General features: G+C 51.9%; 1 protein-coding gene across 1 annotated transcript; it reads right to left on the bottom strand.

Moving 5' to 3' along the window:
* Positions 1-1,228: 1,228 nt before the first annotated feature.
* RASA3 (RAS p21 protein activator 3) lies at positions 1,229-116,224 on the bottom strand. The gene is made up of 24 exons (XM_028087312.2): positions 116,046-116,224; positions 68,073-68,190; positions 57,613-57,716; positions 49,695-49,789; positions 42,587-42,663; positions 30,558-30,638; positions 30,148-30,220; positions 27,515-27,591; positions 25,667-25,771; positions 23,964-24,120; positions 22,843-22,991; positions 21,683-21,797; positions 20,808-20,882; positions 19,862-19,985; positions 18,679-18,785; positions 17,782-17,859; positions 16,108-16,185; positions 14,977-15,050; positions 14,060-14,166; positions 13,472-13,554; positions 8,978-9,186; positions 7,214-7,317; positions 3,150-3,333; positions 1,229-2,681 (listed from the first exon to the last, which is right to left on the bottom strand). Exons 1-24 carry the CDS (start codon positions 116,098-116,100, stop codon positions 2,606-2,608), a joined length of 2,505 nt encoding a protein of 834 aa, XP_027943113.1. The 5' UTR covers positions 116,101-116,224; the 3' UTR covers positions 1,229-2,605.
* Positions 116,225-144,179: the final 27,955 nt, after the last annotated feature.

The following is a 144,179-nucleotide window of genomic DNA, read 5'->3' on the forward strand; positions in this document are numbered from 1 at the left end:
AAGGCCACGGGGGACAGATCATAGTAGGGGTTTTCCCTGAGCAACTGGCAGATCATAACTACTCAGCACGAAGCAGAAGAGACTCCCTAATTCCGCATGCACGTCTGTCTCCCCAAAACACTCCACAGCATCTCCGCGCACCGGGAAGGCTCTGGTCACCCGGCCAAGGGGCTGGTGCAGCGCCTGACGTGCTGCCCAGGTACCCGCGTGCACAGACGCTAGTCTGGGAGAGGCCAAAGGACTAAGGCCGGGATGGCAGGACGCCTAGGCTGTCTGGAGGAAGAGCAGGTGGACACAGATTGAGGCCCCCAAGAGCCACTGTGACCCGTCAGAGGGGTCCTGGGACAGGGGCGTCTGGTTCCACGCTCCTCGAGGTTTTCTCCTTTCTGTCCTCCCATGGGGGCAGAACTTCCCCGGGTCCCACAAGTGTCTGAGTCAGCCAGACTCCTTGGAGCCGCCCGTAGCCCTGCTGTGGACACTCACGTCCTGGCTGACTGATGCTGTGGCCTCTGACCTGGGGCCCTCGTGAGCAGGTACTCCCCCTCTGCACCCCCTCAGCCCCCACCCAGCCCTGGTGCCATCCCGCTGCCAGGAGAGGCCGGATGGAAGCAGCAAGGGCACTTTTCTCCCCGAGTCCATGCCCCCAGGGAGGGGCTGACCGCCCCCCACCCAGAGTCCAACCTGGTGTCCCCAGAGCCCGACCACCTGTTTCTTTCCTAACAGCTGAATCAGGCTGGAATTAAAACAGCAACAGAGTGAAAACCACAGGGAAAAAAGGAATAGGGAACCCGTGTCCTTGCTCTGGAGGCAGGTCTCCTCCAGGCCACCCACCATGCATGCAGCCCCTTCCCTCCGCCCGTCCAGGTGGGACAGGGCCCTCAGCACTTCTGCCTCCCCACAGCCTCTCCTGCTGCTCCCCCTGTGTCTGGTCCTGAAGCTCAAGGCCCACTGTGTCTCGGAGAGAGTAGCACGTGCTGGGGGCTCATCTTCCCCTCCCTGGGCTGATGCCCGTCTCCATCCTCACTGGAGGTTCCCAGCAGAACACACTCGGACGCACTCAGAGTGCCCGACCCCACATCTTTCCATTCCACAGAGCACCGTGGTTTCCAGCTTGCTCCAAAGTCCCACAGCTGAACCTCCCCTGCCACACAAGCATGTTATCCAGCCTCCCACATGCCCCGCTCCGCCACGCACCCATCTCCCACATGCACAATTATCAAACCAGTCCTCAGAAAGAATAAAACATCTGTTTTAATTGGCCAGTAAAATACATTGCAAATCATTAGTATCTTATAAACAGAAACATTAAGTTACAAATCCATGTTAAAAATTGCAGTTGGCGCAGCCTAATAGTTATGTGTCCCAAAGTTTACTTTTTGCAACATTTTCCTCCACCGTCTTTGTCACAAGTGATGCTACTATCTGCCACGGTTCAGAGTTCAGTCTGAAGAACGGTATTTGCAAATAAAAAGCAGGATGGGCACAAAGTCTGAGGCTGACTGCCCCATGTCCGGACCCCCATCCCAACAGCAAAGCACCCACCACTGCCTGGCAGCTTCTAGGGACTTCACAGAGACCCAGCAGAGCCCTGCTCCCGGGGGCTGCAGGGTCTGCACAGCTCAGGGCTTTGCGTCCCTTGGTGAGCTCTGGAGGGCCTTCCACTGGCTTCCAAGAGAAGCAGCTCATTCCCTCCGTTGCTTTGCTGTGCACCCTCCCCTTTGACGAGTACAGGCCTAGATGTTCCGAGGTACTTTATATCAAGGAGCTCATTAGAAACGGTCCTTTAAAAATGTTAAGAAAAACAGCTTGAAAATAATGCACATTTTAAAAACCTTCCTCAAACTTCCAGAAGGGGCAGCTAATGTGTATTCTACTTTTAAGTTCCACTGAAAGCAAAACAGCAACAACTTTTGCTTGAAGGGGGACAGGCTGGACACGCAGCTCGGCCCGTTGCCGGCTCTGGCAGCGTCTGCAGCCCACAGAACTGGGACACCCATGTCTGCGAGAGCAGACTGGAACCTCCTCCCCCCAGGTACTCTCTGCAGAAGGACCCCGTAACTCCAAATCATCAAGAGCATCCTCACATTGGGATCTTCGTGCAGTGATGCACAACGAAGCCACAAAACTGACCTTCAGCCAGGAACAATACCAACGCCAAGGGCTGGACCCAGAAGGCCCGTGGGCACGGCCGCCGGCAGGCAGGCTCACAGGAGACGATGCGCTCAGCGTCCTGTCTTGCTGAAGCAGAGTGTGTGAGAGGAGGGAGCTGCAGGGCCCCACGGCACAGGCACCAGAGCCCAGCAAAGGCGAAAGTGCACAGGACTCAGAAGCCCAAGCTCTGCAGAAAGCACGGCATCCCTGGCCCCTCCTTCCAGAGAGGCCAGCTCAGGTCGCCGGCCACCAGTGTGAAGACAGTGCACCAGCAACCACAGACGCGGCCCGGGGAGAGCCTCAGAAGTCCCGTGAGCCTGGCGCCGGTCACAGTGAGAGCTGCAGAAGTGCGGACCCCCTGCCCGGCTGTCCTTTCTCTCTGTTCCCTCCTTCCCGGAGACCGCGGTTTCCCTGCTGCAGCTCAGGGCACCGTCCTGGGACAGGACATCCTGCTTCAAATGGAATGGGTGGAGGTCTCCGATTGCTGCCTGATGTAGCTCTGGAAGCTCTTGTCTCCAATGGGGTGCTCCCTGCAAAGGGGAAGTGGGGAGGAGAGTGAGGCAGAGCCCTGATCGCTGCTGCCCATCTGCACGTTAATACTTTTTTTCTACCTTTAAACGTGATACATATTCCTCGTAATAAATGTGAAAAATACAGACAAGCAAAGAAAAAAAGACTTAGCCAAAAGTCGCCTATACAAGTGTACCTGTGGCCTAGAGAAAGGCAACTTCTGGCCCATCAAAGCCTAATTTTGGAAGCAATGGGTCTGGAGGTGGGAGGGTCTGGAAGCAGGAGGTTCGGGGTGTGCTGCCCCTGGGCCACTGTCCAGAGGACTGAAGAGTACAGGAGGGCTGCTCTGCGGGAGACGGGGAGGCTGCCCAGTCCTCATGGGTGCGTGCAGGTGGCTTCAGGGTAACGCTCAGCCCCAGGAAGTCCCTTGCAGTCCCTTCCCCACTACCTTTGCCAAGGGCTCCCCTACAGTCCGATGCCATACTCACTGGCTCCCGTACTTGGTCTTCTTGAACTTGTCCCTTTTGTACTGGGCATGCTCCTGTTCGAGGGCCCCAACCCCAGCGACGACCTGCTTCAGTGTCTTGTAGGTCTCCTGGGGGTCGTCGATGATGAACGTCGAGTACTCCTCCTGCTCGGGCCCGTCGTACACGGATCTGCTCCCACAGGCTTCTGCAGCATTGGGAGGGGCCGGAGGTCAGGGCGGGGACTCCATGGGCAGCCTCCTCAGGAAGGGCTGACCGTTCCCACGCAAATGCACCAAGAAGCAGAAGCCGTTCCCAAGAGCCGGGCCAACACTGAGCCCTGGAGAAGCCAGGGTCTGATGCCCCCTCTCTGACCAGCCTGTGTCCTGAGCGACCTGTGTCCACACCCCACTGCTCACCAAACCAGAACCGGCAGATGTCTGTTCCTGGACACCGGGCCAGGGGGACTCAAGGGGCCTGTGGGGTCACCCAGGGTCGGTCTGGGGAGAACACCTCAAGGAAAGCCCCATCTTAGAAAGAGGTGCCAGGGCATCACTCATCCAGCATTAACGTGCACACCCTGTGGCTGGGACGTGTGGGCACAAGGTGCAAAAGAAGCTGTCCTCACGGGTGGCACTTTCTCAGTCTGCCCGCGCAGCTTCCTAGGACTTCTGTCACCCCCACTTGCTGGACACGTGACTTTCTCATTGGACCACATCACTCCTGCTGAAGACCATGCTGTGGCCTCCAGGCATCCACGAGAAGCACCCAAACACCTGAGCTGGGCCTGGGACCCCCGACCGGTTCCCCAAACACCTGAGCTGGGCCTGGGACCCCCGACCTGTTCCCCAAACACCTGAGCTGGGCCTGGGACCCTCGACCTCTTCCCCAAACACCTGAGCTGGGCCTGGGACCCCCGACCTCTTCCCCAAACACCTGAGCTGGGCCTGGGACCCTCGACCTCTTCCCCAAACACCTGAGCTGGGCCTGGGACCCCCGACCTCTTCCCCAAACACCTGAGCTGGGCCTGGGACCCCTGACCTAGGCCCTCCGTTCCAGGGCCACAGAGAGGCGGGAGGGAAGACGCGTCATTTGGACAGCGCCTGGCCGAGGTGAGCCGGCATCTCGGGGGCTCCTCACCCTGTCTGTGTTGCTGTTTCATTATCACAGAGGCTCTCGTGCCCACCTCACCGTCTTTATTTCCACCCCAGGAGAAATAACCTAATTCTTACTGAAAATTCACAAGTCTGTACAAAGGAAAACCGGGAAGATTTAAGTTTAAAGAAAAAAACCTGACAGGAGAAAGATAAGCCACTCTAAACACGAGGACGAATGAGCAGAGGGGGAAACGGAGGGAAGAGCTCGGTGGGCAGCGTGCTGATAGGAGTTCAGCCTTTCTCTTTTTACATAAAACACAGGCTTATGGTCTCCAGAGCTGGACTGCCTGGACTCCAGCCCCAAAGCCCCCACTTGCAGGAACTACTGGGCCTGAAGCAGGTTACTCATGTCCGAGCCTCAGCGAACCCTCTGCGAAGTGGGGGCACCCGTGTCCTTGGGAGGCTCCAGTCCGGGGCCTGGCAGTACCTGCAAGCTGTGCTGCTGTAAAAACAGCTGGCGTCGGCAGGTCAGGAGGGGTCACCCCTGAACAAGCACGTGTTCTTGTGGTTTTGCTAACGGTGACCAGAAACAGACTCTCGCTGCCCGGGTGGTGCTGGTGGGGAAGAGGCACACGCCTTTGTAACGCGAGGATCTGCGGCCTGAGAGGAGGGAGGTGGGCAGTGGAGGTGACCCGGATAAGCATAGGGCAGCTGGGGCCAGGCCCTGCTCAGCTCCAAGCCCATGCTAATTGCCTTATGGGGGCTGTGTGATTGGATCCTGGATTAACCCAGATGCCTAACCCATTTCATGAAAGAGGATAGGGAAGTGGAGGTGCACTCTAAGATCTCCAATCATGTTGACACTACGAACACTTGTCCAGATGATGCCTACACTGGGAGGGAGGCTCATTCATCCATGCATTCTCCATCCGTGTCTCCACCTATCATCCGTCCATCCATCTACTCATCATTCATCCACCCACCCATCCATCATCCATCCATCTACCAATACATCCACCCACCCATCCATCATCCATCCATCTACCAATACATCCACCCACCCACCCATCCATTCATCCATCCATCCACCAATACATCCATCCAACCACCCATCCATCATCCATCCATCTACCAATACATCCATCCAACCAACCATCCATCCATCCATCCATCCACCAATACATCCACCCATCCATCCATCCATCATCCATCTCTCCACCTATCATTCATCCATCCATCCATCAGCCACTCATTATCTATCCATCCATCATCCGTACACCCATCACCATCCATCCTTGATTCACCCATCATCCATCCATCACCCACCCATCCATCATCCATCCACCTATCATCTATCCAACATCACCCAACATCTGTTGATCCATCATCCACCCATCTGTCATTCACTGCCTGTCCATCCATTCATCCAGAAAACAGGTATTCAGTTCCCCCTTCATGTCAGGCACTGGGGTAAATAAGATCTGCTTCCGCTCTCAAAGGGTCAAGTGTACTGAGGGTGAACAGATCAGAGATGATTATCATGGCAATGACAGAGAAATACACAGGGTTAGAAAAAGCTCCCCAGAGGAGGAGACTCACAAGACAGATATTAGCCAGACGAAGGGGGCAGAGGGTCCTGCAATGGTATGACGCTGGGGTGACCCCAGGCTGGAAGCAAGAGGGAGACAGCGTGTGGAGAGAGGTCACTGGAAGGTGGCTGATCATGCAAGGCTTAGTCAGCCTCCTTCATGAACCTGGATCTCACATGGTGGCTCCAACCTCTCTAAGACTCCATTACCCTCCTCCATTCTGGTCACTCTTCTCAGCGCGCTGGGAAGGGGCTGCCACCTTGGGGCCTGATGTAGCCCCAGGGCCACTGCTGCATGGCCTCCTGGAACTCTGGAGCCAAGTGCTGTGTGTGGCACCCTTGCCGGGGGAGGATCCGCTGGGGTGGCTGTGGGTGTATGCATGTGCACAGTTGTGTGTTCAAGTTCAAGTATGTAAACACGGTGGTCTTGCAGGCATGTGCACCCATATGTGAGAGTGCACGTGCCTGGAGCCTGGGTGTGCATGCAGAGGAGTCATTCGAGGCTGCATGAGGCGACTGGAGGACAGGAGTGGCTAAGCTCACAGACGGCAAGCTCACCACCACGGCATGCTCGCCAGAGCAGGACTAAAGTAAGTTCCAGGCTGAGGCCCACCACTCATAGTACTGGCTTTGATCGGGAAAAAGAAATATCTGATGGTGTATTTCCAGGCCCCACTCAGCTTTATTTCACATTCAGAGGGGGGCTTAAGGGCTCTCATCTGCCTCTCAGTGGGCTCTTGTTACGATCGCCTCTTCTGAACTAAGTGTTGAGGATGATCGAGCTATACCTAAATATTGTGTCTGCAGCTTCCGGGCATGTACGCACCTGCACATACTCCCACGTGCACACCCACATGTCCCCCACACACATGCATGTGCCCCTCCGGAGAACACAGTCTGGGGGTATGGGAGGTTATTAAACATCGGATCTTCTCAAGAACTTGGCAGCTCAGAGGTTGCAACTAAATTCCATTTTAAATTATCTGCAGAATCTGTTATTAGATCCTGGGATGCCTGCGTGGCTCAGTCGGTTGAGCGTCTGCCTTCGGCTCAGGTCATGATCCCGGGGTCCTGGGATCGAGCCACGTGTCGGGCTCCCTGCTCCGCGGGGAAACTGCTTCTCCCTCTCCCTCTATTGCTCCCCCTGCTTGTGCTCTCTCATTCTCTCTGTCAAAGAAATAAAATCTTAAAAAAAAATAAAGTAGATTCCCCACATCTGCCTAACCTGCAGAAAGCGCCCTTCATTCCATGAATGAGAACACTGCACGCAGACCACAGGGACTCACTCCGAGGGCCGGTCATCCCTGCAGAAAGCTCCAGGTGTCACTGGGACCCCAGCCAGGTGTCTCCAAAGCCACCTGCCATCTCGTGAGACAACACGCCAGGTTGTGTGCTGAGCTTACCTTGCATTTTCTCCAGTTTGCTCATGTACGAGTTAAAGAGGGAGTAGATGCGCTCCGTCTCTCGGTCCCCATCGATGTCCAGCTGGATGTTTGCTGGGAGGCCGCTGCCGAAACACAGCGAGACCAGAATAGAAAGAACGATGATATCAGAGGTCATGAGATAACGGAATGATCTCAGGAAGTGAACTTAGCCCTGACGGGGCTGTGGCATTCCTGTGTGGTCTGCGGACTAGCTCACGAGCACTGAGAAGTGCCCATCCACAGGCTTGGAGGACGGGAGGCCTAAAGATCTGCTGAGACAGCAAGCAAACAAGCCAGGCTTGTTTTGCCGTGACAAGAAATGATCTGGAATAGAAAGAGCCCCTCCTGACGCACGTGGGCCGTGGGCCCTGTAGGGTCGGTCTGCCGCCCCAGGTGGGGACGGCCAGGTCCCCACTCCTCCCCCAGCCCGGGGTGGCTCCGGCTCCTGCCTGAGGGTGCAGCAGTGTCCCAGCCCCCAGACACAGTGCTCAGCCTCTCCTGGGCAGGACCTGGCAGGGATTTCCCCAAGTCTTGGCTTTTTCAGCTATGAAACCGGATCCTACCTCCATGAGCTTGGGGTATTCCTCACACCCATACCAGACAGCAGTCATCACTGTTCTCACAGGTCACATGGGGCACCCTGAGGGCACCAGGTCACCTTCCGGAAGGGGCAGAGGTGAGCCTCTCATGACCCTCAGGAGGCCCAGCTAACGGTGGGGCAGGAAGGTAAGGGAGGGGGTGTGCAGAGGGTAGCTGCAGAAACCAAAGGGGGTGTGAGCAGGATGGCGGAATGTGTCCGGGCTCTTCTAGAAGAAACACGACAGCACCCTGCCCCTGGGAGTCCTTCCTCAGCATGGAGCACCCTCCTTCACTGCCACCCACCCTGAAGGACCACTGGAACCCGTGGCAGAGGCAGGAGGACCCTTGATGGCTCAGGGCTCCTGACAGTCTCAGAGCGCCTTCATGAGGATGAGCCCAGGGCTCTGCTGTATGGAGGCTCCTCAAGAATCGAGAGAACAGCCTAGAAGACTCAGCTGTGCATGTGCAGCCAAGCCCCAGTGCAGCCCCTTGGCCAAACTTCCCGGCATAGTGCACAAGCCAGACAACTGTGCTTGGCCACATGGGGTGGGTGTGAGACTGGGAAACTGAAGGGACCCCATGGAAAAAAAAAAGCCTGTTGTTTTTTTTCTTTGCTCCTTTTCCAGCTTCTATTCTTGCTATAGGCCTGCACCTCCGCCCCACTCTACACATGTCTTGTAATGCATGTAGCGTATGTCCTCCTCGTAAGGGACAAAAAGGTGACAGCATCTTCGGAGTCTTCCAGCACAGTGGAAAACAGGAGTGACTAGGCGGGGTCGTCCTAAATGTTCTCTAAGACCACTTACTCCAAACGCCTTGAGGCCAAGACCCCTGGCTTGAGGGAACGAGTAACTTATCAAGGACATCTGGACGCTGTCTTTGTGCCGACCAGTTCCTGGATGCCTAAGGGGACACGTGCCCCCAGACCACAGTTGCCATTAAAAACCCCAGGCCCCAAGCAAAGAGGAGACTCCTGCGGTTTTCCTTTCTGAGTCTCCCGGATGCTCTGTCCCGTATCTCTCTCTCTGTATATACATTCAATACTCTCTGCTTTCGCTTCCTGCTAGCTCGGGTTTGTTTCCGTCCTCTGGGCTGGTCCTGTGGGACCCCCTCTCTGCCTGTATCATCTGGGAGGGTCCTGGGGCTGGAGAGGCACAGACCTACCCGGTGCAGGGGGAGCAGCCCGGGGCTGTGTCCGAGGAGGCCCTGCAGCACAGCCAGTGGCCGTTCAGGTAGGCAGATGGGTGGTAGACAGTGAGGCGTTTCTTGTTGCACTGGCTCACTTTGGTGAGGATGTCAATCCAGGCCTTGGCCTCCACACAGTTGTTGGCCTGGATATACAGCGCTCGCTCGGGCTGGATGACCTGGAACATCTGAGGGGGCCGGGAAGAGGATCAGAGAGGCCACACAGCAGGATGTCCTGCCCGGGCCTCGAGGGTGTTCAGTACAGATGTGGGGGGAGGGACAGACGGGCCCAGGGGCTGTGGCACGCACAAAGGGCTTCTGCTGTCCTTGAACGTGACAGAGCCACAAGCCACAGCCTTCCCCCTGGGGGACTCAGGAGACTGAAGTGACTCAGCTGGGTGACCCCTGGTCAGCCTGGCCAAGGCACTCTGTTTTCCTGGGGTCTTGGGGGGGCTCCATTCGAAAAGCAAAGGCACAGCACTGTACATCTCCCTGCTGTGGTTCACTGTGGCCATTACATAAATGGTTTTTTAAGCCGGGGCGGCCTTCTGCACAAGGTGCATCAGAGCTTATCCTGCCCACGTTCCTGTCCTCACCCCCACACCTACCTCAGGACCTTTGTATGTGCTGTGTGTCCATCTGGAAAAATGCACCCACCCCTCCTGACCAGGAGGCTCTTCCTCCTCCTTCTAGGTCGGTGTTACTTCCTCTGAGGCTTCTCAGAGCCTCTGCCGCCTTTCTTGTTATTCAGCCACCATTCCTGAACCAGACACTGCCCTAGGTTCTGGGGACCCAGGGTGGCCCAGAGTTTCTATTGTCATGAACTTCCGGCCAGCAAGAAGGATAAAGATGAACAAAGTGTAAGGGTTGTGTACACCAGAGGAAGGGTCAGGCAAGAACCTTCTAAACAAATGACCAGCTGAGGTCAGAAAGATGACTAAGAGATAATTAAGCTGAGTGGGAAAAGGAGAACAAGATGGAGAGTCCCAGGCAGAAGGGCCAGTAGGCACAGGGGTCCTGGGGAAGCGGGGAGGGGAGGCACGGGGGTCCTAAGGCAGCAGGGATGGGAGAAGCAGGGGTCCTGGGGCAGTGGATAGCAGGTGCAAAGGCCCTGAGCCCAGGGAGGGCCGGGTGCTCCCAGCAGGAGCAGGCCCGGCTGTACACAGAAGATGGGGGTGAGCGGGGAAGTGGGCAGGCCAGGGCCCTGGAAGGCTCTTAGGCTGGGCTTGTAAGAGAGCCCTAGAAAAGGCCAGGAATCAGAACGTCCAAGATGATGGTGGGCTCTTCCGGGGGCGGGGGTGTGCACGGAGAGGGGGAACAGGAGCTGATGGATCCGTGGAGGAGAAGCTGTATGTCCGAGTTCCTGAGTGAACAGCTGGGGCTGAGCCCCCGACCCTGTCCCACCTTGGGCACACATGCACTGTTGCACGGGCCTCAGACTGTGCAAATCTGTGTATGGCTGCGATCCCACTGTGTCCCCCCCAAACTGTGCCAATGAGCAAGAGACAGACACAGGAGACGGGAGACAGGTCAGAGCCCTTGTCAATTCCTGGGAGGCAGAACCTGACTTGGGGACCTTCCTATGAATCCTGAACCCAGCATCTGTAGGAGAGCCCGCGCGGTGACACGGTGTGCAAGGGCCCTCCTCCCGGGCCAGCGCTTACTGTGGATGGCTCCTGGCATCTGAAGAAGGTTCTCAAGCAACGCAGAGCTGCTACAACATCTAATTTCCCTAAAGCCCGTGGTGTTGGGGGGGGCAGGGGCGGCTGGCAACGCTCAGGAAGACACAAACAGTGAGGCGAACGACCAGGGACACGGGGCGGGGGGCTGGGCCTGGGGCTGCCGGAGATGGACCACGCATGCAGGCTGTCAGGACAGCAGGTCGGGTCTGAGCTCCTGCCCCCACACAAGTGGCGTGAGCTCCTGTAAGCTCCCTCCTCTGTGAGTCTGTCTGCTCCTCTGGAGACTGGGCCAGAGCTGTAACTCGCCCTCAGGATGTTTACAGGGAGAAGCCATCCCAGGACACCAGCCCCAGAGCTGGTGCCCAAACAGCTGTCCGTGACCTCAGAGAACAAGGACTCCAGGGCCTGGAAGGTGTCCCTGCTGAGCACACGGAGAGCACCAGCTAAGCCAGTTCTTTCCACGGACAGCCACTTTCCGAATCTTAAAGAGAAAAAACTAAAATCGTCAACACCTTGAGAACATCTCTCTCTCCTTAAGGAGCCCGGCCTTTTTACTCTAAGAGTTCCAAATTACACCGGTGGTTGGACCGCTGCGGGGTCTCCCCTGAGGACCTATAACCGAATGCTGGAAGGGCAATGAATGAACGGTGGCAGAGGCCCGGGCATCGTGCTTCGTGCACTGTTTGCCCGGCAGTGACCCTGGGCTCCAGAGGATGACGGTCATCTGCAGGTGAGGGCATGGAGGGCCCGGGTGGCCCCCGGGTGGCAAGGTCGGGGGTTTACCCTATCCCCCACAGGAGGGGCAATCCCGTCATCAACATCATCGCGGAGAACTGGCCAACGGGCCGTCTTTCTGTCCACACCAGCCCTCGGCCAGAGTGTGGACAGGAGGAAGAGCGGCAGAGAAATGCGCCAAGCCAGGGCTGCTGGCCGAGACGGGGTCTGGAACAAGAGAGGAGAAGCACTCTCTCTCTGGGGAAGCTGACAGGGCAGAGGCCTCACTGCCTGTCAAACCCTCACAGGTCGGAGTTTCTGTAAAGCTGGAAGACCGGGGAATGATTCGTAGCATTTTAAGTTTGAACTACTATTTGCTATTTACTCCTCACCTAGCTCTAAAAAAGACTGCGGATGACTTAGATAAAATACATCTAATGAAACAAAAGTATAAAAAAAATATTTGGAAAATCAGGAACAGAGAAACAGAAATGGAACCAGATGGGGAAAGAGCAAGAGGGCAGAATGCAGACATCAGGCTCCATGCTGAGGGCTGTGGGGGCTATGGGAGGCCATCGGTACCCTCAGGCACCTCGCCACCTGAGCTTGGTAGGGACATCGTCCAAGCAAAGCCACCAGCCAGCGAGGCTGCAGGGAACTTTCCTACATAGACCCCGCCTCCCCCAGAACAAGGCCTCCAGGTGCCCAGTGTGAGCGCACATTCCCCCAGAGCCTGGAGACCACACGGGAGGTGACGAGAGTTGACCCAGTGGCCTTGGTGGCCATGGCGGTGGGCAGGGGCACTTCCTCCCCCACCAAGCTTCAAGGTGTTCGGTGACAAGAAAACCCAGGCATGCTCCCCTGTGCTGCACAGACAGTCCCCAGGGGTCTGTGCTGTTTGTAGAGTGTCAAGTGGTAAGCAGACCTGACATGTGGGCTCTCCTACAGGACATTCCGTGGGAACACACAGGAGGTCTCCCCATTCATAGCCTCACTCCCAAATCCTCACCGGTGGCTCCCTCAGAAACCCTGCCAGTGCTCGGCCGAGTGGGATGCATGCGTGCCCACGGCGTGTGCCGGTGATGGGAATGACGATGCAGCCGGAAAACGCTGCCACGTCCCATGGCCACACTGGGCAGTGAGGGGCGCCAGCCCTGAACAAAACGTGGCCCTAACAGGCAAGTGAAGAACCTCCGTGGCGCGGAGCTCTCCATGGCAAAAGCCAAGAAAAAGTAGTGAAGGGACAAGGGAGGCAGGGAGCCACTGAGGACGGGCAAGAGCCTGAGGAGGAGCCAGAGGTGGACATAGCCCAGCGTGTCTCCCACGGTCACCGTGAACCGTCCTGACAAGACGAGCCTGGGCGGGGGGGGGGACACATGTGCCTCCACGGAATGCCTGGCAAAACGGGTTGCCTGAACCTACCACCCAGATTGAGAGATGCCCACAAAACCTGGCCTGAGTGCTTCGAAAACATCAAGGCTGCAAAACACAGAGAAAGTCCGAGGAATGTTCCAGATCAAGCACACGACAGAGAATGTACCACGTGGTGCTCGGCTGGGGACACACACAGCTAGAAGACCGCTTTCAGCACGGACGGCGATCGGTAATCATGCTGCACCAGCGCTGGGGGTCCTGCCTCGGGCAGCTGTATGGGTTCTATACCAGAATGTCCTTGTTTTCAGGAAACACGCTCAAGTATTTCCGTGGCTCAGAAAAACACGTGCACGTGGAGAGAGACAAAGACAGAATGAAGGAATATGCTCAGCAAATGGGACAAATGCAAACAACCCGCAATTCTGAGTTAAGGGACATGGGGGGTCCTGCTCTATTCTTGCCACTTTCCTATAAGTTCAAAACCAGATCAAAATTAGTTTCAAAGAAACCCCACAGGGTCCCAGAGCCGCCCCCCGTCCCTGCAGCTGCCAGGAATGCACTTTCCGGCAGGTTCTTCGCCTCTGGCCAGCTCACAAGCACCCGGTGATGGGGCTCCGTGGAGGAGGGCAGGGGGGCAGCGGGGCGAGGGTGGGGAGAGCAGAAGGAGAAACCCCTGAAAAGCGAGTGGAGACACAACACTCACGTTCTTCATCTTGAAGGACTCCTCCTCCAGTCTCTCCACGGCCAGAATGTTCTCGATGGGAATGCTGTACAGAGGCTGGTCTCCTGCCGCAGAGAGGGTTCATGAGGGGGCGGGGGAGAGGGTGCCCACCTTGGGGGGATGGGTAAGCCGCACACAGGCCACGGGCAGCGGACACTGTAGAACAGCTGGGCCTCACGCACCAGGACCTCCCAGGGACCCTCACGCCTCCAGCCGCACACCGTCTCGAGGAGCCTGTTTCCACATTTTACTTCCCAGGGGGCCGCGTCACTGAGATCTAAGCCACATCAGATCTGGGCGGACACAGCCAACACAGGACCCCAACTCCCACGCCTGGAGCCCAGAGGCGCGGGCCCAGCTGCTCCCCACCCCCACCCAGGCCACTCTGGTGGGCGGATGTCTCCCACACGGTCCCGTGGTGAGAAACTGCTCACTCCATGGGAGGCTTACTCCATGTGCTTCGTTTCACTCCAGAAAAGCAGGCGGTAACCCCATCAGGGCCGCAAGCAAGGCTCTGGCCCCTCAGAATAAAGTGTGAGAATCAAGTAAAAAGCCAATTTCTCTTGTTACCTTTGCTTTTCTGGTAAGTAAATTCATGGTTGGTCAGGCGGAACCATCTTTTCTTAAAATTCTTCATCCCAAAGCGTTTCCGTCCTTGAGCCCTCTTAATCATGAACCTGTTGTGAACAGGACATGTTTGTGGGTGAATGTTGGGGCTCAGGGCACATCCAGCACCTTCCCCACACCACAGCCCGAAGTCCCATCTGCAAAATCCAAGTAAACTGTTTCTTTCACATCTGTCCTACCCAATATGGCCTGCAGATTTTTAACATCTTATTGTATCTCCAAGTGATAGGGTTAAAAACCAAAAGGCAAAGGTCTCTACCTCTGAAAAGTTTAGCACCTGCTTGTGCCGGTGTTAACTTTAAATCACAAGCTGGCAAGGACATGGGGTTCAACAGACCTCCAACAAAGCAGCCGCCCCCTCCCCATGCTCCCACACTGGGAAAACCAACAAGAGACGCCTGTAAGAAGGTGGGCAGGCCCATGGGGCCATGGCAAGTGTGCTCTGGAAACAAAGAGGGATTGGAGCAGGAGACACCTCAGGAGTGGGGGGCTGATGGAGGGAGGGAGGGTCTTGAACACAGGTGTGAGTGAGCCAACCATGCAGGGGTGGTTCAGCCTTCCCACCCCTCTCTCTGCCTGCCAGGTGTTTGTCCACTCACACAACCCCCAGGGCAGAGGCACAAAGGAAAGCCAACACCACCACGTCTCACACATGCCCTGTGCACAATGTTGCTGGATCGGAGTCATGGACGACGGCCATGATGTCCCAGGCCTGCACAGCCCCTAACGGGTCTGGCTGCCTGTGAGCTGGGAGACCACCAGCCACGTGGGCAGAGACACCCCAGTTCATGGCAGGGATGGCCAGGAGTGCCGCCCCCGCGTCTCCCTCCTGCTGACCCAGCAGAAGACGCAGCCTTTACCCTTCTTTAAGCAGGATGGGCTGCTCTATGCTCTTGGGGTCTCTTCTCCCAGAAGATGAGATCAGATCTAAAAACTAAAGTGGGAAAGACAACAAATGGTTAAAGGGGAAATGGCACGCTTGGATATATTCCTTCTCACACGGAAACAGAACACTGTGTCTCTTTCTGATGCCAGAGGAGAGAGGAATGTGGGGAGCATGGGTTCTTCTGCAAGAGTCAGGGGTCCTGAGTGTATCTCTGCTGCAGCCAGGAAGCTTCCGGCCTCCCACCAGACCCCCAGCTGCTGCTTCACCTGGCTGCCAGGCTTCTGGTGACACCTGGAGGCCCACCTGCACGTCAACAGGTGATGCAAGAATGCATCTCTACTGGAATGTGAGCAGCACGGGCTCTCCTCCCAGGATACCCTCCCCTCCTAAAAACCAGGACCCGTCTGGATTCCCTCCATCAACTGATGCGCACCTCCAGCTCCTCTCCCTTCCTCCCATTCTGGTTTTTATGATTTCTGAGAGGTAAGTATGTGTGACTGCTTCTGAACACAAGAGAAAGAGTAAAGCTTTAGGATCCAGACAAGATCCTCTCCATGTGCCATGTCCCTGACTCCGGGTCTGGGTCCCTTGGCGCCATGACTCAGGCATTTGTGGGGACTCCAGAAGTAGATGGCCAGGAAGGACAAGGCAAGGGACGTGCAGAGGATTTTCAGAACAAACAGGGCAGCACTCTAGAGGGTAGAGCACACCACCAATCAGGGAGAAGAACTCCGTCTGTCCGTTCCAAACAGGAGGGTGTGGAAGGGGTCACGGAGCCCAGGGTGCAGTCCCAGGACCATACTGGACAGAACAGGAGGACGTAGAAAAGGGTCATGGTGCCCCAGGGTGCACAGAGTCCCAGGACCGTGGACGGTGGACAGGAGGGTGTGGAAGGGGTCACAGCCCCCCGGGGTGCACAGAGTCCTGGGACCGTGGAGGGTGGCCAGGGACTGCAAAGGTAACGATGCTCTGAACTCTTCACAGTAGTTAACGGTCACTTCTATTTTCTGTGATTTTTAACTCAATTTTCTACAACAGTGGTTTCTTAAGAACAGCATACGACTTGGGGGCAGGTCCATTCAAGTTAACTGATGTCCATACTCACGTTTTTTACTGCATCAGCATATTTTTGTTCGTTGAAGAATTCATAAAATGCAGCCATGTAGGATTCCTTAAAACTGGCCTAAAATGAAACAGGTCACTTAACAAAGGCCTACAGGTCTCTGGGCTCCTGGTCCCAAACAGAACCATCTAGAGGCGTGCATCATGACCAGCCTCAGTGACGGCCACTAAACAAAGTTAGATGCCGGGTGTACTGCTGCCCCAGGGCTCAGCCCAGGCTCTGGGTTCCAGGTCTGTGCAGTTTTACACGGGCACCCCGATGAGGCCGCTGCTCTGGAGCCTCTTCTGTGACCTGGGGGTGCTGGCGAGGGGTCCCCGATGTGTGAACGTCAGGAACGCACGGCCAGCTTAGCAGCCCTCCCGACGCTGTGCCCGCTGTGAGCACCGTCCTCAGGGTTAGGCCACTTTCCTGTTTCTGGATGTGCCATGAGGTGGGTTCTGTGCAGACCTCACATCCAGCACGGACTCGTTCATCCGAGCCTCCATGGATGGCCAGACGAGCGGCCTGCTTGCTGCTGGCCACCACACACCCTTTACTTCACTCCAATCCACAGACAGCCGAGCGTTTCCCCCACGGGGGCTGCTTGCCGGCAGCGACTGGACCCCACAGAGGACAGAATGGGGAGGGCTGGGCTGGGGCTTCTGCAGGTCCAGGCAGAAGGGGAGGCCTCCACCAGATGGGCCCTGTGCCTGTGCAGCCAGCCATGGCCTTAAGTCCCATGGACGTGCCCAGCTGTCCCCACATCACCACCGCTGCGTGTAGCAGCCCCATGTCTTCAAAACTGCATGTCATCATCCACGTTCTGGGGGCTGTGGGGCCCTCAGGGCCCGGAAGGATGCGGCGTGCGGTAGGCTGCCCCTGGAGGAGCCCCCCATCTGTCCCGCGCAGCCTCAGGCATGGACGTCCATGCATCACCTGCTACAGTTATTGCCCCCCTGCCGTAGGCCGGCCTGACAGAAACCCACTTGTTCGTGACAGAAGTGAAGGGATCTGTGAGGGGAGCATGACCCCTCCCTGTGTTGCTGATGAGCACTCTGGCCGAGGGCCCTGCCCTTGGGCACATGTTGCCCAAACACAAGAGACGCTCTGGTCCAGCCAAGGGACTGCTGGGCCCTGGGAGGGGTGGTCACCCTCTTGCCTATCAAGACCTCGGTGTTCCCCAGCAACAGCTGCTCCAGCAAGGGGGACCTTTCCTTTTGGCAGGGGCCGATGTCATCGCTCACCCTTGTGTCTAGGGAAGACGCAGGATTTGAACTGTATTCCTCCCCCTCCCCTTGCCTGGAACACAGTGGGATGAATCTACCACTGGTCTGGGGGATACTACTTCTTTATTGCTTATTAAGAGACATTAACCTGTACGCTACCGGCTTGTGAAATATTATTGAAAATCATCATCCCCACAGCGAACCTGCGTTAAGTACCTCATTCACGAAGACAAACTCAGGCTCTGGGGATAATTTGCTCCCAAACAAAACAGTCTCAAAAAGCAAAGTTTCACAGTTCAGCAGGCCACAGGAGCTTGCAAGCTGCTGGAACGTTTTCTCTACTCAGATGGTAGGTGGGGATGCCATGTGCGTTTTATCGTTCCTTATCCTTATCACTGTGTTGAACCCACACTCTCTTTTTAAAAAGAGATGATTAAAATAAATGACTTACAGATTTTGACTTGGACAAGCTGCCAAGAGTTTGAATAGTCTTGGAGATAAGTGTCAGCGTCCTAGACGTCTGTGGGTCCTATCAGATAGAAAGGAGAAATGCAAGTTTTGTTTCAGTTTTACAGAAATGTTGCGACTGAACCCAGAATTACACAGCTGACAAAACGGGTGACATCACCTAAAAGGCACCCGACGTGCTGCCTGCAAGTAACAGAACGCAGGCGAACGCAGGACACATCCCTCTGGGCTACTCTGTTGTTTGAGCCTTCCCAGAGCTTGCACAGCAGACGCTCAAGACGCAGGCTCTCAGGCCACCGCAGATTGGACCCCAGTGCCTCCCCAGGGCACCAGGGGGCCTGCAGGGCAGGGAGAGGAGAGTAGCTGCAAATAAGCGCCCAGCCTGACGTGCACAAGGGGCATCTTTAAACGAGCAGCTTCCCTGCCCAGTTCTGGATCCCCCGCGCAGCCCTACTCAGGGTGTCCTGCTTGCCTTTCATGCGCTTTAACCTAAAACCAACGGAGATGCGAATAGGGCCCCTTGAATCCCCTGGCCCTGGGCTTTCTGCCAAGCTCGGTCACTGCAGGGCACGCTCTGCTGGTGTGTCCCTCAGAGCCTGGCCCTGAGGGGCTCGGCAAACGTTTGTTGATTGAATATGTGACTGAATGTACACAAGATCATAAATGCTCCATTCTTCCTAAGGCGGGAGTGAGAAATCCTGGTCACGCATCCACCTGTGTTTAGCAGACACAGCTTGGCAGAGGTGCTGACCCTTCCTGTGGATAAAGGAGTTCATAGCCTGGCCGCCCCTCCCTCCCCCTCCAGCAGGGATGCTGCGCACGCGCCCGCGAGTCGGGGGGGGGGGCGGGTTTACCAGCTCTGGGGGCTGAGCTCACTCACCGTGTGGTGAGGCGTGAGCCGGAAGAGGCTGGGGGACAGGATGGCAGGAGCGAAGAACCTCAGGAAAATGAAGCTGCTCACAGCGGTGTACCTCACGTCCGGGTCGCCTGCGGCCAGAACACAGACAGCCGATTTGACGCCCTTCCGGGGAAAGCCGTGAACCTGGGGCTGGTGCTGGGTGCACCTGCCCCGGGCTGCTCTCCCCTCACCACTACCCACAGCTCAGCCCCTTTTGGCAGCGGGGCCATGACGGACAGGACCTGGCAGGCCAGCCGGGCTGGAAGACGACCCCAGAGAGTGTGTGGGGGCTGGGCGTACCCCGTAGCGGCCCCTCCCAGACACTGGGTGCTCTCTGGCGCTGGAAGGAGCCCATGTGCTCTGAAGGCAGGAGCTCCTGTCCACAGAGCTGGACACAAGGCCCAGTCTCCTCTGCTGGACAAGCTGAGAGGTGCCCACACGGGCAGGTAGGAGGGGGCTCCTGTCAAGGCCCTAGGGACTACTCTGGGGGCTCAAAGGTCCCTGGAGGCAGCAGGACACGTCTGGGCTGGCCCACGGGCTCCTCAGGGCCGTGCACACGGCTTGCCGGACTGCGTGGGGAGGCAGGCGCCGCACTGGCCCCTCGTCAGCCTTCATCCCAGCCTTCAGTTAACCTGGCACTTGCCACCAGGGCAGGACACCTTTGCTCTGCCTGTGGGCAGGTCTGCACAGGCTGAATCCTGGTGCCTCCCTGACCAGTGGGCACAACGGAAGGGGGCGATTCATCCCCAGGACCCCTCCTGTCCCAAGACCACAAAGGCTCAGCCACGCAGACTTGCATGACGTGGGGTGCGGAGTACCGCCTCGACCTTCCAGTCAGAACCGCGAAGAACCGGGAAGGGCGGCTTCTCTTACCGGAGGGGCCCAAATCACAGAAATTAATGCTCCATCCCAAATAAACCACCGTGACCAAACTTGGCCAGCCGGCCTTCCCAGCTGGGGCCTGGGCCTGGATCCACCCGGGGACAGCTGCAGGCAGGACCTGGAGCCCGGCCGGGCAGGAGAGGGATGCCGTGTGGGAACCGCGCCATAGCTGGAATCGTGTCTGCACGGACTCGGCAACGTCCCTTGGCTTTGAGGTGCCTGGCAGTGGGGACAGGGACCACCCCGCAAGGGGCCGTGGACGTTTTCTGCACCAAAGACTCACCCTGGAAGCGTTTAGCAGCCGCCTCTCGAAGAGAGAAGAAAATGTCGCACATGACGGTGGGGCAGCTCACCCCTGATTTGATGATGACGTTGAAGATGCGGTCCACGTACTGCCGCAGGTTCTCCTGCAACGGGGTGCGGGTGGGTCACCCCAACTGCCTGTTTGGATCGCTCTCCCCCCAGGCCGCCCTGCTAGCCCCTGGAGCAGTCCGACCACACCGGGGATGGAGCAGTCGTGGACAGCCGTGGCAGCCGCTGATGCACTCCCCCTCAGCATATACAGAGGGGCCTCTTCGGCAGCGGCAGCGGTCACCGGGGCAAACACCTGGAGCTCTGGGGGCGGGGCCAAGCCCCTGTGTACCCCCCCCTCCACGCTGACCTCGTTAACGGGTGCAGGGATGAAACTCCCTGGAACGTGCCTCCCTGACAGTGAGAACCCCGTCTCTTTTCTTTAAAGGCATGAAAAAGACTTAACCTGAATAAACCCTATGTAAGATTAAAACTCCCTGTCCAATCAGGGAGTCTGGCTATTTTAAAAAACGACCCCACCCTGGGAGGACACGGGTGGATGCGGTCTGGGTGTGGGACCACGTCTGTTGCAGCAGGACAGACCAGGCCGGGAAGAAGCCAGGCCATGAGCCAGCCCGGTGGGGAGGCTCCGATCACCCCAGGAGAAGGGAAGGCACAGGCGCCGAGTGCGCCAGGCCAGGAGCAGTGCGAGTCAGCAGAAAGGGGCCGAGAGCCGAGTGGAGTGGTGGTGCCACTTCCCAGCAACAGAAAGGGCCAGTCTCCTCCCACAGGCTCCGGTGGACACCCTGCAGAGCACGTCCCAGTATGGCCCCCACCCCAAATCCTAGAGAGAAGCAGCGCCCAAGGTGGCCACATGCCCAAATCCTGCAGATGGGCGACTGGCTCCGGAGAAGGCTGAACAAATCAGAATTCCTTACCATGTTGTTCTCCAGGTTCTCCCCATCTTTTAGCTTCACAGGGTCAATCTCACAGGATTTGTGGCTCTGGCATATCTGGAAAGTGCATTTATGACAAGGAGTGAGTGACACAAATTCCAGGATCACAGGCGGGTGGAGGTCAGGGGCTCAGGGGGCATCAGGAGCTGCGGCCACACCCCCCACCCGCGCACCAGGGAGAGGAGGGCCTTCAGCGTGGCCACAGACACAGCCTTGGTCCGTGAGGAATGGGACTTTCTCGAAGACCATTCCCGATCAGCGCACGTGGGATCAGGTTTCATAAAGTTTAAAAACATGGTTACTTCCAAGTGTTGGCAGGTCTCTGCACACGGATCAGAATGCGAATTTAAACTTCCTCACGTTCCTGCATTTTACAAAGCTGTTCTGGGGGAACTGAGATCTGCTCAGGGGTCCCATTAAAGGTCAGGCGAGGAACTAGAAGCCACTGGAGCAGGAAGCGCATGAGCGGAAACAGAAGGGCCATGCACAGCCGAGGCTGCTCTAGAGAGAACGCCAACCACAGATTCAGGGGGACCCGCGGCTGAAGGAAAGGGGGGTTCTCCGAGGAGCCAGTTTTTCTCTGCATGTCCTTCTGTCTTTAGCAGACGAAGAATTTTCTGAAGTAAGCATTTTTTTAATTTGAGAAAATGAGGAAGATTCTGGAACACAGGTGGAAGGGCCCTGTGGTGGGGCTGGGAAGGAGGTGGCATGGAGCCCTGCAGCCAGGTGCTCCCGTGCGTGACACGCCCTGCACAGCGACCTGATGTTCAGTGTTGTGGGGCATCCCTCACACGCCACCCAACGGCACCGGGCCCACAGAGACTCCTCGGGGGCTGCACGGTGGGACTTCCACTCACCTCCTCTATGGTGGGCTTCAGGGTCACGTGCAGGTAGTGCATCCCTGCCAGCTTCATCGTCTCATCAATGCACTTGGACGTCAACGAGTTTCCTCGGAAAATGGTGTTGGGGTCCCTGTAAAACAGTGTGGGAGGCAATTCTGTCTAAGAGAGCAAGGGGTCAGCGGAAGCAGAGCCTGTGCCTGAGTACCTGTCCAGTGGATGCAGAGATACGCTCCCCCTGCTGAGTCTGCTTCCAGATGTTCTGGGAGGAAAATGAGACCAAGCCACATGTTTCACAGCTAGGCATCCTGAGCCCCCCAGCCAGGCGTGAGGGATAGACCTACTGCACACAGCTGTCCGGACAATTCAGCGGAACATCCACACACCCGCTGCCTTGCCCCTTGTGAGGTCCGGTTTTGCACCAAGTTAATGCTTCTAAGGGCTAAACCTGAGGTCGGCATGGGAAGTCCAACAGGGAAGCAAATGTAACAGAATATGCTTTAAGCCTTCTCTCAACTAGGGTGCATTCTGGATCTTTCTAAGCCAAGAGCTCCAGGGACAGACTCCATCCCCACGGAAAACCCATCCCCATGGAGTGGGCGCAGGTCCTGGGGCAGCACTGACCCAGTCCTCTGCTGTGGGCCTAATCCTGAAGCTGCCACCCTCAGGCCACAAGAACTGGGCCCGTCCCCAAGGCAACCCACGCCCCTGTGCACCTCCTTTTTGCACGCACATCTCGGGATTTCCAAGAAAAGGTGCATTTTAAGTGTGTCTCTGGGGCGCCTGGGTGGCTCAGTCGGTTAAGCGTCTGCCTTCGGCTCAGGTCATGGTCCCGGGGTCCTGGGATGGAGCCCCGCATCGGGCTCCCTGCTCAGCGGGAAGCCTGCTTCTCCCTTTCCTCCCCACTTGTGCTCTCTCTCACTATCTCTCTCTCTCTCAAATAAATAAAATCTTAAAAAAAAAAAAAGAAACAGTGTGTCTCTGAAAGAAAAACTGAGCCTGTTTGGGTCCCTCTCGCTGTCCCAGATCTGCACTCGGACCAGCACTGAGGGAGATTTCTGCTACCCTGGGGTCACCCAGACCTGCCCCAGCCCAGCCCCTCACCACTGGGCGGTCACTAACACAGGCTGCAGCCCTTGGGGAGGTGGGGTCGTGGACAGAGGCTGAGGCTCACTCACTGGGTCCTCTGGACCTCGGCGTTGGCAATGGCGCTGATGAAGGGCACCACCCTGCCATAGTGCAGGAAGAACCTCACGAGCGGAATGGCTGCCTCCTGCTTTTCCCTGCAGACCTCGCCCAGGACGTGTGCTGCGGATGCCGACACTGGCTGTGGGAAGGGAGACACCATGGAACCCCAGTGCAAGGCCCCCAGCCCTGGGGGTGGGCTGCAGACCCCCCACTCCCCACCTGACGTGGTCAGTGGGTTGGTGGTGCTGGGTCACCATACAGAAGGCCCAGACCCCCATCCTGTGGTGCCTCTCCCACTAAGATAAGCAAAAAACTGTATTTCCTGAAACCCACATCAAACCCTCCAATTTGCACATGTGCTCTGGGTGCCTTCTTGGGGGGTCCTTCCACCCACCTCCAAACCTAGCACTAGGGCCAGTGACCTCAGGGCCACAGTCAAACAAGTCAGAAACTGTGGGTCTTGCTGGGTTGCCACAGGGCTCTAACTGCTGGTGGGGTGTGGGGAAGGGCTTCCACCCGCCCGGCAAAGGGAGATACAGATATTTCTGGGCACAGAGCAGGCTTGGGGGATGGTAGGCAGGGTAAAGTCACCCACCAGGAACTGGCAGCCCAGATGCAGGGCCAGAGGTGGACAGGCCTGGTGCCTTGTAGGGGGTGGAGGTGGGCAGGTGGGGTGGCTGGGAAGGGGCTGGGGGGTGGAGCCAGATGAGGCGAAGGGGTCCTGGGGGGCCCAAAGGCTGGAGCTGGGGTCAGAAGCTAGTAGGTTTGTGGGTTTGGGGGGGCGGGGAGGTGGTAGAGCCAGACCGAGGCAGGGGGCTGGGAGGGTCAGGGCAGGGCTGGGGGGTGCTGGAGCCAGATCAGGGCTGGGGGGCCAGGGACTGGAGCTAGGAGGTGGGTGGGGGCCGGAGGGGTGGAGCCTGGGGGGGGAGCCAGACCTGGATGGTGAGGGGGCCAGGGGGTGGAGCTGGGGGGGGGGGAGCCAGAGTCCAGAGTTGGGTGGAGAGCCGAGCTGGGGGCAGAGCCGGGCGAGGAGGTCTGGCCCTGGCTCCACCCTTCCGCAGGTGTTTGCAGGTGGCCCAGGGCGTGGCAGGTGCGCTGCGCACACAGGTACCTCCACATCCGCAGACCTCAACAGCAGGTCCCGCAGGGGGCTGTAGTAGTCGGAGGAGAAGACGTGGTCCTCAGTGTATACCACGTTCAGCCGCAGGGACCCCAAGTCCCCTGGCTTCAGGCTCTTGCTGCCATTGTCCCGGGGCTGAAGGAAGTACCTGGGCGCAGCACACACAGAAAGGGCAGGGTGAGTGGCAGCACCATCCACGGGCTGGCTGTTCACCCGTCATGGGCTGTGTCGGGGTCTGAGGCAGGAGGGGCTCCAGGGTAGTTCTGCAGGACACCTCTCTGTCCCGTGCCGGGGGTATTCCCCATCTGACCCCCCCGCAGGGCGTGTGGATGGGGGTGTTTCTCGTGGAAACCCCCCCTCCAGGGTCCGAGTGTGGGGGCATGGTCAGTTATTCCCAACGGCACCTCCACAACACACAGGGTGCAAGCGCCAGAGGCCTTTTCAACAGGAGCCCCCCTGCAGGGTCTGTGCCCTGGGTGCCCCCCACATTGTTTCCTCTGGGAGCTGACTGTGCAGAGCCACAGACACAGAAGTTAAGGAGGGAAAGCAGAAAGGATGGAAGGGGCAAGAGAATGAGAAGGGACATGAGAGAGCAGTCCAGGGAACTCTGCAGCCGAACCACTTATCTGTGAAGATTAATGCTTGACAGTGTCTCGCAATAACAGCAAAGCTGCAATTATTCTGAGAAACGAGTGGCAGAGCTCCCTGCATCAGAAGGACTAGTGATGTATGCTGGTCAGCAGGCAGGCCGCCACAGTACGCGGTCACCTCCTCGGTGTTTTCTCACTGGACACTCGTCTCCTAGCACCCCCCACTTGTGGCCGTGCAGGACCCTGTCTGCACTGAGCTGATGGGCCGCGCGGTCTGAGATGAGATGTGGGCAGCGTGCACCTGGCTGAGGCGCCTGGCCACCTGAGGTCCTGGGCGGTTGTCCACTGAGCTGCCCCATGACCGTCCCATCCTGGTTACAGGGCTGGGGTGCTCCCAGCAGGAGCAGAACCCAGCAGATATGGCACCGTCCTCACAGAATTAAAGACAAACGCCAGTGTCCCCGTGACAGTAAACTGCCATTAGGCACAACACACAAAAACCCACCCACGTAGTGGGTCAGCGGACGCGTAGGCTCTGGTACGTGGCCTATGGCCTGTGACCACGTGTCCCCACCTTGTGTGTCTGTTAAAGGAGATGCTTGTGACCGCGCTTCACAGTGATGACAACTGCTGTGCTATAAAGTGATTAACGAAATGATCGCGAAATAAAACAAAGGCACGTGAGTGAGGCTGGAGGCAGAACTCGAGGAGATTCGCCTGGAACAGCGCCTTTGCTTCGCTCCACAGCAGGTGACACCCGGGATGACGGGCCACGGGGCAGGCCTGGTGAGGCAGGGCTCCCAGGAGTGCCGGCGGCCTGCCCGCCCTGCTCAGGCCCGTTCTCAAAGCCACAAGGCTCTCAGGGTCCTGCCCTTGTCTCTGTCAAGGCCCTCAGCCACCTTCTTGCCATCTCCCCCGCCCACCAAAATGGCATCTGTGCGCCTCCTTGTGCTATTTCCCACCTGCAACCCCATCACCTTGCCACAGCAAACCAGGACCACGTGCAAAACCACAGCGGGTGGCCACCTCATTCAGGCTGCCCAGCGGCAGCCCTGTCCGCCCGCCCACCAAGAGGGCGTGGGGCCACGTGCACAGCCCCCTTACCAGGCTTCGTAGGAGCTGGACTGGCGGAGCACGTTCAGTGGAACCCTCAGCTCTCCCAGAAACTCATCTCCAAATTTCAAGTTGCTGGCATTCCAGAGGTCAACTCTGAAAAACAGCCAATGGTACACAGATCTCCGTAAGGGATGACTTAGGGAGGGCAGGTGGACAGCCATGCTCCTCAGCTTCCCCAGGAGTGTCCGGGGCGGGTTGGGGCCTTCAGTCCCACGGACCAGTGTCCCTGAGGAGCAACACTGACTGAGCACATCTAAAATGTGGGGTCAATACAGGATGTGCCTCTGGCATGAAGATGGGTGTGTCCCTGGGCCTCGGGGGCAGGGAGAGGAGCTGGAGGCCTGGTGTCAGGGCGAGGGGCCTGCATCTTCTCAACAGCACAGGAAGACAGTGCACTTGGGTGGGACTCTCAGTGTTCCCTCCGATTTGGGGCCATGGCGGCTGTGTGTGTGACAGGTGGGAGCATGGACGGAGGAAGGGCGTCCCCGGTGCCAACAAGCAAACAGCCTTGTGCACCCCACAGTGAACACCTTAACCAGAGCTTACTCCATGAGCTGAAAGTCTAAGACCAGTCTCTGCACACATGGCGGTCACAGGGAAAATTCTAGAAGACTGCATGAGCCCTCTGTGGCCCCTGAAGTCCAAGCAGGAGCCACAGGCATCGTGGAAGGGTGTACTAGAGGGACACGTGTGCATCAGGGACCCGGGGAGAACAGTGGCCCCGTGGCACTTCTAGAATAAAGAAAGCGGAAACTTTAATTTGCCAAGCGACACCTTAGCAATGGGACCAAAAGCTGCCAGGCTGTCTTTTCTCCTTTTTAGTAAGAGCAATATTTGTTTGTCTGCTTAAAATGCAATAGCTAGGACTTCACTCTTGAATTTAAAGCCCAGTCTTGGATAAACACTTCTCTTTCTGAACAAGAAAGGCGAGTGGTGTGTCTGAGGGCACCTGATGCACAGCCAAACCTTCAGCGCGGCCTCTGACAGCCACTGGGACTTTCAGACACTCAACTGGGGTCCCCTCGCTGCTGGTTCTTTGAAATGGAAGACTCACACTGGAAACACCTAAGACCTGTGTGTAGAGGTCGGCCCCCCCCAGCGCTGGAAGCCACAAGAGGAACAAAGACAGAGCCCGAGGGTCCCACACTCGGGGGGGGAAGGGCCTCTGTCCATGCCCCCACCCACCCAAGCCCCGTCCCCCCAAGAGAACATCTAGGTATGCCAGTCAAGCCTCATGTGCCTCAGGAAGCCTTGACCCCACAGGAAACCAGACTGCAAACCAGGTCAGATCTACAGGATTCCTCGGGGTCAGCCCCAGCCAGGGTGACAGGAAAGGGTGCCCCCGCTCAGGCTCTCTCCTGGCACCTTGGGGGAGGGGCGGCTGGTGGGCGTGAGGCTCCTGAGAGGCTCCTAGGACTGACGCGGCCGGACGTCCGGTGTGTTCTGCTGCGAGTCGTGTGCACCGAGGGCTTTACCGCGAGGGCCCCCCAGCAGCAGGACCGGGGGCTAGGGGGCCAGGCCAGTGGACAGAGCCTCACACACACTGAGCAGCATAAAGCCACTGACCTCCCCTCTCAGAAGGTACGGCAAAGTGAACCCTAAAACCACATCTGTCCCTTGCATAAGTAAATGTCCTCTCAGCCACTCCCTGAATCGCCGGCAAGTTCACGGCTCTTACTTCAAACTCCCCGTGTCCTAGCATTGAGATTACCAGAAAACTGAAAATCTCCTTCTTTCCATTCCCTTATTTTTAGAAACAAAACAAAAAGACAGAAGAGGTGAGTTCAGACGGCAGCCGCCAAGCAGAAGCCTAGAGACCATGGTTCTTGCTCTCACCGGACTTCAAGTTTGTCCACGTCTTCCTCCTCGAAGTCGAAGTGGGACTTCCGGCTGTAGCTGCAGGGTCTGGTCACCTGGAGGTGCAGACGGGAGGAAGATGTGTGCGCCACACCCCTGCCCGCGGAGCACCCCACGTGCCAGCCACCCCCCAGGCCCAGGGAAAGGCTGCGGACCCCCACCCGGAGCAGAGGTGGGGTCCCAGCCTGCAGGCATGTCTGGAGCCCCTTCTCCAGGGGGTTGGGGGTGCGGGCGAGGCTCTGCCTCATCACCCTCCCAACACCTCCAAGCCCCGGGGCCAGCCCCCTCCCTCCTCAGCCCCAAAGCGCCAGGTGCCTCCCCTCCTGCCCTCCTCCTTGGGCCCCAAATTCACTCCTGCCCAACCCTCCCATCTCAGCACCTCTGCCCTTACGGCATGTCAGCAGCCCGTGCTTCTCACAAGCAGGACTCCCGTCCAGCCATCGCCCAGCTTGGTCCCAGCTTCATCCACTTTCAGCTGAGGCTTCCGAAGGTCCCTGGAGCCCCCACTAGTTCCCCTCACCCAGCACACAGGAGTCTTTCTACAACCTGCACCCCCTGCCCAGTTCACCACCGGGCCTCTTCCTCACTCAGGCCAATGCTGAGAAGCCTGAAGGTTACTCTGCAAGGCCACCTCCTCCAGGAAGCCCCCCCGAGCCTCCACCGCCTGATGCAGCTCAGTGTCTGGCTTATAGCATGGTGGGCACAGGGTCTCTGCATGGTACCTAATGTATCTACTGAGTGAAGGAAGATGGTTTTAGTAGAACTGTAAATAACCGCATTAGGTATTTTAAAAGTTTTTAGGTAAGTCTAGCCATTACCCTGGAAGAAAATGGTTTGGAGACTACTTCCTGTTGAAATCCCTATAGGAGGCTGTCTGCAAGCCCAAAGCCAGCCACTGGGACTCCAGTGCCAGGAGCTCGGGCGCAGGCTGTCAGAACTGTGGGGATTGTTTGCAAGATGAAGCAGAAAGCGGGTACAGAGAACCCAACAAGGAGATTTAGGTGTTAAGCAGGGCTCAGCCCTTTGAGTCTAAGACCATAAACTCCAAACAGAACCATATTCCAAGGTCCTGTGGTCTGAGACTGTGAGAGAGGCAGGTGTCAGGTGGGCCTTAACCAGCAGCACTGAGGGCCTAGGTCTGGACCTTCCCTGGGATCCTGCAGGATGCAGTTCTGAGCTCAGCTGTTTCTGGGGCTTGTGAATTAATCTAGTGAGTTGAGACCCACGTTTTTGCAGAGTGAAATAGAAGCATATGACATAGAAAGTGTGTGTCACCATCCTGGTGGTCCACGAGGCAGTGGAAAGTCCGCACTTTACTGTGTGCTGTATTCAACACAAGCTTGGGAAGTGCTGACCTGCTATTCTAGGCAGCAGAGACAAGGAAGGGTGGTACTGCTTTTAGTGCATAATTCATACTAAAAACGGTTCTTTACTCTCCGTCCCAGACTCCCTCCCTGCCGCTGGAGCCCTGGCATGAAGCCCCCTTGAGATAAGGCTGACCACATCGGCTTCCTGCCTGATCTCGAGTTTCTTAAAATCCATTTTCTGCACCGGGCTATGAAATAAGCATGTCCTTCTGGGACAGAGAATGGTGCTGTGCCCTCAGCACTCTGACTCCTCACCCCTTCTCACAGCTGCCCAAGAAGCCTGACTGCTGACCTCCAGCATTTTAGAAAACTGTGGGCTTCTGGACCCCAGGCAGAAAACGTCTAGGTTCTCTGCATGTGAGCTCCTCAGTTCTAACCCAACTCTCCAACTTCATTTTCCAAAACTCCCCCTTCTCACACCAACCTCACCCTAAATCTAGAGACGCATTTTCCTTCAGCCTCACAATGCACCTTTCCAGACTCTACTCAAGCGCCACCATTCTGGGAAGACTTGTTCTATTTCACCAGGCAGGACTGATGGTTGTTTGCTCTTCCCCAAAGCCGCTGACTCAACAGCCACTTCACCAAGTACATAATCCACTCCTGTGCATGCTTCTCTGCTTGGTAGCAACCTCAGGAAGAGAGGAGTAGAGGCCTTATTCATCCTTAGCCACCCAGGACCTGGTGCCTATGAGACCTTCGAGAAACCTTTGCAGATGGAAAGAACATCGGCCTGAATATATTGCCTTGGGGTCAGCTGAGTCTGCTACTGTTCTGTTCCACAGTCTTCGGCCCACCTGCCTCTCATCTTACTAACTTCAGTGGCTCACAATTCTGAGAGGCAGCCAGGGGGATCTCTGTGCTCAAATGCATTTCCTCTTTTGCTTCAGACCCCTCACCATTTCTGGTGAAATAAGCCTCCCTCCACTGCTCAGGAAAGACTGGGAGAAGCAAGCAAAAAACATAAAGCCAACCAAACAATAAAAAAAACCCAAATCCTGATAATTCGGCAAGTATAACCTGTCAGCATTCAACTCAAAACCAAGGAAGCAACAAATGGCCTTTCTTTCCAGGGGCGAGAGGAAGGTTCCTGGGAGCTCAGCCGATGCTGCAGGGTGGGAGGGAGGCGTCGGGTGCGGCGAGGTCATCCCAGGACTTACAGGAGGAAGCCAGTGCCCGAGGTCCTGCGGAGCCACACTTTCCCCAAAGGTCTCAATGTGACATTCATGCCACTAAAATACCAACCTCAAAATAAAACACTTCATCAAACTGGGGGTTGTTGGTCTTCTTTTTCACTTTTGTCTTCTTTGCTTCTGATCTGAAATCAAGGAGGAAGGGTTAAGATTAAAACCAACACTACTGACACCAAGTCTTTCTGCCTTAAGACTGAGCAAGCAAATGCACAAGTAACTTACGGCCCAATATTTCTGTTTGTCTCCAACCCAGATGGTATGCAAATCAGGAACCTTTACTAAGCCAAAAATACCCAATGCGGAAAACATAGGGGCCTTTTTTACCAAGCAGTTTTAGGGCAGCAGAGGAAACAAGAGTAAGTCGGGACAATACTCCCCACCACACAGCCTATCCTGCATTTTTCTGGAATCCTCAGCATCACTGCAGCTGAGGCTGTGGGCAGGTGCGGGCAGAGTACTTGCCTGTATGGTCCTGCTAGCGTCACAGTTGCATAAGGGTCACACTGTCCATTCACGATGGGGAGGCCTTGGCACTCGAGGATGCTGAGGAGAGAGGCAGGGGTGTCAGGAGCAGGAGGTGAGGGGCCCCACAGGCAGTTTCTCGAGGCTGCTCTGAGGTCTCAGGGGGCAGCCGTCTCAACAGCCACGGCCAAGGGCCATGAGCTCTGGGTGGTGCTGGTCTCATGGCCCAGAAGCAACTGTCTAATGAATGGTGATGGGTGCACTGATTAGCAATCTGAAGACATTCGGGGGCAGGAGAACGCGAGCGTCTTAGCTGCGGAGAACAGGCTCCCGGTGACTCCCATGAGCGATGCCACTGCCTTCCCATCCTAGGAACCAGCCATAGTTCAAGAACCTTCCGCGACCCATGCGTTTACCTCTCCCACAAGCTGACAAAGTAGGTGCTGTGGCCATGTTACAGGTGGGAAGACAGAGACCCCAGCAACTGAGGGGCTTGCGGATCTAGCCCGTGTACGACCTCCATGCCACACAGGCCTCGCGGCAGCAGAACACACCCCACCGCCAGGCTCTCCTCGTTCCCAATCCCTCCCACAGGTCCTGGCACACTGTCCCGGTTCCCGGTTTGCTTTAACTTCTGGAGCACAGCTGGTTACACGAGTTCTGGGACCACCATTTCCCCTAATCCTGCCATCTCTGCCATCCCCGAGTCTGCTTCTACGGACTGTTCCTTCTCCAGGCCGTGGGTCACACCGTCCTGCTCCTGGCAAAGCCAGTTTTGAGCACATGCCGGATGTTATGAATCTCAGGCTGCTGGTGTCCAGATGCCGTTGCCTTCTGAAGAACAGAGCTGATTGGTGGTTAAGGGTCTCTTGGTGCAGACTGATGTGCACAGCAATTCTTGTTTGAAGCTTTGTCAGGGGAGGCGCCAGCCGCCTCTGTCCAGGGACTGTTTGGTTCCCCTACATAGGTGTGGCCCTCTGAGTCTGCACTGAGCTTCCAATGGGAATAAGGATCTCCACTGGGCTGGCGGAGATTCAAATGCTTCCCAGCCCCACACGAGCCCCTTCAACTCTCCCCGAACCCGTGGCGCTATAGCCCTCTGTATTCCCACAGGCTTGTGGAGTGCTGGGAAGTCCCCTCCTCTCCAGAACACATCCGCAGCGGCCTCAGACCCCCAACGGCAATCTCTGTCTCCCCACCCACTTCCAGGCTCCACTTGGGACACCTCCTGCCCCTCGCCACCCACACACCTGCAGGACAAAACCAGGACCACTGCGGCTCTTGTGTCTGCTTCCCTTACTTGGGGTCACAGAGTTAAAATGCCAACTGCCCAACATCCAAGATGTTCCGCTCGTCCAGCATCCAGCTCCTAAGCTGTCTGTGGTGGGAGAGGGGGTCCTTCATGGCAGGACAGTCCTGCTCCCAAAGAGGAGCATCAGTCTGGCTGTATAGATGCATGATCACGTTCCCTCGAATCCCTGAGTGCTCCAGTCTCTCCTTGCCATTGGGAAGTCGGAAAACAACCGGGTTCCTGCCCTCCTTCGTGAGCCAAGCGATCTTTTGCCCCTCTTGGGGAGGAGTTAGCTTCTAACATTTTACCGGAATATTTCTTTCTGCTCGAGGGGTTTGTTTCCTTCCTTTCTCCTTCACGGTGCTTATGGCCCTTCGAGCGGTGGCCACGCTGGTCCCACGGTGTTAGCCTTACCTAGTATTTCCAACCCTTTACTCTTACTCTACTTTATGAAAGAGTTCTGGGTTTCTCTCCGGGATTACTGACTTGGTCTTCGGCTATCTTCCTCCCCTTGTTAACTCATCATTAAAGAAATATTTATTCATCCGTTAAGTCATCATGAAACAAGTTCTTGTTGAGATCTTATCTGTGGCAGGCACACTTCCAGGAACGGGAGCTGCGGGGAAGCTCGGGTGAGCTCAGCTGGTAGAGCAGCGAAGAGCAGGACAGTCAACGCGCAACATGCAATTGCCACGTGCGGCGACGCAAAGAAAGAAAGAAACCAGGAACAACAATACAGAAACACAAGCCGGTGGTCGACCTGTCGGGTGCTTGGAGGCCTCCGGGAGAAAGTGGCTGCAGTCTGAAGGACAAGAGAGTTGGGGGGTGGAGGACCCCAGCAGCTCTGAGACGGCGGGCAAACAGCTTGCTCAGGAGACATGCAGGGAGGCCCTCTCCCTGAGCAAATGACCCCAGCTAAATGCAAACACATCTTTATTACATTCACGTGATCAAGAAGAAGGTTTAGATGGTAAGCGTGCCCACATTTTGAATCCTCAAAGCTAATGGGTTTTCATGACCAGAAACTAGAAAGCCTTGCTAAGCATCAAACTGAAAGCAAGTTTCCCCACATCTATGTCCCGGAGAAGCACCATGAGATGCGGGGCAGCTGCCTAGAGCACATTTGGCAAGCACATGAAATGTCGCCGTTTTTCCTTCACCTAAAGACCGATTTGAGAAACACTCTCTAAAGCAGAGACTGGATACTGATAACACCTACACAAAGACATCTTGGAGAAGAAAAATCAATACCCTCCCATGGAGTACGCCCAACACGCCAACGGGAATAAGGGCATCAGCCTCCTTCACGCGCTCAGCCTGTGGGCTCTGGCTGCAGGTGGGCCACGGCCCAGCACACAGCCTGGCGGGGGCTCTCGTGGGCCGCCCGGGCACGCAGAGCCCAGGTTCTCTGTACTTCACACACAGTGCATCTCTTCAGGCTTACTCTCTTCGAAACAACTTTAAACGATGCTTCGGAATGCTCTAGATAAATAGCAGAAAGGAGTAAAATATTTACTACACTGGCCATTCCTACATCCGGGAAAGGATGCTGTGACACACAGTGACCCAAACAGTCAACTAATCTGGAATCTAAGGCCCCACAGGTACAGTATTTTGTACGTATTACAACATTGATAGGATTTTATATTCAAACTGACCCTTAAAACAAGGTTATGCCTCACAGCTGGAATAACAACCTGCCATTCCGAAATCTTGTTTCATTTTTCTCCCCCGTCAGTGTGGACACAGGCTGCTGCCTCCGCTTCCCGCCCCATGAGAAGGACACTTGCCTGCTGAACCAGCGGGCTGCAGACGTCCTAGCCATGCAGTGACAAAGCACCACCGTGGCCACCAGCCTACCACCTGCTTGGCTCTCCGCTCATGCTCTGGTATGAGAGGCTTCCTGACCCCAGAAGGAGCCACATATCAATAGCCTGTTGTAATTTCCTAATAATAGAAAATAGGATCTTTATTGGATTCAAGATGCTGTTAGAAGCCTGGAAACAGGTTAATTCCTCACTTGGATGCACCTCAAGGTGGAGGTACAGGTGGCCGGTGCCTGCTTCCCTGGCCATCGGTGTGGCAGCCTGGCCCCCAGCAGCAGGGCCCCCGCCCCGGTCAGGGGGGCTGCCCCAGGGGGCAACTGCAGGGCCATCAACAGGCCTCTGGTCTGCTCGTGAGACAGTGAAGGTTGAAAGTGGGAAAGTGCAGGAACCCCTACCTTCGGACAAAGCAGGTGGCCACAGGATACCCAGAGAGAGACTGCCACACACAGGGACAAGAAAGGAGACGAGCAAAGGTCTCTCGCTGCCAGCAGAGCCAAGACCTGCGCACGCGTCATCTTTCACACTCATCTAGCACGGAGGGCCGGGGCGCATCTCCCACCTGCGCTACTATTCTAAAGGAAGCAGATGCAGCATCGGAAGAAATGAGGTCACCTCCGATCCATGACCTGACGTCCACTCAGCCCAGCGCATGCCCTGAGGGTCTCACAGACACCTGCAGATGGCTTCAGGACCTCTACCCTGTGCCGGATGGGCTGGCTCACATCCACTCTGGTCCAGTGAACGAAACGTGGGTGCACTCCCGTGCTAACATGTCTCCCCTACAAGAGCGCAGGCCCCAGGAGGCCTGCACAGTCCTCGGCACTGAGCCAGGGCTCAGGAAATATTTTTGAATGAATGATAAAAAGGTTTATTCATCCTTGTTGGGGGATGGGAAAAAAAGCACGAGATAAGGCTCCTGAGTCAAGTTTGAGATCTGGCTGGAGAGACGAGCCGCTCACACATGAACCTGTCTGAGGTGCGGATGGGTAGATGCCCTGTCCACATACAGACAACAAGAACATCAGGACGGTGGGTCCCCAAACCACCTGGGCCTCACTCAGGTGTCCAGGACAGCAGACGTGGACATACAAGTGAACAGGACGGAAAAGAAGGGTCACAGTCGGGAAAAGCCACCTGCGGAAGGAATGGGGAGGTTTCCGTGAGCACATCCAGCAGGTCCTCTGTCCACCCATCCACACAAAGGCTCAGGGCTGACACAACTGCCCAGGGCAAAAGCCGTCCCCAGCTTTCACTCACCATCCAGGCAGGTAAGGGAGAGGCGATGTCCTGCCTGCCAGGTGGCTGGGAGGGCCCATAGATGATAGTCACTATAGCAGCAGGAGGGAGGGTGCATAAGGGCAGTGAGGGATTTTGCAGGGAATGGACACCCCCAGGAAAGAACTGCAGCCACTCCCGGGGCAACCTGCCGTTTGGGGAAGGTAGACAAGGCCTCACCTCGCTCTTCAGGCGGCGGGGGAGGGTGCACCGGCAGCAGAGAGTCTGGAAGTGTGGGAAGGCGAGGAAAGACAACTCAGCCTGGCAGAACATGCCCACGCGCCCCATGAAAGACTGTCCAGGCCAGGTGAGAGGTGAGGACCGCCCGGGACGGTCTGAGGGTGCAGGTCCTGTAGCCTTTGAGGGGGGAGGGCGGTCGGCTGGGAGGAATCGCCTGCTACGGGGGGCTGAGTGGTGGTCCCTGAAGAGACCTGGTTTGGAAAAAGGTTTTTTGCAGATGGAATCAAGCCAAGGATCTTGAGATGATGAGCTTATTCTGGATTCAGGATGGGCCCTAAACCCAATGACTAGTGTCCTTGCAGGAGGGAGATTTCACAGATGCAGTGGAGAGGGTCATGTGAAGAGGGACCGCCTGCAGCCCCAGAAGCCAGGAGGACGGGACCGTCCCCTGAAGCCTCCCGACGGAGTGGGGCCCAGACGGATTTCAGATCTGGCCTTCAGAACTGGGATAGAATAAAATTCTGTTGTTTTAAGCCACTTGAGACTGTGGTATTTGGCTGGAGCAGCTCTCAGAGACTAACACCCCTGCAACGAGGGAATGACGGAAGGCGGCTGAGAACAGGTGCCGGCATTACGCACACTTTCTGGGGAGGGGACTGGGAGTACGGGGTGGTGCTACGAGGCAGGAGGGGGCGTCAGGTGATTCTCAGGCAAGCGGGGAACTCCACTGGAACGAATCTGCTTTTGCCCAACTGACTTCTCCTCAACGGCCTCAGCCTAGCTCTTAATTCTTCCCAAGCCCGTAGCATACTGTGAGGTTGGCCCAAGCCCATGCTAACCTTTGAGAGGCCAGGGCCTGAGGGGAGGGCCCAAATAACCATGTGTGATTCTGAACAAACACCAGCGTAGATGCTACGGCTCCAACTGGATACAAGGAGATGCTATGCAGAGAAAGTCAGGGTTTGCACATGTCTGGGGGAGATTCTGCTGGCTCTGCACGCCAGGAGTGGTCACTGTCTCCTGTTTTGTCCCGAAAGTCCCAGGTGCACACAACAGACCAGGCTCTAAGAAAGAAAGTGGTAAAACACAAACATGACTGCAACATTAGATGAAAACACGTCGCTATAAATGCCCACGTTAAAAGAGAAAAAAGATCACAAATCAATAACCTGAACTTCTACCTTAAGAAACCAGAAAAAGAAGAGAACAAGCCCACACAGGCAGAAAGAAGGAATCACACAGATGACGAAGTAGAGAACAAACAAGAGAGAAAGTGGGGCCTTTGAAAAGATCTACAAACTTGAAGAGAAGACTCAAATTATTAGAATTAGTAATGAAAGAGGGGACATTTCTAGTTGTTGTTGTTTTTTTTTTAAGATTTTATTTATTTGACAGACAGAGACACAGCGAGAGACAGAGAACACAAGCTTGGAGAGTGAGAGAGGGAGAAGCAGGCTTCCCGCTGAGCGGGGAGCCCGATATGGGGCTCGAACCCAGGACCCTGGGATCATGACCTGAGCCGAAAGCAGACGCTTAACGACTGAGCCACCCAGGCTCAGAGGGGACATTTCTAATGACCTTACAGAAACAGCCATTTTTTAAAAAGATCACAGAAGAGCTGACCACATGGACAGGCTGTTTCAGGGGTTGGAAGGGCTCATATTGCTAATTCCCCAAACTGACCTACAGATTCAATACAGTTGCTATCAAGATGCCAGCTGTTGTTTCTGCAGAAACTAACATGTTGACCCTAAAACTCATATGGAAATGAAACAAGCTCAGGACACAGCCAGAGTCATGAAAGAGGGACCAAGATGGAAGACTCACACTTTCCTGACTTTGAAACTTATTCCAAATCTCAAGGGGCCATGACTGTGTGGTACCAGCACGGGGACAGGCACACAGGTCAATGGAACAGAACAGAGTCCACGAGTAAGTCCACCCATTTATTATAATCCAGTGACAATTCGCTGGGAGAGGATGGACTTTTCCACAAATGGTGCTGAGACAAGTGGATCTTCAAAAGCAAAGGAATCCATGCCGACCCTACCTAACACCACACACAAAAAATTAATTCCAAATGTACTGAGGACCTAAAGGTGAGAAATGTCGGAAGGAAAACGGAGCTGTCAATCTTCAGGATCTCAGACTGGGAAAAGATTCCTTAGAAATACAGGAAACAACAGATGAGGTTGATTAAGATTTAAGACTCTTGTATTACAAAGGACATTATCAAGAAAGTGAGGACAACACAATGACAGAAAATGTTTTCAAGTTACATATTTGACAACAGTCTAGTATCCAGAGTATATGGAAAATTCTTACAACTTAATAATAAAATACTAATAACCCAATTAAAAAATCAGTAAAGGACTTGAACAGACATTTCTTCAGAGAAGATACGGAGCCGGCCAACAAGGACAAGAAAGGGTGATCAACATCATTCAGGGGAATGTGAATCAATGCCACTTCACACCCACTAGGAGGCTGCAGACACAGACAGGGAGGATCACGGGTGAGCAAGGACCCAGAGGAACTGGAGCCTCACACTCTGCTGGCCCTGTGAATGGGGCAGCCACTGTGAGAAACAGCCCGGCATTTTCTCGAAAACTTAAACACAGTTAAGATACAACACGCTGATTCTACGCCTACATTATGCACCCAAGTGAAATGAAAACAAGTCTGTACAAACACTTGTATGAGAATGTTCACAGCTCCAGTATCCACAACAGCCAGAACGTGGAAACCACCCAAACGTCTATCAGTGGATGATGGACAAGAAAGCGTGGGTGGGTACACACAATGGACATTATTCAGTCTTTAACAGGATGGGAGCTCTGGCAGCTGCTACAGCGTGGATGAACCTTGAAGACCTCACGCTTCGTGAGAGAAGCCAGTCACCAAGAACCACACAGTATGTGATTCCATTTAGACAAAATGTCCAGAATAGGCAAATCCACAGAAGTAGACCAGTGGTTTCCAGGGGCTAGGGAGGAGGATGGGGTACGACGGGCGACAAGATTTCATTGTCAGGGTGATGAAGTGTTCTGGAACTGGACAGTGCTTAGTGGCGATGGTTGCACATCCTTATGAATGCAAAGTGTGTACTTTAGAATGTTGAATTTTATGGTATGTAAAGGGGAAGAAAAATGGACAGGCAGGGTGAAGAAAGAAAAGCCAGTGGTCTCTCAGACACTCTGACTCCCTTGACTGGAGGACGTGAGCCCCTGTGGGACTCTGTGGCACCCCCCCCACTCTTTCTTCCTCACTGCATCCCTATGGGGGAGCCTTCTGCCCTGGGATTCTGAACAAAGTGTACTTGTGTGTGTGATAGTGTGTGCCAATGGGTGTGCCAGGGTGCACCAGTGTGTGTACTAGCATTGTGCTAGTGTATGTACTAGTGTGTACTAGCATGTGTACTAGCATTGTGCTAGCATGTATATAGTGTGTGCTAGCATGTGTACTAGCATGCGTACTAGTGTGTACTAGCATTGTCCTAGCATGTGTATAGTGTGTACTAGCATTGTGCTAGCATGTATATAGTGTGTACTAGCATGTGTACTAGTGTGTGCTAGCGTGTATAGTGTGTACTAGCATGTATACTAGCATTGTGCTGGCATGTACATATTGTGTACTAGCATTGTGCTAGCATGTATATAGTGTGTACCCGCATGTGTACTAGCATTGTGCTAGCATGTGTATAGTGTGTACCAGTGTGTACTAGCATGTGTACTAGCACTATGCTAGCATGTGTACTAGCATTGTGCTAACATGTATAGTGTACTAGCATGTGTACTAGTGTGTACTAGCATTGTGCTAGCATATGTACTAGTGTGTACTACCACGTGTACTACTGTGTACTAGCATGTGTACTAGCATGTGTACTAGTGTGTACTAGCATTGTGCTAGCATGTGTACTAGCATTGTGTACAAGCATTGTGCTAGCATGTGTACTAGTGTGTACTAGGCATGTTCATGTGTGCTAGTACGGGTACTAGTATGTGCTGATCTATAATAACAAGTGTACTAGGTGTGCTAGTGTATCAGTGCTATGTACAAGTATATACTAGTATGTATATTAGCATGTAGTCATGCACGCTAGCATGTGTTAACGTGTGCTAGTGCGTATGCTAGCATGTGTGCTAGTGTGTACTAGCGTGCCTGATAACGTACTGTGTGTGCTAGCGTGTGTACTAGGGTGTTTGCTAGTGTACTAGCGTGTGTGCTGGCATGTATACTAAAGTGTACTAGTGTGTGTACTAGGCATGTTCGTGTGTGCTAGTATACAGGTACTAGTATGTGCTGGTCTGTACTAGCAAGTGGACTACGTGTGCTAGTGTATCAGTGTTATATACGAGTATATATTAGTATGTATATTAGGGTGTAGTCACGCGTGTTAGCATGTGCTAATGTGTATGCTAGTGTGTGTACTTGTATGTGTGCTAGTGTATGTACTAGCGTGCATGCCAATGAGTGTACTAGCGTACATGCTAACGTGTGTACTAGTTTGTGTAGCAGTGTGTGCTAGTATGTGTACTAGCATGCATAGTAGTGTGTGCTAGTGTGCTAGCATGTACACTAGTGTGTGCTAGCATGTGTACTAGCATATATGTTAGTGTGTGTACTAGCATGCATGCTAGCATGTGTACTAATGTGTGCACTAGTGTGCTAGTGAGGGTGCTAATGTGTACTAGCCTGTGTGTTAGTGTACTAGTGTGTATTAGCATGCACAGTGTGTGTACTAGTGTGCGTAGTAGTGTGTACTAGCATGTGTATTAGCGTGTGTAGTAGTGTGCTAGTGTGCATGCTACATGTGTATCAGGGTGTGTGCTAGTGTGCATAGTGTGTGCTAGCACGTGTACTAGTGTGCGTACTAGCGTCCATAATAGTGTGTGCTGGTGTGCACGCTGACATGTGTACTAGCGTGCATAGTAGTGTGTACTAATGTGTGTACTAGTGTGCATAAGTGTGAGTGCTTGTGTGTGTTAGCGTGCATACTAGTGTGCGTGCTAGCATGTGTACAGCGTGCATAGTAGTGTGTGTACTAGCGTGTGTAGTAGTGACTACTAGAGTGCATGCTAGTGTGCGTAGTAGTGTACTAGCATGTGTATTAGCGTGTGTAGTAATGTGCTAGTGTGCGTGCTAGCGTGTGTAGTTGAGTGCATGCTAGAGTATATACTAGCGTCTGTAGTAGTGTGTGCTAGTGTGCGTGCTAGCATGTGTAGAGTGCGTGCTAGCATGTGTACTAGTGTGCATAGTAGTGTACTAATGTGCATAAGTGAGTGTGTGCTAGCGTGAGTAGTAGTGTGTGTACTAGTGTGCGTAGTAGTGTGTGCTAGCGTGCATGCTAGTGTGCACAGGAGTGTACTAGTGTGTGTGCTAGCATGTATACTAGCGTTCATAGTAGTGTGTACTAATGTGTGTACTAGTGTGCGTAGTAGTGTGTGTGCTAGTGCGGATGGTGGGCAGGGACGGCGTGGACGGCGTGGACGGTGGGCGGGGACGGCGCGGACGGTGGGCGAGGACAGTGCGGACGGTGGGCGGGGACAGCGCGGACGGTGGGCGGGGACGGGGGTACAGTGCGGGTGGTGGGCGGGGACGGCGCGGACGGTGGGCGGGGACGGCGCGGACGGTGGGCGGGGACGGCGCGGACGGTGGGCGGGGACAGTGCGGACGGCGGGCGGGGACGGGGGTACAGTGCGGGTGGTGGGCGGGGACGGCGCGGACGGTGGGCGGGGACGGCGCGGACGGTGGGCGGGGACAGTGCGGACGGTGGGCGGGGACGGGGGGGGTACAGTGCGGGTGGTGGGCGGGGACGGCGCGGACGGTGGGCGGGGACAGTGCGGACGGCGGGCGGGGACAGCGCGGACGGCGGGCGGGGGCGGGGGCACAGCGGGGTGGGCAGCTGTGATCTAGCTCCTGCTCCGGGCGCCACGTCTGTGGTCCTCCGATCAGGAAAACTACTACTCCTGGACAAGTGGTTCACCTCTGCCCTCCGTCATGCAGATGTGTGGCTGGACAGGGCAGCTCTCAGGACAGGGATCCCGGCACCCCTCTCCTGCGTTCACCTGCCTCAGGTCTCTGCCCAGCCTGGTCCATTCTGTCTCCCCACCGCTAAATCACACTCCTTATTCTATGTAAGACTGCTTTTAAAAAGCCTTAAGTTGTTTTGGAACAAGGGATAAACCTATAAATAAACAAGAAAACAGGGAACTCTCTCCTCATTGCTACAGGGTCTGAGAGCACAGCAACTACTTTAAGAAGAATGGGAGCACTGAAGGAATGAAGGACAAAGATCCCTGCGTCCTACACGGCATCCCACGCTACACCACGTCCTATACATGCTCCTGCATACGTCCTGCACGTTCTACAGTGACAGCCCCGCAGCCTGAACAACCAGAGGCCATCTTCAGCCAACAGATGGTGAATTCAAACAGCGCTGTGGGCAGCAGGGCAGGGCCCTCTGGGGGTGGCAGGCAATGGTGAAAACTCCTTGCGTACACAACCCCCCCCCCCGCCCCCGGGCCCTGTGACAGGACAGAGGGAGCACAGTCCTAAAGCAGAACTTGGAGTCTGAGCCCAAGAAAAGGGCATCACCCAATCTCACTGAAGCCCTTGCTGGCCAGAGACGGTTAAGAGATGAATTCGGTAAAGCGTCTCTCCGAAGATGAAGAAAGCTGGAACGTCTGGTCTCTCTCACGGGTCCCTTAACGCCAGAGGACTGGTTTCTGCACACCTTCACTTCTCAGGAGTCCCTCCCAACTGCCCTTCACTTCACACACGTGGGCCACAGAGGGAAGGACCAGCACGCACCTCTGACAGCTGCCCATATGATCCCAAACAGCTGCCAGTGTTGTTGGTAAAGACACACGTGAGGCCCATGGGGTGGGCAGCAAGAGAAAGGGGTCCCGACAGGGTGTGCATGCCCCGAGGCCTCGCAGGGGTCAGAGGGCAAGGACCCTGCACACGTGTGCAAGCTCGCATCTGAGAGTCCTCAGCCTCCTCCAGACGATCTATGGGATCCGTGACCCTAAATGTCAAAAGCGCACCACAAGGTATGGAGTACATGTTTAGACACGTGCACAGACATTCATGCTCACCAAGCATGACAGGGTAGAAGCAGCTCTGGATTCGGGGTGGGCGGTCTGAGTTCAGGCCCTAGGTCTGCTGACCAGCCTTGCACACACCACCACACAGTGCTGTCATATGTATCGCCTGGGCCCAGAGAGCACCTCTGTCTAAATGTCTTCCTGACCGTGGCTAACTGCAATAGCTACTAGGATGAACGTCTGCTTTAATGAGGATATGAAGAAGAATGTGCCAGAACCTCTAGAACAGTATCATCGTGGGGAATCACCGATTCCAGGAATCCTGATTCATGTGTTTGAAAAGCAACACATCTCACCCCCTGGGCTCAGAGTTACTACTCCGGAGAAGACCAGCCGTCCGTGTCTTACCGCGTGGCCAGCTTGTGGCAGACAACGCCCGTGTCGGTGATAACCTCACTCAGCCTCAGCTCCAGGTGGACTTTGCCCTGAAAGGCACAAGGACAGAGGGTCATGGGGGCTGGCCACATGCAGGGGAGCGCTCCCAGCGTCACCACTCACAGACATGAAGCTGCCTGACCCCACATGGTATTCGCAGCGCTTCCCCCACCCCACTCAGGTCCCAGGGACCAGGGTAGGGCATGGCCCCCCCAGACCCACTCAGGTCACAGGGACCAGGAGGGGGCACGGCCCCCCCCGGACCCACTCACGTCCCAGGGACCAGGAGAGGGCATGGCCCCCCAGACCCACTCAGGTCCCAGGGACCAGGGTAGGGCACGGCCCCCCCAGACCCACTCAGGTCCCAGGGACCAGGAGAGGGCATGGCCCCCCAGACCCACTCAGGTCACAGGGACCAGGAGGGGGCACGGCCCCCCAGACCCACTCAAGTCACAGGGACCAGGAGGGGGCACGGCCCCCCCAGACCCACTCAGGTCCCAGGGACCAGGAGAGGGCACGGGCCCCCCAGACCCACTCAGGTCCCAGGGACCAGGAGAGGGCACGGCCCCCCAGACCCACTCAGGTCCCAGGGACCAGGGTAGGGCACGGCCCCCCCAGACCCACTCAGGTCACAGGGACCAGGAGGGGGCACGGCCCCCCCAGACCCACACAGGTCCCAGGGACCAGGAGAGGGCATGTCCCCCCAAGACCGCTGTTTCAGAAGAAAAAGGTCCAACAGCACAAGTAAAGGTCCTGGAGGAAGCAGCCTCCCCACAGGCTTGCTTGCTGGCTTCAGGCTGTGCCCCTTCATCTGACACTGAGCCCTCCGCAGGTGTGGACAACTCTGCCCCAGGGTCTCAGAGCTTCAAAGAAGAGGAGCCCGCACCCTCAGAAATATCCAACAGCCGCAGGTGTGACACACTGACAATTTATATAACACACTACAACGTGAAAATCAACATTTCTTCAAGTAGGCTCAGCCCAGCACGGAGCCCAGTGTGGGGCTCGAACTCACAACCCCAAGATCAAGACCTGAGCTGAGATCGAGTCAGATGCTCCACCCACTGAGCCACCCAGGAGCCCCCAAATTACAAGTCTGTTAATTAGAAAAGAAGGCTAAACTGGATCATCTCCAAGATCCTTTCCGACTGAAACTTCTAGACTGTGAAGCTTGGGGAGGGCCCTCTGAAGGCTGCCTTGCCCTAGAAGAATCCAGGGCCCCAGATGGACAGACAGATGGGTGGACCGGGGGAGCGTGGGCAGGACTACTCAGCGGCGCCCCCAGTGGCCTCCTGAGTTCGCCCCTCTGAACGCAGCGGCCACTGCTCTGGTCTTCCTGTGGCTTGGGACCCCTGCACAGCGCTCTGCTGGAGGCCAGCCTCCCAGGTCCTCTGGCTCGCCCACGACTCTGACATGGGAGACCTGGCGTACATGGGGGAGATGGGCACCAAGGGCCTGGGGAGCCTATCCCTCTCCGGCTGCAGGCAAGGCCAGTCCCTGCCCTTCCTGGCCCTTCCCTCACCTGCAGGACCAGTGGCCTCAGGGAGGGCACAGCGATATATCCTGGATGGTGGGACCAGACCAGCATCACAGCTGGGCGACCCTGGGCAACACCCAGCGTCCAGAGCACAGACTCAGTATCCACCAAGGGCTCTGAGTGGCTCCTGCCACACGCGGCCGGGGTGCTTATGGAGGGACACGTTTCCCGGGAACAGTGGCTTCCCAAGGGAACCAGCGGGCCTTCCCCCAGAGCCCAGGGAGCTTCTGCCTTGGAAGGTCCCTCATCGGACAGGGGTGCCGACAGCAGGCTCCATGATGCAGCATCACCCTCTGTGCCCGCCCAGCCTGAGAGAAGGGGGCCTCAGCACTAGCCGGCTCTGCAGGTGAGGCAAATACACAGCCACGCTGTCGGCAGCGTCCCCAGTCAGCTGGCCTCCTGCAGCTCCCTCTCACTGAGCCAGGCCAGGCTCCGAGCTTCCCCAAGCATCGCCGGGGGCAGGCACTGCCGTCCTGCTATGGGGAGGCCGACAGACAGCTCGCCCTCCTCACACAAAAGCCAAATGCAGGGCGAAAGCTCAAGATCACAGAACACAGTAAGGGCTTGTCACAGAATGGGCTCCTGTAAGGTTTGTGTTCAGCTGTATTCTCCGGTGCGCTGGGCTCCAACTCTTCCCGGGCTTAATTTTAAGACTGGCCACAGCCGCTTCAGGGACACATCACTGCATTATTTTCGATGCGCTCTGAGAAGTGAGAGAATGTGTCTGGGCTGAGACGGAACCCCAGCGCAGACGACCCCTGGTCCATTTCCTGTTTTTCCCAGAAGAGGACGAACACGTGGGCAGCAGCAGACCCCGTAGCCGCCGCGCTTCCTCTCGGGGGCAAGCACTTCCTAACCAAGGGGGAGATACTGTCAGCCAAGACCTGTGGCCACCGTATTCTGGAGATTTGGGAGGGAACACGAAACAATACAAACACTGCATGACACTGAAAGGACGCCCCGCCCCCAGAAGGTAACCAATAAAGCTGCAGTTCAGAAGTTCCCATCTGTCCCTGTGCAGCAGATGGAGGGTTTGGGCGTGCCCTGAGGGTGACACACCAGTTCCGTCACAAACACTGACACCCGGGGGGGGGCGGGGGGGGGGACGGGGCCACACCCTCCACCGCAGGGCCGGCAGGAAATGCCGGTTTTCCAGCTCGGCCTCTGCACAGCATTTGACACCCGCTGAACTCCACTCTGCCCTCGAAGAATCTGACCCTGGGCTTGTTTTGACCTCAACAGTCCCGGGCCCCACATGCTGAGCTGAGGGCAGCAGGGGAGGGTGGGGCTCCGGGGGCGGCACCCAGAGCCCAGGCTGGGGCCAAGACTCAGCCAAGCGTCCCTGCTTCTGTAAGAAGAAAAAAGTCTTAGGATGGTGCATTAAAAATGCTGATTTGATAGTTTTCCCCATTTTTATTTAAGATGAATGATGAGAAGTCTGAGCAGCGCCCTGACCCCTGGCTCCAGCTGCCACCTGTGAACTCCCCATCCAGCTGCAGAGAAAGAGGTCTCTGCTCGGAGGGCGCACCAGCACGGCCATCCTGGGCCACAAATTGCACAGCGTCTGCTCTCAGAAGAACGGAAATGAAACTGGAAATCAAGAGCAGAAAGAGAGCTTAATAATCCCCAAATATTTGGAGATTAACCAACATACCTCTAAATAACAAATAGGCCCAAAAAAAAGTCTCAAGAGAAACTGAGAGATATTTTTAATTCATTTCTTTTCATAAATGAAAATGAAAATAAAACTTATCACAACATGTGGGATGCAGCGAAAGCAGTGTTTATGGGGAAATCTATAGCAGCGACCACACACATTCGAGAGATCTAACCTCAATAATGTAAGGAATCTAGAAGAAAAAGATCAAATTAAATCCAAAGTGAGCAGAAAAAAAGAAATAACAGAATCAGAACAGAAATCAATAAAATTAATTAAACCTCTAGTCAAGCTAACTAAGAAACTAATAAGGAACGAGAGAGGGGCCGTCACCGGCGATCCCATGAGGCCATCCTGTGGGACTCTGCAAGCAAGGCTCCCCGACACCACCTTCTGTCCAGCCAGCGGAGTGCACAGCCTTTGAGCCATGTCGGCTCACCAACTGTAACAAAAGCACCGTGGGATATTAACCACAGGGGCCAGGTGGGGCAAGGACATGGGAATTCCTTCTATTTTCTGTTCATTTCTCTGCAAATATAAAATTGTTTGAAAAAGGTTTACTAATTTAAAAAGAAAAAAGCACCAGTGGCTCCCAAACATTTTTCTCAGGAAAGTGTCAGATCCTGGCCTGCGGAGAGGGCCCCGGCCACAGTCTTGTGGTCACAGCCCCAGAGCACACCCTCCCTGTCCCGTAGAGCCCTGGTCTGCATGGACCTCGGGGCCAGGGTGGGGGTCAGCGCACAGGGACCCAGGCCACCAAGCACTTGGACCTTGGCGCCAAGAGCAGTAAGACTAATTTGAAAACAGAAGATGAGAGAATAGTCCAGAAACGATGCATGGAGGAGGACAGAGGTCCAGCCGGCCCTTCCCTTCCTGATCCCCTAAATCCACAGAAAGATTCAGAGCTGGGTCCTTGTATGCCGACAACTGCAGACGCAACCTACTGGGAACCCTCCCAGTAGGACTGTCTGACACACAGACGGACGCAATTCCAGAGCTTCCATCCTGCTACTAAAGGTTTGATGTCAGAGCTCACGGACCTTCACAGCAGGTCTACTAAACCAGAAGAGCTCAGCTGGGCATCCTTGGAGGGGCCGGGGAAGGACCCCTGAGCCCGCTCCGGTATGGCGAGGGGACCGTCTCCCTCCCCATTTCGATACCAGGAAGGACCCCTCCCTGCCAACCGCTTCGTTCTCATACTACCCACACAGGGTCAGGGAAGGAACACAGCAACTAATTCTTTTTAAATAAAGTGATTTTCCAGAGACCTTTAAAAATATCAATTCCAGAAGGAAGAAGAAATTTTTTAAATCACCTTTTCCCTCACTGCTGTGACTCGATCTCTCATTGGCCCGTTTTGTGACACTTTCTTTCTGACACATGCCTTTTACTCCAAATTATAGAACAGATGGATTCAAGAAAACATATGCCATCCTCTGCCCTTCTAAAACCGTGAATGTGACATTTTGGAACAAAAAGATGGCTGTAGGGAAAGACTGTAACGCACTTCTAAAGGCAGTTTGAAACTAGGGGAACTCTGCACTTCCTTAGTATGCACTCTGAGAAGGAACACCAGCACAGGGAACTCGGCAGGCGATCCGTACACCGTCCTTCTTCCTGTCTTCATGGGCCTGACAACACCCATTCTCTGCTCATGATTCATGATTCAGATTCCCAGGAAACTGACCCAGCTAGAGGCAGCATCCCATCTCAAAGATGGCAGGAATCAGGCTCAGAAGGGCAAGGACCTCGTCCACAAGCACGCGAAACACATCAGTAGGACATAGCCCAAATATTCTATACAGTGTACGATCAACACACACCCACATTTATGAGTTTTATGGCGAGGGAGTGGTTCTGAATCTTGACTGTGGTGGTCACACAAACCCACACACGTGACAAAATGCACAGGATACACGTGTGCACACGTGTGATACACAGGCACACACGTGTGGTGCACAGGTGCACACGTGTGATACACATAGGTGCACATGTGTGATACACACAGGTGCACACATGTGATACATGCGCATAGGTGCACACGTGTGATATATGCACTGGTGCATGCGTGTGATATACACACAGGTGCATACATGTATACACGCACAGGTGCACACGTGATATATACGCAAAGGTGCACACGTGATATACACGCACAGGTGCATGCATGTGATGCATATGCACTGGTGCACACGTGTGATTCACAGGTGTGAAAACGTTAAACTGGTGAGCTCTGAATGACGTCTGTGGATTGCAGGAATGTCCGTGTGCCGGCCATGACCAGTGGGCAGGATGCTGCCATGAGGAGAACAATGTGAAGGAACACGGCCTTTCCTCACTGTGTTCTGTTGTTAAGTCTAAATAGGAGAGTACACGGTTTGCTCATCATTATTCCCTGTGTACTATTTTTTGTGACTTCCGATGAATCTGAAGCCATTTCAAAATTAAAAGTTACGTTTACAAACAAGGTGAGAAGAAAGACAAGCTACACTCGACAGTGACATCAAACTCTGGTCAGAGGGGACAGTGTGAAGAGCGTGGTAAAGACACACTATGGCGGGCTGCTTGCGGGCGCATTCTCATCACAGCGCCACAGGCTGTCCCCCCACGGAGCAAAAGGGACGGGGAAATCACCAGAACAAACGCAGGAACGCCTCCTGTCACAGTGCACACGGCCCCTGCCGCCCTCCTCCTGCAGACAGGTTTCCGAGCGGCCTGAGCAGGAGCAGCTGGCCGTGCGTTCCTGGTGCCAGCACTCATCATCACTGCACCTCCGGGCAGACACATATCCTGCAGGAGTTGCTGTGTCTGCTAATTTCTGCAGCACACATGGGCCCCTTGGCCAGAATTAAGTGTGAGGCACGTGACAATGTCTCTTTGGCTCAGCTCCTCAACCCTTCCCTCCCACTGCTTCTTTCTCCAAGTCTGTGGATTGATCCCAGAAACCCCACGTGCTCTGCCTTCTCCTCAGAGCTCCGCTGAGCCCGAGGGTCTACAAGGAAGCAGAGAGCAAGCAGCTAGACAGGTGTGTGGGGGTGGGTGCGCCAGGAGGGGTGGGGGAAGGCCTCCCTGGCCACCTGCATCGGGGATTCTGCTGCATCAAGCACTGTCTGGTATTCATAGAGGAGGAAGCAGGCTTGCTGGGTTAGGCATTCTGAGCCTGGCTTGCCAGACTCTATGCTGGGTCACACACCCTGGCCACGCCCTGGCAACTCACGGGACCATGATGAAAATGCTCATGCAACGTCAGGGCACTGTGCTGTGGGTCAGGGTTCCCCATCATGGACTCCAGATGCCAGCGTGGGGTGAGGAGCTCAGCTGGAACCACACAAGCAGGGCTGCCCTCCCAAAGGGTGTTGTTCCAGAAGCTTGGCATGGGCAGTGCCCCCATCACGGGAAAGGGAGGGTGGGAACTGGGGTCCCACAGTCTCCTCTGCCAGGGGGAAGCCCCTTCTGCTGGACGGGGGGGTCAGTCCCAGGTGACACACGGTCCAGGGGAGCCAGGGGAGCCCTGGGGATGCTTCAGACGATGGGAAACTCAGTAACTGGTCACTTCTCTTGACTCCAAACCCTTGTCTGTTATGTGCAGGAGCTGAAAATGCCCGCAGGCCTCTCTGGCAACTGGACCTACAGCGTGAGGCTCCATGCATGGCTCCGGCCCCAAGCTTTACTTCTGTCTGCCCGTATTTTTCTCTTTACTTCAATTATGTGCAATTATTGTCCTTTCAAATTTTATACTTTTAAAGCTGTTTCAATCACACATGACAAACTGTGACAATAAACAAGGCTAACATGCCTATATTCACTATAAGAGGACGTCACTTGCTACCACCAGCCCGTTAAGACCAAAGTCCCCTCCCCTCCCACGTGCCCCACAGAGGCCTCACCTGCACTTCTGAGTCGGCGTCCACGTGCTGCAGCTGGAACCAAGTGTCCCTGTTATGATACTTCGGCAAGTCTTCCTTCTGAATGGCCACCTTCCCTACAACACAGACAGAGGAAAAGTGTCACAAGAGGGAAGAAATCCCCCAAACAACAAGTGGAACTCTCTCCACGATCAGTGCCAATTTTCTCCAACAGTAGACTCCAGAACAGATAATTGGGTCAACAGCTAACACCACGCTGTCTTCCCTCCAGTAAGATCAATACAGGCAATGTTGCATCAGGAAGGCCTCTCGTGAGACCTGGCTGGGGCTGCCACCATTCTGCTTCTCCATACGAGGTTTTAGGAGAAGAAAAGCCTGTCCTTCTGTTGGGTCCTTGGGAAGCTCAGCATAGGACACCCCAAAATAGGCCACTTTGAGCTGGCAACAAATGAGAACTAGCAGGTGCAGAAAGAGGCCCTCCCAGAGCTACCCACACAAACTTGTGAGGAGTGAGGGCTGCCGCGGAGCCTCTCCCGGGAGGTGTTCTGGTAAAGTCAAACAGGGGCCCAAGATGGTCCTGCACCAAAAAACCTGACTCCACTCAGCCCCACGTGCTTGCCTCCCCACAGCCTGCCACCCTGGGAAGCCTAAAGCCTCTCCCCTTGTCCGGTCGCTTTCCCAGGTGTGGACCCCTCCCCTGCACAAGTCCAGCCAGCTCTTCGAGGTCCTCGTCAGGGAGACGTCTCCTGCCTGACATAAGCTGCAGGCGTTAAGGAACTGTTCCTCTCTTCCAATGTTACAGGTCCTGCCGGAGAACGTCGGTGGGTAGAGAAAAAGGTTTCCTCCCTGACGGCTTTCAACCTCGTTCTGAGAACTCGGCCGGCCAACCCTGCCCTGGACTCCAGACCCCGTGAGACCTACCCACAGGGCAGAGATGGGGTTTGGAAGGCAACACACGTACAGAAAAGCCATTCCACGGGCAGAGGGCTGGGGCCTGGGGAGTCGGGACAACTGACTCCCTGCCGTCACTGCCGTTAGCCCCCATCACCCTGCCAGTGGAACCATCACTTCATATTCTCAAAGGGAAGGAACCTCGCACTTCCCAGACACAAAACAGCCTTGGGAAAGACCCTGGGTCACCCCACCAGGGCTCATCGGCAAGGCCAGTACTTATGTAGCCCCTGAAGTGGATACAGCACATCAGCAGCCCCAGCGTCCATGCCACTGCCCACCTGGACCCGTTGCTTCAGCTCTCACCTCCAAGAGCCGTCTGGAGCCAGATCCTGTGTAGCCACAGACTGCAGGACGCGTTAAAGCTATTGCTCGCAGTTGGCAGGGGGGCACAAAGGGAGGGGGTGGAGAGCAAGAGAGGCAGGTGCAGAGACACATGGTGGGCAAAGTCCGCAGACGATACTCCAAAGAAATGCGGAGAGCAGCCCAAATTACAGGCCATGTGGGACTTCCTCCAGCATCACCAAGTTACAGGGCAGGATGGCTCCCTCGGGACCCCTGCTCCTCCCCGCCCCCAACACCTGGCCTCCCCACCACCTCTCACCATCCCCCAGCACACCCCCAGCAGGAGGGAAGACCACCCTTCCTCTCTTGGCAGCTCCTGCAAACTCCATCCCCCTCAGTGGGAGTGTGGTTTCTAAGTCTCCAGGGAATAAAGCCACATGAAAAAAAATTATTTGAATTGAGCAATATATTTCACCTAAAAAAGATAAAGAAATCTTCAGACTGTGATTAGTTCGGCTGGATAAGAGGATTACATTTGAGATCTGAGATGTTAGGTCATTGCAATGTTTTTATGAGCTTTAGCTGAAATAGGGAAGAATTGCATATTTAATGCTTATATGAATCCCACAATTTATACATCATTACTTAGTATACAAATGTGTACTTTTTAAACACATCGTGCTTCTAAACGCTGTTTGGAGAGAATACCTGACCTATGAACTATAATATCTACTTAAATGTGTCCCAATCTATCTGAGAGACATCAAAAGATCACTAGACCACTCTGGGCCTCACTGTCTCATTTGGACAGAGGTGGTGCTGCCTTCACACATTAAAAACCCCAAGCCTTCAAGGTCTGTTCAGAAGACAGCATATGGCAAGGAGCACAACAGAGGGCAGGTGATGTGGGGATTCAGGTACAGGGGACTGGGGTGAAACCTGCAAGAAGGCTGGCTAAGGTGAGACCTAATGAGGGACAGACAGATGCTTCCTGAGACAAGCCTGTGGAAGAGATGCTTGTTCCTATGACTCACTCCATTCAACCTGGTGTCCTAGCTAGGGCCTGGAGGCAAGGAAAAGAAACAGAGCACATACACTGGAAAGGAAGAAATAAAGTCTCATTCACAGAAGCTAAAGGAAAACCTACAAGAAAAGCTAGAACAGGTGTGTTCAGCAGGACCACAGAATATAAAGTCCATACATAAAAATAAGTTGCATTTGTGCATACAAGCAATGAGAATAAGGATTGAAATTAAAAAACAAAACAAAACAAAAAACAGGACCATTCACAAAATGATGCTTTGATGGCTTGTGCCTCTGGTGTGCTACCGAGGAAATCTTCGTTTACTCCATCAAAAACAAAAAATACAGATGGATAAATTTAAATACACACACACACACATACACGCAAGATGCGTATGCTGAAAACATATCACAAACACTGATGAGAGAGATTAAGGAAGACCAAGTATGTGCCCTACTGGAGGGTCTGAAGACTCCATTTTGTTAAGATGTTACTTCTCCCCCAAATTAATCTATACACCTATGCAATCTCAGTGGTTTTGGAAACTGAGAAGCTGATTAAAAAATATAAGTGACAATTCAAAGGGCCTAGAATAGCAAAACAAGTTTGGAAAAGAACAGAGTTGACATGATCACACCGCTGACTTGAGACTGGCTAAGGCCACAGGCACCAAGACCATGGGTATCGGAGCAAGGAAAGGGGTACAGATCAATGGAACAGCCTAGAGAAGCCAGAAATAGGCTCATACACATAAACTTGGGTGATTTTCAAGAAGGCACCAAGGTAATTCAATGGAGAAAGGATAGTTTTTCAATAAATGATGCTGGTACAACTGGACGTTTACAAGGAGAAAAATGAACTTTGTGTGTCAGATGTACAATTTACCTGAAATAGATCTAAACATAAGAGCTAAAACCATAAGCTTTCTAAAAAAAAAAAAAAAAAAAAAAAAAAAAGGAAATCTCCACACCCTAGAGTAGGCAAAGATTTCTTAGTTATGACACCAAAAATACAAACTGTAAAAGAATTCTGACAAACTGGACTTCATCAAAATTAAAGACTTCTGGGCTTTGAGAGACTCTGGTAAGAAAATGAAAAGAAAAAAGACAAAGAAAATATTTGTAAAACAAGTATCTCATGGAGAACTTATATCAAGAATACACAAAAAACTTTTAAAACTCGATAATAAAACAACCCAATTAAAAGGGCAAAAGATTTGAACAATTTACCAAAGAAGAGATACAGACAATAAACACATGAAAACATGCCCAGCCTCATTCTTCATCAGAAAATGCAATAAAAACCACAATGAGATACTACTACACACATATCAGGATGGCATAAATGGGTTAAAAATAAAAACTGACAATTCTGAGCGCTGAGAGTCTGTGTGGCACCTGGGACTCTCACGCGGCTGGGAAAACTCAAGATGGCGCAGTCATACAGGAGAAGGGCTTGGCAGTCTCTAACAGAGGTAAACACACACAATAGGCGAGGGAAAATCTTTTTTCTCCCACTCCTTCTAGGTTCTCTCACGCTCTGCAACAGAAGAAGGGTTAATAAGAGAACAACAAAGGGAAGCTTATTAACATGGCTCAAACACACCCGGGGAGAAACTCAGCAGTGAGCAAGAACTTGCACTTCTGCAGCATCTTAACCTAAAACAACAACAAATTTTCAAAGAGACAGACCGAGGAAAGGCCACTGGACTTCCAGGGCTTTGAGAAGGGGCAAACTGCAGGAAGGGGCCAGTGGCAGACAAAGGTGGGTCATGTAGGAAGGGGCCAGTGGCAGACAAAGGTGGGTCATGTAGACCCCTCCAGTGTCACCTCCAGCCTAAGAGGGCTCTAGAGTTGTCTTGGTGATTAACTTCTGCACAAATTCATGTCCTGCTTTTCGGGCAGGCTGGAGATCTTTTCTTGTGTCTGCTTATTCTCAACTGCCTTCAGCTCAAATTAAACCTTATGCCAAAGTGCATATTTTAGAGTGGCAAATTCTGGCCTCTTTCAATACACCCCAGCAATCTGCCTCTCAGGTCTCTTCTAAGAGAAATGAAAACATGTGTCAATATAAAGACGCAGAAGAATATTCCTGGCAGCTTTATTCACAATCACTAAAAACTGGAAACAGCCCAGACCTCCACCCAGGGATGAATGGGTCAACAGCAGCACCACCCATCTTTGCTGGACTAGGAATGCAGGGAGGGGCAGCATGCTCATGGTGGCTCCCACCACAGGAGGCACAAGGTAAAAGGAACTTTTGGTGCAACAGGAAGAATGCTCCCTTCCGACCAACAGGCTTTGCAGAAGAAGGGCCTCCCCGGCCTGAGGCTGGTATCTGTCATCCTGTTGTCCTGCACCATGCAGAGCTACCCTCTTCAGGTGGAAGAAAACCCAGTCACATGGTTCCATTCCAAAAAATGAGAAATATATGCCCAGGGCTAGGACACATATAAATGGGGACGGGGAGTCCCGAATGAGTGCAGCTTTATGGGTATACACCAAGCAGATTCTGGGTGGTGGGACATATTTGGGGCTGGAAGTAGTTGGATGACAGTGGGTGGTAGAACAGAAATGGTGGATGAAGGGACACAGGATGCGGGCTGGAGAACGGTAAATGTTACCTGATGGGTGGGGGATGTGGAGAACATATGAAGGGTGATGATGGTAGGTAATGGTGGAGAGTGGGTGGTGATGGTGGAGGAGGGTGGATGGTGGTGGTCTGAGGGTGGAGGAGGGTGGATGGTGGTGGTCTGAGGGTGAAGGAGGGTGGATGGTGGTGGTGCATGATGGGTGGATGGTGGACAGTGGGTAGTGATGGTGGTGGAGGGTGGATGGTAGTCTGATGGTGGAAGAGGGTGGATGGTGGTGGTCTGAGGGTGGAGGAGGGTGGATGGTGGTGGTCTGAGGGTGGAGGAGGGTGGATGGTGAGTGGTGATGGTGGAGGAGGGTGGATGGTAGTGGTCTGATGGTGGACGAGGGTGGATGGTAGTGGTCTGATGGTGGAGAAGAGTAGATGTGGTAGTCTGAGGGTGGAGGAGGGTGGATGGTGAGTGGTGATGGTGGTGGAGGGTGGATGGTGGTGGTCTGATGGTGGAGGAGGGTGGATGGTGGTGGCCTGATGGTGGAGGAGGGTGAATGGTGAGTGGTGATGGTGGAGGAGGGTGGATGGTAGTGGTCTGATGATGGAGGAGGGTGGATGGTGGTAGTCTGATGGTGGAGGAGGGTGGATGGTGAGTGGTGATAGAGGAGGGTGAATGGCTGGTGGTGCATGATGGGTGGAGGGTGTGGAGGGTGGTGGAGGGTAGATAGTAGTTTGATGGTGGAGGAGGGTGGATGGTGGTAGTCTGATGGTGGAGGAGGGTGGATGGTGGTAGTCTGCTGGTGGAGGAGGGTGGATGGTGAGTGATAATGGTGGTGGAGGGTGGATGGTGGTGGTCTAATGGTGGAGGAGGGTGAGTGGTGGTGGTCTGATGGTGGAGGAGGGTGGATGGTGGTGGTCTGATGGTGGAGGAGGGTGGATGGTGGTAGTCTGATGGTGGAGGAGGGTGGATGGTGGTGGTCTAATGGTGGAGGAGGGTGGATGGTGGTGGTCTGATGGTGGAGGAGGGTGAGTGGTGGTGGTCTGATGGTGGAGGAGGGTGGATGGTGGTAGTCTGATGGTGGAGGAGGGTGGATGGTGAGTGGTGATGGTGGAGGAGGGTGAATGGTGGTGGTCTGATGGTGGAGGAGGGTGGATGGTGGTGGTCTGATGGTGGAGGAGGGTGGATGGTGGTGGTCTGATGGTGGAGGAGCGTGGATGGTGGTGGTCTGATGGTGGAGGAGGGTGAATGGTGGTGGTCTGATGGTGGAGGAGGGTGGATGGTGGTGGTCTGATGGTGGAGGAGGGTGGATGGTGGTAGTCTGATGGTGGAGGAGGGTGGATGGTGGTGGTCTAATGGTGGAGGAGGGTGGATGGTGGTGGTCTAATGGTGGAGGAGGGTGAGTGGTGGTGGTCTGATGGTGGAGGAGGGTGAGTGGTGGTGGTCTGATGGTGGAGGAGGGTGGATGGTGGTAGTCTGATGGTGGAGGAGGGTGGATGGTGAGTGGTGATGGTGGAGGAGGGTGAATGGTGGTGGTCTGAGGGTGGAGGAGGGTGGATGGTGGTGGTCTGATGGTGGAGGAGGGTGGATGGTGGTGGTCTGATGGTGGAGGAGCGTGGATGGTGGTGGTCTGATGGTGGAGGAGGGTGAATGGTGGTGGTCTGATGGTGGAGGAGGGTGGATGGTGGTGGTCTGATGGTGGAGGAGCGTGGATGGCTGGTTGTGCATGATGGGTGGAGGGTGGTACATGGTGATGATGGGTTTCTGCTCATGGCAAGAGATGGTATCTCATCCTAGGATGAGTAACTCATTCTTCACCACCTCATCCCCATCTCCCCCCACCTCACCCTCCACCAGGACCACACGTACCATTTTCCAGCGCTGTGTATGTCCCAGCACCCATCACCCACCTGGTGGTGCAAACCCATAACCAGGAGTCATCCTGGACTTCTCCCTCCCCAACAGCCTCACATTCAACAAATGACTGCCTGCCTCTAAGTGAAGTCTACAATGCATAGTCTAAAGTGAGGGGAAGACTTGCGACCGTAGCTGCAGGTGTGAGTGCTGGGCTAACACCGAGCAGCCATCTGGCTTGTCTGTACCAGTTCCCTCAGCTGAAGATGCACCTGCAGCACAGGACTGTGAAGGTTAAAGGAGTCATATTCGTACAGCACCCAGAACAAGTCCCTGCACCTGTTAAATGCATTCAATACATGTTTCCTTCTAACTCTAAGAATCACCTGAGGAACTCCACAAAACTATGGAGTTCCAGGTTCAGCCCCTGAGGATGTGGGTCCACCAGCATGGATGGGGGCTAGGTACCTGGGGTGTAACACACTCCTCAGCAGCAGAGAGAGGCCGAGCAGGAGCTCATCGCTGCAGGACTAGTCCCATGTCAGAAAATGGAGACATGTTTAAAAGCCTTCTGGTGTTGGGAGCGTGTTATAGGAGCCCCATGCAGGTGGCGGTCTGCATGGGTGCACAGTGGGGCCCACACACAAGGATCCTCTTGATTCAAGTAGGCTCTGCTGTTCCACACCTCTCCTCCCTCTCCAGGAGGGCTCCACTGAAATGCCAGGGCATCTGAAAGCACCCCAATACTTCTGAGAGGCCCCAATGCCTCTGAGAGCACCCCAATACCATCCCGATCCCCATGGAGAGCTGTCAAACTCAGGTCAGGTGCAGTCTGGGGATTTGGGGACACACTTGGTGGTCACTGTACCCTCACTTTGAAGGACAGCTCTGAAGCCATTTTCCCATGTGAGCTCATGGTGTGAAGCTCCTCTGCACGTTGACAGGGTTGGGGGGGCCCTCAGGCAGCTCATCCCTGCCACAGGGGACTCGGGGGGCCGGTCCAGGGCACGGGGGATAAGGGAGGCCCGTCCAGGGCACTGGGGACGCCACCACCAGGCCAGCCAGGTACCCACTGCCACCTCCCAGGGCTGCTCAGCACAAGCCAAAAAAGCCCGGCCAAGAATGCTGGCAGGCACGGCTGACTCAGAGCAGAGAGCCCGGGGGAGATGCCGCACACCTAAGAGAACGGGGCCCCACCCAACAGAGGCAGAGAAAACGGAGAAAACACCCATTTCAGTACCTACCTATGATGGAGTCCCTCCGGAAAACATCTCTATCAAAGATGTAAAAGGACAGGTGCCGAAAGCTCCGAGGGATCTCGCAGTAGAAGTCTTCTCCGTAGAAGGGGCTGGGAAGCAAGCACAAGGGCTCTGTCAGGTGAGTCGGGCAGTGCGGGCACACGCACGGAATCACGCTCTCACACGGATCACCGACACGCCACATCGTGTTTCATGCGTGAGATGTGGAACTGGGGTTCGCTCATGGGGCTACCAGCACGGTCCCCGCTGTCAGCCCCAAGGCCCGTCACCCCGAGGGAGTGGCCCACAGTGAGAATGACGTCTGCTGTGTGTGTCCGGGCTGGACCCAAGCTCCAGGACCACGGGGACACTTGGAATGTGCAGGGCAGTGGTTGGCAAGCCTCACTTCACACGTGTCAGTCAAACCCAGCGTGCCGGCTTCAGACCATGCTCTCTTTCCCCAGAAGTCGGGGTGAAATCACACCTGTCACTGGGGAGAGGATCCCTGCCCACTGACTGACCCTCCACATGGACCCTGCACATGAGTCCCTGCGCACAGAGACCCAGCTTGAACTGCAAACCTAGTCAAGGTCATGAAACAGCCCCCCAACTGCTCAGCTGGGCTGAGATGAGTCCACACACGTGGTCTGCAGCTAGCGGACTTGCGCTGGAAACGGCAGGGCACCCGACAGTCTTCACCGGGTACAAGATGGTCAGCAGCTCACTGCAGCACACACACCTACAGCCGAGGTCCAAAGTAGGAAACGCGATCAGTCAGGAAAGCGAACGGGGTGTGTTGTGTCGCTTAGAAGAGGAGGAACGTACACTCCTGCTCAAGCTGGAATAACAGTGCAGAAGGTGGACAGTGTGGGACCCGCAGCGGAACCTCACTGCGAGGGACCCGGATGCGTCCCCAGAACAGAGGGAGGAGGGCGGGGCGGCTCCCAGCTCCAGCCCATATTTTATCCATTCTGAGATGACCCCCCCCACCACGTCTGAGCATCTCTGAAATCAGAATGCACGCCACAGTGTCAGGACAGTCCATACTTTAATTAGCTCTGTTCTCTCTCAGTGGCCAGGAGATGACGGTGCCTCTCCATCTGACCAATGCCACAGCTCCCTAGAATAGTGTTTTTGGTGGCATGATGGGGGTCACCCCATGGGTCTGCTTCCCACCACTGCCCCATCAGCAAAGAGTAAACTCTCCTTAGACACAGGCACGTGATGTATCAGTCAAATAGCCCAGCTGCTGAAGCACACACATTTCATCTCTGTAGCTCAGGATCAGCTCAGCACGGCCCAGTGAGAGCCCTGGGAAGATGGAGCAAATGCACCGCTCCCAGGGCAAGAAAGAGACGCCCCCCACCCCCCGCCCCATGAGGAAACCAGATGCAGGACAGGTGCTGAGCTCCATGCCAGCACACCAGGCTGAAGATACACCAGCCCCTGGGAGCAAGGGTGTGGGCAGGCATCTGCCCGTTCTACAGGCTGCCTGAGTCCCACCCCAGGCTCATGTGGCCAGGCAGGGAGAGGGAGCCAGGTTCGGGGCTGGGTGCAGCCCAGACCAGGCAGTGGCTGAGGAGGATGGTCAGGCTTTTGAAATATGGAAAAGGTCTCCCCCTCAAGCAGCAATGTATCCACGGTATGTAGCCAGTGCAGGCCGACCTGCAGACAGGCGGGGCACAGAGGTGCTGGGATCATCCTGTCTCCTCCAGCCAGCAGCTGAGAGCCAGCCCAGGCGGGTGGGGACAGGGAAGACGTGAACTGCCACAGAGGAGCCACGTTGGTGGACCCGCCTGAGCCCTTCTCCGCAGACACAGCACTGCAGTGGCCTGGAGTGTGCAGAGCGGATCTGCCGGGTGGGAAGATGAGGACCTGAGGTGGAAGCTGGTGGTCCCAGCAGGGCCAAGGGTTTTGGGGTGCCAGAGGGAATAATCCAGAAGCACCTGAGGCAGGCAGGGGCCTGGGGTCTTGAAGGACCAGGCCACGGGGAGACAGACAACCACCAAGAAAGCAAGAGCCAAGGGGAAGGCATTCTAGCCACCCAAGAGATCCGCCTCACGGCAAAGCAGAGTGTGCTCAACTCGGGAGCTGCCCTTAGGGATATACCCGAGAGGCTGAGCACGTTTTACTCACTCACTGAACAAGACCAGAGCGGGGGGACCCTGTTGTTCTGAAGGTCAGAGGGTGGAGAGCGCGCCATGCCACCAAGCCGTCACACACACATCACAGCTGCCTCCCAGGCTTCACACGGAAGTCAGACACCGGCACATTTCTATTTGCCCCGTGGCAGGTATCTCTAGGGAAGGCCACCTGTGAATCCAGACTGTGCTCTCTTGTCTCTCACCAACAGTCCTACCCACCACCTGGGACCCCCTGTCCTGGTACACGCGACTCTGGCTGTCTACTCTCCACATGGGACCAACCCTAATTCACTCAGGCTGCAAATCAGAACTACCTGGACAGGTTTTTAGGAAACACGGCTCCCCGGGCCCCACCCCAGAGAACCCTCTCTGGGGTGATGGGCCACGAAGCAGAACCCTTTAATTCCACAGCCACACGACTAACACAAGCCTCGAGGTCATCACAGTCTCCAGATTAATCGCGTGTTATACATGGGCAGAGCACGGATTCCCATCCCATACCCTCGGGCATGCCACTGGGGGCAAGGTTTCACCTCTGAGGCCACAGGAACACAAATGTGGCGTCTGTGCCCAGAGGAGAGAGCCAGACTGAGGGAGCCACACTCCATGTGACTCGCAGCACCAGGACACCCAGCCTTGGCGGCAAGCATGTGCCCTAAGGGGCTGGCGGAGTCCCGGACAGAGCATGGGCCTGACTTCGAGGGCTGTGTCTGCAGGCACCAGCTCCGCACTGACTATAGCTCGTCCTTCCCAGACTCAGCAGGGTACCCCACAAAGACACTGCTTCCCACAGTACGCTGATTCATAGACTCACGCGTATGTTCTTAGAATTTCCCTGTGCTTCTTTACTCCTTTATGATCTCAATTTTTGCTTTAAAAAAGGAGCGTTCACGGATAAGAATGTCTCCTATAACTTTTAACTAGAAATAATAATACCAAGTGTGAGATGTAGAGAAGTCGGAGCCCGCTGAGGCAGCCGCTTTGGAAACAACCCAAATGTCTATTGGCAGAGGAACAGCTGAACAAAAGTGTGGTCTGTCCACACAGGGGAACGTCACTGGCCACGGAGAGAGCAGTGAAGCTCGGACACCTGCTACCCACGGATGAACCCTGAAATCATGATGCTCAGGGAGAGAAGCCACAAAAGGCCAAATACTGTGTGACTCCATGTTCACGAAATGCCCCAGAGACAAATCTATAGAGACAGAAAGTGGGCCGGTGCCGCAAGAAACGGGGGTAGAGAAAGGACATGAAAATATTCCAAAACTGATGGCTACAACGCCAAATACACTGAAAGCCACAGAATTATACATGTTAAATAAGTTAATTATGTGGTATGTGAATTATATCTCAATAAAGCTATTATTTATTTATTTATTTTTAAATGTTTTATTTTAAGTCAGAGAGAGAGAGAGGCAGAGGCAGAGAGAGAAGCAGGCTCCCCGTCTAGCAGGAAGCCCGATGCGGGACTCGATCCCAGGACCCTGGGATTGTGACCCGAGCCGAAGGCAGATGCTTAACCATCTGAGCCACCCAGGCGCCCCAATAAAGCTATTTTTTAAAAACCAAAATTTTAAAAATACATAAAGATGTCAGAACGTGAAAACCAGAATTAACATTATAGGGTATATCCTCCCAGATTTTTTCTCTGAAGATCGATGAATATGGAACAGGAATAGATATGGATGGAGACACATATTTTCACAATAAAAGTAGGATTACACTATATACCCCAATATACAGTTCCCTTTTTCCTTTAATATCATGCCATGGACCACCTTCCAAATATGTACATAAAATGTTTGCTGCCAAACAGCCCTGAGGTCTGAATGAGCACACCTGCTGACTCACCCGTCCCAACCCTGGTGGGCGCCCGCAGCAGAGCGGCCTGGTACATGGCCACCCACCTGTCCCTGTGGAGTTCCCATGGGCCTGTGCTTGGCGGAAGGGTGCTTGATGGTGGGAGGCTCTGGTGCACAACCCCGTGCGACCCTCCAGAGAGTGAGGACAGATTCAGCCCACACGCCCACCAGCACAGTCTTACCAACATTTACAAACTTGGCTCGTGTGATGGCAAAACGAACCTCCTGCTTTTGCTGGCAACGTTTAAATCATCGGTGCAGCTCAGCGTCAACCAAACATGTGTGAGCACTTTTGTTGAAATGCCTCTGGCCCGTGTTGTATTCATGCCCACCTTCTCGTGTTCAGAACAGTAATCCACTGAGAGCTTTCAGGTTTGTGTTACAGATTAGAAGATAAATAACTGATACACAGCATATGAGAAACACCTTTTCAACTGGAAACACCACCAAGTTGTTAATATTCTCTGTCATCAATGGGCAAGGTCCTGCCTTCTGCAAAATGCACCCCAGCAGAGTAGCAGGGCTCCTGCACTCAGGAGCTGAGGCTGCCCGGGCAACGTGACATCTGTTGGGACATGAGGGTGGACATGAGGTGTAAGTGGAGCAGGTACCCCACCCCTGAGTGTCCCCCACCCCAGGACACACCAACACAGTCATTCGGACAAACCCCACCCCCATCCTGGCTCAACAGGAGTCTGCACTTGCGTCTTTGCAGGCTGCAGAGTCCGAAGCATGTTCCCAAAGAGAAGGGAAACCAAAGTGTTCTCCCATCCCCGCCCTTCTCCATGTGCCGGGCAAGACAATGTCTTCTTTCTGGTGGACTCAAAGGGGGCCCCAGCCCCCAGCCTCCCCTTCCTTCCCATTAGCAGCATAACCTGGGGTATCTCTCCACACAGACCCCGCTTTGTCCCCAGCCAAGGTCAGCCGCAGTCAGATGCATGACTCATGCCCCACAGTCGGCCCCACTTGCAGCCTTAGGGCTCCAGAACCCTCTTTCCAAATAAAGAAAAAAGCAGCCCAAAGGACTTGGCTTGCCTTAAATACTGCTATCTGACAGAAGGAAATTAATGCATGCAGCGGCATCCGCCCCTAAGGCTGGCCAGAGTGACAGGCTCTTTCCCTCAGTAATTACTGGGAGAAGCTCAAATGGAGTTTCACAAAATCAAACACCCTCTTGCCGAAAATGGAGCTGATCTGTAAGTAGCGCCGACAAGGGGAAACCGCCCGCCTTCCTCCTACTCCTCCCAGAGCCCAGATGTGCAGCCCAGAGGCTCAGACAGGGCCTCATCTGGGACGGGCGGACAAACCGCGGACTTCTCCATGAGTCATTTCCCAGCATCTGCGCGAGGCTGGCAGCTAGCCCCGCGGCCACGATGTTTGCTCGCGAGAAAACAGCTGTGCACCTGGTTTTCTCTGGTTTCAGGCTATTTCGCAAACACCCGAGTCCATTTCCCAACATCTGGGCAGAGGAGCGAGGAGCGGGGCTGCCTGAGCTGCTCCAGATTTGGGATATAGATGGAACGGCTGCACACGCCCAAGAATGAGGAACCCCATTCTGAATGTCTCTGTGAGAGGACCATTCTCACGACGGTCGACATGCCACACAGAAGGCCACACTGGGGCAGAGCGTCCAGGCTCCCAGAGGGAACTCCGCCCACCCCACAGCCCAACATGGACTGGAAGCCAGGCAGGCAGGGTGAGTTCTCCAAAAAGAGCACCAGCCTCCAGATCTCCAAAGAGATCAGAGTTCAGCTAATAAAATGTGCCTGTTACGTCATTAACTAAAAGCTGGATTAAAATTCCATTAAACCAAATACTGTGCAAAGGTCCACAGGAGAAGAATGAGAAACACCAAGGAAGTCGAGTGCTGGCACCGCCCACAGGGACCGCAGAGATGGAAGCGTCGCGTCTCCATCTGCAGCAGGCACGGGTACCAGGAAGGCCTGTGATACACGGTTCCAGAAAGGAGCCTCAGAGGCAGGAGGAAAACCTTTTGGTTTCTTCTCACTTCCTTCAGACCTCCTTTAAATCCCTGCATGGCATGGCTCCCCAGCACCCACGAGCCTTCGCCGTAGAGCCTTTTCCCTTCCAACAAGATGCTGCATCTTCCTGGGAGGAAGGATGCTCAGCCCCTGTGCTGAACCCCAACCCCGACTCATGTCACTCCAGGGAGGGGCAGCTCCCGGACAGAAAGCCGCTCCGATCCCCAAAGGATGTGTGTCGTGTCGTTTGGCATTCTGCACACTTGCAGCAGGGACAGGAGGCATGTAGGTAAGCCTCTGCCAGGAAGGAGAGAGTCTGAGGTCAGATAACAGTATTTGTTCCAATGCTGGGCAGAAGGGTCACTGGGCCAATCACTGCTTGCACTCGAGGGGCTCTGTGCTGGGATGCGGGCAGTGAAGCACCCAAGGGTCCATGGTGGCTGCTGATCACAGAGACATGGAGGACATTTGAGGGTGGTGGCCTGGCAGGCAGGGCCAAAGGAGCCTGAGGTCAGCATCGGGCAGGCACAGGACGAAAGGCAGTCAGAGCTGCTCACACTCCTCCCCCCAAGCACCAGGACCCACACTGGGGATTCCTCCTGGAGCACTGCAGGACCATGGAGAGACGGGTCCCTGCCTGGAGCACTGCAGGACCGTGGAGAGATGGGTCCCTGCCTGGAGCACTGCAGGACCGTGGAGAGATGGGTCCCCGCCTGGAGGACAGTGGGGGGATGGATCCCCACCTGGGGCACCCCAGAACGGTGGGGTGGGGGATGGATCCCCACCTGGGGCACCCCAGAACGGTGGGGTGGGGGACGGATCCCTACCTGGGGCACCCCAAGACTGTGGGGCATAAATTCACCTACTCCAGCTGGCAAGGACTGTCTGGGCGTAAAGTCTGCATTTATGTCCAAAAGACTTTTTTTTAAACTTAAACTGGAGAAATTCAAGATAAAAGTAAATGTTAGGAGAAACTGTTCTGTGTACAGCCTCATAAATCAAAATCGGTGTTTGCTCATCGGCAAAGTGGTTTTTATTAAAAACCTCCAAGAAAATGGAGTCTGTCTTCCCAAACCATAGACCCCAGACAGATTCTCCCCCTCAAAACTGTGGAGCTACAGGGTCCTCCTTGCTGGCGTCACACCCAGCACACCGCAGAGCTGGTACATTCTTCAGTATGAGCAGAAAGAAAGGTGCTGTCATGTCAGGGACCCACAGCCTCCTTTAATTCCAGGTTGGAAGTGCGCACCCATCCCGCCTGAGAACAACCCTTCCTTTGGGAACATTCTCAGCAGGAATGACAGGATGTGAGGGCTGTAATTATGCCGTGTCGGTAAACACGGTGATGAGCTAGCTCGTCCTCACTGTGCTCCAGAAAGCGGTTATTTTACCGTCTAACTTCTAATCTTATGTAAAAAAGCAAAAACAAAAACATCCCCCATAATCCCACTAACCCCGCAAAATAACCACACTGACATTTATGTCCACATATTCCAGACCATTTTGGAACAATCCCAACTTTTCGAACAAAAGAGAACCTTACTGCGAACACAGCTTTGTGACCTGCCGTTAACACTCCAGACATAAAGGCCCTTTGAGCCGCGTGAGCACCATTCCCACTGGCTTGCAAGGAGCCGCAAGGAGCCGCCAGAGCTCTGCCTCTGCAGGAAGACAAGAGGGGCCCGCAGGCCAGCACCAGGTGGCCACTCTCCCCCTCCCCACGAAACCAGGTGAGAGCAGGTAGACCGTGGGCGGGGGACCCGGAGCGGCCGTGGGGAGAGGCTCAGCACAGCCCCCCTCCGAGTGGCCACTGGGGAAGGTGAAGGTCAGATCAGGAAGTTTGGGACAGCTCCTCTGCCGGCCAGGAGCTGTTCATACATCTTGGGGGGATTTTGTGGGAAAAGGTAGGCAATGTCTTCCTCCCAATAATCACATACGTTGACAAAAGGAAACGAAAACACTAGTAGTTCGTGGAATAGTCTTGCAAATGAGCGGGCCAACCCAGCACTTAGGAGGTCTTGGTTTTAACTTCTCGTGTGCATGTAACATGGATATGCTCCTTCTACTGGACAAAATGGTGATTTCCTCCATGATGGAACCTTCCCCATCCCTGTTTTGGAAGCAGGAGGTAGACAGATGCGTCGTGCCGTCCAGGATGGGCAGCTGCCCGTGAGCCCGACCTTGCCAGCCCATCATCCTAGAGCCTTGAGCTTAAGCAAACAGACAATGAGCTGCCATTTAAGTGATAACACGATTATAGCCAAATAGCTCACAAGGTCCACCAGTATGAATACAGGTTTTGCCTCAATACTAAATGGCCAAATGCACCCATATTTTTTAAGCTCCTGGAATTATTTTGTGTTTGTGTCTTTCTTTGTTGTCAGGTTTAACTTTCTGTTAACAGCACCCTCTCCTTGCCTGGTATATTAGAGAAGCACTCAATAAATATTCATTGAAGGGCACCTGGGTGGCTCAGTCGGTTAAGCATCTGACTCTTGGTTTCAGCTCAGGTCATGATTTTGGGGTCCTGGGATCGCATCAGGCTCCAGGCTCAGCAGGGAATCTGCCCCAGATTCTCTCCTTCTGCCCCTCCCTCACTCAAGCACACGTGCACTCGCTCTCTCTCTCTCAAATGAATAAATAAATCTTTAAAAAATAAATAAATATTCATTGAGAGAATAAATAAATAAACAAAAATAGTCAAGCTCATTAAAACTGTCAGGAGAGCAGGAATTCTCCAAGTCTGGACCATTACCTCAGTGCACTGACTATAGAGTTAACTGGCTCCTTGTGACAGCATTTTGGGGGCTCCCACCTGATTCTGGCTGTTTCTCAGATGGCTGATTTTCTGACAGGACAGCATTACTACATCATTATCTTTGTTTAGCTCTGAGCCTCCCTTTCCTGCTCCAGAAGCACATTTTCTAGTACCACCAATGCCAGGAACCGCGATTTCCATTTCTAAACTTGTCTAAAATGTTTTGAAGACTGTGGCCCCCATTCTCAACCTTGCCTAAAACAGAGGTTCCCAAATAGACTCTCTTCCCAGAGGTCTTGGCTCAGCAGGTCTGGGGAGGGCTCAGCTTCCCCAAGACCACAGTTACTTTCCAGGTTTATGACCTCCGGGCCTCAACATTAACTGTGCAAACACAGAGGGTTTATCTGGTGTCAGGATAATGAAAGTAACCCAAAACGCTACAGTAACATTATCATCCCTGGCATCACCTTCATCACCAGTCCCAAAGCCAGACTTGACTCCTGACAAATGTTTCAGGCTTTTCGTTTTTCTTCAACAAATTATTTCAGAGACTCTCGAGCATGCCCGGCACACACACAACTATGGCCACTCAGCCTCAGGGGCGCCCCCCAGTACTAGGGGCACCGGTGCAGACAGACAATGAAAGGTGTCTCCACATCTCAGGAGCAGGAAATCCCTAACAGGTTTGTAAAAACAAAGTTCAGTCAGTGGTCAGAAGGCACTCTTTGTTCCCTCTGAGAAGGAGCAATATGCAAGGATATAATTCTTCTGCTAAAAATGTTCTCAAACTGAAAATAGCTGTTTGCATGATCCACACAACCCATAATTCTAACCCTGAAGGTGGAGTCACGGGCTTCGTGGGGCTCCTTCTCCACTCCATTGAACACTTGATGATAAACGTACTTGCTCAGGACCCCACTACTGGCTTGTTGGCTTCACGTGGGCTGCAAACCACAATCCCCACCCCCTGCTAACACGCCATTTCTGGGTCCTCTCTCCCCACCTGCTATGTAAACTGCTGTCAGGGTGCCCTCACCTCCTGTCCCTGGGGTGTGGTCCAGGGGCAGCATCCCAGGGAGACTGTCAGAAATGCAAATTACAGCCCACCCTACATGTCCTGGGCAGACATCTGTGTCTGGACAAGCCCTCCAGCGGTGAGTGGCCCTTAGCAGCTGACCTTGAGAGGGGCTGATGTGCTCATCATGTAGCAAATTCCTCAATCTGAGGACCTGTTAGGTGCTGCTCCTTCTGACTGGACCTTTACTAACGCTATCAGTGAGCACTCTGCAGGCCCCCTTTCCTCAGTGAGTATTACCTCCATGCCCATCTCAGATATGACTCTCTAGGAAAATTTAGAGGAAGGTGGTAAAAAAAAAAAAATAAGCCTCCCAAATACTCACCTCTCAAAATGCCTGTCTGGTGCTGTGTTTGGTACATACCTTCAGCTCATCTCTGACCAGAAGGTGCCCACACGCGCCCCAGGAGCAACAGCTCCCCCACGCACCTGCAGGCTGCTCAGCCCTGGGCAGCCCGAGCATTTGGGAAGAACATCATCTGCCAGCAAGACGTCAGTGACAACTGTCCTGGACATGGGAGCCCGTGTGAATGTTCCAGCACCCGGCTCACGCCAAGCAGCGCGGACAGTGGCAAACAGCACCTGTGTTCAGGGTATCTGCTACACAGAGGAAAACGGATCAAGTAAAGCAACAGCCGACATTACCAGAGCGACTTCTCCACAATCTTGGTCCTGAAAACCTCCTCCCGGTCCAAGTTCACAGTGCAGTAGCAATCTCGCATCTTGTTTGGCCCCGGGTATGTGGGAAGATTTTTGGCTTCACCTAAAAATCAAATGTAAATATACCATCAACTTAGCATAGAATTATTTCGTTCCCTTGTTAATCACAAGCACATTTCCAAATAATCAATTTATTTCATAGCAATGCACCTGCTTTCTCTTTTGTATACTCATTAGCTCTTTATGTCTTTCTTGCTACCACAAGTCAAAATATCAAAGAGAATAGCATGTGTGATGTTAGAATGCAAGGTAACATACACATAACCTCCAAAAAAAATTGATAAAAGCAGGAATCCATTAGCCTACGAATTAGGATTTTATTCACATTAGCCCCCTTAATTTTTTTAATGTGTAAATTATGTAAAATACATATAACTTAAAATGTATCATCTTAACCACCTTTGAGTATAGAGCTCAGTAGTCTTAAGTATATTTACACTGTTGTGCAACCAATCTCTGTAACTTTTTCATCTTGCAAAACTGAAACTGCAGCCACTAAACACGTCCCCATTCCCCTCCCCCAGCACCTACCCTTCCACTTTGTGTCTGTGAATCCGACTACTCTAGGTAATTCACGAAGTGGGATCATTCAGTATTTGCCCTTCTGTGACTGCCTTATTTCACTCAGCACAATGCCCTCAAGGTTCGTGCGTGTTGTAGCAAGTGTCAGGATTTCCTTCCTTGTTAAGGCTAATTGATATTTCATTGTATGGATGGACCACATTTTGCTTAGCCATTCATTCCCTGGGTTGCTTTTTTATTCTGAATTTGATTTGACATTATTAGGTCAAAGTTGGGGCAATGATTAAGGAGGACTCTTTTTTATTGACAAAACTCTGGACTGCAGCTGTTTATTTTTTTAAAGATTTTATTTATTTGAGCTAGAGAGAGAGAATGAGCACACAAGCGGGGGGCGGGGGGAGAAGAAGCAGGCTCCCCGCTGAGCAGGGAGCCTGCTCGATCCCAGGACCCTGGGATCATGACCTGAGCCGGAGGCAGACATACAATGACTGAGCCATCTGGGCACCCCCCCCCGCCGCCCCGCTGTTTAAATACAGAGCAATTAGCCAGTTAGAAGAAAGTCCCGATGGGAGACCTGCTGGAGGTCAAGTGTCCCCCTCCCACGGCCCCTCCTCCACAGGGAAGGAGAAACCTTCAGGCAGCAGCATGCCCAGCCAGCCCAGCAGAAAACGCCACAACTCCTCGACTCCTCGTGGGACCCTGGGTCTGCCTAGAGATCATTATCAACACCGCAATCTAGCGTCCTCTCCTGGAAGCTCACAACTAGCATGAACAGCAAGTCGACAGCCCCATTCACGGGCAGCTTGGGACACGGACGCCCAGGTGACGTCTCCTCTGAGGAAGAAAAGCCTCAGACATACTCTTGCCTCCCAGAGGCCTTCCCTGTCTCCAGGTCTCCCGGGGTGCCCGCAGGCAGCCGGCCCAGCACTGGGAAGACAGGGCAGTTCCGAGAGCCCAGACGGTGCCAACAACCCTCCAGACACAGCCAGTAACACCTGTGGCACCACAAGGCACCAAACTGCCTCTTTCTTGTCAAAACTGAAAAAGCAACAGAAACCAACCTGAACCAGAGCACGAGCTCCTCAGAACTGAGCACCAAAGCTGCCCAGGGCATACACCCTCCTCTGCACAACTCCCAACAAAAACAGCCGTTCTAACTCAGTTGGAGGAAACCAGCTCATTTAAAAGATGCCAGTTTGCAAATCGGCCTGCCAGAGCCTCCAAGAGGGCAGAGACGAACTCATTTGTTTGAAGCTTTCCTGACCTTCCATTTAACGTCGTTACGGAGCCCCCACGCAACGGGGGTCTGTATTCACCTTATTTCTGACCAGCGTGTCCCTTCAGGATTTCTAAGAGCACCAGTTGTAATCAGCGCACGTGGTCCCTTCCTGCACAGACAGAACATGAGACCTGATTCTCCAGGCCTCAGTTTCCCCCACTGTAAGAGAACGGGAACACGCGAGCTCTCCAAGGCTCCTCCAGCTCCAAGAAGTTTTAATTTAAAAAATTCCAGGGGTTTTTCTTTTGGGAATCATCAATGGCTCTTAGAGGGTAAAGAAAGAGAAACAGCAATGTTTTCTCATAGACCCACAATATTATAATGCTCCAAACACACCATGTCTACATGAGTCGAGCACGTGACAACATGGCCAATGTGGTAAGAGGCACGTGAATCTGAGCCAAGCTTCAAGTCAGCTGTAAAACTTCCGGCAGACAGGAAGGGTCAATGCACAAGCATGCAGGGTGTGTGAGTGTGTGGCCATATTCTGCAGGCGCCAGAGGGTACGAGGTCTGCGGGCGTCTCCAGAGACGGGGCAAGAGGAGCAGACACAGGGCTCCTTCCGCCGAGCTGACCCAACGAGGCAGTCCCCTCACACACGCCAGGCCCAAAACAGGCACTTTCTGTCTTCCGGTTCTCGTTTGGGAACTGTCGCTTTCACAGCATTCACAAATCTTTAACCTTAAAACCAGCCTGACATTGCGGACTTCCCAGCTGATACCTTTATGTTGGGAATCAGGGCTTACCATGCTTCCCTTTGGAATTTTTTTTTTTTTTTACAGTAAATGAGATATTTAGTTCCAAGTTCCTGTGTTTCTTATAAGGAGAAAAGAAACTTGTTTGGAAGTCTCATGGGAGATGATCGTTGGTAGAAAATACAGAACTGGGATTTTGTTCCTGTTTATTCTCCAAAGAACCTCAGAACACAAGCAATAGTCGCTGACATTCCTCAAGGTGGGCCCTGGGAGGAGAGAAGGGAAAGGTGAGCCTGAACGGGAGACACCTGACCTGGCGAAAGGCCGGTATGTAAACACACACTGAGCCACATTCCCCCACGCCCTGCTGGCCCCAGGCGGGGGCCGCGACGACAGCGCCACAGAGAGCAATGGGCTGACCGGAGCTGACGCCAACAAGCCACTCGGACCAGGAGGTCTGGGAGCAGCGGGCGGCACCCCCAGCCACGTCCTCTGCCCAGGGTCCTTACTGTTGGGCGCCGATCTGGACTAAACAGGCTGAGAATGAGGAGTTTCCCCGAATCTCTGCTTGCTTGGAGCCCCGCCACAGACTGGGGTGGGCCTTTCAGCTCTCGGGTGTTCCACCCTGACCATATTCAGAAGATATTACCACTCCTTCCACGCTGACTACTTATCCCAAAGGCTAGAGGTCATTTCCCGGCCCGGCTGCGTATTACAGTGTCTTTCTGTCCCTGAGGAAAAACATGTCCCTCTTCCCAGCACGTGGAGACATTTACATAGGAAAGTAAGTATACAGCAGGTGCTGAATTATGTGTTGAGTGAATGGATGAATAAGCGGCCACCAGGTAACAGAAAAGTAATCCTTGGTTTCATTCTAAGAAACAAATTAGAATCATTTTCATGCCTCTTTCTCCTACTGACCATGTCTAGAACATATACTATGTGCCAACCAGATCTGATGAAGACAACAGATCTGGAGCCTGGTTCTATCTCCAAACACCTAATCTACTAACAGAAGTAAAAGGCAGCCCTTAAAAAACGGTAAACAAAAGACACTGAGTGAACAAACTGGTTCTTACACCCAGGAACCAAGCCCTGGGTAAGGAAGACAGAGGTTGTGACCTGAAAGCGTCATTGCTCCCGAACCACCACCGGTAATGATTCTTGTAACAGAAAAGCTGAACCCTCATCCCCTGGGCCTTCCGCTCAACCAGAAAAAGAGAAGACCCACGTGTGGACGCCCATGCCTCGTTGCCACTGGGCGGGGGGGCGGGGGGCGTCCAGCCTGATAAAGAAGCCTCCGCCCAGTCTGGACGGCCTCAAGGGTGCCAAGGAACAAGGCCGTCCACACCTGAAAAGGGTTGTTGGAGGCCATGGACCCCAACGCCCTAGGAGTGGCGCTGGTGACCATGTTCAGCCGCGTCACCTCCAAGGGGTCTGATCTTGTTTGCTGCCCTCCAGCACCCAGCACAGCGGCTGGTATGCCCTCAAGATCCCCAGGAAGAGAAGGGTGGAGGAAGAAGGGAAGGTGCATCAGGAGAAGCATACAGACTGACGGCTCTACTGACTAAGAACCCTCCTTCCAGCTGTGAGCCTCGGGGTTCCTCCGCTCCACCTCTCAGATCCACCACAGCCACACGGCGCCAGTGGACCCTCCCCAGCCCAGTGGCCTCCACTTGTGGAAGGGGGACATTTTGGGAGAATTTAGGCAGGTCACTCTGGTTCAGAATACTTAAATGGGCCCAGATTCTGGTAGCCAGCATAGCTCATTATAACAACATAAGAGTCTATTTCCCCAAAAAGATCAATTTCTTGACTAAAATATTCTATTTCCCTGAATATATATTTTTGAATATATTTCCGAATACCTTGATATTAAATAAAACAAAACTCCATAAAAACAGACAAAACTGGATTTCTAAATCAAGTTATGAGCAGCCTCCCCTACTGCACACTGATTTAGTCTGAAAACTCCATGCTGATCTGCCTGGACCCCACAGCATCGGACACCTGCATCCTCTGCCTCCGGGGATCATGATCCAGGAAGAACTACTTAACACACATTTCAGATTTCCTCCAAGAGGTATTAGGGGCAGGTAAAAGACAAGCATAAAATAAGGCTGTTCACAGGGTGCCTGGGTGGCGCAGTTGGTTGAGCGTCCGACTCTTGGTTTCGGCTCAGGTCATGATCTCAGGGTCGTGGGATCGAGCCCCAGGTCAGGCTCCGTGCTCAGCAGGAAGTCTGCTTGAGGATTCTCTCTCTCCCTCTGCTTCTTGTGCGTACCACCCCCCCATAAGAAAATCCTTAAGAAAATGAGGCTGTTCACATGGAAATTAGGAGTTCAAAATATAATGAAAAGAAGGAAAATTCTACCTATCCCTCCCCAACATGTGTGACTCAGTGATCAGTTGAGCTCCGAGTTCCCTGGGAGCTAAGGCACGAATGGAAATATGGCAGAAGGCACACTTCTCAGAATTTACTTGGAAAGGAAGTGCACCAATCCCCCAGGGGAAACACTGTTCTAGAGCAACCCTCTGCTAGCCTCACACAGGAGGCAGGAAATGATGGGCTGGGCAGGCATCTGTGTTCGTTCTCTGAGGTGCAAAAACATGCTTCACGTGGCAACTTCTCATCCTGTCCATCACGAGGAGCAGGGCACAAATTACAAACGCCATGAAGAGTCTCAGCAGAGAGGTGGTGTGAACAAGGAGGCTCTGCCTTCTGTGCCCCATCCGTGCTTACCGTGGACTCGGACCGGCATGTCCACTCCTAACACCGACTCACGGCTGGGGCTCTCAGATACCCGGATGGCCCACGTCCACGGAAGGAGCCTGGTAAGACCCCCCGAGGATGACAGCAGAGCCAGCCCCCAGTCCTCACTGGGACGCTGCCGAGATCCTCAGCCAGGCCTCCACCCTCTGACCCACAGCCTCCAGCCACACGGCCTGCTCGCTTGTCTCCTCCCTGTGGAACCTAAGACATGACTGGGTCTCTTTCCTTTCTTTGCCTCCAGCATCTGAAACAGCACACTAGTCTGGCAAATAGTAAGCATCCTGTAAATGTTTGCTCAAATTAATAGACCAGTACATATAAGAATAAAATGACCAGCTGGGTAGGGATTTAGGAGTGCTGATTATGCACTTCAGCTTTCAAAGACCCTGCCAAATACCCAAAGAGAGACAGTCATGGGTTCCTCTACCCTCCTGCCCCTGAGACGTGAGCCCAGCGTCCCCCCTTGGGGTCTGGGCTGTCCAACAGTGACTGGGCAAGGACAGAGCCTTGCAGATTCCACCTGGTCCCTGGGATAAGCACTGCACCATGAGCCAAGAAGTCAGAGCCCTGAGGCCACTGTTGGAAGGACAGCACAAATGTGGGCGGGGGCTGCCCGAGCACAGACGACCTCCCAATACTTTTAAGGACCCACAACACATGAGGCACACATTGGGGAGCTGCAGTCCAACCCATCCACTAGCAGACTGCGACAGTCCCATCTAGGCCTCACGGTACAGAGGCTTCATCCAGCCAATTCCAGCCCAACCTGTGGGCCCCAAATCCCTGGCCCCAAAGCTGTGAGACACAAGTTGTTGTTTCTAAGCCTTAAGGCTGTGAGGAAAACTATACCAGGACACACACAACGTCCTCAGGTTCAGGAGCTCCTACAGGACTACCCAGGACACACACACAGTGTCCTCAGGTTCAGGAGCTCCTACAGGACTACCCAGGGCACACACACAGTGTCCTCAGGTTCAGGAGCTCCTACAGGACTACCCAGGGCACACACATGTCCTCAGGTTCAGGAGCTCATACATTAGTAGGTAAAGAGTCTTTCCTCTTCCTTTCCATCCAGGCACACTGGTGATAATCTGAATCATGGGATTAGTCCAGTGACAGAATGTCTGACACCATGCAGCCATCACACTATCAAATCTGTCACAGCCCTGACGGCCAGGGAGCTGTGTGCTGTGGGCACCATGGGGCAGCTACAGGAGATACTCTGCTGCACCCACCAAGTAAGTTTTGATTCTGATTCCAGACTCATGTATCCCAGATTGGAGAAGAGTAAAAGAAATGTGATAGACAAGCACATAGGGCAGGCCAGATAAAGGAACAGCCCGGTCTGCAGGGACCTTTGAAGGCTGGGCCAGCCAGAGCCACCGGTGGTTGTGACCAATCCCTTCCTGAGCGGTCACTCTAGCAGTAAAGGAGAGCAGAGCGTGTCCACCGTGATGAACTGTGCTGGCTGGTTTTACAACCTCAGGATCCAACTATTATTTTTAACGTTTCTTAACAGACCAATAGGCTCGAACAAAAACAGTTAATGCCCCTGAGTGAGCATGCAGGGGTCCACCGGCTTGCTGCCAGAGCCACATCAGAGAAGGGCTGTACTCTCACCGGGTCTACACCCATGATCCTGAGCAGGGGCACCCCTGCTGGTCCTACAGTTACCTTCCATTTACCCACTAGAGAAAGGTGCCCCTGCCCTGACCTTTATGTTCATTTGTCAGGAAGCTGAAATGTTCTGAGCCTTTGAGTGGAAGACACTTTCCCATCATCAGCCAACACTCTCATGAAAATACACAGATCTACAGCCCCTCAAGTGCTGTGACCTCAGGCTGTGGCCCCACCGAACATCCTCTGCTGGGTGCTACCCTCAGGTCTCAGCCCAGGGCCCTCAGTCAAAGATGGCAATGAGACAGTTCTAAATTTTGAGTTAGTGGATGCCATTTAAAAATAAAGAGGTTTCACATTTCTTTCAAATCCTTTTGAAAACTGAAGATCCAGCCATGCTGGCTACTTCCCCTTGTTGAAATGGTTGTGGGTCTGGTGGGTGTGGCCCCTCTCAAGGGACACCTGCCTGGCCTTGTGCATTTGGGACCCTCCAGCCACACGCATGGATCTACCCTCCCCACCCCTCATGTGGTCTGCCAGGGCCCCGCTCTTAGGGACACCAGTCTGTCATCAAGGTGCACCTGCCGTGGAGTTCTCCACCCCCCCCACAACACACGCAGCATCTGGGGCCCCTCGAATAACAGGAATCTGTGGCTGGAAGACCGCCTGTGGCAGGTAAATAATGAAACTATAGGGTTTGTGCTTCCCCCACACCTTCCAGCACAGCTCTGCTCCCCAGTCTTTTGCTCCCCTATGCTTTGTTTCTACTGGTTGCTTCAGGAATCTCTAACAGGTTACAGTAGAGGCACAAGGGTGAGGAGGTAGCTGAGGAGGGTGAAGAATGTAACAGGAACACAGAGGGCAGGAATACGCAGAGGTGTTTTTAATGCAGGACACTAAAGTGAGGTACTATGGAAACTTCTGGAAGAGAGAGGGCCCCTGGACACTGGTGAAGACCAGGATCCGAACTGTCCCCAAGCTGGGCCTGAGCCCTCCTAGAACATTATCCCTGTGCATCTGCACAGTAGACAGGAGGTACCAATAAGCAGGGGCCACACAAAAGAGAGCACACGGTCTTCAGGATGCCCTCAGGGCCACAGGAAACCTCAGCCTGGGGATGGTTTTCACCTGGCACTCCCACCACCAGAGGTGTTATCATGTGACCCAAATAAGAAACAGGAAGAAGGCAGATCACCTGGGAGAACACCTAAGAGAACACCCGAGAGAACACCCACGGGATCACCTGGGAGAACACCTAAGAGAACACCCGAGAGAACACCCACGGGATCACCTGAGAGAACACCTGGGAGAACACCCGAGAGAACACCCGGGGGATCACCTGAGAGAACACCCGGGGGATCACCTGAGAGAACACCTGGGAGAACACCTAAGAGAACACCCGAGAGAACACCCGGGGGATCACCTGAGAGAACACCTGGGAGAACACCCGAGAGAACACCCACGGGAATCACCTGAGAGAACACCTGGGAGAACACCTGAGAGAACACCCGGAAGAACACCTGAGAGAACACCCGGGGAATCACCTGAGAGAACACCTGGGAGAACACCCGAGAGAACACCCACGGGATCACCTGAGAGAACACCCGGGAGAACACCTGAGAGAACACCCGGGGGATCACCTGAGAGAACACCTGGGAGAACACCCGAGAGAACACCCACGGGAATCACCTGAGAGAACACCTGGGAGAACACCTGAGAGAACACCTGAGAGAACACCCACGGGATCACCTGGGAGAACACCTGGGAGAACACCTGAGAGAACACCCGGAAGAACACCTGAGAGAACACCCGGGGGATCACCTGAGAGAACACCCGGGAGAACACCTGAGAGAACACCCGGGGGATTACCTGAGAGAACACCTGGGAGAACACCCGAGAGAACACCCACGGGATCACCTGGGAGAACACCCGGGAGAATACCTGAGAGAACACCCGGGGGGATCACCTGAGAGAACACCTGGGAGAACACCCGAGAGAACACCCACGGGATCACCTGGGAGAACACCTGGGAGAACACCTGAGAGAACACCCGGGGGATCACCTGAGAGAACAGCTGGGAGAACACCCGAGAGAACACCCACGGGATCACCTGGGGGATGACCTGAGAGAACACCCGGGAGAACACCTGAGAGAACACCTGGGAGAACACCCGAGAGAACACCCGAGAGAACACCCACGGGATCACCTGAGAGAACACCTGGGGGATCACCTGAGAGAACACCCGGGAGAACACCTGAGAGAACACCCAGGAGAACACCTGAGAGAACACCCGGGAGAACACCCAAGAGAACACCCGGGGGATCACCCGAGAGAACACCTGAGAGAGCACCCGGGAGAACACCCGGGAGAACATCCGAGAGAACACCCACGGGATCACCCGAGAGAACACCCGGGGGATCACCTGAGAGAACACCTGAGAGAACACCCGGGAGAACACCCGAGAGAACACCCCGGGGGATCACCCGAGAGAACACCCGGGGGATCAGCCGAGAGAACACCTGGGAGAACACCTGAGAGAACACCAGGGGATCACCTGAGAGAACACCTGAGAGAACACCCAGGGGATCACCTGAGAGAACACCCGGGAGAACACCCGAGAGAACACCAGGGGATCACCTGAGAGAACACCCAGGAGAACACCTGAGAGAACACCTGGGAGAACACCCGAGAGAACACCTGGGAGAACACCCGAGAGAACACCCAGGGGATCACCCGAGAGAACACCTGAGAGAACACCCGGGAGAACACCCGGGAGAACACCCGAGAGAACACCCACGGGATCACCTGAGAGAACACCCGGGGGATCACCTGAGAGAACACCTGGGAGAACACCCGAGAGAACACCCCGGGGGATCACCCGAGAGAACACCCGGGGGATCAGCCGAGAGAACACCCGGGAGAACACCTGAGAGAACACCAGGGGATCACCTGAGAGAACACCTGAGAGAACACCCAGGGGATCACCTGAGAGAACACCTGAGAGAACACCCAGGGGATCACCTGAAAGAACACCTGAGAGAACAGCCGGGAGAACACTTGAGAGAACACCCAGGGGATCACCTGAGAGAACACCTGGGTGAACACCTGGCGAATGTCTGGCAGTGGACACCAGGGCCACAGGGCCACAGGGCCATGCCCAAAGCCTGCTGTTTCCTCTCATCAAGGTGTTTATACACTTACTTGCTTGCACGTGTACGTGTCTGTGTATGTGTGTGTATACATGTGTTTTGATTTCTGCTTTTTCTTTTAGCAGCTTTATTGCGATAGGATCAGCATACCATAAAATTCACCTGTTTAAAGTGTATAATTCAATGTTTTTTGGTACATTCACTAGGTTGTGCAACTATCCCCACAATCAGTGTTAGAACATTTTCATGCCCCTGAAATAAACATGGACCTATTAACTGTCACATCCCTTCTGCCTCCCCCCGGCCCTGGCAACCACCAACCTACTTTCCATCAGTTTTGGCTCTTCTGGACATTCATATAAATATAAACATATCACATGTGATCTTCTGAGTCTGACTTCTTTCATTCAGCGTAACGTTCAAGGCTCATCCACACTGCAGCGTTGTTCCTTCTCATGGCTGAGTAATATACCCCTGTATGGATGCTGCATGATCTGTTCATCCATTCTTCAGCTGACAGACTTCTGGGCTATGTGCATAGTGCTGTGTGGTATTTGTGTACTCGCTTCTGCGCAGACATGAGCACGCCCAGGAGTGGAGGTGCTGGGGGACGTGGTAACTCTGGGTTTAACTGTCTGAGGAGCCTCCAAACCATTTCCCGTGCCGCCCGTGACACTTTACATTCCCAGCGGCAGTGGATGAGTTTCCACTGGCATATGACTGCCTGTCTTTTCAATTATATATTTGCTTGGAATCAAAGAAATGCCTGTCTACCATTTTCTTGTTTTATGATGGCAAAATGGGAGGGGAAGAGGGTGATTGTGGCAACAGGTTTATGAAAACAGTAAATATTTTGGGCGCAGATTTTTGCCACTTCCCACACAGTGGCGGGGGTGCACCACTTTGGTTTCCATGTCCATTTCTGGCCAGGAGAGCGAACTCCCCCAGCCCTTCACCCACCCCAGCATGAGTGATTCTGGGTTGGTGCTGCCTGTGTCCAAGCACTGGCTCTGAAGACATGGGAGAGCCCGGCCTGACAGGCAGGCGTGTGATGGCATGGACACTTCCGCTGTCCGCTGGAACCACACAAACCAAGGCCATCTGCGTGCTTCCGGCCTGCTGCACCGGCCCCGGGGAAAAACCAGTTCCTTTCCTGGGGACAGCGTGAGGTTCCAGAGGCTGGGCTACTGCGGCTCGCAGCCTCAGCGGCAGTGGAGAGAGGTGGAAACATTCTGTGTGTATAGGTTTCCGTTAAAATATTTTGTTTATATAGACGCTGTTTTGCCGTTATTGCTCAGAAGTACCCGTAACGCAGCTATGGGAATCCGAGATTGAACATGACAGTCTTCCTATAGCCCAGGCCCAGCCACAGACCCATCCCCAGAAACAGTCACTTTCACTAATTTCTGTTTCTTACTTCCTGAGCAAGCATCATCAGTTTAAATAAGAGTATCACTGATGTTTCTCAGCTGATCAATTTAAAATCAGCTGCTGACTCCCTGCTATGAAAGATGATTTTTTTACAATCATTTTACAACGTCAAGTATTCAACATTCCACCCTGTTCTGCACCTACCAATGTCTTACCTACTGTCTCTGTAAGTCGATCCTAAATATGCTGACTCCACAAGACGTCATTTACATCATGATCGCGCGGACTCCGCGGGCCCCCTCCGGCCGCCCTTCCCCTGTCCCCTTCCCGTTTGGCCTGAGCGCCTCCTCCAGGCGCAACTCTGGGCTGTGAGGAGGATGCGTCTCTGCCTGTCCAAGGGTCCTCATCTCTTGACAAAATACAAATTCAGCGTTCGGGTCAGCTTGCCCTGTTTAAGGCACTGTTCCATTTCTAAGAGCTCTTTAAATACATTGAATGGCCGAAATTTCCATTCCAACGTGCAACCTCTTCCACGGGCAGCAATGCCTTGATACATAAAATAAGACCCTGACTTGGCCAAAGTCAGCCCCTCCCAGCCCACGCTGGAAAGAGAGTCTTCTGGAAAATCTAGGTTTATTTTTCGGAAGCAACCAACATAGGATTTCTGCCTTCAGCTTTGGTACTGTCTCTGCTTCTCTTTCTCTTCCCCACACCCTTCTAGGAAAGAGTCCTGGCTTAAGCTTCAGAAAGAAAATTTCTTAGATATTAACAAAAAATTAGAAAAACCATCTTCTTCCTTCTAAAATCAGAGCCCGCCATTCAGACCTCCAGTGCAAAACACAAAGTTCTGAAAGACTTAAACGAAGGTGCTCCTTTGTTCACTCATGTCTGGCCTGAAGGGGAATGGCCTGGGTCTACCTGGACACAGGTGGAAATCCCAGGTCCGTGGCCAAAGCGAGACTTCATATGTTATTCTGGGGTAAAGAGACTCTGAGAGGCCTTTCTGGTGAAAGCTTGACCTTTTCCTATGTAACTTCTGATCTTTTCAGTTGGCTAAATACACCCCAGGCTGCTTCCCAAGCACTTTGCCTTTTGTGATCAGGGCGGTCTTTGACTCTGACGGTCTCCCCGAGAGTGAAGGCAATTAGGACAGCCTAGCACGGGGCTGACTTCACACACAGGTAACATCCACGTTAGTGTGTGTAATGGTAACAGCTGTGTCAAGACTGTGAGATGCATGTGTGACACACCTGTTTCTGCTCCTTTGTAAGGGAGGCAGCATCTACTGAAACCCCAGCAGGGCTAACCTCCATGTGCAGAAGGCAGAGGGGCTGCTCCCCCAACAAACCCATAAAATCCCCTCCTCTCTCCCTTGCCCAGCAGCCAGATGGGAGGGCAGAGAGAAAACAGACGGTGGCAGCAGAAGGCAGCTGATGATAAGAGGGGCCGGCCACCAGGACAGTGCCAACGCCCCAGGTAGGGGTGGGAGGCGGGGGGCACTCTGGGCTGGAAGAACCACCAGGCTGACTGACCCCGTTCCTCCAGCTGCGACACAAAGAGAAACAGGTGGTGCATCTCGAGGCCTTGAGAGCAAGGATCGGTGGCAATGCAGACTGTGGGAGGCGGTTATCTACAGAGCGGGAGAAGATTCCTGCAAGTCACATATCTGATGACTATTCTGGGATCCAAAATATATAAAGAGCTCCTACAACTCAACAACAAAAGACAAACGACCCACTTAAAAACGGGCAAAGAACCCGAAAGACATTCTTCCAAAGATATCCAAACTGTCCACATGGACATGAGAAGATGCTGAGCATCACGTGTCATTACAGAAATGCAAGGCAAACCACAGGGAGACAGCACTTTGCCATGACAGCCAGAATTTTTTTTAAAGGAAAATTAACAAACGTTGGTAAGGATGTGGAGAAAGTGGGGTGCTTGTACGCGGCTGAAGGGCGTGTGGAGTGGTGCAGCCGCCGTGGGAAAGAGCTAGGAAGTGCACCAGCAACCCCGCTGAGGGCCACACACTCCCGAGAACTGAGCACAGAACCGAGCATGTGAATGTCCACAGCAGCCAGCAGGTGGGGACGATGCAGTCGCGCACCTACGTGTGGGCGGGGCCATCGCTGCCTGGGTGTGTGGGGGGTTACCTGATGATCCTGCAGGGTCCCTCCGGGTGATTACAAAGGGAGAAACTAGAGCGAGGTGGTAGTAAGTGCACTAAATATCACCGAAGCGTACACTTAAAAATGGCTAAGTGGTGAGTCTGGGTTATGCCCATTTTATAAGACGGTTGCCAGCGTCATGATGGAGGCTGCGGCCGCTCTGTGTCACTGTGGTCACCGAGGCCACTCTCCACCCCGTGTCCTTTTCTGGGTGAGGCAGGGAAGGGTATAAACACATCCGTTCTTTTTTTTTTTTAAGATTTTATTTATTTGAGAGAGCGAGAATGAGAGAGAGAGCACATGAGAGGGGGGAGGGTCAGAGGGAGAAGCAGACTCCCCACTGAGCAGGGAGCCCGGTGCGGGACTCGATCCCGGGACTCCAGGATCATGACCTGAGCCGAAGGCAGTCGCCCAACCAACTGAGCCACCCAGGCGCCGTAAACACATCTGTTCTTGTTGGAGTGTAACACACGCTCGGTAAACACAACTCCGTGGATTCCACGTACGTGCACAGCGTGGAATCAGCAGCCAGACCAACATGCGGGACGGCCCCAGCACTCCAGAATGTTCTCCCCGCCGTCCCAGCTCAGTAACTCCTCCCCCGCCAGGGCTCAGCATTCTTCCAAATTTTATAACGTCTGTCAGTTCTGCCTATTCTGTAGCTCATAAAAATGGAGCCAGATCCACTAACCCATGAGAGGTTGCAAAATGGATCCTAATTTTACTTTTCATTTTAATTTATAAACTGAAGTAACTTTATAAAGAAAAGTTGCCCTTTGTCTGCCATTTGGTGACCTATTAATGAAGTTCACACAGAAAGTCAGGATAAATGCTTGATGATTCCATTTATTTACCAGATTTTCAAATAATGAGTTAGTGCCCAGTCATCCGTAGAAGGTGAGTAAATGAGGCCTTTTTTGTAATTTTTTTGCAATTATTACTATATTATTGATATAATTTACATGTAAAATTCAACCTTCTAAAATGTACAATTCAGTGCTTTTTAGCATATTCACAGAGTTGTACAACTACCAGCACTAATTCCAAGGGATTTTCATCAACCGACAAAGAAGCCTCCCCTGGGAGCCCTCACCCCATTCCCGCCTAGGCCCCTGGCAGCCACCACCCCACTGCTGGTGCCCAGAGCTGCTTCTTGGGGACGTTTGGTAGACATGGAATCCGGCACATCCCGCCTCCGCATCTGGCTCCTGTGGCTTGGCATCCTGCTCTCCAACTTCCCACTGTGGCCCCTCACGGGACGGTGTTTCAAGGTGTCGGTACACCTTCCCGAGCGAGTGTGCAGCACACGCCAGCCAGTGTGCTCTGTGCCCCAGAGAATCAGGAGAAGCAGCACGGGGCAGCACTGCCCCCCGCCGGGCCTCAGTCTCCCCTCTGTGAACAGGGTGGCCAGTCACCAGGACCAGCAGCTCCGTGCACAGCTCACCAGTGGTTCTCAGAAAGTGCTCCCCACACCAGCGGCAGTGTGGGAAGGGCAGACCCCGGGGCCGTCCCCAGCCGCTCCTGAGCACAGAACCCCGGGTTCTAACCAGCCCCAGGGCAACTCCAGGCTCTCACTCACTGTCCTAAGCCCGCCATCCATTCCCACACTCTGGCTCTGAACAGCCCATGAACGGCCCCAGCCGGAGTGCCTCCCCATGGCCTCAGGAGACCCTCTGGGAACGGGCCCCTCCCGACACAGCCACCCTCTTTCCTGGTGGGATGGCCACACCCAGAAGCCTCAGAACCCTCTCCAGAAGAACCGTGCTTCCACGGACATCTGCTGTGGTCTGACTACCCTTTTCTGAAAGTTTCCACGCACTTCCATCCTCTACAGCTAGCGTGTGGATGATGAGCATGATTGTCCTTCCTGTCCTCACCCCTCAGAAGCACCCCATTACCCACCCAATAAAGCACTTCTGCTCAGCCGGGCATTCAGAGACCCCCACAAGCCGATGCCCATTGGCACGGGCAGGATGACCTTCAACGACTCACTTCAACTGAGCCAAAGCGCAGCGCTGGCCAACGCCTGTGTCTCCTCACGCGTGGGCCATGCTGAACCTCCTCCGCATCCCGAGCATCCACAACCTGTACACCCCTCAGAGCCGCACAGCACGGCTGCATTCCACCACCACCAGGGCTCCCTTCCCTACCCTACACGAATGCTGTGATTTCGTGCAGGGGGCCTTCTCCTTGCGGCAAGCAAAGGCCAGGCTGCCTCGCGGGCTCTGTCGCTCCTTGTTAGCTTCACAAAGCCATTCGCATGCTGAACAAAAAAACATCCTTTCAGCTAACTGGGAACCACCCAGAGGTCCAAAGTCCTGGGCCTGCCAAGATGACCTCAGATGTGTCACCCGTGGAATGTTCCGAAAGACAGACTTCTTCATGACGGGCCAGTAAGAAGAGAGGCAGCTGGAAGGTGCGCAGGATGGAAGGCAGGACCTATGCAGGGACCTAAAGAATGACTTTAAAATGATTTCTAAGGGGCCGTGGGCTGTTCTGTTCACTGATTCGTGTGCGGGAGAGGGGAAAAGCTCTGCCACGTCTCCAGCTGCAAGGAAACAGAAACGCCCCCCGGACCCCAGACCCACCCAGCACTTCTGGACTGCCGTCCCCACCTGAGTCACCGCCCAGACGCGTGCCAGGCCGTGGTGCCCCCCTCTCCCTGGGGCCTGAGCAAGGTTGTTTCAAACCCAGCGCGCTGCAGCACCTCGACGTGGTCAAATGTCCCAGGTTATTTTTAATATTGCCATTGGTCTAATTAGCAGGAAACACTGCCCAGGTTACAAGCCCGCTGCCCTGTACAAGCCACGGGCCATGAGGAACGAGACCATACTGACACACACAGGATGTTTTTTGGATTTTGCCGAAACAGAGAACAAAAGAACTTGTAGGAGACTCAACTCTGACTTTATCTCCCCGTTCAGATCACCCCACCCCCTCCCCAGTGTGGGACTTCTGTGCAGCCCAGCCCCCTCAACCTCAAAACCCCAGGGCTGTGTTCAGGAGTGAGGGGTGGATCGTATGAGTCACCACACCCCCACAGACCGCAGCAGCCAAGGGCACCACTTTCGGCCCACAACACGGTCTCCAGGTGGGACTGGGGCCCAGAGACAGAAGCAGAAGTCGAACCGCTGGGTCATCTGGGCTCCTCACCACACTTAGCTAAGATGGTGGACATCTCTGCGCCCTGAGACGCAGACCGACTCTGACACAGCCTGCAGGCACACGGGCAGCGATTCCATTCTGGGGGCGTCCCCTGAAAAGGTCCGTTGTTCTGAGAGTTCTGCTCCCTCGAGGCAGAGCCCCAGGGTCCTGGGCTCGAATCCCCGCCAGTCACACAGAGTATGGTCCTACTGCAGGGTTTTCTCAGTGGTGGTCTGCACTGGGCTCACCCCGCTACCCCTCTGGCCAGACGTGAGGGAGCCTTCACACCTGGATGAAGAGCCGGGTTCTTCATCTAAACCATTCTGCTGCAGAGCCTCACCAGGACCGGTGCTCACTTGGGTGGAGACCGAGCCCACACGCATCAACCTACACCCCACACCATGGCGAGCCCACAGGTCAGTGGCCCTCATACGTGCTGCCCTCGGAGCACCGGGCATTGCACTGACTTCTTCCTTTCGAGGTTTGAAACTCGGACCCTCTCCCCTTTCAGGGTCTGGGAAGTGTGGAAGAAGCAAAAAGCAAAAGCCAAGTCTGTGGACCGGCTTCCCATGGAAGGTGTGTGCTGCTCTGGGTCCTCAAGAAGTCACCAGTCCAGCCCAGAGCAGGGAACCAGAGTCAGAGCCCACCCTGCAGCTCCCCAGCTCCTCAGCGTCCTCACTCGCCAGAGCAAGGGCAAGGCCGTGTCCTCCTTAGACTAGCGCACCTGGCAAAGGGAGCCATCAATGAGTCAGCTTGCCGCCAACATCATGGGTGCCTCTGGCAAAATGAGAGGCAGTCCACCAGCTTAAGACTTAAGGGTTCCTTGGGATTCTTTGCGGGACATGTGCCTGATGGCCTGGTGGCTACTGGACATGGGGTCCAAGTGAACGCTCCCAGAGCGGCCTTGGCCAGTTGAGGGGTGTCCTGGAAGAACCTCGCATCCTCCTTTGTGGTGTTTCTTGTTGGATCAAAGCACAGGGATCTAAAAGGCCCAACGTCACCACCATATGCACCGGGAACCCCAGAAGCACATTATATCTATTCCAGAGATGCCCATCTGCCAAAGGGAGTTGCAGGGACCTAAGCCCTGGAGAGAGCTCCTGCCAAGAGGCGGGGCCACAACCTGGCCCACTGCCAGACACAGCCAAACCTTAAGAAGGGCCCACAGTGCCCACCACCCGTCACCCACCACAGAAGGGCAGAGCCACTGCCAGCATCAAAGCCCAGCACCGCTGGGCTGTCTTCACCCGAACCTTCACCTCGCAGAAATAGCCCCTCTGCCTGAGCCTGGACCCTGGGGTCTCAGCCAATGGCCCTGCCCCAGCCTAGGTCAGCCACCAGCCACAAGACAGCTCTACTCCGCTGCCCCCCGTGGAGAACCACAAACCAAATGCTTGTGTGGGCTGCTGGATTTGAGTCCTAATGGCAATTTTAGAATAGGAAGAAACTGAAAACTTAAAACTTTGGTTTTCCTTCCTTATTTATCACTGTGACAGACTGCCCAGGAGAGATGGATGTACCTTCCTCTTCAGACCTAACACTACAAAACATCGGCCAACCAGTGGCTCACACAGAAACGCATCCGGGCCACCGGCACCGTCTCCCACTCAGCCACTGCACTGACAAGCTCTGGCCCTTCCCTGCTGCCCAAACCCAAGGACCCCATGCAGCAGGTGGCCCCCCTGCAGGCCTTCCCAGCTCACAGATAAACAAGAGGCCCCAATTCCCTGAAGGGTAAGACAACCAGTCCTTCCTGGGTAAAGGGGGTCCCCAGGAACAGCCACCACCCGAGGTCCTGAGCCCCTGCACCCAGGGGTCCCTGGCCGTGTCCCCAGAAGGCCACCAACCATCTGATACACCTGTGCCTCCTGCCCGAGTCCTGACACGTTGGGCAATTGAGGCTGTAGAGCAAGCGACTGAGAGGTTTAATTACAACAGTGGCTGAGGGGTGCCTGGTGCCTCTGACTCTTGATTTCAATTCAGGTCACGATCTCAGGAACGTGAGATTGAGACCCGTGTTGGGCTCTACACTAGGTGTGGAGCCTGCTTCAGATTCTCTCTCCCTCTCCCTCGGTCCCTCCCCCCTCACATGCACACGCTTTCTCTCTAAAAAAAAAAAAAAAAGAAAAACCATGAATATATCATTATCTAGGTCTCCTAAGAAAATACAGTTGACCCTTGAATAACACAGAGGTTACAGTGACAACACCCTGCACAGTCAAAATATCCGTGTATTATTTTTGATTCCCCCAAAACTTAACTAGTCTTCTCAAACTATTCCAAAAAATAGAAAACAAGGAAAACTTTCAAAGTCATTCTATGAAGCCAGCATTACCCTGATACCAAAACCAGATAAAGACTCCATCAAAAAAGAAAACTACAGGCCAATATCCCTCATGAACATGGGATGCAAAATCCTCTACAAAATACTAGCAAACCAAATCCAGCAATACATTAAAAGAATCATTCACTGCGATCAAGTGGGATCTATTCCAGGAATGCAAGGGTGGTTCCACATTTGCAAATCAATCAACAAGAAACATCACATCAATAAGAGAAAGGAAAGGGGCACCTGGGTGGCTCAGTAGGTTAAGCGTCTGCCTTCAGCTCCAGTTATGATCCCAGAGTTCTGGGATCGAGCCCCGCGCTGGGCTCCCTGCTCAGTGGGGAGCCTGCTTCTCCCTCTCCTCTCCCTGCTTGTGCTTTCTCTTGCTGTCTCTGTCTCTCTCTCTCAAATAAATAATCTTTAAAAAAAAAAATAAGAGAAAGGATAAAAACCATCTGATCACCTCAACAGATGCAGAAAATGCATTTGACAAAGTACAACATCCATTCATGATAAAAACCCTCAACAGAGTAGGTTTAGAGGGAACATACCTCAGCATAAGAAAGGCCATACATGACAAACCCACAGCCAACAAGCATACTCCATGGAGAAAAACTGAGAGCTCTCCCCCTAAGGTCAGGAATAAGACAAGGATGGCCACTCTCACCACTTTTATTCAACCCAGTACTGGAAGCCCCAGCCTCAGCAATCAGACAACATAAAGAAATAACAGGCTTCTAAATTGGCAAGGAAGAAGCAAAACTCTCACTATTTGCAGATACATGATACTATTTTTAGAAAACCCTAAAGACTCCACCAAAAGTCTATTAGAACTAATAAATGATAATGAACATAATAAAAAAGAACAAATAAATGAATTCAGTAAAGTTGCAAGATACAAAAATTAATATACAGAAATCTGCTGCGTTCCTTTACAGCAATAATGGAGTAACAGAAAGAGAAATGAAGACAACAATCCCATTTCCAACTGCACCAAAAATAATAAAATACCTATAAATAAATTTAATCAAGGAGGTGAAAGACCCGTACTTCAAAAACTATGAAACATTCATGAAAGAAACTGCCGAGGACACAAACAAATGGGAAGACATTTCATGCTCACGGACTGGAAGAACCAGTATTGTTAAAAATGTCCATATTACCAAAAGCAATCTACAGCTTTAATACAATCACTATCAAAATACCAACAGCATTTTTCAAGAACTAGAACAGATAATCCTAAAATTTGTATCCACAAAAGACCCCAAATAGCCAAAGCAATCTTGAGAAAGAACCAAGTCAGAGGTATCACAATCCCAGATTTCCAGATCTACTATAAAGCTATAATAAAACACTATGGGACTGGCACAAAAACTAACACACAGATCAACAGAACAAAACAGAGTAATAAACCCACACTTGTATTTTCAAGTCATCTACTACAACAAAGGAGGCAGGAATATGCCATGGGAAAAGACAGTCACCTCAACAAATGGTGTTGGGAAAACTGGACAGCAACACGCAGAAGAATGAAACTGAACCACTTTCTTACACCATACACAAAAATAAACTCAAAATGGATTAAGGACCTAAACGTGAGACCTGAAACCATAAAATTCCTAAAAGAAAACAAAGGCATTAATCTCATGGACATCGGCCTTAGCAACATATTTATGGATATGCCTCCTCCGGCAAGAGAAACAAAAACAAAAATAAGCTATTGGCACTATACCAAAATAAAAATCTTCTGCACAGCAAAGGAAACCGCCTGCAAAATCAAAAGGCAACCTACTAAATGGGAGAAGATGTTTGCAAAGGATATAACCAATGAAGGATTAATATCCAAAATATAGTAAAAAAAAACTTGTATAACTCAATACCAAAAAAACAAATAATCCAATTAAATAATGGGCAGAGGACCTGAATAGACATTTCTCCAAAGAAGACATCCAGATGGTCAACAGACACATGAAAAGAGGCTCAACATTCCTCATCATCAGGGAAATGCAAATCAAACCACAATGAGATATCACCTCACACCTGTCAGAATGGCTAGAATCAAAAACACAAGAAACAACAGGTGTTGCTGAGGATGTGGAGAAAGGGGAACCCTCGTGCTCAGCTGGTGGGAATGCAAACTAGTACAGACACTCTGGAAAACAGTATGGAGGGTCTTCAAAAAGTTAAATATAGAACTACCATAAGATTCAATTAATGCCACTACTGGGTATTTATCCAAAGAATATGAAAACACTAATAGGATATATGCACCGCTATGTTTATTATGACATTATATAACTTTTATCATTATTTTTATATTATAATTACATATTATAGTGTTTATATTATCATATAATTATATTACATTATTTATATTATCATATGTTTTATTTAGCCACAAAAAAAGAAAGAGATCTTGCCATTTGTGACATGGATGGACCTAGAGGGTACAATGCTAAGTGAAATACGTCAGAGAAAGATGAACAGCATACAATTTCACTTACACGTGGAATTTTTAAAGCAAAACGAACAAACAAACAAAAAACAGACTCATAAATACAGAGAACAGACTGGAGGTTGCCAGAAGGGAGAGGGGTGGGGGATGGGTGAAACCGGTGAAGGGCATTAAGGGGTACAAACTTCCAGGTATAAAGTAAGTCCGGGAGGGACGCCTGGGTGGCTCAGATGGTTAAGCGTCTGCCTTTGGCTCAGGTCGTGATCCCAGGGTCCTGGGATCGAGTCCCGCATCGGGCTCCCTGCTCCGCAGGAAGCCGGCTTCTCCCTCTGCCTCTCTCTCTTTCTCGCTCTGACTCTCATGAATAAATAAATAAAACATTTAAAAATAAATAAATAAATAAAATAAGTCCGGGAGATGAAAATGACAGCATAGGGAATGCAGTCGGTAATACTGCAATAACCTTGCACGGTGACAGACGGTGACTACACTTACCGTAGTGAGCCCTGAGTAATGTACAGAATTACCGAACCACATGTTGTACACCAGAGATTAATACAGCCTATTGTATGTCAGCTCTACTTCAACTAAAAAAAAAGACTAATAGTCTACTGTTGACCAGGAGCCTTACCAATAACACAGACAGTTGATTAATACACATTTTGTACGTATTTGTATTATAAACTGTGTTCTTATAATAAAATAAGCTGGAGAAAAGAAAGTGTTATTAAGAGAATCATAAGGGAAGAGAAAAAAAATCATAAGGGAGAGAAAACACATCCACAGTACCGTGCTATGTTCACTTAAAAAAATCCACACGTAAGTGGACCCATGCAGTTCAAACCTATGTTGTTTAAGGGTCAACTATAATCCATAAAACAAAGATTTATAAATGATCAATGTTTATTATAACAATATTTATGTTGGCAAGAAAACAAGGAAACACTTAAACATTCAACAATGGGAGACTCCAGCAGATCAAGTGCCTTCGACCCCGCTGGGCCAGGCTGCAAGGCTGCCAAGTCCAGGTCAGATCGCCACCCCGGGCTGCCTGTCTGTGGGGGAGGACAGCAGGAAGCCACACGTGTCCTGAGCAGCACGGAGGGCCGGGGGGAGGCGTGGACAAAGCTGAGGAGAAGGCCGCACGGGCATCAAAGTGATCTTTATGAAGAACTTCCAGAAATACACAGAAATGTGTGGAGTGAAATTTTTAAAGGATATGTGGAACACATATGTGTATACATGTGTACTTAACATCTAATAAGTACATATGCACACACAAGACGTCTCCATATGAAAAATAAAAATGGAAAAGAAATGGTTGAACAGAAGAACAAGAATGTTACCCAAATGTTGACTATGCCAAGCCTCTCACTGGGGGAATGAGTCACTTTTCTCTTACTCTTGCAAATCTAGGGCGCCTGGGTGGCTCAGTCGGTTAAGCGACGGCCTTCGGCTCAGGTCATGACCCTGGAGTCCCGGGATCGAGTCCCGCATCGGGCTCCCTGCTCGGCGGGGAGTCTGCTTCTCCCTCTGACCCTCTTCCCTCTCATGCTCTCTCTCTACCATTCTCTCTCTCTCTCTCTCTCTCTCTCTCCATAAATAAAAATCTTTATTAAAAAAAAATCTAGGTTTTTCAAAATTTCTATAGAGCATGTTTATAATTAAATAGAAATGCTTATAAATTTAATAGCCAATAATTCCTTCATTTTATATTAAACAGTGACCACATCAATTTATTATGTGTAATAATAAAGGCAATTCCTGATAAAGTTTAAATGTAAAATAAAACAGAATTCAGAGCTTTTTGATTAAACGCCCACTTTATTTACCTTAAGTTAGAAACTCATTTACAAACCCCATTTAGGCTGGGTGCTTCCTACTGCAAAGTCTGAATCCCCAGGACTGGCAGATTTGCTGTATCTATCTGCTCAATTAATCACTTTAATTATTTTATTAGTTATTTTCTGTTTAACTCCTGAACCAGCTGGGTCCAAACTGTAACACATGCTACAAAATCATCTATCCCATTTCTGGGTATACAGTAGGCACATAATTCACAGTAACTGAATAATATGCATAGTTCCTTTTAGAAAGGTCCATGTTTAAAATGAAGAGTTTTAAAAGGAAACTGTATTTTCTATCTTTAAATATTTCTAATTACAAAGGAAATATTCATTGTAACCACCTACGAAAGCATACATAGAAACAGTAAATCATTTTTCCTTGCCTTCACGCTGCTGAGCTGACCATTTGGTTCAAAAGCTTCCAGAGCTTTCTCTGAGATCTCATGACTGTATAAGAGATGTATGCCTGGGAGGGGGCAGTTCTAAACTGTTCACAGAAGCAACCAGCTTCTTCTCTTTGCCATATGATAAATTTGGTACTACCTGTGGATTTATTTCCTTCCTTTTCAGGAATGGCACAGGGTCCACGGGGGGCACCAAGAGGGATGGGTCCAAACTGCTGTCTGAAAACAACCTGCTGCCGCCGGGTGCCCCGGGCGCCTACACCGTACCACGCTCCGGCTCCTGCCCCCCCAGTGGGGATGACAGCAGGGCTGCCCACAGGGGTGGGGGTGCACACCAAGTGCACTCCAAGCACCACCAGCACGCAACACACACCTGTGCACGTGGGGTTTCCAGGCCCAGGTCCCGTGGGAGCACACTGGTCAGGTCTCGAGCAGGTGGGTCATGAACGTGAGCCCAGATACTTCCTTCCAGTGCGCTATTTATCTGGTGTCTTCTGCCACACTCAAATTTTTAACTCTTACATAATCAAACTCGTCACCTTTTCCTCTTCAACCTTTAGTTTACTGATCACTTAGGAAGTTCTCCCACATTCCACAGGTTATTCACTACAGCCTCCAAAATGTTATTTTATTCTATTTTTACATGTTGTCACCATCGATCCATTCGGAATTTGTTTTGTATGGTGGGAGTTTGGGTGTCATTTTTTTCAGGACAGATAGCCAATTAAGCCAACTCCACTTACTAACTATACCACCTTTTCCTCAGTGAACTAAAATGCATCTTTATCATAAATTAGGCTCCCATACATGTTGTGATCTCCTTCTGTGTTCTCTATGATACTTTTTGTCTACTAGAAACCTAAGAACATCCTGCCTAACATTTTTAAAGAAGTCAGCTATGCAACCAAAGATGACACACATGCAGTAAACACCTTAGTTAGTGATTCTAGCACTTTTGTTAGTCTCCAAGTTGGTTTTTTTTTAAAGAAATAGTTTATTTATACACATATATATACACACACATTTTTTTTTGGAGAAGGCAGAGGGAGGAGCAGAGGGAGAGAGAATCTTAAACAGACTCCCCGCTGAGCACAGAGCCTGATGCAGGGCTTGATCTCACGGGAAGCCTGCTTCTCCCTCTCCCACTCCCCCTGCTTGTGTTCCCTCTCTCTGTGTCTCTCTCTTTCAAATAAATAAATAAAATCTTTAAAAAAAAGAAGAAAGAAAGAAAATTGGAGGGGGGTGGCGCCTGGGTGCCTCAGTCAGTTAAGTGTCTGCCTTCTGCTCAGGTCATGATCCCAGGGTCTTGGGATCAAGCCCGTGAGCCCGCATCAGGCTCTCTGCTCAGCAAGGGGTCTGCTTCTCCCTCTCCCTCTGCCTGCCGCTCTGCCTACTTATGCTCTCTCTCATGACCCTGAGGTCGTGACCTGAGCCGCAACCAAGAGTCGGATATTTACCCGACTGAGCCATCCCAGAGCCCCAAGTCTCCAAGCTATAATCATGTTTCCACGTGCTAACTTATATACAAAGCAGGCACCTTGCCCTCTGACCTGAATGATTTTTTCTGGTTTGAAGTCTAGCTTCACATTGTAATAAATCAATGCTGAAATTTCCACATTTAGTCTTTAATTTACTGTAATTTAAACTTCAACTATCCCCTCTTAACACACATGGCTGCTCGATTAAAACAAAACTGTAGAGAAAGCTCTCTAGCCAAACCTGGACCTGCCCCACTTCCTCTGTCAGCTGCCTGGAGCGCAGAGGTCCGCGGCGCTTGCCGGTCCCATCTTGAGACTCTACCCTCCGCCAACATGCCCTTTACCCACCACTCCTATTTTTAGCTACTAAAATCTGAGGCTTTGGCTGGCCTAGGCACTCTGCCTATTATTCAATGAAGGGCCAATTCACAATTTTCCATGAATCAAAATAAGTTTAATACCTAGAAAACCCCCCAATCTTAACATCTCCCATTACGACTAAGAAATGAAAAGTACTTGGAGCCACCAGGCCTTCGGTAGGCTGGACCCCGCCAGAACACTGAGGAAGGAGGCTGACCCTGGGGGCCCAGGGTCAGGGGGACCGGGGACGGGGCGGGGGGGCAGGGACGGAAGAGCAAAGAAGGCAGAGGGCAGGCCCGGCAGAGGCAACAGGACGACGGCCGCGAGGGCAGAAGGCAGAGAGCCCGGTCAGGGCAGGTGGAGATGCAGGGGCAGAGAGTGGCCTGAATTAGAAACAGAGGAGGACGCAAGCTGTGTGTTAGAATAGTAAACGACTGCCCAGAACATCTAAATCACAGGGAAAGGAGGAAGTATCCCGCACAAGCCTGGGCACCCGCACAGCCCCTCGGGCCCTGCAGTTCAGTCTTTCTCACACTGACGGTCATAGATGTGACATCTTGTGCCTGGCCTTTTTGTGCTATAATTCCATGGGTTTCACTTTCCACCCTCATAAACTGTTCTAGGAATGTCTGCATCTCACATCCTGGCAAAGTGTGCGAGTCTCCCCCACGGGGCAGGGACCAGGCCACCCCCGACCCGGACACCTACTGTGGCCACGCAGGCGGCCCAGAGCCTCTCCAGGAGGTTCCTGTGGCAGCAACTGCCCCTCATGGACTCCACCCCCATTACAGTATGTCCTGCCCACCCCCCCACATCCCAACCCACCCGAGAAGCTCCAAGCCACCAGAATGAGAGGAGAGCAGGGCCCTGCAGGGCAGCATGAACCTCAGTGCCTGTGGAGGGGCTCACGCTACCAATGCTCTTCCCAGAATGGAGCCAAGCACGATCCTCCCTGAAACAGAGACTTAGAGTGATGGTCCTGCGCCCGGCCAAAATGCCTGCCCTCCCCCAGGCTGTCACCTCAGACTGGACATGAGCCTCTTGCTAAGCCTCAGTTTCCCTACCAACAACAGGGGATAACAGTGCCTGAGCATGCTTAGCGTGGTTCCTGGCATGCCCACAGAGCAAACACCCGTGCTGATCATTCCGAAGCTTTTAATCCTGCTCACACCCAACATGAGAGTTTCAGCAGTTACCATCTGACCGGGGACCGGTCACCGTCCCCACCGTAGAGCCTTCTTGGTGCTACAGCAACATCTGACTGGGGACCGGTCACCATCCCCACCGTGGAGCCTTCTTGGTGCACCAGCTAAGGGCACAGAGGAGCCCCAGAGATGCTGGTCTGTCGAGACACCACTGCACTCTGGGGGCTGCAATCCACAGAGGGGTGTCAATTCCCCAACCACGACAACAGCTACTGCACTTGAGCTTTATTACCATCCTCAATGTCCCCATAGTAAACCATGGTCTTTCCAGGAAGACCTGGTTCCACTAAATCGTTGCAGTGAATAGGCAGTTTATCACAGAGAGGGACTGCAGAATAAGAGCCAGCAGCAAACCAGACATGCCCTGGTTCCCAGCAGAAGTGAGGGCAGGAGGCTGCCGGGCTGCAAATGGCGTTTGTGAAGTCAGGGCAGGGCCAGCACCGGAGCTGGACGCAGCGCCCATCTCAATCTGCTTACAACTTTCAATGAGATCAAAATCCAAGTTTCCCAAGGGAAACTTCTGAGAAACCATCAATTCGTCAGGTCAGACAAGAGGCAGCACGGAGCCGGGCTGACAAACGGGTTCTTAGAGCTTCATCTCAGTCATGGGACGCTCGGCTGGCTCCACGTCAAGCCAAAAACCTCTGGCGCCATGGTCTCATCTTGAGAAAGGCGTTATGTAAACAGCAGGTGCTCTAAGGCACCCTTTTCTTCCTTCACTTCATGCCCCCAACTCGATCACAGTGCTCCGCTTGGTTCTTCTCCATCGACACCAGAACCACACCCGAGCACCAGGAGCCCCATTCACAGCCTCCTCTTGCCTCCAGCACGGGATACGCCCCACGCATGTTCACATAATCCCAAACCAACGACAGCCCAAAAAGACAATGACAAAACCAACTGACATTTCTGTCAACCTTCTCCCAAGGCACAAAACTAGCAAACGTCAAAGCTAAAACCGAACCCCAGGCCATCTGACTTTAACTTGTCCTCGTAATGCCGCACCAAGGTTTTGTACGCCTACCTGTGAAACTAAAGCCAGGCCCTCAAATCTCTGAACACAGTGGACGATCTCTTTCCAGCTTCTACAGCAGAGACTGCGGTGGGCCCCATGCACCTGCTTTAGGCCACATGGGATGTTGGCACTCGGACCACCCAGGCAGCAGGTACCCCATAAACATACCTGTGTCTTAGCCACTCACACACAACAGTGACAGTCCAGTCTCGTCCCCAGAAAGGAAGTGTCTGGGGTGTTATCCATAAAAAAGGTACCTGATGTAGAATTATAACTTTTCATAGTCTAACCTTGCTTTCCTATATCCCCCTGATCTTCTCCAGTGAAAATGTGTCCTTTTGTAAACACATACATGGCATTGAAAAGACACAGAGCAAACAGTGGCTGGAAGCCTCGGAGACCAGAGACCCTGGGAGCAGAAGCGGTGGACACAGATAGGTGGGCACTCTCCTCTGGTGTCGGGGTGCCCCAGCACCCCCTGCACAGGCCGTGTTGAGATTCTCGCACCAGGAGGCGGTGCGTCAGACAGTGAGGGTGGCAGCATCAGCCTGCACTCAGAACAGCTGGTGACACGGTCCACGGGCCACGGAGCCCAGGCTCCTGAGGGGCCTGAAGAGAGCCTCATGGCACAGGGACACACCCCCCTGAAAACCGACAAGTGGAACCCTGGTTCATGCTTGTGTGGGGACTGTGCATCACCCTAAAAGCCAGACCAGCCAGTGGGACTGACCCTGGATGCAGGCTGCACCAGTTTCCACCCCAAGGCCCTGACAAAGATGCTGGGCCAGCACCTTGTCATTCAGGGATGCCCAGGCGAAAAAATTCAAACTGCAGTACAGATCGGCAAACTGTTGATGCCACAAGTGAGCTGTGACCTCGGGAAAGAAGCACCACGTCCCACCCCACACAAAAGCCCGCCGCCCAACAACTCCCATGGAGAGGCTCAGTATTTTCGGCGACATTCGTGACAACCTTCCTTTCCAAAATAGCCTCTAACCACATGAACTGTTCAAAAAACCTCAACTGTAACGGCAGAGGATGTAAAACCTCCATCCAAGGTCAGTAATTAGGGCTCTCCCGGGTTGTAATTTGAGCAAGACCAGTCCTTCTGGGGGCGCGTCAGGTCCCAAGTTGTGGCTGGAGTAACAACGCACAGCAACAGTAATTCAAAGCAGAACATGACCAACGTCAAATACCTTGTTCCTGCTGCTGTGGGAGGTGCACATTTCACCCTACCCCTTAATTCTAAAGAATGGGATGTGGGTGTTAGTGGAAGAAACAAAAGCAAAAATCACAGAAGCCCCTTCGTGGGGTTGGGTCCACGGCACGGCCCCGTCCTCTTCTGTCAAGTCCGGCCGCCCGCACCCCACGCGCACCTCAGTCTGGGCACCCTGTGCAGTCTGCGTGGGACATGCCGCTGTGTCATCAGACCAGTGTGGGGAACAAAACAGACTGTCTATGCCAACAGGTGTTAGCACAGCCCCCAGAGGGGCTCCTGAAAAGCTCCTTCCCTGAGCTGCTGCAGAGGTCCCAGGGAGTCGGAAGGTGGTCCTGGTAGGACCTCCACCCAGGAAAGTCAGGGCCTCTCCCCCAGAGCCGGAGCACCTTCCACAGGTGTGGCCGCCCAAGAGGCCCTGCTGGACTCTCAGCTCTGCTGTGAAGACTAGGGGCCCTCAACCTCGGCTGCATGGGAATCCCTGCAAACAAGGGTCTCCAGGCCCAGCCCCAGAGTCCCTGATTCTGTAGGTCTGGGGTGGGGCCCAAACATCCACACAGGAAACCAGTTCCCAGGTGATGCTGCTGGCATGAGGACCCCACTTGGAGAGCCCTGGTGAAAAACCTGAGGAGAGTGTGATAGGCATGCCTCCTCTTCTCCCACCTCTGGGGGGGCCAGCAGACCCCTCCCCCCAAAGGGCAGCAGAGCTGAACCAGCTCACACAGACTCGGCAGCCAGTGCCCAGTATTTCAAACAGGAACCCCAGGGGGAAGGAGATCATCTCCCAGTGGGGAGTGGGGAGAGCGATGGGACACGCAAAGGCCCAGGGCAGGGGGCTGGGAGGGCACTAAGATGGAGAGAGAGCCAGGACCCTCGGGGGGGGGGGGGGGAGGAGCTGAAAGAAAGTCACTGGGAGCCCTTTGCTGACTCAGGGGAGGAGCTCAGGGTGGTCCTGGGACAGCCCGAATGAGCAGGTGAGCAATGCTGGCCCCAAAGGCGGCAGCTTTCCCTGCTCTGCTCTCCCGGGCAGAGATTGCTCAAGGAGGGGCTCATGGGTGGCATCTGGGGTGCAGAGGTCACCCCCTGCCAGGGATCCAGCCTGGCACACCTAAGCCAACAGGTGCAGCCCAGGGCCCCCCAGAGCCCCATGCACCCTCTGGGCAGGTCACGGGGTCACTCAGCTTAATGGCCCATGGCTGCAGAGTGGTGATACCTGAATCGAAAGGGGTCCCTGCTAAGCCCACCCGGAGAACCAAGCTGCCTTAGACTGCTGAAGGAAAGTATTAATGAGGAAACCAGACTGGTGAACTTTGTCACCTGCATTTCAAGATTGTGAAACAGTTTCTATTAGAGATTTGCACAATTTACTCCACAAATCGTTATCAAGCGTGTGCAATGCAGACGTGTGCGGGAGCCTGCACGGCGCTATCAGAAAGCCAAACCGCAAATGATTTCCTCCCGTCATTGTGCTAGCTCCCTATTCTGGATTTCCTGGGGTTTCCTTTATTAGACTCAAGTCCTAACCAGCCTGCGAAGGACACTGGGTCATCTGGGCCTTGCCCACGTAGGGGTGAGGAGAGGGGGGAGGGCAGACTATTAACAGCCATCAGCTCATCACACAGGGCCCAGGGGCTACATGGTACAAAATGGGTCAGGACCCTCATTCTACCTCTGAAAAAATAACACCTTATTTTTAGCTAGTCTTTAAACCATACAAGCTAGTCTTTAAACCATACAAACCATAAACTGGGTGGCTCAGTCGTTAAGCGTCTGCCTTCGGCTCAGGTCATGATCCCAAGGCCCTGGGATGGAGCCCCGCATCGGGCTCCCTGCTCAGTGGGAAGCCTGCTTCTCCCTCTCCCACTCCCCCTGCTTGTGTTCCCTCTCTCGCTGTGTCTCTCTCTGTCAAGTAAATAAAATTCTTAAAATAAATAAATAAACTGCACAAGCCAAAATGAGTGAAACATTATCATGCATTTAATTTTACTTATAAAAGCAACTTGCTTTTCTTCATTCTTCACTAATCTTTGTTTACTCTTCTCCGTTAATAAAATGCTGGCAGGTTTTTAGTATAAACTTAGGAGTACGTAAACACTCCCTCCAAAACTTGTTTGGTGTTGACCCCTCAGCAGCCCCATTTCCAAATGCAGAGAGAAGGCAGACTCTATAAATCGCCAATGAAATTATCCAAAACTCCCAGTTAATCCTGGGGCGGGAAGAAGTCAGCTCAAGTGGTGGGCTCCTCCCGCTGCGCCAGTGTCTGTGTGCAGAAACCACCCGGTCCCGCATGCAGAGGTCATGCCTCAGGAGGCACAGAGTAAGGCCTCACCACCTAAAAACACCTCCAGCCCACAAGGGCCTCCCTTGCTGGTGGGTCACCTGCAACTGTGTCCAGCGACCCAGCATTTGCATCTTGTCTAACTGCAAGAGAAGTCACAGTTTTCCTGGGTGTCTCTCCTGGTCAGGGTCAGCACATGAATGTAAGGCCTCAGTGACAAGCACCCATGTCATGAGAATGACAGTGGGGACTGGAGCCATCAGACCCCCACTGTGATCATGGGAGCCTGCTCAGCACACAAAAACAACACTTGTTTTTCAGGGGCGGGGGGGGGGGGGGGGGCGGGGCGCCTGCACACTCTAAGTGCAGGCTCATCACAAGATAACTTCCTACAGTTTCCAAAATAGTTAACTGATTCATTAATACCACTTCCCACCATCAGGGCCTGTGCCACTGAGATAAAACCACGAAATGATCCAGAAAAAAGCTACAGAATTCAAAACAACATGCCAAAAAACTTGAATTGTCACCATAGCATCTAGGGGGCCAGCGTGGTCCGCTGTTTTCACAGCTTCTTCCATAACACACGCAGCCTTGTAGGAATTTTTTTAACTGCACTAAATGCTTTATAACTAGCCGAGAACTCACGAATATCTCCTATTTCCTACTTCTACTGCATCCCAAGGGAAAACACAGCCTACAGGCGCAACTATCCCTGCAAAACTAGATACACATAAATGTGAGATTATACTTCTTGGTTAATATTTTACTTTTAAGTCACAGGCAGCATGCTTAAGGAGGAAACAGGGATACCCTCCATGAAGAGAACAGACAGGCTCGGAAGCAGCCTGCAGTGGAGCTGGAGAAGTCCCTGGGCGCCCCCAGCCTGATGGGGTGAGCCGGCCCCATGGGCTAGGGGGACAGGTAATGCAGGTGAGCCCACCCAGCCAGAAGCATGGGGGCCAGACCCCAGGTGCCTGCCACCAACTCGTGCCCTCCCAGCCCGGCCCTTCCCATCCACATATAGCCACATCCTCTTGAGGAATCTGGCCAGCAGTCCTGCTTTCAATAGGTCATGAAAATACTGTTGGTTGCCCATCCCAGCCCTGTGATGCCTCGGGCCCTCCTCAAAGTGAGGAAGCGCTGGACGAGATAGGTAAGGCGCAGGCAGGCCCAGGACATCGCCACCATGCCACCCAACCCACTTAGGAACCCTACTAGGGTTCCTAACAATAGGAAGCCTATTGTTACTCGTTTCACAGAGAGGTTAAGTGACTTGCCAAAGTTCACACGGCAGGTAAGGTGCAGAGCCAGGAATATCACCAGCTCAGCTCCAGGGTGCTACCCTTCTTGTCCACACCACAGACCCTCAGGCTGTATCAGTTTGGTCCACACTGGGGGGCGGGGAGGGTCTTTCCATGAGGCAAGCATGAGATCTGTCTACTCCCTGCCCCCAAATGCGACTGACAGCACTTCAAGGCCACATTCCAGGAGAGAAGCAAAGAGAGCTAGTCAGACACACCCTTGGCATTCAAGGTGCCCTAATCTCTCCCCACCCAGTGTGGACATTCTGGAGGTGGGCACCCTGTGCTGTCAGGTGCTGAGCTGTGGGGGCCACCCTCCCTCTCCCAGTTGTGACAAACAAAAACATCCCCAAACATGGCCAAATGTCCCCTGGGGTGTACAACTGCCCTGGTTTAAAACCATGGCATTAAAGGAAAGTTGTGTATCTGGACACACTCACTCCCAGGTGACCAGCACGGGCTGGGACCAGATGTGCATGAGCCTAGGATGGGTCTCACAGAGTTGGGTGTGAAGACGGTGGTGCACCTGTCCACAGGGCCAGTCCTGCTCTCTCAAGGAAGGAGCAAGGTTCATGAGTCGCCCAAGACCAGTCTAAGAAAAACTCACAGGGCTCCTCTCTCCTCTGGTTTTCCACTCTGTTCACAGGATCGAGGACTTGAGTAGTGCTGAGCAAAAACCCAGGAAGCTGGGGGGCTGGGGCCCAGAGAGACAGTGCTGAGGCCTTCCCACTGTGCTGTCACTCACGGCCACGAGGCCAAGATTTCTGGCGAGACCCCAGGATCTGGAAGCTCTCCCAGAAAGGGGCGCGCCTTGCCCTCCCCACACCTCCCCAGTCGGGAGCCTCGTTTCTGAAGCATTTTGCATGACTGCTTTCTTACTCTCACTCCCTCGCCCTCCCACTAAGGGTCCTGCAAACTACAGAGGGGTCTGGACAGGGAGAAGACACACAGGAACAAAACCGTGTTTGTGTACCACCTGCTGCCTGTGGGCCTCAGCTGTTTCATGCCACCCTCCCCCGTCCTGCAGGCCCTACTTTAGCTGAAGATTTTTAGCTGAAGATTTGCAACCCCGAAACGCACACACGTAAATACCAATGTAGAAAAGAGCATCCTGCCCGGCCTCCCAGTCCCTAGCCCTCCCTGCTCCGCTGTCCCAGAGACCCCCCCACCTCAAAGTCTGGTCCACACTAAGAAGCCTCTATTGTAAGACAGACCACTGTCACCTGCTGCCAAGGGAGGGGAAGCAAATCTTCTTCAGAGCTGTTAAAGGTGGGGGAAATTGCACTAGAATAGATAAAACACGGAGCTGATTTTTAATTTATTTTTAAAGATAAAATTAAGTGCTCTTCTTTACGATGGGGACCACTCTGCATAATTAAACCTGAGTTCTGCAGGTTTGGGAAGTACGTGTGCACACGGAGGCATTCTGCTCCTCGGGGGGCAGCAGTAGGAGGTCAGACCGTCCCAGTCTTCTCAGCACAAAGGAAAACTTGCCTCCACGGGACCTGAAAATTCCCATTATTATTATTCCCATAAATACGAGACTATGTCTTATTTAGCCTTCGGTCCATTTTCTTTGTGTGCTGTGGAATACCCAGTTTACATGGCTCCACAGCCCTGTATGAAGCACTGTTTTTTTAAAGATTTTTTACTTATTTGACAGAGAGAGACACAGCGAGAGAGGGAACACAAGCAGGGGGAGTGGGAGAGGGAGAAGCAGGCTTCCCGTGGATCAGGGAGCCCGATGCGGGGCTCGACCCCAGGAGTCTGGGACTATGACCCGAGCCGAAGGCAGACGCTTAACGACTGAGCCACCCAGGTACCCTGTACAAAGCATTTGATGGTGGCATCCAACTATCGGGAAACAATCAGAAACATCAGGCCCCCCCATGGGCTGACTTCGGTCAATAGTCGAACCATGTGACACAGAATCACCGCCTAAGCAACCTGCGAGCGCTTGACAGCAGGAGAAAATCCTCTGAAAACTTCTCCCCAGCTAGCATTTGGGATTAACACATCAAGTCAAACTCAAAGTTCTTGCCATTGCCTTGTGGTGACCCAAAAAGTCATCTGTCTTACTCTACTTGTGGATGCCACTCCTCCTGGCCTACCCCCATCCCAACACGGAGACTCAACACATACTCCCACGCCCCACAATGCCGCCCAGATTCGATGCACGGCAGATTTTCCAAAGAATTCTGAAATATTTTATTTGAAAACAACACCATCACCACTTTGAGGCCATGGCAAGAGGGAATTCTGAATGAGCTTCTGGAGTATGAGGCAAGAGCTGCTGAAACCTGTGTGCTCAAGCTGGCTTGTCAGCTGACCCTCTCTACTGAAAATCAACACATACATCCTACTATTTAAAGTCAACATTCTTACGTTCACAAAACCAGCGATTCTCATACAGTTGTCCGTCCACAGGAAGGCTGGCGCAGGCTGGGCGGGCAGGGGCGTGTTCCAAAAGAAGGAGAAACACCGAATTAAACTGTTACTAATCATAGTGAATAACGACTGGGTGAACAAGAAGAGTCTAACTCCCGGGACCAGACACTCAGCCTGCCCCTCCTGCTCCCTCCTGACCACCCCCTCTGCTCCCTTGACTCAAGAAGACAGGAAAGGGGTTCCCTGAAGAGAGCACTGGAAAACACTTTATGAAACAATAACAAAGAGAAAATCAAGATACTGAGCAAAAACATAATGACAAGTGGTTTTTTCTTTCCATGTGACCCTTTATTTCCAGTCAGGACATGCATAAACACATTCTTGGGTCCAAATGCTGAGAAACTCTTTCTCCAAATACTTGTCGCAAGCTGTGCAGAGCAGGAAATGATGAAAAGAGAAAGGAATGCCGCAGATTCCAGATGGATGGAGCCAGCTGGGGGCTCAGGAAGCCAAGCAAGGTCTTCTGACCATCACCTCCCAGGGTTTCTCAAGGAGTCACCATCTGCAGCAGACCCAGCTTGGAGGGAAATGGGAAATCATCACCCCAGGCAAGGCCTCGCCTCTTCCAGAGAGGTGCGTCCACTGGCTGCCACTCGGGGGGTGGGGGGGAGGGGATTCTCCCAAGCAAGCTGCTTAGTTCCAGGGTTTGTCCCCATGCACCTGGAAGGACACAAGAGCCCGTGTATGCGCCTGCCCCAAGTTAACACACAGAAGGAGCTTCTCACCCAAACCTACAGAACTGCCCAAGGACTGCTTCCCCGTGGCACCGCCAGATGCTCCACGGGGCCGCAGCTCACCGAGGCAGATCTAGCACCAATGCTGGTAGCAGGCCCCTTCTCCCGTTTCCCGAAGTGACATCCCTCATCCTCATTCCACTGTGTCCTCCTGAGTTGCACAGCCCAGCCCAGAGTCCCTGGAGCTGGTCAAAGATGGGGAACTCCCACTCAAGGGCAGCCAATTGACAAACAGGCCAGAAACAAATGGGGGAAAAAGCTGCAAGGCCCAGGTTGTGGGCCTGAAAAGTGAAAGGCTTCTGATTCAAATACAAAAAATTAAAAACTCAAAAACAACTGCAGAAAAAGCTCTCAAATCATAGAAAGTGGAAAGGTAAGTGCCCAAGTACCGAGACTCCAGGGCAGGCTCTCAGACTACAGGTGCCCCCAAAACACAGCCACAGACCCCTGGGGTTCAGGTCACAGAGGCCATGTGACTCTCTGCAGTGTATCTGCAGCCTCCACCACATCAAGCAGAAGAAAAAAGATTGATGTGCTTGAGAAACAGGAACTCCTCTTAAATGCCACACACTCTACTATGCATGGCCAGTACTCCCCATGCCAAGGATCTCAGCTAGTGGGAAAGAGTTGTCACAAGGGGTGTGAACCTCCCTATGTCTCCATCCTACCACCACACTGGGCACACAGCATCACGCACCTCTACCCTGAGACAGGCCCTAGGGCCCATGTGTGTATGTGTATGAGCGATGTGTGCCCATGTGTGTGCCCGTGTGTTCATCTGTGTGTTCTGTGCATGTATGTGTGTGGTGTGCCCGTGTGTATACACGTGTGTATTCTGTGCATGTGTGTACACGTGTGCATCAGTGCATGTATTGTGTGTGCATGCGTACATAGTGTGCCCGCATGTATACACGTGTGTATTCTGTGCATGCGTGTGTACACGGGTGCATTGGTGTATTATTCTGTGTGTTCATCTGTGTGTGTGCATGCATAGTGTGCCCGCATGTACACACGTGTGTGTTCTGTGCATGTGTATGTACACGTGTGCATCGGTGCATGTATACTGTGTGTATGCATGCATAGTGTGCGCGCATGTATACATCTGTGTATTCTGTGCATGTATGTGTGTGTACACGTGTGCATCGGTGTATTATTCTGTGTGTGTGCATGTGTACATAGTGTGCCCGTGTGTATACATGTGTGTATTCTATGCATGTGTGTGTGTATACGTGTGCATCGGTGTATTATTCTGTGTGTTCATCTGTGTGTGCATGCATACATAGTGTGCCCGCGTGTATACGTGTGTGTTCTGTGCATGTGTGTGTACACGTGTGCATCGGTGTATTATTCTGTGTTCATCTGTGTGTGTGTGCATACATAGTGTGCCCACATGTATACACATGTGTTCTGTGCATGTATGTATGTGTACACGTGCGCATCGGTGCATGTAGTCTGTGTGTGTATGTGTGTGCATTTGTACATAGTGTGCCTGTGTGTGTGCATGTGTGTGTTCTGTGTGTGTGTATTGTTGGTGTGCATGCATATAGTGTGCCTGCATGTACACACATGTGTATTCTGTGCATGTATGTGTGTGTACACGTGTGCATCACTGCATGTATTGTGTGTGCATGCGTACATAGTGTGCCCGCATGTATACGTGTTCTGTGCATGTGTGTGTACATGTGTGCATCAGTGTATGCATTGTGTGTGTGCATGCATAGTGTGCCCATGTGTATACACGTGTGTGTTCTGTGCATGTGTGTGTACACGTGTGCATCGGTGTATAATTTTGTGTTCATCTGTGTGTGCATGTGTACAGTGTGCCCGCATGTATACACGTGTGTATTCTGTGCGTGTATGTGTGTACACGTGTGCATCGGTGTATGTATAGTGTGCCTATGTGTATGCGTGTGTGCATACTTGTGTGTGGTGTGTGTGTGTACATTCTGTGCCCATGTGTGTGTACACACAAAACCATGTCCCAACAAGAGGCAGCCTCGTAAGTACAGACAGATGACTGCCTCCCTCAACTAAACCCTCTGCCTTACAGGATTCAGCCGTGAGGAAAGTTCAAGAACACCTGGCTCCTCTGTAAGCCTGACCAACTCCGGGACATACTGCATGCTGGTGCTAAGTATTTTCCGTGTATAGATCATATAGGCAGAGTTCACTGCCCTTGAAACTCACCCCTATAAATTAATAAAATATCCAATTATTTGATCCTAAGTTAACTATTCATGAGGGGCGCCTGGGTGGCTCAGCTGGTTAAATGCCTGCCTTTGGCTCGGGTCATGGTCCCAGGGTCCTGGGATCAGCCCCACGTCGGGCTCCCTGCTCCGCGGGAAGCCTGCTTCTCCCTCTCCCTCTGCCTCTCCCCTTGCTCGTGCTCTTTCTCTCTCTCTCTGTCAAATAAATAAATAAAATCTTAAAAAAAAAAAACTAAACTATTCATGGCAGTCAGCCCCAGGACAGGCTAGCAGGGCCTTCTAAGCAGACAGAGCTTGCCAGCCTCAGCCCTGAGTGGTCTGGAATTCCCCAGCCAGGCCCTCATCCCAAAGGCCATGGGAAAATCAGCAGGTCACAGCACGCACCCCAGACCTCAAAACAAGTAGTGGGCTTGGTCAGGTCCCCTAGGGTCTTCACACTGATGGGTTTTCCAGAACCCACTCGTATTCCTGGATCTCAGTCTGACCCCAGCCTTGGAAAGTCCCAGTTTAGCTGGGCCAAAATAAGCAGGTACCCAGAGGCTTAGGGGCCTGGGGCTGACATACCCTCTGAAGCGTCCGAGTTTAATTGCCCCACTCGACCCATCTTCCACCTGCCGCAAGGCCACGCCAGCCACGCCTTCACTGCCTGCCTTGTCCAGAGCGCTTTCCCTGCATAAGGTAAGGTTGGCACCAGGGGGAGGGCGGGTGGGGAGTGGGGCCACCCGACCAGGAGGAGGGGATGATCAGACAGAAGTCAGAGGGCGGGAGACAGGTGGGGCAGCCCTCCTTCTGAAGCAGGTCTCAGGTGCTCCAAGACAGCCCAAGACCTCACTCAGCTGGGAAGTGGGTCAGCAGGCTCTGAGCCCCTGGATATCCACACATTCATCCGAAGGGGTCACTCTGCTAAGTCCCATAAATGCTCATTTAAGGGTTCACTGAGGAGAAAGGCAGGGGTGGGGAGGCAGCTATCTCTTGTCTGAGGAAGTAATCTGATAACACACCCAAGAAGGCAGTTCCTCCCTAACCCTAACCTATGCTGGGTTTTGGACACTGTAAGTCCATCAGAAGCCAACTTGGGCAACCACAGGCTCTCTTACCAGTGTGATTTTAGAAAAGTCACCAGCTTCTCTGAGCCTCAGAGGTGGGGGCCAGTTAAAATATCTGTCCTGTGCATTGCACAGAATCATTAGAAGACCAGACAGGAAGGTGCACTGCTTTGCTCAGCGTGTGCATGACTCCCTAAGCAGTGACTGATCTGGTGGAGTGAAAATGGACAAAATCAAACAAACCTTCTGTTCTTGTACCTCCCAGAAGTGGATTCGGGACCAAAAACAGAAACCACAAGAGCTAAAAAAGGAAAACGAATCTTTTTCCTTAAAAGAAAGGAAACACACAACAAAGCCGCAGAGATCTAGAGGCACACGTGACAGTCCTCAAGCACTACATGGGCTCTTAGAACGTACAAGACGACAAAGGAGGAACCAGCCCTGACCCGGTGCATGAGACAACTGGCTCACACGAAGATCACACCTAACTGGACCCACAGTGTAACTTAGAAAACTGTGGAGTCCAAAAACAAAGCTCCAGAAAGAAATACACAGATAATTAGCACTCTCAACTCTGTTAAATGTCCTGAAGAATCGAGAAGCCAGAGCTCCATCCCAGGAGACTGCCAGCCCTAGAGACCGAGAAAGGAGGAAGATGGTTCTCAGGAAAAGCCTGGTGACTGGGTCCTGCTCCTGGTGTGGAAGGAGCCACCGAAGGCACCTGCAGCTGCTGAGCAGAACGTGTTGCGGATGATGAGCAGGGGGCTAGCCAGCCTGAGAGGAGAGCACCACTGGCCACGGGTTTCCAGGCTGAGTCACCCCTGAGTCTAAGAAAGATTTGGTCACTTTGTTTACCTTTGGGTTTTATCCCACTGGCAATTGGGGGCCATGACAGAATAAGGCTTCACATTTTGGAAATCATTCAGATAACAGGAACAGAAACAATGTAAAGAGGAAAAAACAGGCATGAGAGTCATTCCTCGACAGACTTAGGAGTGAAGGGTACTGTTCTGTTTCTAGAAAAAGTTCTGTTTTACTGTGTACCTTGAGCACAACCTTCAGCCTTCTTCCAGCCCTCAGATGAGTGTGCTGCCCCTCACAATGTGGTTCAGATGAGAGATGCACCATGTGTGGTTCAGATGTGTGAGATGCACCATGTGTGGCTCATGTGTGAGATAAGCCACATGTGGCTCATGTGAGATGCACCACATGTGGCTCATGTGTGAGATGCACCACGTGTGGCTCAAATGAGAGATGCACCATGTGTGGTTCAGACGAGAGATGCACCACATGTGGTTCAGATATGTGAGATGCACCACGTGTGGCTCATGTGTGAGATGCACCACGTGTAGCTCATGTGTGAGATGCACCATGTGTGGCTCAAATGAGAGATGTACCATGTGTGGTTCAGATGTGTGAGATGCACCATGTGTAGCTCAGATGAGAGATGCAGAATTTACCAACTGTATCAGGATGCGGCTGTCCCCAGAGAGGGGTTTAAACTTACTGGAAAACTGACACCAGGGGCACCTTGGTGTCTCAGTTAAGCGTCTGACTCTTGATTTAGGTTTAGGTCATGATCTCAGGGTCGTGAGATCAAGTCCCAGGTCGGGCTCCTCACTGGGCAGGGAGCCTGCTTCTCTCCCTCCCTCTGGCTCTGCCCCTCCCTGCCCACAAGCACTGGTGCATGCACTCACCAACTCTCTCTCTCTAAAAAAAAGAAAACTGAAACCAGCAATGCTAAATTTCAGAATGGACAGAGCTACAGCCCCAGGGAGTCCAGCCCTATGGGCAGAAACACGCCTCACTCTTTCAGACACTCGTCAAACAAGGAATCACTATCTTTGATCCCACTGTCAGCTTGATGATCCACAACTTCCAGCAAAGACAAAATACACACTCAAACCAAAAGCTTCCCAGATGCTGAAGCCCAGGTGACCCTTGAGTTTGACCTAACAAACCTTGTGTGAGAACCACTTCCGGTGCCCCAGCCTGCTCTGCGGCCAAGAACCAGGGACTCACCCCCTTATTTCTAAGGATGATCATGGGACCTGCACTTATACTGAAGACTGAACACGTTAAGTGTTAATTCTGAACACTGCCTCACACTTAGAGAAAAGACCTGGGCCATCTGTTATGGATGATGTGACTTTAAATTCCCTTTCACCTGCGTCCGTTCTCTGCACGTGGCAGCTGACCCGCGGACACTCACAAGCCAGTCCGGGCACTGCGCTCGCACGGCCCCCCCTTTGCCCCGGCATCTGGTTCGCTGTTTCTGGGCCCCAACGCAGACCCACTCCCAACTCTCCCACACCTGTCAGCAATCTAGGTAAATTATTTTGCCTTTCTGGGCCTTTTCTCTCCAGGAAGTTATTCTTTCCATTTTTAAAGTTGTGATTTTTAAACTCTTCACATGCCTATCTACATACACAACTCCCCGCGCGCGCCTAACAGTAACATCCTCGATTTTCTGAAGCAGACCTTTTCTTTCTCACTCGCTTTCCTCTTCCATACTCCCCACCCCAGCGAGTCCAGCTGATAGGCTTGTGTGCCCCTTTATGTCCACACCTGCACGTGTGTATCTGTGTTTTACTATTCTTGAAGGGGTGAACTTAGGTAGATTTTTCTGCGTTTCGTTCTTCTTTCTAGTCATACCCCTTGGAACTTCCTGCATATCACACAGCCTGGCCGGGCTCTAACTCATTCCTCTAAAAGCTGCATAATATTCCACACTGTGGAAACCCCATAGTATAATCACCCTTTCGATTGGCATTTACTTGGTGTCTACTTTTTGCTAGTGTTCATTTAACAGCAGACTGCCGCAGATCATTCCTATACATTACTACCTGCTGGTTAAAGCCCCCTTAGTCGGTCATGGTATAAGCCCTTCCTTCACTGTGCAGATACAGACCCCCACTCCAACATCAGGATGCAGAAGACCAATCAGTGAGGACTCCCTGCTCAAACACCGTGATCTCCCCTCTGCTCTCAAGCCTCAGAACTTCTAGGGGCAACCACCACCGCAAGACAGGACATTAAGTCCCCACAAGGGTCACCTGGAGGCGTGAGGACCATCCACACACGGCGCTGACCATGCCAGCCATGCCAGCCACCATGCTGTCCCCCCAGAGGCATCCATGCAGATCTACATCACAAGCTGGCTCCCACTTCTCAAAAACTCATGGCAGGTTCAGGGCCACTTTCTCCCAACACCTTTCCTGACCTTACCTACGTGCAAACACACACGTGAAGTCCAGCCCTCTCTTAACTGATGCATCTAGCTATAGCGGGAACTCCACTTTGTCGCCCGACTAACAGAATAGCTTCAAACTGTCCAGGCAGTAATACCTCCTGCCTAGAAAAATGAAGCAGGGCAAGTGCCTTTGTTCACACGGGCTCATTAATTGCACAAGAAAGGTCTTATGCTCCGCTTTGACCGACAAAGAAACCGAGGCAGGGAGGGTTTAGAAGATTGTCTGAAGTTGCAGAATTAGTGAGAAACACAGTCTTGGATCTGGGATCCCAGGTACTGTCAGTCACACCCCCTCTCCTTGGCCAGCTCCCGGGGACTCTTATCCCTCCCTTGGCCAGGGGGGCTCTGCCTGTGCCTCCAACAGTCTGAATCCACCTCCAGGGGCACTAGGAAGCGGGAAGTGCACTCGAAGCCTCACCTTCAAGGGCAACTTGCAAACCTCAATTTTCAGGCGTTCGCAGCTACCGCTTCTGCTTGTTTCCAGCAAATACATCCATCTCCTTTCTAAACAAATACACAACTATGACGAAAACATGACATGCCGATGCTCCGATTCCCCGATACCTTCAGGAAGGTGTGAGTGTTTATACGCTCAGGTGCCTCATTACTTTCAGGGAAGCAAATCTAAACATCCTACCAAATGCTGTATATTCCAACCAAGCGAGTCCACCCACAGGAACCCACGCTCTGCTCACCTGAGAGTCCACCCACAGGAACCCACGCTCTGCTCACCTGAGAGTCCACCCACGGGAACCCACGCTCTGCTCACCTGAGAGTCCACCCACGGGAACCCACGCTCTGCTCACCTGCCCAATGCCTTTTTACAAAACCTATGTGTTGCCAGTGACCCTACTTAACAAATCATCTCTGGATTTCGGTATTCTGTTTAAGACTCCATCTCCGCAATCCCTCGCCTCCCCAACTTCCACCCCGGCAGGCCCCGGCCAATGACTACAAGTCTCAGGACAACAGGGCCAGTGCCCCCGGCTGTCCACCAAGAAACAGTGGTCCTGCTCCCTCCCGGTCGTAGAACTCACCACTTCCGTCTTTGCCAGCCCTGCACTGTACCCCCCACCGTTCAAATCCATGATCACACAGAAAGACAGACCACGGTAAGTGGAGAGAACAAGAACATCAGCATCAGTTTAAACCCCAGCTCTGCTCTTACAGGCTAGGTGACTTTGGGCAAGTAAATTAAGTTATAGGGGTCTCCCTTCCTCAACTTCAATGTCACAGACTTGTGAGAACACAGATTAAAATGAGATAATACACACAAACTGGATCCCGAAAGTCTGCAACTCTCTCCACGCCACACATGCACAGCAAACCCACCCCTCCCAAGTAAAACCTGGGGCCACAAACTAAAATCACCCTTGGCCCCTGAGCCCGGCTGCTCCCCAGCCATAGCGCAGATCTGCACACTAGTCTTTAGGGGTTAAAAATAGCACAGGCAGCTGGCTGAGCTCGGTTAATAGAATATCCAGGTTAATTTTAGCATCAGAGAGCTCAAGAGAATATAAAATCCCTGACGCCAAGAATCATGTGTGGCCTCCCCTTCTTTCGCTGTCAAACACAATGTCACTGGTATCACTCCCTTATATTCACAAAATGTTTTCTCTGATTGGGAAAACCACGTCTTCTTAGCCCTGTGAAGACACTACACCCACAACCTTATCACAATAATCTTACCATCTGACCCTTCTAGGGCCCCGCAATGAGCACACTACTGCCTCCCATGTAGGAAACTTGGTTAAAGATCCCACTTCGAACAGAGCTGACCCAGAACCCCAAGCTCTCAGCCCCTGCGCTCTGGGCCTTCTTCACTACACCCCTCCAAAGCAGCCATCTGGCCAAGGGAGGTGCAGGCCAGAGACCGTCAGCCACCGTTTCCTGCTCTCTCACCTCACTCTGTTCCCTGCCCAGGGGACCTCCTGCTTCTGGCGGGACTGTGTTTGTGACTCGCTGGAGGGAGGGCGCGAGGCTGGGGCAGGCCTGCCTGGGCCCACAGCACCAACACCCTGCAGGGCCATGTTTTGCTGAATGGGAGGGGCTGTCAGTTCTGATGTGCCATCGACCTTCTTGGGGGACAGGTTGTAATCTTACAGAGAAGGAACATGAGAGTGTGCTCTGAGCCCAGCTGAACACAAGAGGACCCCAGAAGGACGGGAGGAAACGGGGAAGAGAGGAAAGCCTGGGGCAAGGAACCAGGCAGAGTGCGGCCTCACACGGGGCATACCCGCCCACACACCAGGGAGACCAAACTGGGCCCTCAAGCCTGATGATGAAAACCATTAGCAGAGCAAGAGGGCTTTTCTCACTCTGGAGTGCAAGCCTAGGGTTTTATTTTATTTTATTTTTTAGCTTGACAGAAAAACTTTTGTGTATTGCTCTTAACTGAACACAGTTATCAAGGTAAGAGGGTACTTTTAAAAAAACCAGAGGTAACTATCATGGAAAAGGAACACAGCACTGGGAAGTAAAGCTACACCGCAATGCCTGTGTCCAAAATGTCCAAAATAACACAGCCAGAGGGCTCTGGCTGTGGGTCCTCCGCACACTCCTCCCCCACAGTCTTCAAGCTGCTTCCCTCCAGCACCAAGGCCCTGACTCATGGAAAGTCAGAAAAGCACACTTCCTCTAAGTTACCATTTCATAGGAAGTGCATCTGGCCTTACACAACAGGAGATGCTAGTATAAAAACACTAACAACTGTTACCAAAGGTAGACAATGTTTAAGAGTTTTAAGTGTACATAAGAACTACCCAAAATAACTGCAAGATTTCATTGGGGAAAGCAACAGGCTCTTCAAGACAAGGACTCAAACACAGTTACAGTAAAAATGCCTCCCTCTGATTTGGCTTTTGCAAAAGGTGGACGGGCAAGAGAAACGGCAAGAGGAAAACGAGGGAGAGATTCTTCCCATTGTCCCCAGCCTCAGCCTGTCAACGGGACAAGTACCACCACACAATCCAAAACCATTTAAGAACTAAGGGCCAAGGTCCCAACTCCTAAAAGACTGTTCACCCCCCAAAAATGTTCTGCCTTTTTTCTTAGCAACAGGAGTAGTGATATTGCTTACTGCTTAACTTCAGGGAGAATTTTTCTTTCTCTCCCTTTCTGGTAGTGAGGGGGTGGGTATTAATGCAAGCTGGAACAATACCGTCTTGTAAGCCCCCACCGGATGCAGCAGACAATTACTGCCTGCATTTCGCAAATGGAAAAATGAGGCTATGGAAGGGGAGGACACTTGCTCTGGGTCAGCCACCCAGCCAAGAGCACACAGGCATGCAGCCAGCTAGCCTGGAGACAAGGTTCAGAGATGAATGGATGGCCTGGCCAGTGTGTCCCTGAACAAGGAGAGGCGAGTGTGCATGTGACCATGTGTGTGTATGATTCATGCGTGTCTGCCCCTCTTCCAGATCAACTATGGTGTTCCTCGTCATCTTGTGCCTTTAGGACCAGGGCATTCAGGCAGATCACAGCCAGGACTGGCCACACGAGACAACTAAGGAAAGAAATCAAGAGCTCAGCACACCACCTTCCACGCTCAGAACTATGCTCATCCCATTCTATTAACATGCTGTCCCTCGAGTTAAATGAGACTAAGCCCCAAACCAGCCCACCCAGTCCGCCTTCAGGGCCTGCAGCCCAGGCTTGAACTCCGAAGCACAGCCTACACCATGTCTGTGCTCAAACACGAGGATGCCCTGCCTGTGCTTTGTGTAGGCCCTTGCTCCCTGACCACTCCCAGCTACAAAGGTGAGACAGATATCTCCCTCTTGCAGCCCAGCACTGTGCACTGTGGATGAAGACCCTCGGAGAGGAGAGAGAGACAGGAGCTTCCTGGAGATGGAAAAACATCCAGGGAGTTGGAGGTGGTGCTGTCCTCGATGCTACATCCCTCAAACGTGGGGAGGGGCCCCAAAGCTTCCAACAGTACCCACCCCCACATGGGTTTGGAGATGGCAGATGTGTCAGTCACTGCACTGTTCCAAAGCTGAGCTGAGGTGTTTCTTTCCCTTGTTTAAAGTGGAACACAAAACACAGAAACCTCACCAAGCAGTCTCTTCAAACCCTCTTCCTTCCACACCAGGCCCCTCCTTGTCAAGATCCAGAACCCACCCACGGACAGACACTGGCAGGCTAGTAGGGCTGCTCTCCTGCATCTCCAGGGGTCTCCTCACTCCCCTGCTTCATGTACTGTGCCATTCTGGAAAGAAATCAACCCTCTCTGCTCAACCTAGCACTGTTCCAGAACGCTGCTGGAGTCCAGTATGAGACTGGCTGTGCCGGGCCTGAACCACAAGGTCCTCAGACCCATTCCTGCCTGCTGTACCTGGAAAGCCTGGCACACTCCTCCACAACCAGACCCCACCCCAAGGTGCCCCTCCTGCTCCCTTGATTAAGGAAGCATCTGAAACCCTCCGGGGTGATGTCCCTCACACAGCTCAGTGGACCCAGGTGCTGAGTGAGGGCTCTTGGCTGAAGGACCCTAGTAGAGGCAGTTTGCCTGCCCCCACTTCAGCACCATGCAATGCTGAATCTCTCAGTATGAAAGTGACAGCAGATTTCAACCAAGTAAACAAGAGAAATCCTCTGCAGGCAGACTCTTCAAGCCTGAAGAGCTGCTACATCCAATCCACAGTGCTTCTCAGCCAAATATCAACAGTGTCTCAGCGATGATCCATAAACCAAAATAAAGCAGACAGGAAACAACACGCTGATTTGGGGTAGCTGGAATTCCTCAGGCAGCATCAAATGTCATCAACAACTGACATTCAATCACTGGGTGCCTGGCTCGGTTCCCAGCAGCCCCTTTTCACATGGGAATAGAAGGGAATGTAGACGCAAGAAGGACCCTGAGGACGGGCGACACTGCGGGTCTTCAGAAGCCCTCTCCACCCTAAGCTGTCCTGTCACCCGGCACATTTACGGCATCAATGTGTTACAGTCACTCCAGGCAAGGATCTTGTTTTTAGGAGGGGAAAAAAACTTGCACATCACCCTCCCGAGACAAAACAGCACTGGGAAAAAGCAAATCTCTCCAGATAACCCCAGGAAGTCCAGATATAGCCTTCCAGCCCACTCCAGAATCTGTATTTCATTTCCCTCCCCCAGCTCTTGGACCCAGTGGGAATGACACGGCCTGAATGGCAGGCGCTGGTGGCCCAAAGCTCCTCCAGCCAGTTCTCAATGGAGGGGGGGCTGGGGGCGGCTCCCCGTCTCCCAGCCCGAGACAGCCCCGAGCCAGGCGCACTCCACACATCCACACTCGGACCGGTGCACGCGCACACACACCCACGAACACACGCACACACATCCGCCCACACGGACGCGCGCACCCGCACCAGCCCGCAGCCAGACCCGGGCCCACGCCCCTGGGGGAACGGGTGGAAGGAAGTTTCTGGGTGAAGCAGCTGAGGGGTGATGCGGAACCTGAGGTCGGCGGATCAGCCCCCGGGAACGCACGCACCCAGGCTCCCACTGGCGCGCGCTCCCAGCGGGGACTGGACCCGCGTCCTGCACCGCACTGCCCCCCACCCCCCGGACCGCGCCCGCCGCAGCCCGGCCTGTCCTCGGGGGGAGGGGACGCACGGCGCTCACCGATCTTGATCTTCACGCTCTGGAAGACCCGGAGCCCCTCTTCCTCCACCGCCATGCTGGGTCGCCCGCCCGGAAGCCCGCGGACCTCGCCAGAATCTGCGCGCCGAGCCCCGCTGAGCAGCCGGAGCCCGAGCAGCGGCGCAGTCCCAGCGCTCTGCGCCAGACCCCGTGCGCGCCGGGTCCGCGGCGCCACCGCCGCCCGGCTCCGCCCACTGGCCTGCCCAGCTCGCCATTGGTCGCGGCCACAGAGAGGCGGGGCATGACAGTTCCGCCCCCGAGCGACCACAACTGCCCATTGGCTGAGGTCTAGGAGGCGGGAGCGAGACGGCTCCGCCCGCAAAACAGCTCCAGCTCCACATTGGCGGAGACTCGGAGAGGAGAGGAGTCGGTCTCAGGGGAGGGCTCAGAAGGGACCCGGCGGTTGTGGGGGCGCGGAATGGGGAGGAACCATGCGGGGAGGCGAGAGGAGGGGGGAACCGGGAGAGGGGGGAACCTGCTGGGGGGGCGAGGGACAGGGGGAACTTGGAGGGGGCATGGGGGGCCAGGGTGGAGGGGGCGAGGGCTGGAGGGAACCTGGCAAGTGGATGGGAGGAACCGGCGAGGGCGGGGCTTCGAGGGATTGGGGGAGCCGGGAGGGGGATGGGGAACAGGGTGCGGGGAACCGGTAGAGGGGAAAGGAGGAGGGGGACTGGGCGGGGAGGCAGGAGGAGGCGAGGAGCGAGGAGGTCGAGAAGGAGGTGGAGGCCTGGGAACCAGGAGGGATGGGGGAACCCAGTGCGGGCGTGGGTTAGGGGACCCAGTGGGGCTAGGGGTCCAGGATAGAAGGCAGCCAGCTGGGACGGATGAGGGGGAGCCAGGCAGGGGAATAGAGTGGGACAGGGCAGGGGCACTGGGGGAGAAGGGCGGCACTGAGGCTTGGGAGAGGGTCATCTAGATTAGTGTACTCAAAATCTTGAATCCCAGATTTCCCTAAATCTTCTGGAACTGAAGAGTCGTCCCACTTCTCCCTGTTAAAGACAAATGCTCTCTCTGTGTTTGATGATGATTGCAGAGACCTCTGCAAGACAACAGCACACCAGTGGTCAGCCTCTAGCTCCACTCCCCCACCACACCTGCTGGAGAAGTGCCAGATCGGACAAAGGAAGAAGGTCCTATCTGCAAAGAAGCCTCACAACCAAGGGAACATGTGCCCAAAGGGTTGGGAGAAGAAGCACAGAACCAGATCCAGAGAATGTTGGATATGGCCAGGAAGAACAAAAAGGTAGATCAGGTTAGAGTTTACCGATATGGGATCATTCAGTCATGATACAGGATTTGGCACATTGGCAAGAACCCCATGCCACTAGCATGGCCTTTGGAAGCTCATAAAAAGTGATATCCCACACTAAGTGGAAAAGCCAAGTAGTTGTGGCAGAGAAAAGCATCAGAATGCTCAGAGAAGTGGCACAGGGGAGTAAATATACTCCCACGACCGGGAAACCTAGTTGCCAACTAGGTTTCCTGGAAAGTCCAGAGGACGCTTCATTTACAAAAGTGATGAGGAACGTACAGGCGAGAGTCTCTGCAGTAGCTGGCCATTGCAGGACTGGGCTGAGGGTACAGATGCTGTTACAGATCGCGCTGGGCTTGCTGACAGGAGTGATGATCAGATAGTGACACAATAAAGGCCAAGTGGTGATGTTTAACCATCTGAAGCAAGCCAGGTGCTATTATTATATTGAGCAGCAAGACTGGAGTGGCAGCCTGGGTACTCTGAACTCCAAAGAGCTACAGAGATGGTCAGCCAAACATGCTGTCAGGAGTGGGGCCGTTAGCCAGCCAATAAGAGTATTGCTCCAGGGGCGCCTGGGTGGCTCAGTTGTTAAGCATCTGCCTTTGGCTCAGGTCATGATCCCAGGGTCCTGGGATTGAATCCAGCGACAGGCTCCCTGCTCAGCAGGAAGCCTGCTTCTCCCTCTCCCTGCCGCTCCCCCTGTTTGTACTCTCTCTCTCAAATAAATAAGTAAAACCTTAAAAAAAAAAAAAGAGAATGTTAATTTGGCTCAATATATTGATGACATTTTAATCTTACCGGATGAGCAAGAAGTTGGCAGTTCATCAGAGGCTTTGGTAAGACATGCGCACTCTAAGACACATGTGCTCAGAGGATAGGAAATAAATTTGTGAAGATTCAGGGGTTCCTCACATCAGTGAGGCAAGATGTCCATGAGTATGGACCTTTCTTTCCCTCTAAGCAGCACAGAGACCAGCACAGCATACTTCTAGGATTCCTCCCGTAACGAAACTCAACCTCCGCAGAACTGCAATACCATGTCTTCTCAAAACTGTTCTGCACAAAGGAATTGATCATTAGTTTTCTAAATTAAAATCTGTTCCCTTAGAGTTTTGATGGTAAGGAACAGGAAAATGGGGGTGCCTGGCTGGCTTAGTCGGTGGAGTGTGTGATTCTTGATCTCAGGGTCATGAGTTCGGGCCCCAAGTTGGGTGTGGAGCCTACTTAAAAGAAAGAAAGAAACAGGAAAATATTGGGGGATTAAAGGAAAAGATGAGGGCTTTGTTGAAAGTATCTATAATCTCTTTTGTTTATAACTCACAGTTACATTTTCTCTATTCGATAGAATCGTCTTCTGCACTCCCCCAAAAAGTATTTCTTGAAAACTATCAATCTATCAACAAGTAGATATTTATGAATTGCTAAGATAGCATAATTAAATCATTTATTATTTATATTTGATCAAAATACTTTCAAAGGATTTGAAGTGGCATAAAATAAATGACCAGTATATAATAGAATAATTTTTAAAGGGTACAAAAAAAGTATTGAAGGAAGAAACTATTGTGTCAAATGTCTACAGCGGAAACAGCTACAGCAACAATGTAAAGCTCAGCTCTGAGTTTTCTGGTAGTCAAGGTGAAAAAGAAAATACAGAAATATGGTATTTTATGCAAGTTATATTATTTAATAAACAGAAGTATATTCATTTTTTAAAAAAAAAACTGTTTTGGCCAACTAAGCCATATGGAATTTTTTCATAGGGATATTCAGCATGTTAGGGAAGGATGTTCGTAATCTCAAGGGACTGACCTTCGCGGACATGTTCACTGCAGCAGCTAACGCACAGTGAAAGCTCCACTGGTATTTGTTGAATAAATGCACTGGTTTCTCCCATTGCCTCATGAAAAACTTAGGAACATGATGTTAACTCATAATTCTCTGATAAGATTTATTCAGGCTCTCAGGAGTCACAGAGTGTAGCTCTCTGGTGTCTATGAGAGAAGGCATTTGGAGAATCTAGAGAGATGAGTCTTAACACACCTTTGAATAGTATTTCTCAAATATTGGTTGTTTGGGCCACACAGACAGAAGCCAGACAGTGAACACATCTACACTAAGGTTGCTTCCGGATGCTTAGAGCCCAGGTGTTATGTGGCTGGTAGAAAGTAGGCCCAGTGCTCCGAGAGCAAGTGGGCCAAGCATCCACACTTGACCTGCCCACCATGAGGAGGTGGCGGCAGGCCTCACTGGTGTGCAGCAATAGCTCTTCTGGGGAGCATGAAGCCACACCACCTGCCCTCATCACAGCTCCTCGAGGAACCGTGTGCCTGGAAATGGGAAGGAAGGGACATCGCATCTGGCTGGAAGCTGAGAAGAGCCACTGGGATACTTCCCAGTCTCTCCTCCTGCTGTGGCAATTGAAGGGGCCTCATTTTGAAACTCAGAGATAAGACAGAAGCGCCAGGATCCCTGAGTCACTACTGGAGGGCCGCTGGGATCTGCAGCCGTGAAAGTGAAAAATACGAAAGTGAGAAACGAACTTCTCACTTCTTATTGGGTAAAGCCAATACGATTGAGGAATCAGCGTAGCCCAAGCCTATCTTATGCTTACTAATAAAATCCTATAAAAAGTGTATATGGTAAAATGAACAACCCAAGAAACAACAGGCGTTGTCAAGGATGTGGAGAAAGAGGGATGGGAATGCAAACCACTCTGGAAAACAGTACGGACTGCAGCCACTCTGGAAAACAGTACGGACTGCAGCCACTCTGGAAAACAGTACGGACTGCAGCCACTCTGGAAAACAGTACGGAGGTTCCTCAAAACATTAAAATTAGAACTACCTTAGGATCCAACAACTGCACTACTGGATATTTATCCAAAGAATACAAAATTACTACTTCAAGGGGACACATGCACCCCAATGTTTATAGCAGCATTATTTACCTTAGCGAAGATATGGAAACAGCCCAAGTGTCCAACGACAGGTGAATGGATAAAGAAGTGGTGTACATATATAATGGAATATTATCCATCCATAAAAAAATAATGAAATCATGCCATTTGCAACAACATGGATGGAGCTAGAGTATATTATGCTTAGCAAAGTAAGTCAGTCAGAGAAACATAAATACCATATGATTTCACTCATGTGTGGAATATAAGACACAAAACAAATGAGAAAAGGGGAAAATAGAGAGAGACAAACCAAGAAACAAACCAAGAAACTCTTCCCTACAGAGAACACACTGCTGGTCACCAGAGGGGAGGTGGGTGGGGGATGGGGAGACGGGGGGTGGGGCTGGAGGAGGGCACCTGTCGTGATGAGCACCAGGTGATGTATGGAAGTGTTAAATCACTACATTGTACACCCGAAACTAATATGATACGTATGTTAATTAAGTGGAATTAAAATAAAACCTTCAAAAAATAAAGTTTATATGGGGTGCTATTTGATTAATATCAATGCAATATTAATCATTATTAATATCAATCATCTGTCAATTTGAGTAATAGTAAAATATAACCCTAGATGTCTAATGGATTTATCCATTGAATAGATTTGTGTAATATCTTCATTGCTTATTATGAAGAATATTTGCTCAAAATAACTGTTTTTTTAACATAATAAAATCTAACCTACTGTTTTTGACCAGAATTAGCCAAATATCAAGGTACTTTTTGAAGACAGCCCTGAAATCAGCAATTAATTAGACTCCAAATCTTGTCTTCCCCTTAGCTATGGCAGGAATATATGTATTTTTTTCCTTTTAAAATCTCCAACAAGGGGCACCAGGGTGGCTGAGTCAGTTGAGTGTCTGACTCTTGATTTCGGCCCAGGTTTTGATCTCAGGGTTGTGAAATTGAGCCCTGAGTTGGGCTCAGTGCTCAGTGCAGAGTCTGCTTCAGATTCTCTCTGAAGTAAATAAATAAATAAAGTCTTTTAAAAAATAAAAGGGCAAAAATGTATTTGTGTGCCCATTATTATAACACAAGTATTTTTATTTCTCTTTGCTTCCTTCAAAGTTTTATTAGTATTTATATACAATTTCATACGGTGGCCCTCTAATTTGTCTGGATGCATAACTCTGTTTAGCAATTCATTTATTTAGCAAACCTTTAGTGAGCACCCAGCACGTATCTGGAACCTGCTAGGCCCTGCGGGAATATCGGAGAAATACAACACACACCCCTAACCTCAGGGCCCTTAAACTACCTACGTAGCTCCCCTCCGCCTGCACTCGGCTCAGTGTGGACCGGCAAACAAGAGAAAAAGAAGAGGAAGTCCCGGGGGCAGGCGCCTCTCTAGGTACGGACACCTCAGCCCCACCGCAGGGAAACCCGAAAGCCCTCCTGGGAAGAGGCAGCAGTCCAGGAACCTGAAGCCCAAGGCACGGCCCTCGCTCCCCACAACCTCAAGGGTGTGGGTGGCCCCAGAGGGAGTGGATGGTGGCAGCTGCTGAGAAGGGAATCTGCCAGAGTGCACGTCACAGGGGCCAGCGACCACAGAGAGGAGGAAAGGCAAAGCTGGGGTCTCCAGAGCAAACACCGTGTCTGTGGGCGTCGGTACACTTCATTTACCTTCGAGCATGAGAAGTGAAGGACTGACACAGCTTGACCTCGCGCATGGGCTGTGCCGTACCACTTATCTTCAATTCCTTCCAGATACTTTGGTGTGAACGTAACTGTTCCCCCAGATTATTTCAAAGTGTCCTTGTAAAGTGGGGGCAGGTGGCCCTAGGACCAGTGGTACGTGGGGAATGGGACAGCAATCAGACCAGACTCCGCCAGCCCCTCCTCCCCCACCTGGGTCCCTGGTGGCTTTTTCATTGTCACCCCCACCCCAGGGCAAGGGTGGGGCTCTTTCCTTTCCACCCCGCTGATGCTGCAAATGTCCTGACACCTGCTGATGCTAGCCCCCCTCACCCACTTGCTCTGGGATCTCAGGAAGTCAGCTGCCCCTCCAGGCCTCTGCCCCTTCTGTCCTCTGGGCTGTGCTTGGAGGGGGTGCTGAGGGCGGCCTCTGGTGACCCAAGGTGACAGTGGGCCTATGTTCCTCTTGCAGGGAGAAAACATCCTTCCAAAGACATCATGCACATAAAGCCACCAGTGCTCACTGCAGCTTGTTGATGATCTGCACGACCCAGAAACAACCTCCAACCTGTCCTTCGACGATGGGGGCGGGGGGTGTCCAAACTCTACTCAGCAACAAAGAGGAACTGCTGATGCGAGTGAGGGCAGCCTATCACACAGGCCCCACGACTCCTACACAGTATTGTGGAATGACAAACTGTGGAGGGGGAGAGCAGACAGGGGCTCTCAGGGGTCAGGGAAGGGGGAGGAGGTACCCTGTGGATGGAAATGGTCTGCGTCGTGGCAGTGCCGGTGGCCCCAGGAATCCACACGTGACAGAATCACACAGATCTGAACACACACAGACACACACACACACACACACACACACACACGCGAGGGCACGTGGAACATGCCGTCCTAGTGGGAGGATCGGATCCATGCAGTCTTCCAGCCGGGCTCTTGGGTGCAGTCACCACAGCCCTTCAAGATGTCACCAGTGGAGGAAACATGGGATCTTTGCATTATTCCTCATAATGCGTGTGAATCTATAGTTATCTTGAAATAAAAAGAAAAAACTGAAGGAAGGACAATATGGCAGCAGGTACCAACTCATCAACCATCCCCTCCTGCTGCAGCCCCACGTGGGCAGACATCCTCTCCTGCAGGGAGGCTGATCTCCGGCTCCCCACAGGAAGGGCGTGACCTTGTTTATCACCGCACCTGAGGAAATGGTGCCCTCGGTGTCAAGAGAGGACCGTCCTTGCTCGAAAACACTACCATCAGGTTTGACCTCAGCGACCCAGTGCACATGGGAAGGACCCCTCCCTTTTCCCTCAGAGCCTCCCCTGGAGGGCAGGCAAACAGTTCGAGGCTCGTTGCCCCAGTGGCTCTCCTAAGTCAGACTATAGCTGTACTAATGGGTGGGGCGCCTCCAGCTACTCTCAAACCGACATTGTACAGAAATGCAGCTGGAGGTCCCGATTCCAAGAATTGCTCAGACTTCTTAGTAAAAGACCCACATAAATAAATACATTTTAGGTCATGACCTGATATACTCACACAAATTTTATGAGACAATACCTATCCTGACCAGATATAATGTGTTCTAAAATTTTATATTCTATTCTAGCTTCACTTAAACTAATCTTGTTTATTTAATTTTTAATTGATTTCAGGACCCTCAATTAGGTAGTGAGCCGCTGGAGCGCTGGAGGTACCAGCTCACAAGATCCAACCAATAAATTTTCAGGAGTTCTGCCAGCTGATTATTAAACAAAACCATTATTAAAAATTAAATTATAGGGCGCCTGGGTGGCTCAGTCGTTAAGCGTCTGTCTTCGGCTCGGGTCATGGTCCCAGGGTTCTGGGATCGAGCCTTGCATCGGACTCCCTGCTTGGCTGGGAGTCTGCTTCTCCCTCTCCCTCTCCCCCTGCTTGTACCGTCTCTCGTTCTTGCTGTCTGTCTTTCAAATAAATAAATAAAATATTATTTAAAAAATTAAATTATATAGGCTTACAAAGCTTACGAAATTACATAAACCCATGCTCTTGAGGCTACCGATGCCTATTATATGGTGGAAATACTACATAATGCAGAATTTATACCGTGGAAATTGACAAGCACCGCACACTACCTGCTGTAGTCAGGCTTTTATTTCCAGTCAGATGTCAGGCTTTCTCAGCACGTGGTTGGCTGTGAGACTCAGTTTGAAATGCCCTCCACTAGACAGTTCCCTCCCCTGTCCCAACCCACCTTGTGCTTGATTGTGAAGACCAGTAAAGGGAGTCATTGGAGAGTCCGGGGTACGGGACCAGCTGGTGTCCAAGTGGGAGGGGTGCCCTGTCTTCCCATTTTATGTCCAATGCTGTTATCCCAAAGTCATGCCTCTCACCCCACACTGCAGGTCAGGTCTGTCTGCATGCAGCTGGGCGGCAAGACTCTGGGGCTAGAAGCAGAACCCTCTCCCATCCAGGGCTGATCACCCCTTTCTGAGATGTGGACATGGTGGGTGGTGAGCAGATCCCGGGACCTGCAGCTAGCCTGACACTGGTCTTCTTGGTTAGGCAGCTGGTGCTCGGCATGGGGTGGGGTGCTGGGCCAGGCGGGCAGTTGTGGAGACCCAGCACCCAGGTCTGGGGAAGTATGGGGGTCTATGCTTTCAGCCTGGCCTGCTGGTATGGACTTCTCCTCGGCGGGCTTCTTCATTTGCACTTACAAACTTATACAAACTATACATGTTATTTGGGAGGTGGGGAGACATCAGCCCTTACAGTTTTTCCTCCAAGGCTGCCCCTAAAGAAAGAGAAAATCTGATGGGAAATGCATGCATATGATGCTGGATGCAATGGGTCCTTACCTTACAAAATATGTTTAATTGCATTATTCCAAAGTGTTTTTCACCCATCACTAATTTTCATTGCTAAAAAACCATCATTAAGGGAAATTTAAAGGAATGTAATCCCAATCCCACTCCTCTCACATGAAAGCCATCTTTATGCTCCTCCACTCATGTCCCTGAGCAAGCATTTCCACCCAGTCAAAACCAAGAGCAGTGGGAGCTCTGCACCATCCACGTGGAAGCCCTTGAGTATACCGTGTGTTTCCTAACAGGGTGGGCACTGAGACTCTTCTCCTCTCCTATGAGCACGTGAAGGGGCGAGGTCGACGAGCACACCTTTCCAGCCCTGGCACCGTTCTCTCCCTACGTGTCTCGTGTTTAAATAAGAGCAGACAGAATTAGCAGGGCCTCTGGGCTGCAAAGTGCTGTGGGCTCAAGGGAGGCCACCGGCCTGAAGCCCCCCTCCTTGCCCTCATTGTTTTGCCTCCCCCACCTCCATGGATTGCTAGAGCCAGCAGCCTCTCGAAGCCTGGGCAGCAAGGAGGAAAGGGAGCCGATGGGCCACACAGGATGGACCAGGCTCCGGAGCTGAAATGCCACGTTTGGTGGCAGGAAGCCATAGGGTTCCCAGCTGGACTATTTTCTGTAAGCCCAGCTACGTTCTGGTTCCCCCAGTTGAAGGGATGCAGAACATACATTTCTGGTGATGAATTAACTAACCGCCGGGGTGCTCCCTGACCCTGTTGCCATCTAAAGTTACCCTTGAAGTGAAGATGCGGAGTCGTGGGAGAGGTCTCGGGCTCATTGAGGTAACTAACCCGTTCACCAGGCTAGAAATTTGGGGTGTGAGTTAGAGCACGACCACCAGGACCCACCCAGCGCAGGAACAGACATCTGTTTTTCACTTCACAGGGAGAGCAATCCTCTGGAAACTCAATTCATGCTGTGTCACTCCTCTGCTCACGCCCTGGACGGGCCTCCTGTCCAAAATCTCAGACCCTACATACAGACAAGGCCTGCTCTGCCTGCCCTCTGACCTCACCTCCTGGCATGCCTTTGGCCACTTCTCAGGGCTCCAGGCCCATGGCCTCCGTGCTTTCCCCCAAGCACTCGCCTGCCTCAGGACCTTTGTACTTACTGCTCTCTCTGCTGGAGTGTCGCTCTCTCTTCTCCCTCTGAGATTTTGCTCAAATGATCCCTGAGAGATTTCTCTCCTTTATATCAAATAGCTGTCTCCCTGCCCCCCTTCATTCTCCTCTCTTTACCTCACTTTATTTTTTCACAACATTCTCAGTGCACCTACCCAACTGTGTTTCTTAGACACATTCGTCCTGAGGTAGGACTCATGGTTTCCACTGTGGCCTCTGCAGGCCAGAGTGACCAACCAAGTTTTCTTCATGGGCCGAGGCAGAGCCAGGGGCTCAGGGTCCATGTCCTCTGCTCTGCTGCCCAAAGCTTGGGTTCATGTTCAGAGGCCCCGTCATCATGGTCCTCTATCCCTTCGCAAAAGGTACTGAAACCCAAAATTACAGTCACACACAGAGGTCACAGGAGGTCGATATCACATGGGGCAATTTCTCAGGTAGCAGAAAATAACCTATACTATGTGCATTTTATATCAAGACAACTGTGAAATAATGGGGATATAACAAAATTTATAGGGCCACTGTTTTTATTTTGTCTCAAATTTTCTCCTTAAGAAATAAAAACATCAGGATGCCTGAGTGGCTCAGTCAGTTAAGCATCTGACTTTGGCTCAGGACATGATCTCAGGGTCCTGGGATCGAGTCCCACATCAGGCTCCCGGCTCAGCAGGGAGCCTGCTTCTCCCTCTCCCTCTGCTGCCACTCCCCCTGCTGTGCTCTCTCTCTGTCAAATAAATAAATAAAATCTTAAAAAAAAAGAAATAAAAATATCATAAGGGAGGTACAAATCAAAACCACAATGATATATCACCTTACACCTGTTGGAATGACCAATATCAAAAAGACAAGAAATAACAAGAGTTGGCAAAGGGAAATAAGTCAGATAGAGACAAATATCCTATGCTCTCACCCATATGTGGAATCTGAGAAACCAAACAAACAAAACAGAAACAGACTCATAAATACAGAGAACAAGCCTGTGGTTGCCAGAGGGGTAGGGCCAAGGGATGGGCAAAACAGGTGAAAGGCATTAAGGGGTACAAACTTCCAGGTATAAAATAAGTCCGGGAGATGAAGATGACAGCATAGGGAATGCAATCGGTAATACCGCAATAACCCTGCACGGCGACCATGCTTATCATGGTGAGCATCACGTAATGTACAGTTGCTGAATCAATACATTGTACACCTGAAATTAATACCACATTGCATGTCGACTGTACTTCAATTAAAGAAGAGAGAGAGACTGCATTTTTGGTGACATACATGTCACAAAGGCACCTTAATTTCTTCTCTGTCCCAGTCAAGACATTTCAGAGATTTGTTACCAAACTGGGCAGCACCCACATATCACCCACAAGTAAATTTGAAAATGTGATTGAGCAAACCGGTGCTGAATATCAGAATATCCTCCTATACACTTTTTTTCCTCAAAAAAACTGTGGTTAGCAGTTTCAGTGTTTTGTTTTGTTTTTTTTTAGAGAATATGTTTAATTACACAGCACCGCACTCAAGTCCCAGTGATGCCCATTACAGGCTTGTCTCCATCACTGCCAGTGGCTGAATCTGACCATCGTGTTTGCAGACACATATGCCTGGTGTTTCAGCACCTGACCGCTGGGTTTACTCAGATTTCGAAGAAGGCCAATTAGCCTGTGCCACCTGCTGGGAATAATGACAATGTCCCTGAGTGGACAGAGAAGCCCAGAAGGTGGCCCCAGAGCAGCGCAGGCAAACTGGGCCTCCTGCAGCCGAGGGCAGTTGCTCCACATCTTCCCCAGCCGCTGGGTGACAGAGGTGGACCCTCCCCAGACGAGCCTGGACCCCAGCACCTCCTGGAGTAGATTCTCAACCCTTTGCTGCATTGTCACATCATGAAGGGCCAGGTAAGAGCAGCCGGTGGGGCCCAGCCCTGAGGTTCGGACTCAGCAGGTCCAAGAAGGCCCGGAGTTTGCATTTCTATCACGTTCCAGGAGTGGGTGACCACCAGTCGCAGTCTGCCAGGGACTAAGGGGGGTTCTTAGGACGTGGGACTTCGGTTTTAAAACTGGAGCATTCCTGGGGCAAGCCAGGACAAGTCGCTCTCCCGGGGACCCCATTTTGGGAGCACCCTGCAGTAGGTACCCCCGTGATGGAGTGATGCTGCTGATATTTATTGTTCAAAACATTGCGTTTTTATTGCAGACGTCCTCCTTTGAGATTTAAGTGCACAATCTAAAACTTCATCTTTTCTGAATTGTCTTTAAAAGTAACTCCTGCTGAGTTCCGGTTTCTTGGATCCTGGAAAGTCAGTCCAGCCCTAGGTTGGCACACGACAGACCCTGGCTTAGAAGGATGAGTGGACCATCGTCTGTTTTTTCTCAGGACTGTGGCCAGGGAAACCCTGACACCATGAAGCAGGCAGCCGTGGGCACCAGTGTGGATGCCACATGGGAGCGGGGTTCTCCTGAGTCAGGGACATGTGCACATCCCCTGCAAGTCAGCGTCCCAGGGGCCCGGAGCGGCGAGGTGGAGGGTATCCACACAGAAAGCCGGTGCAGGAAGGGAAACTGGTGGTCGAGAGCGAAACCCTTCAGCAGCCCATCCCGAAGGCCTTCAAGCTGCCGCAAACGCCAGGCAGCCTGCGGGGCCAGTGTCTCAGCCCCCCGCCTCCTGCAGCTTCTGCTGCTAAGTTTCCTATGCCCCGGGAGCCCCGCCAGTACCGACACCAACATGCCACCTGCTTTGCAGCCAGTCCTCCCTTGCTTTCAGGTGAAGCCCAGAATCAGTTGTTCTTCATAAACAAACACATATTAAATAAAGTAACTTGTGAGAAATGGGGAAGGCTTACTAGCCGAGCCCTATCCAAGTGTCATGCTGGCCAGACTTCCCTGATTCCAGGTCCTCGGGGGCCAGCCAGCTGCCTTGCCCGGGGCTGCTCCGTGCTAGCGTCCGGGGACACCCCTCAGCCCTGGGCCAGCTGAGACAGTTGGCCACTCTATAATCACCACGTGGGATTCCAAGGATTGTCAGCCCATTCTGCAGATGCCCTTATAAGTGAGCAGCGAGGCTGAGGTCTCAACGAGGGCACTGTGACATCAGAAACACAGCCACCCATGAAGCTTCCGCAGCTAAGAGGCACGTTGAACTCTGGGTGAGTCCTTCTATTGCCCTGCGTTAATCATTCGCTTCATTTAAAATAATTGTTCCAAATCACTTTGGTTGTGTTGAAAAATAAAATTCAAATGTACCTTCAAAGAGAAAGACTTGCCATATTTAAGGACATTCTCAAGAATGTGTCACCGCTTCGAAGAGCGGCATCAGCAGATGGTCTCATCGCTCCGCACACTGCCCTTCCACCAGGCCGCCGTGCAGAGCTGAGCTTATGCTCCTCTGGCTGCCAGCCGGTGTGATGGTGCAGGCTCCGCACAGCTCTCCGCGGGGGAGAGACCACTCAGTTCTCCGTACCACGGGTCGCACATTACCTAGCACCCTGCCCACGGTGCCGTAGCCAGTAAGTAGCAGAACCGGGGCTGGCATCTGTCCTTGGGCCCGAGCCCATGCTCAATCCCCCAACACAGGGGCCCCTCTACTTAGGCACAAAGTTCCAGGGTAGGTCCCAGGTCCCAAAGCACAAGGTCTTTCTACTACACTGCTTGGAAGAACCACCCTCGTTTGCCTAAATAAGTTGTCACTGGTTGGTTTAAAAATCAAGTGACCTACCACATCCCCAAGTCTTCTCTCAGTGGGGACGTGGGGGTTCAATTGAGTGTGTGCGGGGCCCTTCTGCCTTGGGCCTACCTACTGTGTTAGCAGAATCAGCAGGGCCTGGGTGGTGCTCTGAGCAGCTGCAAGACAGAAGCACAAAGCCAGTGAGAGCTCTTCCTTACTCAGACAAAACTTGACACCCTACAGAAACAAACAGAGAATCTTGGGTTGTGCCTGGGCCAGGGTTTGGAAGGTTCATTCTATGTGTCAAAATATATGCAGTTATTTAAAGAATATCAGGCAGTACCAAGGGCCTCTCACAAGAATCAACGGTGCCGGCCTCCCCTTCCCCATCTCCCCAGCCCGGTGTGTGCACACCCCACCTCTTCAGCTGGCCAAGCATTTCTGACGTCCCAGCATGACCCTCATACCCGCTGTTCACCATTCAGTCTTAGGCGGAAGGAAGAGTCCAGCACCGACTTCTTACCGTGGCCCATGAGAATTCAACTACCTTTCTCTAACTTCCTGAGTCTGCGGTTCTCACAAGATCTTTGATTTTATTATTCTTTATCCGTGCGCTGGATCTAGACCCTAGGTTAGCACCAGCGTTCCCTTCCAGCGCTGGAGGTGGGCCTCCATTCCAGTATTGGAGGTGGGCCTCCATTCTAGCGCTGGAGTTGGGTCTTTCCGCTGGGGCTGCTGCCAGCATCACCTTTGGCCTCCAGGTGCTGCCGTCCCCCCTTCCCCGCTGGAGGGACGCCGCTTGCTGGAGTAGGCGCTTATCCATGCCCTCAGCTCTTTTATTCGAAAGACTTTCACCCTCAGTTCTGTGAAATATTCTTGTACCGTTTCTTGGGTAACTTCCCTTGTGTGATTTTTATCTGATTCTTTTCCCTGAATGCCTATTAGTGGAGAGTTAGATCTCCTAGCCCGATCTTCTCTGTCTTCTTTTATCTCAGAATTTTTATGTTTCATTCTTTTTTTTCATCTTTTATTCTTTTTAATCTGCAATTTCTTCAGCTTCAAGTCCCAGCCTCTGATGAACATTTTACCTGATTTTCAGAAAGGTCTTTTTTGTTCAAGAGCACCCTACTCTTGAAGATACTGATTGGAGGTTTGGAGGGTTTCTGCTTTGTTTTGTTTTTATGCTTTCTTGTGTCCCTGAATAATCCGTCTTTCTTCAGGGTTTTCTTTTGGAGGTCTGACCCTCCCTGGAGTGTGCACGCTCGCTGACTCCCTCCTCGCCCTGTGGCCTCCTCCATCTGTGCCCCTGCCCCCCGAACGGGCCTCCGTGTTCCGGAAAGTGCCACAGCCTCTTGTCTCCTGTTCCATTCATGGCCCTGGTTTGATGCATATTCTTGTTCCCCTACAGCATTGTAGGAGGGCCTCAGGAAAAAAAGGAAAGAAAAGGCAGTTATGTTTTGTTTCTAAGAATTACTGGCTTTGCTTGTCCATAGAAGTCACTCACGGGTCTGGTACAAAATGCAAACAGTGATAACAAGCAGACCCTCCCCTCAGCCTGTCCCCCAGCTCAAGAGCACCTTCCAGCGCTCAGGGAGCAGCCTGTGTTGTGAGTGGGGATGTGTATCTGGTGCCTTTCCATCTGTACACACCGTGTGCACGCTGACCCCCACACTGCTTTCTTCCTGTAGCACATGCTTTCATTTTTCCAAATCACCAAATATACAGCTACCTCACCAAAAAAAAAAAAGTGTCTGCAGAGTTTTCCATTGCATGAATGTGCCAAGATGTGTTGAGGAGCACAGTGTTTTCTCCTCTTGCAAACACCATCTCGTGCACCTTTATTTCTTTCTCTTTCGGTGCAGGGCATGTGTTCACGTTGGTTAGCGGCTCTACTCCACGCAGTCACTCAGGCACCTGCTGTCCTCTGAGCCTGTCAGTCTGTGTGGTCACAGCTGGGTCACCAGCCCTGGTCCTACCCCATAAAAGGGCAGAGGATGCACAGCTGTGATTGATCTGAAGGCCTGATCCTAGAAACAGCACGTGTCTCTTGCGCTCATGGTGGCACTGCCCACTGCAAGGGGACACAGAGATGCCTTTGACCCTGGGCTCACAAAGGAGAGAGGGTGGGTTCTGTGCAAGTCGCAGACCTCACCGCCGTCCTCATCAGCTTGCATTTCATGCTGTCATGAATGCTTTCCCAACCTTAAAGCCCATGTATTTCTTTTGCTGTGAAATGTCTATTCATCTTATTGCTCAATTTTCTATTGGGTCTGTGGTCTTCTGTATTGATTTGCTGGAAGAAATTAACCTTTTGTCGGGGCACCTGGGTGGCTCAGCTGCTAAGCGTCTGCCTTTGGCTCAGGTCATGATCCCAGGGTCCTGGGATCGAGTCCCACATCGGGCTCCCTGCTCCACGGGAAGCCTGCTTCTCCCTCTCCCACTCCCCCTGCTTGTGTTCCCTCTCTTGCTGTCTCTCTCTGTTAAAAAATAAATAAAATCTTTAAAAAAATAATTAACCTTTGTCTATGATTATAGGTTACAAATGCTTACCCAGATTGGTTATTTTGTCATTGGATTATGTTTATGCTGTTTTTTTGATTGAAGATATATTCTATTTTTATGTAATGAAATTTATTAATCTTTAATCTTTCATCTTCTGGAGTTTTGTATCAAACTTAGAAAGAACTTCTCTTGTTTTTTTAACCACTCATATTGTCATTAACCAACTTCATGCTTTTATTTTCTTCAATTAAATTTTGATTTATCTAGAATTTATTGCAGTGTGAATTTTCAGGTAGGGTGAGGTTAATTTTTCTGATGGCTATTTAGTTGTCATAAGACCTTTGTGTACTAATCTTTTACCTTATGATTTGAAAAGTCATTTTTATCAATATGCCTGTATGAACTTGAGTATACATCTGAGCTTTCCATTTGGTTCACTGATTTGTCATACATACCACAGCATAACCCTACCACCATGAGTCTTCATCTCTGGCTATTTTAATTATTTACCTCTCCAATTAAAAAAAAAATACTACAGGATAACTATTTTTCCGGATGGTTTGTCTGATATGGTTAAACCCACCCTTTCATTGCACACCCTCTGTTCCCTGTGTGTCAGCCCTGTTCCCACACACCCTCTGAGTCCCCATATGTCAGCCCAGTTCCTGCACACCCTCTGTTCCCTCTGTGTCAGGCGTGTTGCCACATACCCTCTGTTCCCTCTGTGTCGACTCTGTTCCCTCACACCCCTGAGTCCCCGTATGTCAGCCCTGTTCCCGCACACCCTCTGTTCCCTCTGTGTCAGCCCGCACACTCTGTGAGTCTCTCTCCTGGTCTGTTTCCACACACAACATATGCTGGGTTGTGCTTTGTGATTCCACCAACAGTCTGTGTATTTAATACCCAAGTTGAGTTTATTTCAGGGCATTTACTGAGTGTCAGAAAGGGTACATTAGGCTTAGTTTTTTTCACATTATAGTCCAGTCAGCTTGATTTTCCTTGAAAAATATATGGTGTTCTTTGATTTGCTGTGTGTGTCTCTCAGTTTGGAAGGGCAGTGTTTCTGTCCCGGAACATGTGTTTGGCCCATTTTCACTCCCTTTATGGCCACACTGTTCTGCTATCAGTTTTCCTTTTTCCTTTCCCTTTATTTTATATTTTTCTTTTGTACTCTATTTTTGTGTGAATCCTGTGGTGGTTTCTTTCTGATTATGACTCATCGTCAAGTATAGTGAATCCTCCCTGGATCAGCTTTTTATAGGAAATTCAGTCTGGAGACCAGGTTGGGTGTTAGCGATGGACCCAAGCACACAGGCAGGCATGGGAACACTCACATGCAGTGCCCCCTTCCACCTGCCTCTCCAAGGATACTCTCCCTGGTGGCTTGAACTCTGTTTCTTTTCCATGCCCAGTGAGGCCCCACGCCACCCCTTTCCCTCAAGATTTGGCACTGACTCTAAAGTGCTGTGACCCACAGCCTGTTGGGATCTCCCTGCTCCCCATCTGGTGTGGCTTAGGCTCACGGCTGCATCTCGCTTGGACAGCTTGGAGCTGAAATGTGTTCTTTCTCCTTTCCTTTGTTTATTTTTGTTCTCGGAAGAGAGGGGGCAGTTTGCCGTTTTACTGCATGACGCCTCGGTTGTCTTCCAGCTGTGGGTCTGAAGCCAGTCTGGTTCCAGATCCTCACATGTGATCTCGTCTCTTCTTGCCTGGGCTTTCCATTGGATTCCACTTCCAAGTGCCCTGAGACTCCCACTGGCCAGGTCTGCGTGTGGCTGGTTACAGCCCGACTTCCTCAGCCTGGACTGGGAGCAGTCTCATGACTCACAGCTTCTTTCTGCTTTGGGAAATTTTCCCGGTATGTCTTCATGATTAGTCACCCTTCTTTGTTTTCTCTAAAGCCCCGAGTGCTCAGACACTTCACTCCTCGGCAGCATATTTATGACTCTGTCTCTCCTTGCTTATTTCTCACCTTTCTGTTTTGTGATACATGTTCTGGAAGACTCCTCTGATTTTAGCCTCAAACTTGTCTGCGACATCAAGTTTAGCTCTCATATTTTTAATTTCTTTCCTGTTCTCTACCTGTTCATAAATAGCATCCTGTTCTTAGATTATGGACATGCAATATTTTCTTGAATCTTTCTGAGACTTAATTTAATTTTCTGTTGTTTTGTACATGGCTGTTTTCTCTAAGGTGAGTTGTCTTTGTGAAACTCCATTTCTGTGTTCTAGGTCACTGATTTTCTTCTGAAAGTCTGGTGATACTTGGATGCTCATGTATGTTAAGAATCAGCAGCTTGTTCTGATGAGCTACTGTGGGCTCTCCATAAACTTCTCTGAATGGAAAGGCACGCTGGGAATTGTGTGTCCACAGATGGGGTTGTTGGTGTGTTTTATTCAGGATAGATGAGTGAGGAGCCTGACAGTAGGCTAGCAACTCCCCCAACCTCTGACATACCCCAAGCCAAGCCAGAGTGAGGAGGATTTTACTCTGCAGCCCCAGACCCACACTAGAAGCTGTAGCCCAGAGACTGTTGACTCAGGGTCTTTGAAGAAGAACTCTTTGATGTCTGCTGGCTGGAAACCTGCCTTATTGGGTGAGGGTAAAGGAGTGCAGGGGAGCAGACTGTAGTTGCTGGAAGCTTGTTCATGCATAATTGCAGCCCAGCTCTCAGAGCTGCTCTCGGGGTCCTTCAGGAGGATGACACCCCTCCACTTGAGTGTAGGACAGATGCCCCAGTCCACAGTGCCCAAAACCTGGGTGCATTCTGCCACTTCAAAGCATGCCCCAGAATCCTTCTTAAAACATGGAAATGAAAATTAGGTCTATTACTCTTCTATGAGCTTGAACGATGCTGACTGTAGACAGCAAATTACTGTCTTGGGTCACACTCTGTTGTAGAGTACTCTGTAGCAGGTTGTCTCTTTAAAACCACTTCTAGGGGTGCCTGGGTGGTTCAGTCATTAAGCTTCTGCCTTCGGCTCAGGTCATGATCCCAGGTCCTGGGATCGAGCCCCACGTCAGGCTCCCTGCTTGGCGGGAAGCCTGCTTCTCCCTCTCCCACTCCCCCTGCTCGTGTTCCTGCCCTCACTATCTCTCTCTCTGTCAAATAAAAATATAAAATCTTTGAAAAAATAGTAAATAAATAAAAAATAAAACCACATCTATTCTTTTTTTTAAAAAAGATTTTATTTATTTATTTTTGCGAGAGAGAGAGAGAGAGCACAAGCAGGGGCAGTGGAAGAGGGAGAAGCAGGCTCCCCATGAAGCAAGGAGCCCGACGGACTCCATCCCAGGACCCTGGGATCATGACCTGAGCTGAAGGCAGACGCTTCACTGACTGAGCCCAAACCACTTCTATCCTATTGCTGACTCATTTCAATGTATCATTTTTTTATGACTCTCAATCATCTTTTCATTGCCCTATTGTTTGTTAATTAGTCTCCAGCTTGTGCTAAAATGCTCTGATGTTGTTGGTCCTCCATACGCTTCTGTCACTATTGAATGTGGCCCCTGGGGATGAAATGGTTTTCTAGCTAATGGTCAGTCTCAGAAAGGTAAGGCTAACCTACCAGTAGTGTCCACTGAAGGCCTCTGGTATAGCTTCATCTTGAATCCCTGTGTGTGTAGATTGTAGGAGACCTCTAACTGCCTATGCGATTCCACCACTCTGCTCTTGGATGCTCTGCAGGACACAGCATGTTCCAAATGATCACCAGTCTTTCTTCTTTTTTTTCAGTGATATTTCTTTTTTTAAATTCCAATATAGTTAACATACAGTGTAATATTAGTTTTGGGGGTACAGTACAGTGATTCAACACTTCCATATGTCACTCACTGCTCATCAGGACAAGTGCCCTCCTCCATCCCCACCCCCTGTTCCCCCATCCCCCACCCACCTCCCCTCTGGTGACCGTCAGTGTGTTCTCTGTAGTTGAATCTGTTTTTTGGTTTGTCTCTTTTTCCTCCTTTTTTTGGTTTGTTTTGTTTCTTAAATTCTACATATGAATGAGAGCATATGGTATTTGTCTTTCTTTGATTTAGTTCACTTAGCATCATACTCTCTAGCTCGGTCTATGTCATTGCAAATGGCAAGATTTCATTCTTTTTATGGCTGAGTAATATTCCACTGTGTATATATACCACACCTTCTTTATCCACTTATCTGTCAAGGGACACCTGGGCTGCTTCCATAACTTGGTTATTGTAGATAATGAAACAAGAAACATAAGGATGGGGCACCTGGTGGCTCAGTCGTTAAGCATCTGCCTTCGGCTCAGGTCATGATCTCAGGGTCCTGGGATCGAGCCCCGCATTGGACTCCCTGCTCCACGGGAAGCCTGCTTCTCCCTCTCCCACTCCCCCTGCTTGTGTTCCCTCTCTCACTGTGGGTCTCCCTCTGTCAAAAAATAAATAAAATCTTTAAAAAAGAGAAAGAAACTTAGGGGTGCATGTATCCCTTTGAATTAGTGTTTTCAATTTCTTTGGGTAAATAATACTCAGCATGGATGCAGCATGTTTCCATAGACCACTACTCTTTGTGTTCTGTCTTCCTGTGTGCCATCTCATCTCTAGTTAGAAGAATGCATTGTGGTGTGAATAAAAACCTTATGGCTTCACTAATATTCCCATCTCTATGCTCAAAATGGGAAGAAAAGAAAAACCTCTTTCTGACCATATACTCCTAGCTGCATGTTTCACCCAGTGGCTCCATCAGATTGGGAAGAATTGTGCTGATTCATTGTCCAATTCACTGATATCTTTTAAAATTAGATACTATAGCAATTATTCCATGCTTATGAGCAAAATCATATATATTAGCATGTTATTGCCATTAATATTTAAGATACCAGCCATGGACTACTTGGAACTATGGTTTTCATAATTTCTATGAGTTCCAGGACATTTTCTTCAAACAAAACTAAGCACCACACCAACATATTAAGTCACGAAGAGCTGCTCTGGTTGTGTGCCGGAGGCACACACAGGGTGCTGCCCTCTGGACCTCACATTCTGGCTCATGCAACTCCTGCAGAGGACATAATGGTAGAGAAAATACACCAGGAATGAATCAGAGCTCATTTCAAAAGTGTGTGTGTAAGTAGACATCACTCATAGAGACATAATAATAGAATCCAGGGGAGAGTCGGAAGCATTTTCCAGATGAAAAGAGGCCAATCCAGGTTTGGTGGAGGCTGAAGCTGATACAATTTGGTCATGTTGGGGTGGAGGTGGGGCAAAAATGGAAAAGAAAAGAAATTAAAATGAAAGAGAGAAAATGAGCAGGGTCTTCCTAAGGCCTTGGGGGCCTGTGCAGGGGGTTCTGGCTTGATCTTCTTTAGCTTTGGGGTAAGTCTGCATTTTTCCCAGAGAGGAGCTAGTGGTACAAGAGCCAGTCAGAGAACCTGCAGAGAGGTTAGGGGTGGGATGGGAACAGGAATCTTTGGGTTTAGCAGGGAGCAAGTAAAACTACGGAAATCTTAATTAGCGTGGTCTCCATAAAGACTAAAGACCAGGAACCTGATTGGAAAGGGTCCAGTGAGCATTAGTTGTCAGGAAATTCACACAACAGAGGAAGCAGTTCGTGGCAGCCAGTGAACCAGAGGAAGGAACGGAGGACACCATCACCCCTGACTAGCTCTGTCCCTTTACTCACTTTTCCCAGACCCACAGTGTTCGTAACATGCAGGAATGAAAACCCCCCACCTGCATGTCATTGCTCCAAGGCAAACAACAGTTTGTCTCAACTAAAGGCCTGGTCGAATCTTCTGCCCAAAAAACAGCAGGTCCAAAATGGAGTCATTTGCCCCATGGACAGCAAATTGAGATTTAGATGCAGCTTCAACCTCTTCCCAGAAGGTGACCTTGAGCCTGTCCATCTGGAATTTCTGCTAGTGCTCATGAAGCTACCTGATAGACTCCCACCTTTCCCCAAAGGAAGGTGACCTTGCCCGAAACAATCCACTCTTTGCTAGAAACTTCCTTTGCCCTTTCCCCCTGCCTATAAAAGCCTTCCATTCTGTACAGCTCTTTGGAAACCCTTTCCATTTGCCAGATTGGGTTCTGCCTGACTTAGGATTCAAGGACCCAGTGAGATCTTCACATTTTTTCGGGTGGATTTTGTTGTTTAACAGACTTGGTGGCAGTGATGGGATCTGAAGCAAACTTCTGACAATACGTGGGGCAAGAAACATGGGTGTGATACCCATGAATTCTTCTTAGGTTCTCTGGCTCTCTTGCCATTTCCGAAGACCATGGATAAGTTCTTATCAGTTCTGAGTGCCACTGTCCTTGCAGAGAACTCCTGATCTAACTGGCTTTTCAGCCCACAGTTCCCAATTGGTGGAAACTCCCAGCCCTTGACTCTTTACCAAGATTCATGTGAGAACTGAGAGTAGCAGGTTGTGGCTCCCCTTTTATGGGGAGCTTCCCCATCCACAGGCCCCATTGGTTGAGGTTTACAGGTTCAAACCTTCCCCAGCCCGAGGCTCCACGGGAACCAAAGGAGGGCCTTCCTGTGGCCAGTGCACAGTAATGTCTCTTGGTTAATGATGATACATTAAGCTGTCCATATTTGCTTTTCTTGTTTTGTGTAGATAAAGACTATCAATAACAGGCATCTTGGAAGCCAAAAGACACACAAATTTGTGGGACAACTCAAAGACTCCCACTTAGGTTAAGTTGGTGATGGAATGGGCTAGATTGACACTAGGTCACTTGCCAACCTCAAGAAAATGTCCATGCAACAAGGTACAACAAAATACTATACAACTCCCAACCCAGTGGCACATCCCTTTTATGTGTTTGTTTGGCTGCAAGAGGCCCAAGGGCTTAGCTAAAAGAAATAGGATCTTGGGGCGCCTGGGTGGCTCAGACAGTTAAGCGTCTGCCTTCGGCTCAGGTCATGATCTCAGAGTCCTGGGATCGAGCCCCACATCGGGCTCCCTGCTCAGCGGGGAGCCTGCTTCTCCCTCTGCCTCTGCCTGCTGCTTCCTCTGCTTGTGCTCTCTCTCTGTCAAAAATAAATTAAAAAAAAAAATTTTTAGAAATAGGATCTTTAAACTCTAAAAGAGGTAAGCACACCTTCTGGCACACCTGCTTATTTTATGTCCAAAAACTGTGGTCCTAGAAGCTATAAATATCTACAAAAATGCAAAATCTTACTAAGAACAACCTAGAATTACAATGGCCATTATGAGGAGTGTTCCAACTAGATAAGATCAATTAAGAAGTGCACTTGAAAGTAAAGATTCCCATATTAAACAAACAGAATGAGATATCTATTTTAGAATTTTCCAAAAGGCTTTCAGATTCCAAAATAGCTTTATTGAAAGTTATTGCAAAAGGCTAATGAAAAATAAAAGACATAAGAAGTACCTTAAACAGAACCTGGACTTCCCCATTATACCCTCCTAGGGGATCATCATCAAAACTGGCCCAGAAATTGATGTCTCATTTGCAATCAACAAGGAGGGACGCCAGAAAAGAGATTGTCCTCAAAGGTATTGTGTAAATCCTTCAACACGAACTCAAATGCCTTCATACCTACCTTCAAAGGAGGGTTCCTGCATGGGCCCCACCCAGCACTGACAGGCCTCTCAGGGATTGTCTGGTAAACTGCTATGTTATTCTCTTAAACAACCAAGGGAAAGTAAAAATTAAAATGAATGAAAAACCTTGCCAAATTCTGGTTGATACTAGAGTCTACAGAGGGGACTCTGGAAAAACAGAAGCTGGGTGAAGGTGAGCATTCTTATCAGAGTCAGCTCTCCCAAATTTCTGTCTGTAGTGCTCAGTTGAGAGAAGGAAATAAAATTTCACACTATCCCTTCCTTACCAACTTCAAGACCACTGGTTATTGATTCTTTTTCTGTCAGGGACAGCTATTGCCTTCTTGCTTGTCTTGTTTTGTGTCTTAAGAACTTGGCTGGCTTTCTGTCTATCTGGAATGTGCAGGCTGTCAGTTCTTTCTTTGGTCACCTTTAGGAGTGACTCTGAGTCTTGGGAAGGTGGTGACCTTTGCACCCTCTTTGAGGACTCCTCTCAGTCTCACGGGTTGTTCAATACTCTGCCAGAAATATTAACTGTTTGTCCCTGAAACCTGACAAGATATTTGAAAGAATTTAGTAACTCTATGATCAGAAATTTGGCCAAATTGGAAGCTGATTTTTCAGAGCCTGGTAGGAATTTTTTAAGGACTTCTCTCCTAAGGTAAATGTACCTGGAAAGAAAGAAAAACATTCCAACATAAATGGATGGGTATGTCAGACTTGATATCATGTAGGTGGTGGCCCCCCCCAAAAAAACTGTCCTTGTTTTACAAATCTAGTCTTTACAGGACCAAAGGTGTAGCTCCGAAACAATTCAAAGTCCACCAATCCTTTCTACCAATCCCAAACCTCCCCTACTTATCTCAGAAGGGTTGTAGTGTTGTAAAAATTCTGGCCTTAAGAGCACAAAAGTCTTTCTAGGAGGATCTTGCATTCTTTCCCCATACTTTGAGATGTCAATGTTCTACCTGGTCTTCTCTGGGAACTCTTATATTCTTATCTAGTTCAATTCTTTAAAATATCAACTTCAGGGAGGTATTTCATTCTTTCTTTTTTTTTTAAGATTTTATTTACTTATTTGACAGAGAGAGAGAACACAGCAGAGGGAGCAGCAGGGCAGAGGCAGAGGGAGAAGCAGACTCCCTGGAGCAGGGAGCCTGATGTGGGACTTGATCCCAGGACCCTGAAATCATGACCTGAGCCAAAGGCAGATGCTTAACTGACTGAGCCACCCAGGACCCCCTCAGGGAGGTATTTCTCATCAGAAGAAAAATAAAATGCGGAGAGGACAATTGAAAGTTTGATTCATGGCAGTAATTTGAGAACAAAAGCAGTGAGGTCTCTGCTTACGTCTGTCCATGTGCTCATGCCTGTCTATACGTAAGTGTTAGAGATGCGTGGTGTTTTCCATCTCTGGATGGTACTGCGAAAATTAATTTGTAAATGAGTTCTATTTAATTGGCTTAAAGAAAATTAAGCACTTAAATTAAATTCTCAGAAATATAATAGAAACTAATTTCTATTAGTTTCAGGGAATTTCAGAATTTCAGGGAAAGTATTTCAGGGAATTTCAGGGAAAATATTCAGTATTAAAGCTATTATTTAAAAGAGCTAAGTTTTTTTTAAACAACTATTTAACTTTCTGTATTTGCCTGTGAAGTCTTTTTTTTTTTTAAGATTTTATTTATTTATTTATTTGGCAGAGAGAGAGAGAGAGAGAGAGACAGCATGAGAAGGGACACAAGCAGGGGGAGTGGGAGAGGGAGAAGCAGGCTTCTGGCCGAGCAGGGAGCCTGATGCGGGGCTTGCTCCCAGGACCCTGGGACCATGACCTGAGCCAAAGGCAGTTGCTTAACCAACTGAGCAATTTAACCAATTGTCATTTTGGTTAAACGAATAACTAAGTATTATTGCACAATGACCTATGATCCTACTTTACCAGGTGTTTTATTTATTTATTTTTTTTGAAGATTTTATTTATTTATTTGAGAGAGAGAGAATGAGAGAGAGCATGAGAGGGAAGAGGGTCAGAGGGAGAAGCAGACTCCCCGCTGAGGAGGGAGCCCAATGCGGGACTCGATCCCGGGACTCCAGGATCATGACCTGAGCCGAAGGCAGTCGCCCAACCAACTGAGCCACCCAGGCATCCTTACCAGGTGTTTTAAAACATTTTGATATTTTTGACAAACTTCCCCAAATCAAATTCTAAATAAAGTCTTTTTGACCTTGAACTATCTTTGGGTTCTCCAAAGGGTCCCTGAAACATCTCAAAAGGTTTGCTTTCCTCTTATAAAAAGGGAGATGTTGAACTAACTAGGCTTATTTAATATGTTAAATTGCATGGGAAACATTGTCAAATAGGTAATAATAACCTTTCTTTATGTAGTTTTGTGTAGGTATACAAGTGTTCCAAAAATTGTGTGACATTCCTAGAAATCTGATACATCCTGATATAATGTTATCAGTCATTATTCTGTTACTATCTTCAAATATTGTGTGACACAGAAATAACAAAATTTCCTTGTTAATTCCATTACAGTGAATCCTCATCAGATCTTTCATAATGGGCATTTTTGAGTCTTTGGTCATTTACAGAGTTATTGTTTTACTCTGATGCTTTGCAAAAATGTCCCTGCAAAAGTACCTCATCTGCAAGGAGATTAATGGAAAGGACTTTGACAAGCACAGGCTTCTGACAAACTTTTAGATCATAAAATTGAACCGGGTGAGAATTTCCTGCACTGATGGAAAACCTGGATTCAAGTACAACAGATATTAATCACATGGGACTGAATGAACTGAGGAGGATGGTGACAACTTTCTATGAATTTTTATTGGAAACACTGTTGGTTCCTTAATGTTTTGTTTTTCCAGATTTAAGGAAACGTTTTTTCTCATAAGCTACTTATGTCTTACAGCAATTTGGTAAAGTACACCTTTGTAAACAAAGATGAAACACTGCTTTCTCTCCCTGATTACTCCAGAATTTGGAAACTGTTAAGTATTCTTTTCATGATAATACTGTAACTACCATGCATAAGTTATTTGCATAAGTTCAATAAGAATCCATCCTCCTTGTAATAGGACACAGTGGGAAATATTGGTTATATTACCAAGGCTTTGACTGTTAGGAATTCACCCAAACACTAGTTATTATAGGCAAAATCTGATGGCAAGTCATTGGCTTGGCTTCCTGGCCTCAAGAAATTTTTAAGAGTTCAATCTGAGGTTCCTTATGAAAAGATCCAGGAAAGCAGTCTTAAAAAGTCTTAAAGAATTTTTTTTTAAAGATTTTATTTATTTATTTGAGAGAGAGAATACATGAGAGGGGGAAAGGTCAGAGGGAGAAGCAGACTCCCCGCCGAGTAGGGAGCCCGATGCGGGACTCGATCCTGGGACTCCAGGATCGTGACCTGAGCCAAAGGCAGTCGCCCAACCAACTGAGCCACCCAGGCGCCCAGTCTTAAAAAGTCTTAAAAAAAGCTTTATGATCAATCACCATTCTTAGTGCACTAATGTAAATAATCAGGACAAGTTTAATACGAATAAATTAGTTTAACTGTGATTTAACTGTGAGCATAATTATAGAGAGAAAATTGATTATCTTTGAGGCTTTGTTGGATAACCTGTGAACTAGACTGGGTGTGAGTCCAAAACTACAAGCTAACATTTCCATTTTCTCCCATTTTTCTGATGTGGAGTTACTGAAAACGAAGACTGCCCTTGAACCCCCTTGGAAGGGGCTGTACCATGTCTTTTCACTGGTTCCTGACCCCAACACAGGCAGCAAGCCTTGGGTATGTGTCTCATGGCTGAGGAAGACACTGCGTGACTCCTGGTCCCACACAGCTGCTGGAGGCCTCAGAGCCAAATTGGGAGCGAAGAGAGGCAACCCGACATCGACATAGACTATTTCTGCCCCAGACACTGGATCAAGACTTCCCCCTTAAACTGAACATGAAACCCTTCCTTCTTTTCTTTCTTTCCTTTAGTCTAGCACTGGGCTGGAAGGATAATGCCATCACCCACCTCTCCCTGCTATTGCTAAGGACTTTTCAGATTGCTGGATTTGTCGTTAGAAACTCTAATCTGTCCATTAACAGCCCCACTTCCACAGGAGTGGTCTATGCCCCAACAGGATTTATCTTTGTCTGTGATGATTATCGTTCTCCTTGGACCAATGAACACCTACGTGGCTGGTGCATACCCCAGCAATGCCTCAGGTTGACGGTGCCTCAAAAGGACCTTCGAGGAGGCTTTTACAATTCAAGATTCACTCCTTTGGCAGGTCCCTACTTCCCTCGTTGGGAGTGAATGCAAACGAAGCTATCAGGAACTTCTCCTTAGCTCTTGAAAGTATTACAGACTCCGCTGCTAAGGCAATAGCTGCTCCCCACCCTTGCCCCGCCAAGACCCTTAGACTCTCTGATCCAGGTAGTTCTTGATATGAGAATAGGGCATGACTACCTTTCAGCTGAACAAGGAGGTATCTGAGCTGCAGCCAACACCACCTGCTGCACCTGGACGAACACTTCTGGGGAAGTGCAAACTCCATTACCCAAAATCACTGAGCAGGCCATCGGAAAGGTGACC

Source organism: Eumetopias jubatus, unplaced genomic scaffold (assembly GCF_037043125.1).
Source record: "Eumetopias jubatus isolate StellerSeaLion01/CBP00866 unplaced genomic scaffold, mEumJub1_p1.0 scaffold_3, whole genome shotgun sequence".
Taxonomy (NCBI): Eukaryota; Metazoa; Chordata; class Mammalia; order Carnivora; family Otariidae; genus Eumetopias; species Eumetopias jubatus.

What these genes read in the sequence shown, in the direction of transcription:
- RASA3 (XM_028087312.2), bottom strand. Translation starts at nt 116,100, where the DNA reads ATGGCGGTGGAGGAAGAGGGGCTCCGGGTCTTCCAGAGCGTGAAGATC. An exon ending in ATTGTGGAGAAGTCGCTCTG is followed by an intron (nt 57,717 to 68,072) that starts GTAATGTCGGCT and finishes CTTGCTTCCCAG; the next exon opens with CCCCTTCTACGGAGAAGACT. An exon ending in CCGGAGGGACTCCATCATAG is followed by an intron (nt 49,790 to 57,612) that starts GTAGGTACTGAA and finishes TCTGTGTTGTAG; the next exon opens with GGAAGGTGGCCATTCAGAAG.